A 144179-nucleotide genomic window follows, 5' to 3' on the forward strand; every position below is an offset into this window, starting at 1 on the left:
TCTTCCCTACATAATCCAATCATTTCTGTTACTGGCTCTCTTTGTGCCTTTAGGGCCTTCTTGCTGCTCCCCCGATTCCAGTTCCCCTCACTCCCTTCTTCCTCTCCCTCCCTCTCCCCACACAGTACACTCAGTCTGTTCCCTCACTCTGCACTCTCCCAGAGGTCTCTGCCTCCGGCGATGCTCTCCCACACAGCTATAATAAACTGTCTCCTGCACCATACCCAGGAACAGTCACGCTCCCTTTCCTTTCTTATTTATTTATTTATTTATTTATTTTCCACTCAGAGTGTGTTTCTAGCCCGTCACACTCTTCCTTTTCCTGTGATGCCAAGGTCAGTGCGAAGCTCCTTGTTGTGAACTTGACAGAACCGAGATGAGCCTCAGGTCACACCTATGAGGGATCATTTGCATTAGGTTAACTGGAGTGTCTGCTGTGAAGCAGGGCTTGGGTCCTGCTCTGCATAGAGTGTGAGTTGGCTTCCTGCTTCTTGACAGCGGGTGCCATGTGACCAGCTGCCTCAGGCTCTGGACACCATGACTCATCCGCCATGATGGACTGCACCCTGGGGACCTGTGAGCCCAAATAAACCCTTCCGTGATTATGTTGTTTTTGTCAGTGTGTTTTATCAAGGCAAGAAGAAACATGGTTACAACATCTTCTCCTCCTGTGATTTCAGTAACCCCTTCATTGCCAGCAGCCTTTAGCATTAGATGTCCTTGGTGAGAGAGCCTTTGCCTGAGGGAGCATGCTGAAGAAACTGCATATGTGATCTCTGCGCAATCATGCGTCTTCCAGAAGAAAATACAGTAAACTTATCTGAAAGAGGCCCCCTCCCCCCAGCACTATGATGCGATAGCATGTGGTGGTTCAGCATTCTGAAATGACACAGAACCGAAAAGGATGATTGGACCCCCAAAAGAGAGCCTTGCTAAGATGTGTGGGACTCGACTCATGCCAGACACGCCATTTTATTAAATTGTTTTAGATCTGCCATATTTATTCAGCCTTTGATACAGGACGTTTGGTGCTAGGTTCTGTGGAAGACAAGGAAAGCAGAAAGGGTGCTCCCTGCCTCTAGCATACTTCCAGCTGGCTGGGTGGACAAGACAGGGATTAGACACCAGAGCCATGTGTTTGGGTGCTGGGTTACGCAGAGGAAGGGAACTCTCTGCGGTCTTTTTGGGGTCAGGGAGAGTTTCGTGTAAGATGTGAGTCAAAACCGAGTCTCTAAGGACAGGCAGGTGGGCCCTGGTTATACAGACCTGTAATTCAAGCTACTTGGGAGGTGGCAGGAGTGTGATAAATTCAAGCCAGATCTAGGCTGCAAAGCAAGTTCATGCCCAGCCTTGGAAATCTAGTGAGACCCTGTCTTAAAATCATTTTTTAAAAGTCAGGAAGGGGCTGGAGATGAAGTTGAATGGTAAAGTACTTGCCTAGCATGTGGGAGGCTCTGGGTTTGATCCTTAGTTCTGGTGGGATGGGAGGAAGGATAAGGGTAAAGTCTTCAGAAAAATTTAGGTAAGAATCCACATTTAAGGTCTCAATTACTTATTCAACTAATTACTCATTCAGTTAATCATCAGATTTTTTTTTGCTAAGTACCTCTAGGAAGATGCATGGCATTGTTTAAAGTATACAGTGTTGAAAATGACCTCAGTCTCTCTCTTTTTTTTAAAGATTTATTTGTTTATTTATCATATATAAGTACACTGTAGCTGTCCTCAGACACCCCAGAAGAGGGCATCAGATCCCATTACAGATGGTTGTGAGCCACCATGTGGTTGCTGGGATTTGAACTCAGGACCTCTGGAAGAGCAGTCAGTGCTCTTAACTACTAAGCTCTCTCTTCAGCCCTACCCTAGTCTCTTGCATGCTTAATATGAGGGTTATTAGAAAGAATAAGTATAGCTTACACACTCATTGTGACTAGGGTAATATGCCAACCAAATAAAAAAACAACAATTTTAAAGGCACTATGCCTGGCATCAATACTTAACAGAAAATTTAATAATCAAATGACAGACATGAAAGGTACAGTGGAATACCAGATGAAACCAGACATGGATTCTGAAGTCCTGAAGCATAAAGCCTAGATGGGAGCTCAACCTACAGATAAACAGTATCTCTTGTAGTTGTACTTGGGACGCCACATGTGTGTGGTGGTACAAGCATGTTTACATACAAATTCATATACAGAATAAATAAGTACATGTAAAAATCCAGGACTGGTAGCTTATATCTGTAATCTTACCACTTGGGAGGCAGAGGCAGGAGGATCACTGCAAATCCCAGCTGGCCAGAGCTTCAGAGAAAAATTTTGTCTCAAAACAAAACAAGAAACAAAAACGAGCAAATCTGCCGGGATCCCACCCTGACATTCAGGTATGGAGCAGAGAGGCAGACCAGAAGCTGGTGACCTCAGAAGCTGGAGATTTAAAAAAGAAATTTAGGGGGTTGGAGATTTAGCTCAGTGGTAGAGCACTTGCCTAGCAAGCACAAGGCCCTGGGTTCCATCCCCAGTTCCAAAAAAAGAAACTTAGTTACTCTTAGCTACCTGGGCTCTTTACTCTTTGACTCAGGTCTCTTGCTGGCCAGGTGAGAGGACCACAATGAAAGAGAGACAGAGAGAGAGAGAGAGAGAGAGAGAGAGAGAGAGAGAGAGAGAGAGAGAGAGAGAGCACAATGCAGGGGCACACAGAGAAACAGAAAAGGGCTACACCAACACTTTGTTGATATTCTTAGTTTTTATACCTTTTTGGGAAAATCGATCACATGGTTTTTAAAGCATTTTACATTCCATAAGTTCATAGTAAGTTTAAGGCAATAAGACAATAACAGTTCATGCCATGGGTCAATAAGGCTTCAGGAGTTACAGTAGGATTGTTTACATGTCTTTCCGTGTACCTGACTGAACATTCATTATTTATTTTATGGCTCTACAAGTTCATTATAAGTTAAAAGCAATAGTTTTGATGTTGCAAGGTTTTGTCAAGAGACAAATTATCTTCCTTGTGCCTTATTATTTTGAAGTCTCGTACAGGTAAACTAGTTCATTTCCTTTCTGTCCTTGCACCTACAATAAATTGCCCGTTTCCAGCTTATGACCTTTAGTTACCAGATAGTGGCCTCATTCCTAACCTAGAAGGAATGTTTTCCTTGATTGTGAATTTGTTCCAAGCCTGTTTTCTTTTCCTAGTGCAATTAGCCCATGAAACATGAAGGTTTACAGAGCTCTATTTGCAGCTTTTATTCTAAAGGGGGCTTGAAATTGCTTGTATCAATTTAGGAGTTCTATAAAATCATTATCAGGAATTATGAAATCATCAACTCGTCCACACAACATTGTAGCATTACTACATGAAAGTATGTCTTCATATTGATTCTGCAGGCGAGCTTCCCAACAAGGAGTGCTGATGCCCAGGGATCAGTGGTCTCTGTAATAGCGACAGGAAAGGTATATCGGGAGCAAGAGACATTCCTGGGATGAAGCCTCGGAGCTCACCCATCGCAGCCATGCAAAATGGTGGGCCATCTCCAGAAAGCTCACTTGCTTGCCATGGCCTTTCCTAGGCTCAAAACAAAACAAAACAGAACAAACAAAACAAAACAGCAAAAAACTAAACTCAGCATGAACCAATCGGAACACTTGCTGGGCTATGGAAAGGAACAGCAAACAGCTTTAGAACTCATGGAGTATGGCCCACCAATTAGCACAACTAGTGTGTCTCGGCAAGGCAGAGACCTGAGGAGCGTGTGTCCTGAGGGTCTTATGCTGTTATGGAGTTCCACTCTGCTTGTTGCTCTCCAGGTCATCACATCCCTTCCAATCTTTGAGTTGTATGAAAGCTCTAAGGGAGTTTCCAGCCCCTCACTGGGCAGTATCCTTGTCACTTACAATAATAGCGATCGATCTTTTCCCAGCATTGCTTCTGGAGCAGATTAATGGTTCAACCACCATCCTCAGAAAGAACTTAGAGATGTAGATGGGTAGTAATGTCAGCCACTCTTAGAAAGAATTTGGAGATGTAGATTGTTAGTGAAGTTAAGACGTTTTTGTTAGTGATTCTGATATAGAAAGTCTTGGGGAACAATTCAGAAAGGTAAACTTTTGATTATTGAGTGAAAGACGTTTTTAAGGTCAGGGAACAAGAACATTAGCAGCTGGACGATCATTAGCTAATGTGCCTTCCTTGCTAAAGCTGGGTCGAGATGAGATGATGATAATTAATTTCTTGTACCCATTTTTGCCCTCAGCTTCCTGATATGATTTAATCAAAACTGTTGGTGAGTGGGTGTGCACCCTGAGGACTTAAAGTAGAAATGACTGGTTTTTTCTTTTTTATACAGAAGTTCAGATTTGTGATTCTTTTAAGAGTTTTACAAGATTTCTTCTTAAGAAAATAATAAAATAATTGATCCTTTCTTTGTGGCTGCAAACTGCAGCCTGCCAGTAAGAGAAACCAGCTGAGAAAATTACCTTGCCCGCTTACACTTTGTTAGTCTATAACAAATTGCTTAGTTACAAATGTATGTGGGTTCTTAGTAATAATTTGGTTTTCGCCTGTACATTGTGATTTTTGTATTGCTTGAAAATTTTTGCTGGGATGTATAAGCAGTAGGAGGAAAAATAAAATTCTTGGAACTTTACCCCATCCACTAAATGTGTGTGTGTGTGTGTGAGTGAGTGTGTGTGTGTGTGTGTGTGTGTGTGTGTGTGTGTGTGTGTGTGTGTAGAGTTGTTGGGGCTTGTTGGATGTACCACATGGGCCAGCTTTACACTGTCGACAACCCACAACCCCAACTTGGCTTGAGGACAGACTGTCGGAGCTGGCCCTTGACAAACCCTCTCTCGGGGCATTATGGGAAATGTGATACGACTTAACCCTCACACTGACTCAGGAGACAGGTACTTGAGCAACGCTTGGATTCTGACATAAGGATGCTTGAGGAGAAAGAGTGAACAAAAGGCCATTGGCTAACAATGGGAAGTATTGACTACACAGACTGTCTCTGCTCTGGAGACAATAATGAACTGACCCACAGGTGATCAGAGGAAGCTGTGTGCTGTGACAGAACAGGGGGATCACAGCCATGGGTCATGGAGGCCAGTTGGGGAAGTGAAAGATAAGTAAGAAGCAGCAGGGGGTTGGGGATTTGGCTCAGTGGTAGAGCGCTTGCCCTAGCAATCAAGTACGGCCCTGGGTTCGGGTCCCCAGCTCAAAAACAAAACAAAACAAAACAAAAAAAAAAAAAAAAAAAAAAAAAAAAAAAAAAAAAAAAAAAAATTCAAAACAAAAAAAAAAAAAAAAAAAGAATGGAAAAACATTTACAACTGTCAAAAAAAAAAAAAAAAAAAAAAACTGTAAAAAAAAAAAAAAACCAAAAAAAGGCTGGACCTGCCTATTGAGGTTTGGTCTGTTATTATTATTCTTTTTTCTTTGACTGTCCTAAGCTGTTTACTGGATATGAATTTTACAAATATTACGTGTATTACGGTAACGGTGGATCAGGAAAGTATTGCGACTTCTCCAGGCTGCACGGCTGCGAGATCCGCCAATAGTGTGGTGGAACTTGTGGCCCTTTCCAAGGCCACCGCTCTGGTGGCCAGCAGATGTCAGCCCACGCATCTCCCTGTGCCTGAGGGCTGGTTCAGTGATCCACTGAGTGTCAGGATTTCTTCTGACAGCTTTATGGAATGGATCAATGAGGATAACCTCAAAAAATTTATATGTGGAATCTTCACCAACCTAGTAGGATTTCAGGACTCTCAAAGCTCCACAGACTGAAGGCTTCGGGCAGATTTCAGCCAGTTAACACCATGGTGGGCAGGCTTGCCGTAAGTTGCGCCCTTAGGAACTGGGCGTTTGCGACCACCATGGCGGACACGAATCCTGTAAATAACATAACCTCGCTTAGCCTTGTATCCCAGTCTTCGCGCTGTATCAGGCCGGGTCGGGCGGGGAGCCCTGAGCAGCACAGAAAGCTGACGGTATTGCCAGCAGCGAACCCTGAGAAGAAAGCGCATCATGTTGGACTGCTTCTTCCTCCACAGCTCGTGGATGTATTTATATGCACCTACCTTGACTCACCTGATGGCTGCTGTCAGAGGAAAAGCTGTTATTATTATTCTAATGCTAACTACTGGCCCTGGTTGCCTCAGGGACCAGAAGATCCTCACATATACCAAGTGATGCTATGCAACCTTGCCCCACCCCAAGTCACTCCTGATTGGTTAATAAAGATGCCTACAGCTTCTAGATGGGCAGAAGAGAAGTAGGCGGAGTTTCAGCTCTCAGGCTTGGGGTCTGAGGCAGGACCATGAGAGGCAGAAGAGAAGGTGGAGAGAGTAGAAGACACTATAGGGTAGATGAATTATGAAAACATGGCCATAAAGGCTGGCCAATCAGAGTAAGAGCAGTCCAGGCAGAATGTGGCAAGTCATATCTCGGGGTTATTGGCAGGGAAGTAGACATAATAGCTTAAAGGGTAGATATCTGCCCAGTTCCAGTTATTTAAAGGTTTATCATAAATATAAAGGTTTTGTCTTTTATCTGAAACTGAATGATCTAAGGTGGAGGTAGAAACCTCCAATTAATATTTACCCCAATACCTGCCTGCCCCACGAGGAGTCTGGAAAGTGCTTCACAGATGTGATGTGACCTGTTTGAGGTAGGTTTTAGAAACAGTCCAAAAGACGAAAAGAGAAGAGAGTTAGTCAGGGATGGTCAGGAGACTATGTTAACTTGGAGCTGATGATGGCCCACCACTGTGTGGTGACAGGGACTGGAGAGAGTGGACAGAACTGACCCAGACCCCGACTGCTGATACCCTTAGGACAGAAGAGTGGGCTATCCCCATCCCCAACTTCTGCCTGGAGGTCTGAGGTCTGTGCTGGGGTAAAGACAGAAGAGCACACAACTCCCTGGGTGGCGAATGGCTGTCTTATGGGAGGTGACAGCTAGACTTGGGAAAGAAGACAAGATCGTGGGCTACAGGATGCGGGCCTGACATCAGGGCAACTGGGAGTGGATTGTAAGGCTCCAAGTGAGTCTTAACTACTGGGAGACACCTCCCCACCACCACCAAGTGAGACAGGAGGACAGAGTTTGATGCAAATGCAAGAGGTTTATTTTCTGTTGCTTCGGGGTCGGCCTTCAATCAGTCCCTTGTGGCAAGTGACCAGAAGGTGACCCTGAATGGCTATAGCAAGCAGTTTTTATACTTTTTAGGGGTACAGGTTACATCAGCAAGCTTACAGTTTAAACTTATTGGCTAAGCATATTGACCTTTGAATCTATTGCCTAGCAAGCATATGACATGCATTTGAACTCTATCTGGGACCAGAGGGTCAGGCGACTATCAGTACATTCTTCAGATTTAAGAATGTCCCTGCTCCTCCAGAGAACTGTGGGTGGAGAATGGAACTTGGCCTAGCCTTGACCCGAAGCAGGAAGCTGGTACTTGGCCTAATCTTGACTGGAGGCGGTGGGTGTAAAGCTGGTGAAAGCCCCTAGGGTCCTTCACAGGAACCCCATAACCTACCTACTTTCTACCAGGCCAAGCCTCTTAATAGCTCTTCTTCAAGATGAGCTTGCCTTGAAGGCTGGGCTGAGTAAGTCTCATGCACAGGCCTGAGAGTATAGTTGGGAGCAGGAGTCAGCCAGTAGTAGCTTACACAGATGTAGAAAATGAGAAGCCAAGGTCTGAGAGATCACTGGATGTCTAAATGTCAGGCTAGAGTGCTGCTGCTGCTGCTGCTGCTGCTGCTGCTAGGGGGATAGGAAGAGCAGGAGGAAGAGGAGGGGAAGGAGGAGGAGGAGGATCACAACGTTGCTTACATAAAGCCTTGTTTGGCTACAAGTACACTCGATTTCTCTGAGAATAATTAAGTCTGTTAATTAATAATTAAGTTAAGGTCTGTTCATCCACTGGGCAGATGTGGCTATTACCTGTGGGTCATTTCCCAGCATGCATGCTGAGTACAAGCTCTGGCTCTGACTTACGCCGTTTTTTTTAAATACTGAGACAGGATCTTGCTAGATTGCCCAAGGCAGTCCTTGAATTTGGGATCTTTTTGTCTCAGCTTTTTTTTTTTTTTTTTTAAAGATTTATTTATTTATTATATACAAGTACACTGTAGCTGTCTTCAGACACACCAGAAGAGGGCATCAGATCTCTTTACAGATGGTTGTGAGCCACCATGTGGTTGCTGGGAATTGAACTCATGACCTCTGGAAGAGCAGTCAGTGCTCTTAACCGCTGAGCCATCTCTCCAGCCCTTGTCTCAGCTTCTTAAATAGCCAGAGTGGCAGGCCTCTGTCACCAGGCCAGACTCTGACTCCTTCCATCATTCCTTAAGAGTCAGTGCCAAGGATCTGAGAATAAAGGGCAGTGTCCCAAATTTCAAGGGACCTAAGAGCTAAGCAGGTAGAGAGGAAACACGTTCATTAGTTAGGAGGAGGTGAGACAAAGGGACAATACTCCCTCGGTAATCTAGAGTGTGGAGTGGGCTGTGGCACAGGTATGGACACAGGAAGGAGACTGGATGGATGAGCCTGGATGGGTGAGGAGATGACCAGGCAAAGAAGTGAGATAGGCAGGGCTGCCAAAGACAGGGGCGAGGCTATGCAAGACAAGACTTAGAAACGTTCATGCATCTGACCCTCATGAACTGCGTTTCACCAACCAAGGAGTCCGGACCTCAGCGGATTTCATCATTTAGACACCCTACCTCGCTTTTCCTCAGAAAAGTTTGGTTGTTGTTGTTTGTTGGTTTGTTTTTAAATTAACTTTGACGTTACCAGGGCAGTAAGTAAAGGAACCCGAAATCTGTATTTGCAGAAACTAGTGAACTCATTAGTCATACGAGGAGCCGTCGTCTCTTCAGCTTCTCACAGACAGACGGAGAGATGATAACGGCTGTCATGTCTGCCTCCCAATCTGGGTATTTCAGACCCTAATGGACACTCAAGATGCCCTACCCTGTCTCAGGAATGTGTAGCATGGTTCCTCATCCCCCACCCCCACCCCCACAGATTTAAAAACAAAACAGCTAGTCTATTGGCTGTGCATCTATAACTCCAGAATGGGAATTGGGAATTCAGACGAGCCTGGGTTACATCCGCAGACCACAAACAAGCATGTCGACAGCCTGAGACCCAGACCTGAGAGAGAGGACCAGAGAGCAAGGAAGTCTTCCAAGGACGAAAAGAGTCAAGTACAGGGGCATGCCCAGACCTGCTGAGGTCCCCCTGACCTGAAGCTGCCACAGAGGGTGTGGGAGGCAGAGACAAGTAGGACGACGTAGCAAAAGCACTTAGAGGAACTGACTGGCTCACGGCAGGCAGCCTCCGATGTACTTCCTCTTTCCTAGCCAGCCTCCTCCAGCCTTCTCTCTTTCCTTTTCTCTCTCATGCTAGCTTATGCGTCAGTTCCTGAATGGTGGGGAAACTTCCTGACGCTATGAAGCCGCCCAAAGGGAGGCTAGCCCCATTCAGTGCACTAGGCTGGAACGCTGAAGCCCGGGGCGCCCGGTAGCTCTAAGGAGAGACACCTTGAACTACCATCCTGTCTTCTAGTAAGCACCTAACCATGTCCCTAGCTGATGCCATCAGGCTGTGGAATGAGGGGGTGCTGGCAGCCGACAAGAAGGACTGGAAGGGTGCCTTGGAGGCCTTCAGCGAGGTGCAGGACCCCCACTCGAGGATTTGCTTCAACATAGGCTGCATGTACACCATCCTGGACAACATGCAGGAAGCCGAGCAGGTGAGTTGAGGGGCCCCGGTAATTATAGCCTTTCTGACCTCTGGAAACCTCATCTTCCAAAGCCTTAAAGGAACAAAAGCCTTCTAGAACTACCCCAGAGGCCCCAACTAACTGCCTCTGGCCTGGCAGGCAGTTTTAAGAGCGCCCAGGGCAGGATTTCTCCAAGCCACCCATGGGTGGGGCTCTGCTCTACAAGATCTCTACATTATCCAAGATCATCTTTTTTTTTTTTTTTTTTTTTTTTTCTTCTTTTTTTTTTTTTTTTGGAGCTGGGGTCCGAACCCAGGGCCTTGCGCTTCCTGGCAAGCGCTCCCCCACTGAGCTAAATCCCCAACCCCCAAGATCATCTTTTAACCCTTTGTGAAGAATTCTTAAGTTGTGCTCTCTTTGACAGCGCCTCCTGGGTAAGCTTTTTCTGTCTTACCCTGGCGTCCAGTTTTAAAATGGCTCTAAGACTTCCAGGGGCTTAGCATCCTATCAGTTTGGCCTGCTCAAAGAACAATTCTGATCAACAAGGCAGGGTACTTCTGTAAGGATTCTGAGGCTAGCTGAGGAAACTCACACTGTGATTAAGTCATGAGGTTCACCAAGGGGGGGGAGGTGTTTCTACGTCTTTTGAACTCTTTAAAATACATTTTCTCTGGCTTGGGTTGAACATGTCCAATTCTCTTTATTTTATTTTGATTTTTTTTTTTTTTTTTTTTTTTTTGACAGGGTTTCTCTGTGGAGCCCTGGTTATCCTAGAACACAATCTGTAGATCAGGTTGGCTTTGAACTCACAGAGATCTGCCTGCCTCTGCCTCCGAAGTGCTGGTATCAAAGGTGTTCAACATGCCCACCAGGCCTCTTGATTGATTTTGTGTGTGTGTGTGTGTGTGTGTGTGTGTGTGTGTGTGTGTGTGTGAGAGAGAGAGAGAGAGAGAGAGAGAGAGAGATGAGAGAGAGATGACTACATATGTCACAGCACACATGTGTCAATCAAAGGACAGCTTTGCGGAGTTCCGTCTTTCCATTTTTACTGGGGTTCCAGTAAACCTCCAGGATTGCACAGCAAGTGCCAGGAGCTGTCCACCCTGTTTTGTTTTTGTTTTTGTTTTTTGTTGCTGCTGTTTTGTCTTTTAGGTAGGGCCTCTTATTGACCCAGAATTTGCCCATTAGGCTTGGCTGGCTAGAGAGCCTGTCTCTGTCCCCCCACCCCCACCCCACCCCCGCCTTAGATTAGAAAGGCTGTGACCCCACACCTGTTTGTTTTTTTCCCACCTGGGCTCTGTAGGCTGTCAAGCTTCCGAGGCCAGCATTTTACCCACTGACCCATTTACCCAGCCTCTGCCCCCTCCAAAGAATCAGTTCACACTGGTCATCCTTGGCCAGCGGGTGAACAAACACTGCCCACACCCTGACAGGAGGAGAGAAAGTAACTTGATATGCTTAGACTCTACAGTCTGCAAGCACATGGCAGGGAGTATGGCCCATCCAGCCTCTGCCTGGGGGGAGGACTGCCTCCTCCACCTCCTCCCCTCAGGGGCGGGGTGGGGGTGGGGCTGCATCCTCAGAGCTGGAGGACAAAAGGAGGCAGCTCTCCGGGACCATGCTCTGACATAGGCCCTGTGTGCTCGCACCCTGGCCTGGACCTGGGACTCTTGGCCAAGCTGTGCCACCTCACACCCTCAGATCACTGGCTTCTACCCTTACTGGTCAAGATCTTTCTTTCTATTTTTCTGTTGCCAGACCTCTTATCCCCTCTGCCCTTGTTTTCCTGTTTAATCCAATATAAATAATATTATATATATGTATTCTTATTTGTTTTATTATTTTAGTGCTATAAATGGTTACACAATACATTTATATCAAACAAAAACAATATACATTGTAACTATATCACTATTTTTATTATTATTTTTTTAATGCGAGTGGGTGTTTTGACACTGTGTGTGTACCTGATTCTCAAGGAGGCAGAAGAGGCTATCAGAACCTCTAGAACCAGATTGCAGATAGTTGCAAGCCACTATGTGGGTGCTGGGAATTTTATGCTCTTCCTCTGGAGGAGCAGCAAGCACTCTTATCTGCTGGGCCATCTCTCTGTCCCCATCACTTATTTTACAGAGGAAAGCAGGGAGGTTCAGGAAGATTAGGTAACTCACCACAGGCTATGCAAAGGGGAAATAACACCCCAGGGCATTTCGACCCACAATGTCTATACCCCAGGCCAATTTTGTCACCTTGCATTGCTGAATCATTATGACACACATCTTGCCTCTCGCTGCCAATGCTTACACTTCCTCTCTGCCTGGCTCTGTGGCCATGTATGAACCCTTCCCCCTGCAGGCCTTCACCAAAAGCATCAACAGAGACAAGCACTTGGCAGTGGCTTACTTCCAGCGAGGAATGCTCTACTACAGCATGGAGAAGTAAGTGGTGTCGGAGTGTGACAGCGGCCTTTGGGTCTTTGTTCTGGTAGACTTGGTATTCAATACGGTACGTCCAGCATCTGTGGGTAGGAAGGCTGCCTTGCTCTTTCTGGGCAGTTATGCAAGAAATAGCATGCGAGAGGCTTTTCTTGGGGGGTTGGGAGGAGGCAAGTCTGATCTCATTGTCAGTCATCAGGGCACAGCCGAAAGGAGCCTGAACCACTGGCTGGTTGTTTGGCTGGCTACCTGTTCCTCTCTCCCCAATGTCCCTAATGAGGACACTCACTGTGCCTCTTTGTGCAGGACTGAGCAGTCCAAAAACAAAGCTCATCATGAAATCAAGTCAGTCCTGGCTTCACCCATGCTGAATGTGTTTGCAAAACCCGGTTTAATTATAGGGTGGGGGTTGGTACCTATCACAAAAATAAGAATACAAACTGTTAGCAGCATATGTATAAGTTAATACAGACAAATTAAATATATGTGTGTTTAGATAGATAGATAGATAGATAGACAGACAGACAGACAGAATTTACGGTTAATGGCAAATTTTAAAGAATGGTTTCCAAACACCATATTATTACAAAATCCATTTGTTGCACAGACTGGAAAGGCATCATCGGCGGTGTACCATTCTAGTTGTTTCTGGATGTTGGGATGATAATGAAGTCCCTTTCCCTCCCTCAGCTCATGCACGTTTTGGGCTATTTACTGATTTAAGTAAAAAGACAAAACAAAACAATCAAAAATCCAAAATGAATATTAACTTCAATTCCCTATTCTACCCTCAAGTGCCCAAAGAACACACACACACACACACACACACACACACACACACACACACACACACACACGAGTGTTTATAAAAAGATAAAGAGAGGGGGGATATGTTCTTTGGAGGTCTGGGGGAAGGGGTGGCTCAGCAGGCCCATGTTGAGGCACCTCTTACCCCCGAGGGACCGGTCACAGGACGGTATAGTACAGAATAGAGTTCATTTGGGGCATGGGGAGGGGAGTTAAGAGGGTAGTAGGGCAGAGAGAGAGAGAGAGAGAGAGAGAGAGAGAGAGAGAGAGAGAGAGAGGAGAGAGTAGAGAAGAGTAGAGAAGGAGAGTTGTAGAGTAGAGGCCGGCCATGAGCATGTGGAGAGAAGGGGAGAGAGGGATGGGGAGAGATGGGGAGAGAAGGGACGAAGGGGAAAGAGAGCAAGGGGAAGCAGGAGCAGAAGCTCTGTTCTGCTTTTGAGACAGGGGTTTATGTAGTAAAGGCTGTTAACTGAAGATAACCTTGAATTCCTAACCCTCCTACCTCCAGTTCCCAAGGACCAGGACTACAGACATAAGCTACCATGTCTGGTCCCTGCCCCACCCCCTGCCCCTTGGAGTTTTTCTAAGTTATTCAAAATCTTAGCCTTCCGGGCTCTGGAACTTTCTGACATTTTCATGTAGGAATTCCTTCTGGAAGTCTGTTCTCTTTTCCTATTGTCTCTTTGTCATAGGTTATTGGAGATAATTAAAAGAAAGAACTTGGAGTTTGTCTTTTGAGATTAAACAGGCTGGTGTGGGGTGGGGTGGGATGTGGCTGGCCTCTGTAGACATTCTATGTCTCTGGATTCAGAAGATCCTGGATTCAGGAAGCAGAGATGAGAAGAGAATGTTGTGAGGAGAGCAGCCACATTGTCTGCAGAAGCAGAAATCTCCACCTTTCCCCAAACCCAGGTCCCCCTCTCCAGATGGCCTCTGCATCTGTCCCTTTTCTTCCAGTGAGACTTGCACTTTATTCTCACTCAGATAACTGACCGCATGTACAGAGAACCTTTGAAGTTCTATGAGCACTAGTGGTTGCTGTTAGCAACAGATGAGCAATCCACTTTACAGGCTGACAGCACCTTCAGATCAAAGCCCTCCAAAGTGGCCGGTGGGGCCAGAGCTCACCCACTGAATAGAGTTGGCCACTTTGTTCATCTGGCCAGTAGGTCCCCAGGATCTGCTTGTCTCTGCGTTCCTAGAGCTGGGGTTATAGGCGCATGCTATCGTGCTTGGCTTCTTATTTTTTTTAAGATTATTTTATGTGTGAAAGGACCACAGTCAGCCTGGGACCCCCCAAGACCAAGTTCTCAACACAAGGAGATTTATTTGCCCCAGAAGGTCAAAGGACAGGGAATAAAAGACCAAGACAGGGGGTTGGGGATTTGGCTCAGCGGTAGAGCGCTTGCCTAGCAAGCGCAAGGCCCTGGGTTCGGTCCCCAGCTCCAGAAAAAAAAAAAAAAAAAAAGACCAAGACAGGAGACAGAAGATAAGGGGAAAAAAAAAAAAAAAGGGAACAAGGGAAAGGGGAAGGGATATTTGTCCTGACCCTGGATAGAGAGGGGATGGACGTGTGCCCATAGGCAAATAGCACTTTATAGAAGTAAACGGGGAACCCCTGTGTTAGGATGGGTTGGTTTGTTTTGATTGGGTATGTTAATTAGCCAAAAGGGGACTTATGATAGCTGGACCTCATAGAGGAGGGAGTGGCCAAATAAGGAACTAGAGCTGGGGCTAGCTTTAGGAACGTAATCTAAGGTTTAGCAAGGGGAGAAAGGGAAAAGCCAAAGCCCCTCTGCACCATGCCCTCCATGTGTCCAGGAGTTTTGCCTGCAGGTATGTATGTGTGTGTGCCTGAAGCCCATGGAGTCCAGAGCTTGTATCAGGTCCCCTGGAACTGAAGTTACAGATGGTTATGAGTCGCCACCTGAGGGCTTGGAACCAGACCCCAGTCTTCCGAGAGAAGACACAACTCTTAGGCACTAAGCCTTTTCTCCAGCTACTGGGCCTGGCTCTTGTTAGGTGGGACTTGAGATCTGGGCTCAAGTTCTCATGCTTGAGGAATGAATGCTTTACAACTGAGCCTCCTTTCCTTTCTCTTCCTTTCCTTTCCCTTCCCTTCCCTTCCCTTCCCTTCCCTTCCCTTCCCTTCCCTTCCCTTCCCTTCCCTTCCTTCCTTCCCTTCCCTTCCCTTCCTTCCTTCCTTCCCTTCCTTCCTTCCCTCCTTTCCTCTCCTTTCCTTTCCTTTCCTCTCCTTTCCTTTCCTCTCCTCTCCTTCCCTTTCCTTTCCTTCCCTTCCTTTCTGTTATTTCCCTTTCTGTTCCTTTCCTCTCCTTTTCAGTAAGTCATTTGTTTGTTCGAGACATCTTTTCTGTAGCTGAGGCTGACCTTGAGCTCTTACCCTCTTGTCTTTATTCCCCATCACTGGGGATTATAGGCGTACGCTATGCCTGGCTCTTTTGGAATTTTTTAAACAATGAAATCGTTACACATCCATTGTCTTACATAGGGTTTCTTTGCTGTGAAGAGACACCATGACCAAAGCAATTCTTTATGTATATAAGTACACTGTAGCTGTCTTCATGCACACCAGAAGAGGGCATCAGATCCCATTACACATGGTTGTGAGCCACCATGTGGTTGCTGGGAATTGAACTCAGGACCTCGGGAAGAGCAGTCAGTGCTCTTAACTGCTGAGCCACCTCTCCAGCCCTCAAGGCAACTCTTATAAAGGGAAACATTTAATTGGGACTGGCTTATAGTTTCAGAGGTTTAGTCCATTACTGTCATGGTGGGAAACATGGCCAAGTTTAGGCAGACATAATTCTGGAGAAGGAGCTGAGGGTTCCACATCTTGATCTGTAAGCAGCAGGAGGTGATTGAGCCACTGGGCATTTGTTGAGCGTCTGAGACCTCATGCCTGGCCCCCACAGTGACACACGACTCTAACAAGCCCACGCCTTCTAATAGTAATACTCCTTCTGGGCCTATGGGGGCCAATTCTATTCAAACTACCACACCCATAGGTGTTAAATTAACTACGTGAATATTAAATGAAGTAGACAAATGTCTACTTCGAGGAAGGTGTGGATTAAAAGGAGGAACTAAGTCGTCAGGGCCTGTGACCATGGGGTGAAGCAGAGTTGGGCTAGTGCACAGGGACGGAAAGGTGTGGTGCTGAGTCCTTAGGCTTTCTTTCCTACTGTGTGGAGCTTGTCTTAACAGGGTCATTCCTACCAAGCAGGGTCTGACCCCTCAACCACTCAGTCACCTGGCTTCAGGGTTGCTTGCCTTAAATTCTAACAGAACAAAGTCAGAGGCGTTTCCCAAGCAGCGGGGTGACTCTCTCCCTCCCACCAAACTCCCCGTCCCCACCTTTGTCATCCCAAGAAAGGGGGTGGGGAGGGGACTGTAATTTATCATTCACACCTCGAGAGCCTCGTGGATCTTCAGACTGGAAATAAAAGCAGGGTGACGCCTTTCAGAATAAGGCGGAGCTGGCCTAGAAAGGGGAGGGGGCAAGGCCTTCTTCCTGCTGGGCTGGGAGGATTGACCCTGTCCTCCTGTTGGAGTGGCATAGGCACGCTGGGGGTGTTGCCTGTTTCGACTCCCCCCCCCTCACCGAGACTCTCTTATTCCAGTGTATGAGCTCTGGGACTCGAGGCTGTGTGTGTATTGGTAGCAAAAAGGCAAGCAGTGGCTTCAGCTGTTACTAAGGAACCCTTATCGGGTCGGACAGAAATGCTAAGGGAAAGTCCTCTGGAGCCGAGAGCCTGCCTGCTCTGGGGCGTGGCTGTTTCTCGGCAGAAGTCCTAGGAAGCCTCCAGATGGCACAGGAGGGCGCTCGGAAGGGGGCCAGCAGGGCTGGACCTCTTTTAGAACTGATCCTACTCGGTCCTATGCCGTGCGATCCAGAGTTGTGTGTTAAAGCTGGGCTCCTTGTCATGGGTGTCACCGAGGTCATCAGCCGCCGCGGTCACAAGCCGCCGCGGTCACAAGCGCGGGGGTGAGGAGAGAAGCCGCAGCCAGGTGGGAGGGGCCCGCCAGGCAAATGATTCGTGCAAAGGCAAGTTTTAAAAATGGACATTGGAGCTGGGAGTGTAGCTCAGCTGGTAGAGTGATCGCCTAGCTTGAGAGAAGCCTTAGGTCACTTGATCCCCAACATAAACTGAATACAATCCAGCATTCGAGAGGTGGAAGGATCATCCCAGGTTACACAGTGAGTTTAACGCCAGCCCTGGATACATAAGACCCTATTTCTAAATAACAACGGCAAACGGACTTTAGCAGGGCTATCCCACCCACCAGCTTCTTCACACAAAAACAAGCACTCTGGATAACGTTCCTTTTTTTTTTTTTTTTTAACACTGTGGACATCTTGATGAGACAGAGAATTACGCAGAGAACTTTGCTGAGTCTCTCCCTACAGTGAGTGCCAGGTAGGCTCAGGGCATCTCCACAGCTGAAAACCACCTGCTCAGTCAACTCAGCAGGGAGCAAGGCACCATTGTAAGTCAGTGCTGATGACACCTGAAATGTCCCCTCTGAGATTTTCCCTGCTCCCAAACAGGCTGTGGAACACAGTGGAAATTGCATCTGCTCAGAGAGCAGGACACCTGCGCCGCCTCCTGCCCTCTCCTTGCTTCAGGGGACCAGATAACCACACACGCCTGTGCTTACAGACAGGGGTCCGGGAGGCCTACCCTTCTCATTTTTTTTTTACAGGGTGGCCTGAGATAACATCTCCCTCTTTCCCAGAATGTGTGGAAGAGGCAAGAGGCCACAAAACCCAAAGCTAAACTGGACCCAACGAAAGATGCAGAGGCTGTGGGCAGGAGGATGATGCACACAGCTACAGCTGTGACAAGGAATCCCTGGCAGCTGTGGCCGGGCAGATCTGTCCTTGAGTGAGGACTGCTGTGAATCTGTCCTGAGATCCTTCCAGGGAGAAGCAGGGTGGTCCTGCTTGGAGCTCCCCACTGAGACCAAGAGCTGTGTTTGAAGGTCACTCAGGTCATGAGAAAGGTGGGAACGGGCTGGAGAGATGGCTCAGAGGTTAAGAGCACTGACTGCTCTTCCAGAGGTCCTGAGTTCAAATCCCAGCAACCACATGGTGGCTCACAACCATCTGTAATGGGATCTGATGCCCTCTTCTGGTGCGTCTGAAGACAGCGACAGTGTACTCAATACAGAAAGATGGGAACTATGTATATAACACGTAGATAAGATTAGTCCTCATTGCTGGTTACCCCAGGTTAGCCCCAGGGTACAAAAAATTTTACCTATCTGTAGAGTCTTTGAGCTCAGGGTTGGTGAGAAGGTAGAAGAGGTCAAACAGAATAGGAGTGCTTCTTTTAGTGGGATGGATGGAATGGAGGAACACCGAGACGTGGGTTCTGCATTTCTTTCCCCACAACCTGCATGGGACCAGCTTTCTTCTCCCCCTGTCCTGCAGATATGACCTTGCTATCAAAGACCTTAAAGAGGCCTTGACTCAGCTTCGAGGGAATCAGCTGATAGACTACAAGATCCTGGGGCTGCAGTTCAAGCTGTTTGCCTGTGAGGTAAGGAGGGACGGCCGGGGTGGCCTAGAGAGGAGTTAGGAAGTTTAGCCCTCTATTCTGGCAGAGGCTTGCCAAAGTCACGTGACTTCTGTGCCTTGAGACTCAGGCTGTCAAGAAAACACTGAGATGGGTGTGGCTTAGAGGTGAGAAAGTGCCCCCCCCCAATGTGTGAGACCCAGGACCTGACCCAGCATGGACAAGGGGAGGAAAGAGGGGGGGGGTGAGAGGAGGAAAAGAGAGAGGAGGGGAGGGAGATTCAGTGATTTCAGGCTCTTTATAAAGTCGTTGGATACCGAGAGGGAACGTTTTCTTTCTGACTCAAACAGAAATAAGCTCATTGTGTGCTCTGAAGGGAGAGCAGACAGGAGTGTGTGCTGGCCCGGGAGAGCATTCACTGTGATTTGCATATTTTACTTGGCAATTCGAGCCGACAGGCTATCTGCTCAACGTTGTTCGTCCATGTTCAAAACCATGGGTTCTCTGTCTGTGGGGAACCTGTTGAACCCCATCTGGGTACTTGGTTAACACTGGAAGAGAGACTGTGGGCCATTCGGTGGGTCTGTCGAAGAAAAGCACTAAGTGCACGGTGAGGTGAGGTTCTCCAAACAAGGACCAACTTCTTGCCTGTTTTACTGAAAAGGACCGGCTGGCTGGCTCTGACTTGTGAGTTTATGAACGTTTCTTCCACAAATAACCTTTCCTATCAAACTTCCAAATGTACGCCACCAGCTTTAAAAACAAAAAGCCCTGGAAATGCCATTGACCTTTATTTAGAAGTAGTGCTGAACGGACGTCTTCTTTTGCTTCAGTTTCTCAGGCACGAGAAGTGAAGCGTTCCCAGGGTTGCTTGGAGCTGCAAGTAAAAATAGATTCTATCTCTGCCCGAGTCCCTGGGGACGTGTGGCCCGTCCTGCTCTGTCACAGACACAGCTACAGCGCTGCTCACAAGGGAAGGCGTGCCTTTGCTTTGGGAATTGGCTGGCGTGAGACTGGTTCCCCAAGAACAGGGATTAGCGTTCTCCATAAGTTTGTGGCAAGCATTTTGTTATAGGGTCTGCCCTGTGCTGTGGGATCCGTGGCTCTTTATCTCTAGCCTCTCCCCATTAGACACCAGGAGCAGCCCACCTTGCGGTGATGCAAATGGTCTCCAGACATGGCCACTTGTCACTTACAGGTATGGAGGGGGTGAGCAGGCAGCTCTAGAAAAAGAAGTGGGCCTTGCGGTACCAAGCAGCTCCAAGAGGGAGTCCTCCGTGTTGTTAGGGTCAAGATGGCCCAGGGATCAGGAAACCAGTCATTTCCCTTCTTAAGCTATTCTTGTGGAGGAACCCCAAGGCCCTTCTGGTCAAAAAACTGCTTATGGGGAAAGGTCTCAAGAGAAGGCAGCTGAGAGAAGATAAGAAAAATTTAAAGCCTGTTGTGGTCTCTTTTCTGTCACATGTCGTAAATAGTTTAGGGCAGCCAAGTGTGCGCCTCATGCTTCTCAACTTATGATGACAGGTTCTGTCCAGATAAAAACCCATCTCTATGTCTCTCTGTCTCTCTGTCTCTCTGTCTCTCTGTCTCTCTGTCTCTCTGTCTCTCTGTCTCTCTCTCTCTCTCTCTCTCTCTGTTTCTCTCTCTCTCTCTCCCTCCTTCCCTCCGGTGTCTCTTATGTTTTTCTTCCTCTCTGTCTCTGTCTCTGTCTCTGTCAGTCTGTCTCTCCCTTCTCTTATTTTCTTCTCCCCCTTCCTCCCTCCTTCCCTCCTTCTTTCTGAAAGGGACTCTTGTAGCCCAGGCTAGCCTTAAACTTGGTGTGTAGCCAAGTCTTCTGCCTCCCCCTCGAGAGTACTTAGATCACAGGCAAGCCCCACCAGTAGGGTCTACACAGTGCTGGAGATGGAACCCAGGGCTTTGCACAGGCTACACAAGCACTCCTCTAATTGAACCACATTCTCAGGCTGGGTTATTTTAGGTAAAGAAGGTGTGTGACACACCTACTACCCCACATGCATCATGGTTTTCTGACGCAGCACACCAGTGTGCTGTACCAGGCGTGGAGGTCCTTGAGCTCACGGATGAACACAAGGGAAACCTGGGATGTTAAACACGTGGTGGTGTTCCTTCAAAGGAAGGGGTGCATAACCTGCTATCCACCCAGAAGGCCGGGTCGGATGTGGTTAATAGCCTGGTGTCCTTTGTGCATAGCTCAGGCCACACTTGATTCCCCAGATCCTTAGCCAATCTATAGAACACATCTTTTGTTTCTTTCTTTGTTTTGATTTGTGACAGAGTTTTTCTGTGTAGCCTTGGCTGCTCTGAAACTCACCCTGTAGACCAGGCTGGCCTTGAACTCAGAAATTCACTGCCCCTGCCTCCCCAGTGCTGGATTAAAGGCATGCACTACCCCACCTCCCAGACCCCCTCCTCCACTGCTAGCTCAGAACCATGTTTACTGAAAATGCCACATGTCCTTTAGAGAGTTCCTATGTTGTCACCTCCAATCTTAGCTTACTTCGTGCTTTATTATGCAAACAGGACTGAGTTTCTGCCGAACTGTGCTGTGCTTAAATATGCCTAAAATAAACTACTCAGGGTCAGACTCTCAGAGTTTGAACCAACACTGACTATTAGCCATACTGCCTTCTTGTCTCCCATGGAGTTCTCTTCTGCTGGTTGTAGTGGTGGCAGAGACACCTCCCATCCACACCCCACACCAACCTTCTCACCCCCTACAGTGGGCCACTTGCTTCCCTTTGTGGATGCTCAACAGGTTAGGAGTCAAGGCGCTACCTAATTGCAAGGGGTGTTAATGTGTCAATAGTGTGGGAAAAGATCAAAATTAACCCCGAAGTCCTCTTTCCACCGAATGTATTTCTCTTTTGTACTATAGTTACATTTAGGAAAAAACAAGTCTTGAGTCCAAAGCCTGAGTCCCTGGGCCTGGCAAGACGGCTCAGTGGGTTAGAGCTGCTTGCGGCTAAGGCCGACGACCTTAGTTCAAACCCTTCGACCCACATGGTAGAAGGAAAGGACTGACTCCTACAAGTTGTCTTCTGTCCTCCACACGTGTGCCAAGGCTCACACACACGTTAAATACGCGTGAAAAAAAATCCTCATTTCAACCATTTTCTAAGCCAGTGATGACCTATGGAGAAGGTACCAGCTCGTCGGTCCTCAGAGCTGAGTGTGAAAGGGAAGCTAGAGCTTTGCTTCTGAGGTTGGTCCTGGCTCCCAGCACCAACACCCGCCATTAACTCCATGGAAATGCCAGTCCCGTCACCCAGGTGTGTCTAGCATCGTAGAATTGTTTGTTGGCAAGAGGCCTTCAATTCTTGCTACAGAGGAGTCCTGTGGAACTGCCGAACGTTCTTTTACCTTATTAATGTTCTTGCTAATATGTATGAAAGTTTGACTGGTTCCTGTGTACATTGTGCCGCACTGTAATAAAGCAGACACAGATGAACCTACAATTCAACTCAAGGCCTGTGAGGTTCTGCCGTTCCCCTCTCCACTGCAGCTAAAGTGTATCCCTGGTCTCTGGGCATCCAACTCTTTCCAGCTCCCTTAGACTTTGACCGTGGAGTTGTCTCATGCACGCTGCTATGTTACAGTTGGGGTCTTCATGGAATCCCAGCCAGGTTCTGTTGGATTCAAACAATGCATCTGGAGCCTTTGCCCTCCCTGCTGGGCCTAGGGCTCAGCCCAGGTTCAATGGCAATTAGAGTAGGAATTAGAGATTACACACTTTCATGTTCCTTCCCAGCTCTGTTACTGATTCCCCGGGTCCCAGGAAAGCTCTTTTCTAGGTTAGAACACACCCAGGGTCCCAGGAAAGCTCTTTTCTAGATTAGAACACACCCAGCATCCCAGGAAACCTCTTTTCTATATTAGAACACACTAGCTCTTGTCCACTCCTGACCTACTTGGTTGTTGAAGAATGCACTCGATACAGGCTTTACACATGATAGTGTTTTCTTAACACCACTTATGTCTGATATAACTCAGTAGCTAGAATAATTGTTGGTTATCCCCTCAGTCATGAGAAAGGGAACTATGTCACCAGACAGCATTCTCTTTGTGTACATGTGAACCCTTCCCTGGCGCCTGGTTTTGGAGTAGATTCAAGTTTTGTGTGGCCTCTGCTCTCCTAGGTGTTGTATAACATCGCTCTCATGCATGCCAAGAAAGAGGAATGGAAAAAAGCGGAAGAGCAGTTAGCATTGGCAACAAACATGAAGTCTGAGCCCAGGCATTCCAAGATTGACAAGGCCATGGAAAGCATCTGGGTGAGTGTGGTGGTGGATGGGTCTCCTTGGAGTCCCATTTGTTTCCTAGGACACCGTGATGGGGAGCATTTTCTTGGTTGGCTCTGGCCAACAAAAACTCTTTCAACATCTGTATTTGAGCTAAGAAGCCACATCCCTAGAGAATGGAACAGTACAAAAACTCGAGCCCTCTTCTTGGGGTTTAAATACAGCTTATTTAAAACTAACTTTCGGGGGCCAGAAGGTGACTCAGAAGTTAAGAGCACTTTCTGCTCTTCCAGAGGACCAGAGTTTGGTTCTCAGCACCCACATTGGACAGCTCACAACTGCCTGTAACTCCAGCTCCAGTACAGCCCCTGGATCTCTTATAGTGGAGCCCTGGGCAATATGTGTGGTTTCTTGGGGCTGTGAAGACAGAGGCTGAGTTTGCTTGCCCTGAGTCCTTGCTGCCTGGCACAGTGCCACGTTCAACGTGCTTCCCACAAACAAGTTCCAGTTCTATCCAAGGACTTGTGAGGATGATTACTCATAGTTTGACTACATTTGGAAGCAAATGTGCTTTCTTTTTATTTGGAGACATTTTATTGTAAATGTTATGTCTGTGTGTGAGAATGTGCACATATGTGGGTGGGTGGCCATAGCATCCAGAAGGGTGTTGGATCCTCTGGAGCTGGAGTTACAGCCAGTTGTGAGTTGTGTCCATGTACATGAACAGTACTTGTTCCCAGGAGAGCACGTCACAGCCCTTGCTTGGCTCTTGAGCCATCCTTGTAATGGTGTCCTCTGTACTGGGACAGAAATCCAAGATACCACACAGAGTGGAAAAGAGTCAGTGCTCTAGGGGCTGGGGATTTAGCTCAGTGGTAGAGCGCTTACCTAGGAAGCGCAAGGCCCTGGGTTCGGTCCCCAGCTCCAAAAAAAAGAACCAAAAAAAAAAAAAAAAAAAAAAAAAGTCAGTGCTCTAGAAAAAGAGAGCGTTGGGTAAATAATATCAACAACATAAGGTGAAGGTAAAGCCAACTGCTTCCAGTGGGCAACCAAGAGCATTGAAAATAGTCTGTATTGTTTTTTTTTGGGGGGGGGGTTGTGTCTCCTGGACACTCTTGTCTGATGTTCAAGGGGAAGTAGCCCACACCTGGCATTGATATTCTGGGATGAGCATCCTCCTTCATGTAGGGCAGCTCCAACCTGACCCCATTGTTTAAGACAGCACACACGCTGATCACGGGGCGTGGAGAAATCAAGTTGCTACTGACCAAGAGGCTTCCTCCATGCTGGCTAGCTCTGATAGTACTAGAAGATTCTATGCAGGTTGCTGGGAGAAAAGTCTTACTCAGTCGTGAGCCTTGTGAACTGAAGGGATGACCAGTGTTGTCAGATATGTCCGGGGGTGCAATAGTGGCATGAATGTTCCGGGGTAACCAACTGCTTCATGACTGAATTTAAGGCCTGCTACCTAGGAGGGAACACATGTCTGTACCTCAAAACTGACCACAGACCCATTGTTGGGGAGCTCACAGACTCCAAAGCGAACCTACTATTATCACTTGGCTAAAAGGGCAGAGTATCGCACTACGCTCTAAACTTGTATCTCTACATCTATTTACTGCAGCTCTGTCCTCATCGGACGAGTTTCTCTAGGCAAGCAGAACAGTGGATGGAGGTTAACACAGACGATTTGTCCAAGTGCAGAGAGTCAGCGCTGAGTAGCGCTTACTCGCAAACGGGATGTCTGTGTCACAACCTATCGCCAAGGCTCGGGGCCATCACAAATGAGGGGGACAGAAAACCTGTAGGAGCCGAAGGTCATGGAGAACCAGAATGAAATAGTATCTTTTAGGTATGACAGGACCACTGCACTTAACTCATAGCATCCGTGGTTGCCTGTAGAGGATCAAGCCAGTCAGCCTTCTAGCATGGAGCAGAAAGGGGTTCATGAGCCCCATCCCTAATTGAAGAGCTATGGACAGATGGTGGCTTCTAGGGGAAGGAGAGCCAGTCTTTTATAAGGGGTGTCTGACAGGTCGGCCATACTCCGGGGGATAACCACATACAGGAAAGCAGGAAGGGTTTTATCACTCCCATTCTCAGATAAGTCCTGGGAGAGACGAAGATGTCTTAGTCAACCAATCACATCTGCCACAATGGCTGAACCACCGAGGTTGTCCAGACACACTCTATGATGATGCTCACACGAGCTCACCCAACGGCTATTGCTCTGAATGGATCCAACACTGCTGAGTGACATGGGACTGATCATTCTATTACAGAAGCAGAAGCTGTTCGAGCCGGTGGTGATCCCTGTGGGTAGGCTGTTCCGTCCAAATGAGAGGCAGGTGGCTCAGCTGGCCAAGAAGGACTATCTGGGCAAGGCTACGGTAGGTGGGCTGTTCATCTTTCTACTTCTCCTGTGCCCTGGATTGCCTGGGGCCTGGCGGAAGGGCTTCAAGAAGACACGCCCCCTCTCCCCACCCTGTGGCATTCAGGGATGGCAGTGAGGATCTTGCTGACCATAAGGAACGAACACTTCCGGTTTGTTCTCTCTAGGACCTTCCAGTTTCTTCCATCATCCCGAACCTCACCAACTCCTGAGGTTTCTCCTGGGATGCTGAGTCTTCGGGCAGAGGCAAAGGAAAAGAGACATAGTGTGGGCTCACTGAGAGGCGGAGTGTTATGGGAGAGGGCCAGCGGGAGATGATGCCCTTGGCTCAATGCTGCAGTTTACTGCTCAGAATTCTGAGGAATCTCTCCCATTTTCACAGCCCTGTGACCAGAATCCCTCTTTAGCTGCATTTCTTCTGAACATAGGTCTTGAATTCTTTCGGACATGACTGGAAGTGAGGCAGTAGTACCTTATCCAAGCCGCATTTGACTTGGACAGTTAGGAAATGCGGGTCACCCAATATCTGGGTAGCTGGACCTGGTAGAGTCACAGAGACTAAGAGAGATACCCCCCAAAGAGCCGTCAGCACACGCATGGATATATGCAGTGTGACATGCTCATGTGGTGGATTACTCACCCACAAAAAGGATAAAGCACTAATGCATGCTACAACACGGACGGAGATGCATGTCGTCTAGAATAGCTCAGTAGTTAAAGTGATGGCTGTATAAACATGAGGACTGGATTCCAGATCCCTAGAACCTGCTTAATTGCCAGGTAGCCATGCAGAAGGTGGAGACAGGATCCTCAATCGAGCAAGACCACCCATAGTAGTTAGCTCGGAGTTTGACTGAGAGACCCTGCTTCACTGAATTAGGTGGAAGAGCAACTGAGGATGGCCCTTAGGTTAACTCGCACCTCTACTTGCATGTTCAGACGCAAACCAAAGTGCCCCCAGATGCAACACACACACACACACACACACACACGCACACGCACACGCACACTACAGACACACACAATACAGACACATTGACACATACACACACACAAACACACACACAATACAGACACACACATCGACACACACACACAAACATACACACACAATACAGACACACACACATACAATACAGACACACACAATACAGACACACACAATACAGATACATACACACATAAAAAGACACACATACACACATAAAGAGACACAAACACACACACAATACACATAGACACACATACAGAGACACATACACACACACATACAGATACATACACACAAACACACGCCATGAAAAATGAGGAGAGGGGGGTTGGGGGATTTAGCTCAGTGGTAGAGCGCTTGCCCTAGCAAGCGCAAGGCCCTGGGTTGGTTCCCAGCTCCAAAAAAAAAAAAAAAAAAGAAAAAAAAAAGAAAAATGAGGAGACAGACACACGCTGTACAATTCTATTTATATAAAGTCTTTACAACCGTGTGTAGCCAGGCTAGGAGAGGAGACTGTAATCTTCTTAGTAGCACCCACATTTTCTTTTGTCGCGTGATTAAAATGTTTTGGCGCCAGATAGCATTTACCATTGCAAAGCATTGTGGGTGAATGAAATACCAGAGTTGTTCACTTAAAATGACTAATTTAATGATTTGATGTTACATGAATACCGGCAGTTTTTTTTTTCTTTATCTAAAAGAGGGGGTGAGAGTTCTAATTCAGAAGAGGTGTCCTACCTCCCATCTCCCTCTGGATCCTCCACAAGTGACAATGGCTCTGTGGTTTGAGGAAGGAGGAGTGGGCAAATGCTGCTGCCAGCAACGTGCTCACCGTCTCTTGTCTGTTCCAGGTTGTAGCCTCTGTGGTTCACCAAGACAACTTTTCTGGCTTCGCCCCTCTGCAGCCACAGGTGAGGCTCTCTGGGAAATAGCCCTCGGTCAGAGGAGCTGGGCTGACAGACTGGTCACAAGGGTTCCTTCAGCCATCAGCACAGCTGAGCGTCTGGGCCTTACTCTCAGTCCGTTTACATGACTGGTCAGGAGTCCACCCTGTCAGCTCTGTCTCCTGTCCTCTGGGTCTTCCAGATCCCAATCTAATCTTTATGAGGCCTCAGAGATCCTTTGATCGCCTCATGAGACCTTGAGCGTCCCCTGCACTCAGGAAGTTTTGTAATAAAGCCTCTCTGTGGGTTCAGGAGTGTAGGTTGCAGGGGAACAGAATCCCAGGGCTTAGAGCCCGGAGGTGTTGACTCTCTTGGCTCTGTCCATTTGCTCCTGTACGAGAGATTCCTTTGGGAGCACAAAGCAGGGTGCCAGCCCATGCTGGGCTCAGAGAGATGCTCCCTGATGGCACGCGGCAGTTGGTTCAGACGCACAGACAGAGCTTGTAACGGGAAGACAGGGAAGCCGATGAAGGAATCAAGCTTGGTTCATGGCAGGGTGACGTAGGAAGAGGGATCAGCACTAGCAAAGGCAAGGAAGGGCCTTGGACCTGCTCACCTTCCCGCCCTCTGCATCTGCACTCTCTAGGGTAGCACTGAAACTCACCTCCAAAATGGGACAAGATGATTGCTGTCTGAACATAATGTGACCTGTGCTTGGTCCGTAGGGACAGGATGAGCAGAGAGGCAGGAAGAGGGCCAGCCTCTAGATTCCTTGTCTCCTTTTGGCATGGTAAAGTTGGAGAAAGGCTGGCTGCAGTCCCTCGAGTTTCAGCCCAGCCAGAGGAAAGTTCCAGATGATGGACTCTATGGCATTCAGTCCAGAACAGGGGATACACATTAAAGGGAGGCTCTTGCCTGGCCAGTGGATGCTGAGTTAAATATCCAGAAATGTCACATATTGTGGGAAACATTAATTGTAGACCAGAGTTTTTGGAAAATACTGGGAAAGGGGTCGGGTTGAGGCTTGAGGTCAACAAAGCCTTCTCCAGACACCAGCTCTGGGTCATACAGCTGCTGCCCTGGGGAAGCCCACGCCCAGGTGGGAGGCAGGTTTTTGGTTTCCTGAATTGTGCCTTTTCCCAGAAATGAAGTCTTTGTTCTTGGATCTGGAGCATTAACAGTCTGTTCTCCCCCTCACTTTCTCTGGTCATCCTCCCCTTCTTCCTGTTTCCTGAATGTTCCACAGTCAGCAGAGCCTCCGCCCAGACCCAAAACCCCAGAGATCTTCAGGTAAGTTAGACTTAGGTCCGCGTGCAGAATGCCCATACCCTTCGTCTGACTTGATGGCAGGCAGTGCGGGTGTGAAGATGGTAGCCTCTCCTGTTTCTAAGGTTAGAAGCAAATGATTGGTTGGATTGGGAGTCTCATGCTGGGGTGACCACTGGGGGCCTAGCTGCAAGCAACCTGGTGTTCCAGTGGGCGTGGCCACTCTAGAATGGGAAGTCATTGCCCTGAATGAAGCCCAGGTCAGAGGTCAGAGGTCAGTTTGTACTGATTACAGGCCCCTCAGAAGCTCTCTAGATTCCAGAAGCTATCACAGAGTCTCCTTCCGGTATGGGTGCTGTCACTCTCTGTTGACACACGTTTTCTGAAGAAGGGGAAAGACCCAAGAAAAGGAAGTCACTCAGTAAACTGAGTAGCCGAGTGGCCTAAGCTCAGCTAAAAAGTCCTTCTAAGGAACAAAGCAAGCCTTCTTCCCCTTCCAATAAAGGGGGTCAGGGAAAGTGTGTGTGTGTGTGTGTGTGTGTGTGTGTGTGTGTGTGTGTGTGTGTGTGTGTGTGTGCGCGCGCGCGCCCCAAAGTGAAGGGCTTAAAGGAGCTCATTCTCAAGTTCTCTTGGCTGAAGAGGTTCCATTCCCCACACCGACAGGCTCCCCGTTGAAAACAAGGGCGGGGCTGAGCAGAAGGCACATCCCATGCGTGGGCAGTTTCCAAGGCAGCCTCCCTCTACATTGAGGCGGCTCGAATGAGGCTCTCCATGTGTGGAGGAGTAACCGGGTCCTTGAGGGGGTCAATGAATGGGGAAAACATGGGCTAACATAAAGCAAGGATGCTGCGATTTCTCCACGATGCCCTTCATTGCCTGGCTCTCCATCCCCTTCCCACGAGGCTGCCAAGGTGGTCTCTCCCTTGGCGTTCACTGACTTCCGCTTTTGTTACTCCCCTGCCCACCCTACTTCCTGTCTACGGCAGGCAAGACCTGGGAACTAACTCCCTCCTTGCGGGGTGGGGGTGGGGAGGATAAGGATCAAGGCCAGCCTCAGCTACATGGGGGTTTAGAGGCCAGCTAGAGCTAAATGATCCCTCTCCCTGTCTGAAAAACAAGCAAAGAAACGACTACCAGAAGATTTAAATTGCTTTCCATTCTGAGCGCCAAGAGACAATCCCACCCGCCTGGGATTCAACCCCTCAGGGATATATCCTCACTGTGTGCCACCTGCCGGCGAGCCACCCAGTAGCCATCTGTCCACACGGGATCATCTATCAGGCCAGGAGAGGACAAAAGGAAGGTTAAAGAAAGGGGAGAGAGGGTGATGGGATACCTGTGACATGAACGCAGGAGGCAGATGGGGCAAGCGCCTGCGTGCATGCGTGCGTGCGCGTGTGAAAGGTCACGGGGAGGGAGGGAGGTTTCAGAGAAAGAGAGGGAGGAAAAATCAAATTTTATTTAAAAAAATGCCAGCATGAAATCTAATACTGTGTATGTTAGAGCGAAATGAATCAAAAACAAGAACGTGGTCATGAGGGGCTCAGAGGGTAGAGGAGCTGGCTGTGCAAGCCTGGTGACCTGAGCTGGATCCACAAACTCACGTATAGGTGGAAGGAGAGAAACGACAGCACAAAATTGTCCCCTAACCTCTGCTTGTGCACTGTAGCACATAGGCGCTCCAGACACAATAAATAAACTTTAAAAAAATAGAAATGAAGTGTGTTCAATAAAATAAAGCAACAATAGTATCTTTTGGGAAGGATTGGCACAGCGTCATGTGCTTGGTCAAATACCCTTTCTGTTCATCAACAGCGGACCCAGAACGAAGGACTAGCACTGCCAGCCTGAGTTTGTTTATGTCAAAGCTATAAAGCTGTCTTTACGTTCAAAAGTGAAAGTTGACTTAATAGGGGAATGAGCCAAGTACGGAGGCTCACATTTCTAATTCCCTCCTTTGAGAGTCGAGGCAGGAGGATTGCCGAAAGCATGGATGGGGGCTGGGTGGGGGGAGGGCAGGTGTGGTACACAGAGTGTTCTATTCATTAAGTGCTAAGGAGAGGCATTTATTCTGGATCTGCGGACACTCCACAGGCTACCAGAGTCACAAGCACGTTGTGTGGTGTGTTCCGCTCTTAACACTCACATGCAGTTTCTCACTCAGTCTTCTGGGGGTCCTAGGCACACCCTGCACTGGTCTTGTGGGCAGTAAGAGGTGGAGTTAGAGTGAGCGCCAAGCTAAGTGTCTGGCTTCAAGTGCTACTCTAGTAAGGGGATGTGGGCCAAGCTGAATGACGGGCTCCGTCCTCTGTGTACCCATCAGGGCTCTGGAAGGCGAGGCACATCGTGTGTTGTTTGGTTTTGTGCCGGAGACGCCGGAAGAACTACAGGTCATGCCTGGGAACATCGTCTTTGTCTTGAAGAAGGGCAGTGATAACTGGGCCACAGTCATGTTCAATGGACAGGTATTCGGGGTGTCGGGGGAGGTGCTCAGGGCATAGGGACAGGGTCTGCTGCATTATTTGCAGAACTCCCAAGGGTCATCGTCTGCATGCTGTCCCTCCCTCGGCTGCAAGCTGTTCTGTGTTTTGGGTACTAATGAGTCTTTGTTTTCCCTTCTGGATTCTGCGATGTGGTGCTGCAGAAGGGGCTTGTGCCTTGCAATTATCTGGAGCCCGTTGAGCTTCGAATTCACCCTCAGTCGCAGCCTCAGGTACTGCTGTGCCAAGGCCTGGCCAGCTTCTCTTACCCTTCATAAAACTCTCAGTAGAGGGAAGAGTGTGACAGGGTGTCACAGAAGACAGACTCACTAGCTCTGGGCTAGCTCTGGGCTAGCTCTGGGTATCAGATGCCCAGAGCCCAGCCTGTGCTGAGTGGAGGCAACTGTTACTCTACTGGGCTGGCCACCTCTGAGTTGTCCTGGTCTGGGAGACTTGGGCAGTAGAGCCTAACGGTTAGGGCTAGGGATTCCCAGGCACCTTTCTTCACCAGGGAGAACAGGCACCATGTTCATACCACGTTCGGTTGGTACAATGTCATTGAAAGGGAAAATAAGGGTTGGGGATATAGGTTCATTGGTAAGGCATTGACGTAGGTAGCATGCCTGAAGCCCTGGGCTCAATTGTTAGCACTGAACAAACCGGACATGATGTCATATGCTCCTAACACGTGACGGGACGTGGAGGTGGGAGGACCAGAAGTTTGTCATCCTTAGCTACATGGCACTCTGATGACAGCTTGTAGTCATTCTTCACACTGACTCAGCGTGTGCTGAGTCTCCCTGCTGAGTCATAAAACTGAGGTGATTTGAAGTTCCAAATGCCCTGCCTGGAACTTCCCCTTTCTCAGTACACTCTGCAGCTGAGGCAGAAGCCTGTCGTGTCACCCGACTTTGGTGGGCTTTCAACATGGCCGAAAGGATGGCAAAGGCCTTTGTACATGGGTGTTAAGGTTCATACTGCTGGTGAGAATTAGCCCCCTTTCCTTAGTCATCTCCCTGTGTCCTATCGGTTCACTTTTAGGAAGGCATTTGCATCCGGCTTCTAAGGAAGCCCTCTCACGATTCTGTCTGACCTTTTTGTTTCTTCTTGTCACCTCCAGGAAGATACCTCCCTGGAATCCGATATTCCACCACCTCCTAACTCTAGTCCCCCAGAAAGACTCCAGTTGTCACCAGGTTGGTAGCCCTGGGGAAGGAGCTCTCCCTCAGATGCTTTATGAAAGCAGACATCTGTTTTCAGAGCCATCTAGGAAAGCCCTGCGTGCGCCTTGCTTTACCCAGCATGCACCTTGCTATACCCAGCATGCACCTTGCTTTATGACTACACTTCCCAGAGTCTGGCCTTGGCTGCACCATCCATTATCCCACTGAAACATGGTGCCAGTGCCCTTACCTGCTTAGAAATGAGTGCAGGTAAAGGGGCAGTCAGCGCCCATCATCAGAGCAGCCACCCGATGGTCCTTTGTTAACTACCTAAGGCAAGTGGGAGGAGAGAGGCTGCAGCAAGTACATTTTCTCACCTCAGACCTTGCTCATGTCATGAGTTGCTCACATCTTGCAGAGCAGATCCCTGGGGCTTGAACAAAGGACCACTGGAAGGTGTGGATGGGAGATCTTTCCAGAAAGATTCCTCATAATCTGGGGTGGGAAAATGACTCTTTGTTCCTGGTGAGCTTAAGCAGATTGTCATGTAGGTGACAGCGGCATCCTGTGTACAACCACCTGATTATCAAAACTGCTTTGGTGGCCCTCCCCTGCATACATGGGGTACACTGAACACTGTAACGCTTTTCATGTTAATACAGCAGCAATAGGCCAGCCAGGTGGCTCCACAGACAAAGGCTCATGCTGCGCCTTCCTTGTGGCCTGAGTACAATCACCAGAACCTACATAAGGCAGGGACTGGAGAATCAACACCACACAGAAGTTGTCCTCTGGCCTCTATGCACGTCAGGGCATGTGCCCTTGCACACAATTATACAACAAATTTTAAATGGAAGCAATTATCAGTTACTTACATTTTACTTCATGTACTTGCTTTGTTCTCTACCCCTACTCCCCTGAGAGCCACTTACATATGTTAGAGATCAATGATCGAGCCTACCTGGGTATAAGTCCCCTGTGAACAAGCATGGCTTCTTGCCTAAGGAGTGCACTTCTCATCCAGAACGTCTACCATTAATAGATATCTCCCATTCCACATGTAAGTGCCTCGGTGGCCCCCGTTCAATGTCCCTCATAGTATTTTTCTCCTTACCCTTCCTGTCAGGAGGTTCCTGGAGAGGTTGGAGTACCAGGCTCCCAGGCCTTTGATTGATGTTAGCAAAAGTTCCCAAGTGATTCAATAGTCAGCTGCCTAGAGGCTCTTACATCATCAGTAGTCAACAGCCTCAGACGTCTCTTACACACGCACTGCTGTCTCTTTTTTTTTTTTTTTGGTTCTTTTTTTCGGAGCTGGGGACGCACTGCTGTCTCGTATACACGCACTGCTAACGTATTGTGCATTTTAGACCACAAACATGCACAAAGCAACAGGCCATGAAATGGTAATCATTCTGGTGCTTCTGCCTGGGGCCTGGGATCTCAGCCTGTCTGTCTTCTCTCTGTCTTGGATCCTCCTGGCTTAACTGGCCTTTGGGCCAGGTCCCGGTTTCCTACCTGCAGCTCCCTGGAAGCAGGCACTGTCTCTGTGCTCTCTATGCTTCTCCAGTTCCACCCCAGACCTGCAGGGTAGGAAGGTGGGCATTGTGGGTGGCAGGTGCCACTGTGAATGTCATTTACCACCTCCTTTCCCATTTAGGTCACAAGCAAAAAGAAGAGCCCAAGGTAAGTCCTTCTGTTTCCAAGTGAAGAAGATGGGTGAGCGTGGCTTGTCTAATGTGGATATCTCTTAGATTACAAAGCATCACTGAGAGGGGTTGAACCAGTTGCCACCTGACACCCCATCTACGGGCCAGGGACCCCAAAACACATGCCATCCTAGCCTCTGGCTGAGCACTTAGTTGAGTAGAAATTTTTGTGATGGACTGGAGCCCTTTGAAGGCCTCTCAGGGAATCAGTAACCAGCTGTTTATTAACATACAGTTGTTTATTATTTTTACTTACTAAATTTATTAACTATTAACTTATTATTTATTATTAAAACTAGCTGTTTGCTTATTAAACACCCCCTGGCCCTGGAGCACTCCCGGTGCCTGTACACAAAGTGGTGGAAGGCTGTGGTGGTCCAGGATGGTGCCAACAGCTCGGCCCATTAAGGTGTCCTTCCTTTCTCCTCCACCAGGAAGTGAAGCGCAGCGTGCCCATGCCTTACATGCTCAAGGTGCATTACAAATACACAGTGGTCATGGAGACTGAGCTTGGCCTCCCCTACAGCCAGCTTCGGAACATGGTGTCTAAGAAGCTGGAGCTCTTGCCGGAACACACTAAACTGAGGTAAACCCCATGAAGCTGGCAGCTGGGGCTGCAGCAGGCATGAAGGGTGGGGTGGGGTGGGGTGGGGTGGGGTGGGGTGGGGGTGGGTCTTATTTGATGTAGAGGACTGGCTACGGGATGTTTTCTGTGTTGATGCTTTCTGCCTTGGACCTTACCTATCACCCCCACCAGCTACCAGCGTCGGGACAGCCCGGAGCTGCTGCTCCTGTCAGAAGAAAGCATGAAGGATGCCTGGGCCCAGGTGAAAAACTACTGCCTGGCTCTCTGGTGTGAGCACACAGTGGTGAGTGGAGGGACCCAGGCGCCTAGGGCCATTCCCACTCCTGCATGCCACACGTTGGCTCAGTGCTGGGGACACTGTGCCTTACAGGCTCATCCAGTTAGAGCAGGGAGAGGGCATCGGAGGAGTGGGGCCCAGAAGTGCACAGCAAGCCTCAAGCTGCCTCCACTAGATTGACTGGGCCATCATTTGCAACAAGGACAGGACTGAAGCTACAGCTAAGCTGAGGTCATAGATGCTCTTCACCTTAGGCTCCTAGGAGGCAAATGTGGGGATGATAGGAAAGCAGTGAGCACTTATTTTACAGCAGAGTGTCAGCCTCTGCCTGAGAGTTAGTATCATGGTCAGACCCTGAGCCAAATGCATTCTGGGAGGGAATTTTTATTTCCTAAGGAGAAATAACGTACAGGAGCACTGGGCGGCACCGGGCATGCACACAGTACAGACATACATGCAAACAAAACACACAAATCAGAACACAAAACCAAACTAGGTCAAGCCACATCGATCCAGTGGGGCTATTTCCACCTCACTGGACCACCTTAAGGAAGACATACAGCTAGGCATGGCACCACACTGGTAATCTCAGATCTTAGAGGCTACAGCAAGAATATGACTTCCAGGTAACCCTGAGCTACCCAAACTCTGTCTGAAAATATTTTTAAAGTCATTATTCTAAAGCTTTGAGTATCAGAACTATCTAAAGCTAGCTCCTGGAAAAGCTCTTAATAGCTTTGCAATGGATCCTTAGTGTTTGTGCTAAGGAAAGGGGTGAATTCAATGCTAAGCTTAGTTAAGGACAACAGAATGACCAGCAGGAAAAGCCATTTGCTGCCTGGCCTGATGACTTGAGCCAGGAACCCACACAGTAGGAGAAATGTCTTGCCCAAGTTGTCCCTGATCTACACACACACACACACACACACACACACACACACACACACACACACACACGTTGAATTTATACCATAGAGTGCCATTTACTTGTGGCTCAAATTGTTTTCCAATCTGACAAGAACAATGCCGACTCTCCCCTGGGACTGTCGTATGGTTTATTATGTAAGGCAATTTAGGGTTACATAGGCTTCTGCACACATTTCAGTTTCACTTACCCAACTGTTCAGAACTCCTAAGATGGGTTAGGCCTATAAGGAAGTACTGGGCATCAACTGCTTTTGTTAGTGGTTTTCAGTATTTGCTAGCCACGAATTAGCAAACTTGACAGGCCCCTTACCATTTCAGGGTGACCAGGGTTTTGTAGAAGAACCCAAGGAAAAGGAAAACTCTGATGCCGATAACCGGACAACAGAGCCTCAGCCTAAGGAGGGGACCCAGGTGGTAGCAATCTTCAGTTATGATGCTACCCAGCCAGAAGACCTGGAGTTTGTGGAAGGAGATGTGATCTTGGTGCTATCACATGGTAAGTGCTACTCCAGAACCAGACTCATGCATGGCTCTGCAGGACCAGAGTCAAGGGCAGGAAACATCCACTCTTAGACAGTAGTTTCAACTGACGTCCTAGCTTTTGGTAAGAGGAAGCAAAAGCAAATGTGTGGCTTTTTTTTTTGTCCATTATTTTACTAGGCACAAAATGATGACATACTGACTGTTCCAGAATGTAACCGGCTGGAATTATTCTGCCTCTGCTATAAACCAAGTACTTTCTAGAGAGAAGGGGAAGCCCATTCTGCTGTAGAGGCGGCCAATTGTCAGTGATATATCTGATTAATAGGAACCTAGGGATTTCATAGTGACATGGGCAGGAAGGGTAACAGTGGTGGTGCTAGCATCCATGTGAAACCCCGAGGTTTCATACCTCTAACTCCAGCGCTCTGGGAGCAGAGACAGGCGGCTTGGTGGGGCTTGCTGGACTTCAGCTCTAGAGAGAATCCATTTTAAAGGAACAATGGATAGAGTGGGACACTCAACTTTTTCTGACCCTTGTGTGTGCAGAGGCTCATGCAACACACACATGCACACAAGCGCGTGCATGCACACACAAAAGCAGTAACTGAAGAAGTCTTCAGCAATTCTCCAAGTTCATTATGCCTAAGCATCCTTTGAAGGGCTCCGTTTCTTGGCCCATCTTCCGGAGGCTGGGTCATTTGCACTTCTCAGCAGTTCCTGGGGGTTACTTGTCTAATTATTATCAGGAAGCACTGCTGTTAATTCAGATGAGTCTTATTCCTCTATCTGTTCACGACTGCTGAGCACCAGTAATGCAAAGCAGTGCTCAGATAACTAGGACAGTAAATCCAACAGACCAAGTGAGAGCTTTGAAGCTTACCTGGAGAGTATATTAAGGAAGACAAGTGTTCTTCCAAAGGAGATTGGAAAATCAAGAACTGGGCTTAAGAACACAGCACCACTTTGTGTAACATTCTGCTTGTGTGTGTGTGTGTGTGGTTGTGCTGTCAGGCAAAATAACGCTAACACACAAGAAAAACCTTTCATAGACACTGTATCCCATGACTCATGGAAGTCTTGAGTTTAAGCTGAGAAGTGGCTCCCTGTGGTGGAACTCTATTCAGGTAACAATGGGAGACAGAACTCAGCATACAAGGAGCTGGGAGTTTAACTGCTCTCAATGGTCACAGATGGCTCGTCTCATTTATAAAGTATTTCCTAAACTTTAATGTGTCTGACTTGCTGGGCATTGGCTAAGACATAGTCTAAGATTCTGCATTCCTGACATGTTCTTAAAACCCAGGCAAACAAGATGCTTCCAACCCACGCCCATCCATAAATAGGAAGAATGAAGGGTAGTGGTTTGCACTTAGGTCTCCAGAGAGAAGCTGGGGAGAACTAATGCTAGTCACACTCCCACATTATCGATTTTCGTTTTTATTTTTAAGACAGGGTCTCATTATATAGCCCTGGCTGACCTGGAACTCAAGAAATCTACCTGCTTCTGTTTTCCAAGTGCTGGGATTAGAGGTATACCACTGTGCCCTGCCCAACTATAGAACTTCTGAGGGCAGGACCTAGGCAAGAAGGTTCTAATAGCCAAAGATAACTTCTGAATGGCTCTGTGATCTGCCTAGAGAATATAATGAACTTCTGTGGTCCAATTTGATGAGTGATTAAACTCTGTATATCTCTGTCCTTAGTAAAAGTGGAGACAATAGCTGTAACTGAGTTACTGTGAAGCCTGAGTGTGTAGTGTCTGTATTTTATTAAAAGCCTAAAATAAAGTGCTATTATCCTTATCTTTACAAATGAACTAAACCTATCAGTAGCTCCAGTTTTTAGGGTGTTGATGAATCTTATTAGGGTATTCACCAACATGTCCTTTCAGTTATAAATGGATTCCAGCAAGGCTCAGATAAAATTACTTCTTATAAAAAACCCTGACCTGAGGATTCATGGTCAGCCTTACTTATGGTAATTCATCCTACTCCTCACTGTGTATTTATCTCATCTACAACAGGACCCGTTAGGAGGGTAAATGCGATCTTCACTTTAACCTAGGAAGGGATGACTAACAGGGTCTGTGGACCACTTGTGACGGTACGATCTTTCCTGTGTTTAGTAATCAGTGTATATTTTGCTTTTTACCAGTGAATGAAGAATGGCTGGAAGGGGAGTGTAAAGGGAAAATTGGCATTTTCCCTAAAGCTTTTGTTGAAGGATGTGCAGCCAAGAATTTGGAAGGCACTCCCAGAGAAGTATAGGATGCTCTACAATCTATGAAGCTGAAGAAAAGGGTGGTGTTTTGTTTTGCTTTTTTTTTTTTTTTTTTTTTGGCAAGACTTACTCATCTCTGCTGTGTGCTATACAGAGAAACCACATTGGAAATCTAGACTAACTTATTAACATTTCTCTATTAAAACCGAATCTGCCACATGGTAATATGACAACTCAGAAGACTTCCTTACAGATGAAGGGGGAGACGAATTGTCTGAAAGGGAATTTTTTTTTTTTTTGGGTGTGTGTGTCGGCTACGTGAATCTATTAAAACTTCAGATTCCCAGGGCTGCACACCAATGGGTGTACCTCTCTGCTATGAAAATAGGATACCCACTATTCAAGTGTTCAAGCCCAACAGCTATGTGGAAAAAAAATTCTTCCTTTATTATAGCTTGGGTTCCAGAAGCTTAAAGCAAATTTACATGTAATCCTGAGGGCAAACACAGACGACTCGTTAGAAAACAAGCTTAAGTTTCATTAAAGCAAGGCAGACTGAATCAGGCTCCCATGAAGTACACCACCCAGTCCAATGGAGAATGGAACTCTTAGAAAGGCAGCCCCCGAGGCCTTCTCAGATGGACATTCATTAGAGTTCAATAGTAAACACAGACCACTAACAGTTGGAGCCACAGGGAGCGAAGGCAGCTCTTTAGAGACATTCTGGGGCTTTACAAGTGTTATCTAAGACTAACGCACATGACCAGACCCATGTCATTTTGGTAATCCTTCAGGTTAACCGGGGACAAGGATCCCTAAGCACTAGAGCTCAGGACCTTACTGCCCTGCCCCTCCTTGCAGCACATGTATGGTTTTGCTCTTCTCCAAGTGTATAGAGGTGCAAGTGAAAGCAGAGGGGATGTGATTCTTACCTGGAATCAAATCTAGGTGAGAAGCCAGCCAGTGTGAGCTCTGGTCCTAAGCACTATTCAAGTTGCCTCTGGAAACTTCGGACAAAGAGAAGAGAAACCATCCCAACTAAAACAGCCATCTCTGGTGGCTTCAATCGGAGTCAGTGAATTTTATAGGCCAAAGATCAACTATCTCTGAATTGCCTCCTGATGAGCTACAAATAGGAACTGTTCTAGCTTTTACAGAAGTCCATGACAGCCACTTCTAACTAGCATTTCTAGAACAAGTCACTGGATGCTAAGAAAAGCAGAATTCGTCTCCAAGTCTACCCAGCTGTGACCATCTTTGCCTCTTCCTGAGGAGTGAGCAGTTGAAGTTCTAAGTTCATTATAAAGTTGTACTTTTACTTCTGTATCCTTCTGGTAGAATAAATACTCCACACACAGATCTGGTTGGAGAGAACACGGTTTAATTAAAGGCAAAGCTGATTTCAGCAGCTGCAGATCTTGCACAGACAGACAGGGAAAAAAAAAAAAAAAAAACCAACCCCAAATCAAATCAAATCAAAACAAAACACCAAAGTTTATTACACAAAACCAGTTGATGAAGATTCTCCTCCCCTCCGTCATTACCCACAGTGAGGATGGCAAGGCGAGGAGCCCTGCTGAGTCACAGACATTCCAAACACCGAGTTCTCATGCAGACTGGGGCTATAGATGGGAAGTGGGCACTACTGGGAGGGGCTGGTCTAAGGTGCAAGGACCAGTGACATTTCCAACATCGGAATGCTGCAGCGTCTGAATGCAGAGCCTACATCACAAACTGGGTGAAGGTGTAGCAGGGAAGGGACAGGAAGAGGACAAGGATGACACAGGGAGGGACTGGAGCAGCACAGACGGTTTCTTGCCATTGAGTGAAGGGTTTCACTTTCAGACCTTTCAAAAACAAAACAAAACAAAAAAACAAACCAAAAACCCCCCAAAAAACAAACAAACAAAAAAAAAACCCCAATACCACATCAAACTAAAAGAGCACTAGAGAAGCCTGGGGCCTTGAGTGCTCCTTCTGAAGAGCAGTGAGCGACACCTCACCCCGTCTCAGTGCTGCCCTGACCCAGGGGCACCCTGGGCTCCTGGATGTGCTTTGCTCTACAGCGGTCTTTCAGCTAAGCTCCACACTAATTCCCACACTTAGCCCACGCCCTCCGGGAGAGTAGACAGCCATGTGTGGGGACACACACACATGCACACACGCACGCGAGAACACACACACACACACACCTCCCAGAAAATAATCCCTACCCTAGCACAGCAATTGGACATTTTAGATTGTTTCCATAATTTCCCATTAAAATATTACTTTTCCAGGAAATGACTAACAGAAATGCTGTCCGTCCTTCTGTTCCTACACAGAACATCTTCAGTCCTCTTTCCTAATAAATATCAAATAGAGTTTATTCCTTCTCTTGCCCTCTCCAAAGTGGCGTCTGTTGTGTTTTCTTCTGTGCACAGTGTGCATCTGTCCCCGTAGCCTTCAACTTCATCCTTGAGGTGAAGGCCAGGAGCCCGTAACTAGGCAGAGCCTGTAACTAGGCAGAGCCCGGCTCCTCTGCAGCGATGCTCGCACTTCTGCTTCCTTCCTCTTCAGACCGGCTTTTGGGCCCCAAGTGCTGGCCCCATGCTGCTGTTTGTTTCTTGGCGAGATGTCGTACAAGGTAGGGAAAAAACAATGACTACGGTACAGCATATGGCTAAAGGGGTGGAGACTGGTGCAAGAGGCTGGGAAGCAGGATGGGGACACAAAAACCAACTCAACGAAAAGAACCACACTGAAAGCATCCACCTATTAAAATGGGTTCCAGGCCATGAATGGACTAGCCTGCCTTCTGAGACTGCTTGCTACGCTACTGCCAAGTGTAGGAATCAACAACATTAATCTGAAATCGTACAGCAGCCATCTGCTGGTCTAGCACAGCAGCACCACCCACACTGCATCCTCGATTGGGGCTCGAGCACCTACAGAGTGAAGGGCATTTCCTGCTGGAGTTTCCAGGCTGGAGGAAGGCCTCTACCAGAACCTTCCAAGAGGCCTTGTCCTCTCCCTTATGGAACACTCCCACTGGCTTAAGAGGTCAGTTCCCTGTCCTGTCACTACTGACCTCTCACAGGAGCAGCAAACGGACTGTCTTTGCTCCACACTGACTAGAAATACACCTGTGTATGGAAGAATTCAGTGTGATATTTTGCTACTGAGAGTAATAATAAAAGATGTTTAAGAATAATTTCAACTACATTCTCAGTCAGCAAAGCACTCATAATGGATTCCTATTTTATTCCCCAAAGAGGAAAAAAGGACTGAGAAGTTCCTATTGGCTTCTCCCATCTGCCTTCCCTTCTCAGCTTCCACTTCCCACGTGTTGGGGACATGCGCGGTGGAGAAGGTGAGAGGCGTGCTATCAGTAACCGAGTGGGACAAACAGCAGCTCCTCTCTCCCTCCGGAAAGCCCCGGGGGAACGAGAGTTCCTGATGGTTTTTTCTTTTTGTTGCACTGCGAACATTTCGTGCACACTCAGCGGGCTGGTGGAACACTTACACCCTCTCGACAGCAAGAAACAGACAAGAGGGCTGCCACCTGCAGGGACTGTGTGGGCCAGTCCTGCAAACCCAACATGCCATGGTTTATGGAGCCTTCATTCCCTGGGTCGCTACTGTGGCCTCAGTGTGGAGGGTTCATGGCACCTTGTCCCCGCTGCTGTTTCTGCTTCTGCTGCATTAACAACTGCTCGAGAGCGGAGGGTCCAGGATGCATCATGGAACTGGACCAGATAGACTGAAAGACAGCCCACAAACTTGTCAGCAGAGGGCAAATGCTTTGGCTGTTTGACAGGGATTTGTTTTAAATCTCAGCCACCCATAAAGACAAATGTGTCTTTTAAATCTATCCTAAATGCCAATCAACTCAGCTCTAAGAAAAAGTCATGAACCTCTCGAGGCTAGTTAGTTCTTACCTAAGATAATTTTAACACTGTGAACAGTGAAATTAGTTTTCTTTAACCCCAAGCCAGGGTCATTCCTCCTACTCCCACCACGCTGGGATGACATGCACCAACATGTCCCTGCTGGTAAGTTTTTACTAAGTCATATGGCACGACAGAGTAAGTTTAAGATTTTAGGCAAACAAAACATTTAAAATTACATACTCTTAACTAGTCAAATAAGGCTAACCTCAAAAATATCAGAATTTAACATTAGGATGAAACCAAATGCTCTAGCAGTTTGGACGCCCTGATAACCACCCGTGGAGGAAAGCAGAGACTCTGCTGAGCAGGAGCCCGTGACATCCACTCACCTTTAGGCTTTCCATGAGGACAGCGGAGGAATCCTCCATGGAGGGGCCGTGGCCTGTCCAGGTGCCACTTGGAGTGCTAGCCTGATGCCAACTGTTCTCAGATGATGACGTTGCTGAGAGGTAATCAACGCCGAAACCACCCATGGCTAAGAGATTACAACAGGTTAGAATATGGAATGTTCTCTAAGTGGCAAATATCAAACTTCAGGCAAAATCAGAGCAAGTCATTCCACTTTGCCTGGTAGATAAAGAGAAGTGGATCTCACCTGGTTTATCAGTTTTCCACCTATCTGCAGGCCGCCTATCCCTGTTATCTGGAGTCCCAATGGGTCCAAAATTAGAGAATGGAGCAGAATTATGGTTATGTGTTGGAGGAGAACTGGGCAGGCTGCTTGGGTTGGAGGAATGAGGAGACTGGCTGGCTGGTGTTGAATGATCTGTGGAATAACAGCAATGCAAGAACATAAATAGGTGCTTCACACACCAAATCAAGAACTAACATTTTCTTCAGACGTGGTAGTCAAAGTTTGATTGAATGAACACATTATAATAAGGCTTTGGAGGAAAGGACAAAAAGATCATGAAGCAGTTTGTCTGACTGTTGTGGCTGACTGTATCTTGGATTCTAAGAATTATTATAAATTAAGACTTTATAAAACTGAAATAAAATGGGGCTGGAGTGATAGCTTTGCAGTTAAGAGTATTGGGCACTCATAGGACCTGGGATTGATTCCCAGCACCCAGATGGCAACTCAAAACCACCTATAACTCCAATTTCAGGGGATCCAACACCCTCTTTCTGGCCTCCAGGGCACTGCACATGTGGCACAAGGCCACACACATAAAATAAAAAGTCTCCAAAATATTTTTAAAAAGAGAAACAATATGTAAAAAAAAAAAAAAAAAACCTTCTCATTATAGAGTCTGACTAATGCTTGTCAGTATGGATGTGTAGGAAAGGAAGCTTCATAATCTAAGGACTAGCGCTGATACCTGAACTGGCAGGAAGTGATGGAGACCAAGGGGTCCCTTCGAAGAGGGAGTACAGTGATGTTTCCTGGGAGGAGGCAACCGAGGGGCTCAGCTCTGCCTTGGAGCTGGCTGTCAGGTTCTTCCCATACACTTCATTGAACACACTGCTGTTTGGATATCTTTCCTGAAAGATTAAGTCAATAACCCAGAAAAAGAGATTTAAGAAAGTCATGTTCATGGATGCTCAGCAGACCTCAAGTTCTTAGTAAGACACATCAAAGGACTTTAACTTCTCCACTCTCGTCTCCTTGTCTTTCTTTCACTCTGTATTTTGCTCTATGTAAACTGTCTTATCTGAGGCCAAAGAGAGTCATTTGTCCAAATAACCAAACTCTAAGAAATTGAGTATTGATAAGAAATTTAAAAGGCTCAAACTCATAATATACAGTCTACCCAATCAGAGACAAATCAGTCTACAAGACGAACATAAAACGAAATTCTTAACACTGCTTACCTGATTGACAGAGAACCCAGTGAGGGACAGGAAAGAAGACGAATGTGACATGAGCTCGGAAGGCTTCTCCAGTAAGGATTTCTTTAGTCCCAGGTAGAGAAGAAAAAAAAAAAAAAAAAAAAAAAAAGGGTGATTTCTTCTATTTTGAAGTTAAAGACTGATACTTAAGCATGTGTCTATGTGTTCCATGGTAGAGGACTTAGGAAAGTTAATGATAAGTTCACTCTGTCAATACCATGTGCCAGTTGTCACAGGTGAACCAGAACCTTCTTTTTCTGGGTTCTGGGTTTATCTGGTCCAGTGCAGAGATGCTAGCAGAAACCAGGGGTATTTTTTTTGGATCTGACCCTTAGGAATGCCCTTAAAAGATGAGTTATCCTGGCAGGTTTTAACTAAAATGTTAAAGCATTCTAAAGCAGCTTCATTTGCGATATACTAAGCTGAGTTTCTATTTAATGGCCCTAAGAAAGTTACTGGGGGTGGGGGCAGAAGAGAGAAGGCTGGATCTAATGCTTGCTGTTAACAGATAGCAGTTTAATAATCTGCTGAATACCGCTCCATGTAGACATTTCTATGCATGTTACACTGTCGGCTATGTTAAGTACAAGAAAGGCTGTTTTTTTTTTTTTTAACTTTTTTTTTTTTTTAAGCAAGCAAAAAAACAAAGAAACTTTTGAAAAGGTCGCATTTGTTCTACACTAAATTGTTCCATCCAAATGGGCAGGCATCAGTAGAGTTAGTGCAGAAGGACAAAGGCACCACCTGCACACCATACGAACGAAGCCACGGCAGCTGGGCTGTCCCAGCTCCTACGCTCCCACACCCAGGGAAGCCTTGCCGGTCAGCCTGCCCAGGCAAGCTCAAGTACCAGGGATGGCAGTTATTGCCTCTGACTCCATGATTAATGGACCACTGCCCAATATTTATAGGAAAATAGAGCTAGAAAAACTCAAAAATCTTTTTAAGTTGTTTTAAGATGTGTGTGTGTCTATGTGTGTGGGGGCTTCATTGTGTCTATACAGCAAACCCTCAATGGAAATGATGTAAACACTACGAGCATAAAGGGATGACATTCTGCAGCCTGAGTTCTAGAAGATTGTTTTCAAACAGGTTAACAGTAACCAATTCTTTCATTTTATTTTATATTATCCTGATTATTTACATTCATAGCCAACTATGAATGTCTTCTAACCTTTTTTCTAGACAGTTTTTCCATTTCTACCAATTTTGTTTTAAAATTCCAACTCTGAATTTAGACTAGGGCTCTTTGGTTCTTTTTTTTTTTTTTTTTTTTTTTTTTTGGTGGTGGGGACGCGAACCCAGGGCCTTGCGTTTCCTAGGCAAGCGCTCTCCCACGGAGCTAAATCCCCAACCCCAAGACTAGGAGGGCTCTTTTATGGTTCAGTAAACCGAACAATTCAATTAATCAATTCTAAAACTTAGAATGCCATTTCCTTTAATATTTTCATAGTTGAGAATTAAAAAAATCTTTAAATCCTTAAATAATGCATTATACAATATCTGATATTGAAGTCCAGGTGTACATACTGCCTGAAAAGGAAGTTAATTTTCCAGCATCGCATAGAGTATTGGTAGACCAGTACAAGACATTTTCTGACTGACACGTATCTAGGCTATGACTCAATATTTGAGGAACTAGAGCCAGTACCAACTGGCTTAAGCTCTACTACATTATTAGATTAATTTTAGGCAATACAGAAATATACTTTATATTCCTATACAGAGAAATCCCCAGAAAGAAGAGCTCACCTATACAAGTATTATAAAAAAACATCAGAAAAGAAGCTGTGGTTAGAGCAAGAAGCAGAATTATGTCAAATACATACAAAGAGGCTTCGTCCAGGAAGAGAGGCGAGAGGACCCAGCAGAGCTGGGTAAAGATCAGGAGGGTTAGAAAAGATCAGCTCTTCCTCTTCCTCCAAGGCAGCCAGACTCTTTAACAGGTCCGGAGGAAGCAGAGGGGAGCTCTTGGGGTCCTAGTGACAGAAAGGATCACTGTGAGATGCAATTAGGGACAAAAGCACATAAGAATAGTAGTGTGATTGATTAGTCAGATAACATGACTAAAGGCAAGGGTAGAGACACAATTGTGATGTAGCACACAGAGGAAAAGGCCGAAACATGTGAAAGGTAGCATGGCCAACAGTGAGGGAAGACCAAGATCCAGAAGAGTAAGACTGCAGGACACAAACGTTAATGAGTAGTAGTAATTAACACAGACAGCAGCGCTTACAATGTTATGCACCTGTTTCTCTTGAGTAACGAGCAAGAAGATAACTGACTTTGTTTCACTTAATTTGTTTAAATACCCACAAGACCTATTTTTAAATTCAGATGACTCAACCCAACTAAGAAGCTCTTTCTTTCTCAGAATTCTCTATCATGATGCTGTTAGATGTTCAGCTATTGAACCCTTCAGTCCTCCAAACTAAGCATATGACTTTGAAGAGGCCAAGTCCTACACCATGAGTAGTCTTTAGAGTGTTTACTTCTCATAAATACGTATCCATTTTCATGTATCAACTTAAAAGTTGTGTGAATCTGAGATGGTCTGAAGTTGTGCAACCTCAGACAGATCTCCACAGAACCTGGGGATGGGAAAGGACATACCTCAAATGGCATCCTGGGCACAGGATCCTGCTCTGGACGGAAGACTCCGGGTGACCGTTTGCTCCTGCGGTCCATATTTGGTTGCTGAGCCATTACTGCTCTGTTATCAGCCATGCTGTAGGAAGAATCCCAGTAGAACTCTGGGACCTTGACTTCTGAGGGATTATGGTTATATGGCTCCATGGGGAAAGGCTTCATTTTTTTCTCTAGAGGCTGTTGCTGTATTACAGGAGGCTGCAATGACGGCTCAAACAGTTTTATAGGGTCTTGGGTCTGAAGGTAGTAGGGCTGTTTCACAGGCATAATTTTCCCTAGTGGGCTTTGAACCTGAGGGGGATTCCACAGCTGTTTGGAGGCATCTGCCTGTTGATACTAAAAAAGAGATGCCTATCAACAAGACGAAGATAAACTACAATCGCTCTGATAGTTAAACGTAGCTTCTTTACTTCTTCAGAAATTTTGAGACAACGACTTTGAACTCCCACCTTTTCTGAACTCAATTATTTAAGAAGTTTGATGAATGTATACATGACAGGATGTGTTCCCCCTTCTGGTTCATGTGCCGTAAGAATATGACATGTAAGACTGGTATCATACAAATAAGGCAAACATTGAACCTTCCTAACAACACGAACAGTAGTATTTACTGAATGGTCAAACAGGGACCTATCTCCGCCCTTCTTGCCACTCTAGCCGACAGAACACATGAGCTTGCCTACCTGCTGGAATCCAGAGTGGTGAGGCGGGCTTTTCCCCAAGGCTGGTATGACTTTTGTAGGGGACTGCTGTTGCTGAGCTAGAGCTTGAACCTGCAACTGGCTTGTAGACTGTGCTGTTGGCTGAGCTGGTAAAGATGTAAGGGGTGGCTGGGAAGGTGGCTGTGATTGTTGAGGTCCCTGGTTCATTGGCCCTGGTCCGGAGGGCCGTTGCTGGCTGTAAGGAATGTGGGACTGTTTCCCAGCTTGCACCTGGTTTCCTGCTGGAGAGTGAGCTGTAGACTGAAGAAAGGTTCCTGGGACAGAAACACCAGCTGGGAAGGTGTATCCTGAGCCCATAGAAAATGCCACAGGAGGGGGTATAACATATGTTGGGGGCGGGAACCCTTCAAAACAGAAAAACACAGCTTTAGTCCAAAAGAAACTTGACAAAAGAAAGGTGTAAAATTTGAGAAGAGGGTGTTTCTTATATATTATAAAAAGCAACAACCAACCATGCAGGTCTTTAACATGACATTAAGAAATACAGACTATTGGTTTCTTTTGCTCTAACATTAAAGTAATCACTATTCTAAAGATACTCTCATGTTTTAATGACAGCATGGAGGAATCTTCATAGTAACTGACCAGCACTAATGTACTGACTGACTATATAGAAACTACTCAGTCCCTTAACCATTAGGGAAGCTAAACTTCTTTCCCCTTAGTAACATTGCCCTAAGAATACAAAGTATCCAGTGAGTGAACAGAAAGCCCCACACTAAAGGAATTAGGCAGAAGAATGTGTATTTACCTGGTCGGCTGGGAAGAGGAGGGAAGGCTCCAGGGTGATGGATGGGGATGAACTGAGAATTATTTGTTTGACTTGGAGTTTGAGTGACAGGAGTTTTCCTGGCTTCGGACACTGGGGTCTTTCTTAGTTCTGTCTGGGATTTTACCTACAATCAACAGAACCAAAACTAATCATAAAACTTGGTATTAAAAACCCATGCATTAGAAAGAAGCACCCACCCTAGAAAATATTTAAACCTTACAATGTCCATCTAAGTTAACATAAGAAAATCAAAATAAATTACTAGTAATAGAAACAAGGGCTTTCATTTACTAATACACTTATTTTGCTTTCTTATAATCACAGAAAAATAAGGAAAAGGAAGGTAGAAATCATTTGTTTAAGTGAGATATCTCATATCAAGAGGCTGAAGGACTTGCCCCCGATCTTCACCTAGGGCTTGCCATGCTGAATTCTGATTTAATGAAAACTGTTACCTCACAGGTGACACACTGTGGCTCTCAGTTTAACTAGGAAGCACTTAAGTCTCTTTAAACAAACACGAGAATACTTCCAGCAGCAACAAACAGGCCCAAAGTTCTAAATATCAAGTTAACAAAGAGGTGCTGCAGGCAGTCCTCAAGGTTGAGCAAAAGGCAAGAAAAATAGTTGCAGACAAAGAGCATGACCACGCCTGCAAACTGTTGTTGTCTTATATTGTAGAGACAAGGTTCTGCTTGGCAGGTCCGCAAGGCAAACATCTGTATTTGCCAAAATGAGCTAACAAATCACACAGCTTCTTGCATAGTCATCAAAACAATGATACTAATAATAAAAGTCAAGATCCTTTTGTACTATATGAAATTAACAGTATCCCTTTGGAAAGGTATAAAAAGGTTACAAATAGCTGGGAAACTTTTTTCTCAAACAAGGTTTGAGTTCTTGTTTTACCAATTTTTTGACCAAGGATACTACTCTAACCACCACTGGCTCAAACAGATATAATGTAGAGACGCTTCATTTTTCTCCAAAAAAGTTAAGGTTTAGTTTGTACAATGAACCTTGCTTTTGATAGGGTCACTATGTAGCCTTGGCTAGCCTGGAACTTACTATGTAGACCAGGCTAGTCTCTTACTTCAAAGACCCACATGCCTTTGCCTCTTGAGTGCTGGGTTTAACGATATATATTTATCACCACACCCAGCCTGCACTACCTATCTGGGGGGTCAGGGGGTGGGGGGAAGAGGAGATAACACAACAGAAAGCTTTGATATACTTTTAATTCTACTAGATGCTATGAAAGCCCCAAAGTCTTCTGTAATATTATTAACCGGTAATTATACTTTCCAAAGAAAAGAATAACCCTGCGTGGAACACTTAAAGAGAACTTGACTGATACAGGAACCCTGCAAATCGATAAAGTCACCATCTACCAGAGCTCTGTATATACATACCTTCCTATGAGGTAAAAGAATGCATTTAAACTTCAGAATGGCTAATGCATTGGTCTTTATGAACAAAATGTGAAACCTTGCCGTTTGAGTGAGCCTTCCTCTCCCTGCTTTATAGTTCAAATACAGCTTACCTGCACTGCCACACTCTGCTTTCCTGTTTCCTGCAACTTTCCTAAGGTGCATCTCTTGGTCTCAGCTCTCCTCTTGCTGCTGTCCTTCTGTCCGTCATCCTGAGTTACAGTTACTCCTTTGCTACAGTCCCTTCTCACCTCTTTGGGAGGAAAACTTCTTCCTTGGTCTCTGTTCACTTCTCGTGGCTTAATGTTCTCTTTGAAGGTGACCACTGGCTTCTCTCCTGAGTCACAGCTGGTGCTTGGACTTCGGCCTGTAGACAGCACTGACTTCAGTCCTGGGCTCCCGTCCGAAGCGTGTGACTCTATCGCAGATGTTTCTTGTAGGATGAGGTTCTCTTTGGCTTCACTGGGGTCTTCTAGTATTAATTCTGGGATTTCTGTGATAAATAACAATTTCCCTACCTCATTTTCACACTGAATCAGCCTAAAAAAGCAAGAATAAATTCATATATAAAAAACATAAACTACAAATGTCTATCTATAAATTATAAACTATAAATCAGTAATCAATTGTGTGTAGCTTTAACATTTAGGGGGAAAAAAGACGATAACGATGACAGATTAGCTAGCAAACAGTATTACTCAGTACCTGAGACTGCTGTGACCTTCACAACCAGCACATCACACTCAGTCTTCTGTCTTTCCCCTCCTAGTAACTGTGGTTACACTTACTGAGCATGATTTAAGACACTAGTCTAAAGTCCTTGATATAACCTGTAAGAGAGCTATATATACTTATCTTACAGGTAAGTGAGGCCCACCCAGAAACGGTGTAAGTTTATTTAAGCATGCAAGCATTCAAGTGCACAGAGCATGGCAGGAGTTTAAATACAAACATTAAGAAATAATAGGCTATGTCCCATCAGGAAGATGACAGCTTCACAGAGAAGATCGGAGCTAGAAACTGAACAGGAACCTCACTAACTCCAAAACCTGTGTTCTTCCCACTACACCAGCAAGTGCATCTGCTTTGTCTTTAGTGCTAGAAGCATGGTCTGTCCCGACTGAAACTGAGCAGCACATCCTTGCCAAACAAATCACCCACTGAACCTGAGAATACCCAATCCAATTCAAATAATACAGATGCTTACAAACTGGAGCAGCTCATGATAAATAGCAAAGGTGAGATTAATTCTTATCATAGTTAACAGGCAGTGTAGCGGAGAGAAGAGAGTCTAAATATACTTATGATCACTTGGCTCATAACAAGATATGCTACCAGTGCGTAGTTCATCATACTTTATACCAAAGTCTAAGATATACATGAGGTTCATTTGTGTGTGATGATAAAGGGATCAAAAGGGCATACCGTGGCTGGTTGTCAGCAATCCATTTCCCTATGGAGATCAAACGCTGCTGCCGTATTCGCCGTTGTTGACCCTCTTTGTCTCCTGTAATACCCTGATGGCCTTTGGAAAAATCCAAGTTCCTAAAAATGACATAGCACACTATAGAAGCTAAAACACTGAAGAACATTTCCAGGAAACCAAATGTAAATATATCAAGATGTTTCCCACACAGGCCATAGACTACATGTAATCAACTATATTTGCTTGAATTTGTATTTCCAAATATAAGAAACTAAGCAAGAAATAAAACCAAAGTTCATTACATTATTGTATTATTTTTACTTTCTAGGTAATAAGCCAAAATCATCCATAGGTTTTGTTATTGAAGATTTTGTTTGGGGTTCTAAGACTGAATCATGTTCTTGTCTATGCCAGGTAAAAGCCCTATCATTACATGAAACCCTAAATATCAGTTTTCTAAATACCATGACTAATTACATGCAGGCGGTGGTGATGCATGTCTTTAATACCAGTGCTTGGGAGGCCGAGGTAGGTGGGTATCTGCGAATTCAAGGCCAATCTGTTCTACCAAGTTAGTTCTAGACAACCAAGGCTACATAAAGAAACACTGTCTCAGACAACAAAATAGCAGGGTTGGGGATTTAGCTCAGTGGTAGAGCGCTTGCCTAGCAAGCACAAGGTCCTGGGTTCTGTCCTCAGCTCCAGAAAACAAACAAACAAAACAAAAAACTCCAAGGTAAAAAGACAACAAAATAGTTAAGGGTCTCTGATGGACATTTTAAAATTTTATTTCTTTGTGCATGAAGTTGTTACATGTATATATACGCACTATATGTATGTCTGGTACCCGTGAGGCCAGAAGAGGGCATTGGACTCCCTCAGACTGGAGTTTCAGGTGCTTTTGAGCTGCCATGTGGGTACTGGGAATCAAACCTAGGTCTTTTGTAAGAGCAGAAGAGTGCTCTTAGCCACCTCTGGCTCCTGAGACACCGATTACAAAATATTTCACTGTACTTTTTGTTCTCTAAATCAGAAAAGTGTGCGTCTGTCAGAAAGTATATACACAGAAAGAGTAAACCAGTGCAGAAAGGGTTCCTGAGACCTCTTGTCAATAATTTTAAAAAGAGTCAGAGGCGGTGGTGTATGCCTCTAATTCTGGCATTTCAGAGTTGGAGGCAGGACAGCAGGTTTAAAGACACCCTGGGTTTCATAATGAATCAATGCTGATCTTCAACCCAAAATGCCATTAACCAAGTTAGGCTGAAGAACACAAAGATAAGTGAAAAACAGTCCCTATATTCATGAAAAGGTAATTAAAATTAAACCCAATACACCTTACAATAAAACCACATAAGGAATAAAAAAGTAAAGTGAAAGAATCGAATTCCTTCCAAAAAAACTATGGGAAGTTTCAGAGCGATACCTGAGCTGGAGCTTAACGGGCAGAATCACTGACCAAGGCGATAACGAAAAGGCCGAGGAGGTGGGAATGTTCTAGTGTAAAAAAAAGCATACAGAGAAAAATACAGAGCCAGAAGGAAGCATGAGTGCATGGTAAGTATAAATATTGAGGATAGGTAAGTATAAATAAAGAGGCAGAAAATAGGGGCCAAGGGGTTAAGAGGTGACGGTGTGAGTGAGTGAGAGCTGACAGTGTGAGGACGCACTGAGTGGTAGACAGTTTGAAGACTCGGACATCAATCTAAAGGAGACTCCAGGATAACTGTCGATACGCAAACCTGGGCTTTTGATTTTATTTTAAGACACTGTCAGTAGTAGAGGCATTTTGGTAAGAGAATTATAACCCTTGATGAGGGGAAAAAAAAGGCCTTTCTAATTTCTGGATTGGTTAAAAAAAAATGTGTCAACAGACTTTATGCTACAAGAATTAAAAAAGGCAAAATTATTTTAAAAAATGCTTAAAAAGGAATGAACCAGGAGTGAGAAACTTACAAAGATGTTAAACAGTATTTGTGACTACACTGTTTTTGTCTTTGCTTTAACTTTTCCAAGTTAAAGTTTTTGATTATGCTCTCAGGATTCTCCCTCCATGGCTAGCTTCCATTGCTATTTGTGTAGCAGCTGCAGCTAATAAAAAATAAATTCATAGCTTTTGTAAGAACAAAGCCATGAGAATTTGGTAATTAAGGTGACAAGGGTAGTTTTAAGTGGTGGCAAGTTGAGAAGTGAGTAAACCTGAATTCAGGAAGGGCAGCCCACATTGCTCTTAGTTACGGAGAAATACACAGCAACAGAGATTGTGAATTTTATTTTACTTTTTTTGGAATGACCCCCCCCCCAAAAAAAAACAAACCCCACACTTGCATGTTAGTAAGCTAAAAGAAGATAGCTATTTGGGAAGAAATAGGGAAAACCAGTGGGAGATATATTGGAAAAACACTGTGTAGCAGAGTAAAAGATGGGGGATAGGAAAGCAGGAAGGAGAGAACAAGATAGACAGGTAGACCAAGAAGGCAGGAAGAGACCACGGGTGGCTGCAGCAAAGGATCCCTTTGCCTCTTTGCTACTGATTTTTTTTTAAATTTTAATTTCATGTAAAATTAGTGTGTGTAACGTAGAAGGAAACATGCGCATACACACATGGAGCGTGTCTACCACTCTCGGCCTTACTCCCTTGAGACAGGGTCTCTCATTGACTTGCTTCTTATTCACTTGTTTGTGTATTCATTCATTCACTCATTATCTCCAGCTCCACACTGGGTTACAGGTATATCACGCACGCTTGTCTTTTATGCGGACACCGGGACCCACACTCATGCTCGCACAAGTGTTCTTACCCACTGCCCTGTCAGTGCTACTGACACGCAAAACCATAAATAATAACCTTAGTTAAAATGTAGTGTTTGCTGAGCATGGTGTGGTGCAGTGCGTGCCTATGATCTGGACACTGAGGAGGCAGAGGCAGTAGGATTGCTGCATGCTCGACACTAATCAGGTCACCAATGACTATAGAGACTCTGTCTCAAAACAGTCTGGTAATATGGTTCAAACCTTTTAATTCCAGCACTCAGGAAGCAGAGGCAGGTAGAATTCCAAGTATGAGGCCAGCCAGGTATACAAAGATAGTTCTATGGTAGTCGGGGCTACAATATCAAGACCCTGACTCAAAATCTAAGAATGAATATGAATAACCAGAAGATTCCCTTTTAGGATATTTCTTAATTTTAAGGGAAGTAAAAAAGTAGAATTTGTGAAGTATCTCCCAGGGGGAACAATTTTATTTTTCACCTCTTTATTCTGCATTTCTCTCAAACACTTCAGATTGATCTCACCTACGCACACATGCAAACCATGGCCCATGCCCATATGCTACTCTCCCAACCCGAATACCAATAAACAAGCAAACGAAGGACTAAATGTTAAAGAAAAGAGGACACAGTTGGGACAAATCAAAGGCCTCTCTACAGGCAGGCCAGATTCCCACCAATTTTCATGCTGGAAGCACGTCAGAGTCACTTACCTGAAAGAAGGTCTCAAAGCCAGGAACCCTTGTAGTTCAAACTCCTCTGGAAGTGGTGTGGCTTAAGAAAAGAAGATGCCAAAACTTGTAAACATTTTTATTAAAATCTTATTATTTTGTAGATATGAAAAAAGTGAATAAAGAAACATATGGGAAGAATGTGTCATGCCCGTTTTCTGCTCTTCAGCGTCACCATCTTAAAAAGTTAAGTCATTCAAGGAAACCCTGACTGTCATCTCTGTCCCTAGACACCCCTGACATTCCAAACTACACATTGGGGTTGCTGGACACAAAGAACTCCCTCATCTGCTCTCTCAAGAATATACAACTTCAGTCAGGTGTGGCAGTGCACGCCTTTAATCTCAGCACTCAGGAGGCAGAGCCACGTGGATCCTTGAGTTCAAAGCCAGCTTGGTTTACAGAGCAAGTTTCAGGACAGCTAGGTCTACACAAAGAAACCCTGTCATGAAAAATCTAAAGAAAAAACCAAATGAACCAATCAAAAACAGAATCCAGATCTTCATCATCAAATCTAGTAGGCCCAATGTTTAGGCTACATATGATCTTTAAGTTATTCAGTGACAACACTAATGTGGTTGAGAGTGTACAAGAAATAATCTTCGGCACGATCCAACATTCCCAGGTGACTTACTGCAAATTATTAACAACGGAAGAAGGGAGAAGCTCCATGCTGCTTAGTACAGCACTATTTATAAAGAAATGTAAATTAAGGAAACAGGTACACGTGCATTTGTATGTTTGTGTGCCAGGACAGTCTCAGGTGTCACCCTCAGGGTGTCCACCTCCTCTGAGAAAAGGTCTGACTGGCCTGGAACTATCAATTAGGTTAGATGGGTGGGCAAGAGAGAGCCTGGGATCCTCTTTTTTTCTGGCTTGCCAGTATAGCGATTCCAGAGATGAAGGGAATTATTTACAGGGGATCTAGGTATTGAATTCAGATCCTCATGGTTGAGAAGTGAAGCATTTTACTGACTGAGTTATCTTCTCAGGGCCTTGATAAGAACAATTTCAAAGATAGGATAATAGACTATGACACATATATTTATTATGAAGTCAATAAAAACTGGTTAGCAGCAGTTGAAATGTTAACATTACACTGTTAAATTTAAAAGCATGTTTAAAGTGGTATATGATTCCTATGTTTGTACACAGGAGAATGTCCTAAGATCATGCACTATCATGTGGACAATATAAACTATTATACTATGGGAGATCTACTAGCAATTTGTGTCTTTTGTGCTAAATTCTCTGAGATGTTTAAGTATCTGACAGACTGGTGTTCACATCACTTCCTTAAAACAAAATCCCTAGTGGGGCTGGGGAGACAGCTCAGCAGTTAAGAGTACTTGCTGAAGCCAATTTTGGTTTCTAGCGCCTACTCCCAAATATCTGTAACTCTGGTTCCAAGAAACCCAAGGCCCCGCTCTGTCACTGTGGACCCCAGGCAAATACATAGTATAGTATGTACACACAGGCAAAATACTCATACATGTAAAACATATAAACCTAAAAACAAACAAAGAAAAATCCCAAACAGCTAGTAGTTGAAGAGACAGGGAAGAAAATGGATAGAATGTAAAGGTCACGACTGCCTACTCTAATGAAAATCAGAGGGGACTCCAGGAGAGTTACCCACATCCAGTCACTTCATCAGTACCACAAGTCAGAGCCTCTCTTAGACACCCATCTTAAAGTAAAACAAACAAGCCTCACCAAAAGCCCAATTTCCCTGGCTTTCCCAATTACCTCCCATTACTGATGGAGAACCAGAGAGACAATACACAATTCAAGCACCTCTTACCATTAGTACTTGAGAGATCATCTTCACGGGGATGAAAACTATTGAGAAGAGAAATTAGCCAGGGCCAGATACTGTAAATCAAAGAAAATTTCACATTTTATTCTTATACAAGAAAAAGTAGAATATTAATAAATTATAAAGATGGTATCTCTAAGGACTCCATCCTTTACTTACTGTCCCACTACCCTGACATTTTAAAGGCTAAAACCCCAATACGCATTTCCAAAACTACATAGGCAAAAACACACGAGAGAGATGCATTACTGTATACTACTTCCCAATGCTCATTTAATGGGTGGGAATAATCTGTCAAAGACTGAATACATATATTTCCAAAACAGTGGAAATGTTCCCCCATTAGTGACAAAGAATGGTTGCACTAAATTCAAATCTCTGTTCAAAGTGAGTCATAGTGACTTGTTTTAGGGTCCAATGCGCATGGCTACAATCTCATCACTACATGTGCAACTGAAAGGATCACTGCAGAGACACAAAACCTCTGTAAGCCAATGGGAAACAGAGTCCACAGCTTAGAGTCTATTAAATAAAACACAAGTTTGACTTTTAGAGCACACATAATCAAAAACTGTATATAAAAAAAGCAGTACCTAAAAGCCTGCGCTAGCATTGCCCACATTAATACTTAAAGGAGACAGACACTATCCTATGCTACATGCCTAAATCACATTCACGACGGTACTAAAAACGAAGGTGTGTGTGTTTAGGGAGGAGGCGAATTCTAATGAGGTCCCATGATTTATTAGATAACCCTTTGTTGGTGTGTACATCCCAGGTCACAGCAGAAACATCAGAGTTAAAACGACTCTAAGATATGCAGGGGAGGGACTTTGCCATTACAGTCTTTTTACAATCAAAAGTACACTGAAAATGTCATTCATCACTTAAAAAAAAAAAAAAAAGTTCTTAAAAACTGTTTCTACTGTATTGAGGAAAGTTAAGAATTGTTTCCAGTCATCCAAGGTCAACTAAAATAAAAATTAAGTATAAGTACAAGGCAGAATCAGCTTGTGTATAGAAAAAGGAAGTTCATTATTTAAACATAACAGAAAAGTATGGCACAGATACAGCTTAAAAAGACAAACTTGATTTTTAATGTCAAGTTCATTTTGAAATGTGAAGACTGTCTCTTCATGATATGGCAACTGGGAACAGGGGAATATAAAAGGAACCACACATTTCTATCTAAGATCATGTGCCTAACAGAATTCAAAACAAACCAAAGTCTGCATGGATATTTCCATTTCAATTTTCAGAGTGGGCAGAAAACAGTCTTCAATTGTTCAATACGCTTTTTGAAGGCAGTTTTCCTGTGTCTCTGAATATTAAACAACCACCTAACCACCTTAAAATTTTACAACACTTACTACTGTCTTTCATCCACCACAGCTTCTTGAAAGACTCTAGGTCGGAGTCTTAGCCAGTCCATGGAGACCTTGACTGCAGGAAGGGGATAGGCATTGTAGGACTCCTGAGAATCATTCTGGAGAGGACATTTGCACAGGATGCCAAGAAAAGACACTTGGGGGTAGGGTAGAGAAAAAGATTCAGAATGTGTAAGGCATTTGAAAAAGCAAACCAGCTCAAAATATTACTATGAGCCTTCTTCTGTATTAAAGATTCACGTATCTTAGTTTCCTTCTAAATAGGAATTTTTAGCTGGGCATGGTAGCCCATAGCTATAATTTCAGTATCCGAGAGGCTGTAATGTGAGGACCATGAAGTTCAAGGTCAGCCAGGGAATATATAGTAAGACTATCAAAAAACAGAGAGAAGAAAACACTTTCTATGTTAAATGTGATATAAAACAGATGAGTGGTATAAAGCAGACAGACAGACAGAATTTGATGTTTACATCTCTGATCCAATATTAAGAATTATAGGACTTATTTTATGTATCACTGCATTTGGCTACATTTACAAAAATACAAATATACAAAAATAAAAAATATATGTAGATTGCACCTTTCAGATTTGAGTGATTTAATACTCACTGAAGAGGGCCAGCAACTGTGTCCAACACAGCTGTTCATCTTGGCTGTAACTGTGCTGCTCTGTTTCATTGCTAAAGTCACGAAGATGATGAAGTTGAAACAGGTTAATGACAGTGACATGAACTAACTGCTGAGAGTTGAAAGCTTTTTGGAACAGCAGTCTCTGTAATGGGAGACAAAGATACTGCATATATTATCAAGAGCAGGGTCCATGTTAGACACAAGAATTACTAAACATCTACATTCAAAATCACAGAGTGTTATAATAGCATTACTAGATGATTAAACTGTCCCACTCTTTTGTGTGTGTTTTTTTTTTTTTTTTTTCGGAGCTAGGGACCGAACAGGGCCTTGCGCTTCCTAGGCAAGCTCTACCACTGAGCTAAATCCCAACCAACTGTCCCACTCTTTTATTGTAATATTTTATATGGGTCTAATGTCTTAAAAAAAAAAAAACAGTAATAGAAAGGATCAATTCAGGCACTACTCAGTTGTTTAAACTACTGCTTGAGCATTTTTGTATTAAAGATTTTGTATTAAAGATTAAAAATGTATTAAAGATTTATCTATTTTTATTTTTTATAAATATAGCTGTTTTGCCTGAGTATCTTGTCTATGTACCATATGTATGCTTGGTACCTAAAGAGCTGGAAAGATGGTGTTTGATTCCCTGGACCTGGAGTTACGGATAAGTGCGAGCTCCATGTAAGTATTAGGGAGGAACTGGATTTTCTGGAAGAGGAGCTGATCCATCTCTCCAGCCCCAGAAAGAGCCTATTTTTTTTTTTTTTAAATATTTACTTGTTATGTATACATCATATAGCTTTCTGACTCCATGTATGCCTGCGGGCCAGAAGAGGGCATCAGATCTCAATACAGATGGTTGCGAGCCACCATGTGGTTGCTGGGAATTGAACTCAGGACCTCTGGAAGAGCAGTCAGTGCTCTTAACCACTGAGCCATCTCTCCAGCCCCAAGAGCCTATATTTTTAATATGGCCCGAGGAAAAAAGTATTTGGGCTATATGTATATTTAGATATTTAGAGGTTTTAATCCATTTAAAGGTTGTCTTATAAGATATATGTTGAATAAAATGCTTAAAAAGGAAAAATGATTGAAAGCAGATGTATGTAGTGAAGACATTCCAGACAAAAAGATTCGAGTATTATTTTGAACATGAACATGAAGCATGACTTAAGAGCTGTCGTAAACTTTTCACTTTTAAAAAAGAAAACCAGGGGTTGGGGATTTAGCTCAGTGGTAGAGCACTTGCATAGCAAGCTCAAGGCCCTGGGTTCAGTCCCCAGCTCCGAAAAAAAAAGAATTAAAAAAAAAAGAAAAAAGAAAAAAGAAAACCTTTATAAACAATGCGGAAACCACATACTTAGGAACACGGACAAATGACATGCTTAAGCTGCCATGAGGATGTCTAATAAGCACCTTTAAATGACCAGGCTCAAATCTCCATAGGCAAATCCACTTATGATTTTTACTAAATTTAATTTACGCAGTGCTTGTATACATGGTAACCTGCTAAGCAGGGTTATGACATTACCACATATATTCTCAGAGCTGGTGGTCTCAGTGACACTATACTTCTGCTTTGTGATGGGATTTGATTATTCCCACATGCAATACTTTCCAAACCAAAGATCCTAAAAAGTTGACAGCTACTAGGATGGATACTTTTAGTTGTAGCCAGCCCTCCTCCATCTCTCCCAAGGAAGCAGTCTAGAGGACAGCAGAATCAAGTGTCATTAGTCTTCTGGTAAGAATTGATAATATAGGACTGAGATGGCTCAGTGGTTAAGAGCACTGGCTGCTCTCCTAGAGGTCCTGAGTTCAATTCCCAGCAACCACACGGTGGCTCACAACCATTTTAATGAGATCTGGTGCTCTCTTCTGGTGTGTCTGAAGACAGCTATAGTATACACATATAAAAATTAATGAAAAAAATTAAAGAAGATTGATAATACATCAGATAAAGTCAGATTTGCCATGATAGTAATAATGATTTGGGAAATTTTGAGGTAAGCAAGAGCTAACAGAGTTAAGACTTATCTAAACAAACCATACTCGCACACACGCGCACACACACTCAAATCCTCAAAATATTCTAACAAAACCCTCGAAACAGAACCAGAACAAAGATGCAGAGAAGATAGCTCTTGCAGTCCCCCACCAGCTGACTGGTGCTCTTGCCACATCAAACACACCCATCTCCTTCACTTTATTCTGAGATTTCTACTTTCTGCTTTTATGTTTATAAAGAATCTAGCCTTCTAAATAAGCTAATATTTTATACTGATTATACTTTAAATCCAACAACTCTATTCAGACTCCAATATTCTCTTCTAGGCTAAGTAATTTATAAATGTCATGGACTTCTTCCACTGGGAAGAAGAAAACAGAAGACCAGTAAAAATTACTTTGCAGCAAACTATTACTACTGTAAATAACCAACTCAACGATTATCTGTGATTATTTTTTACTGACTATATTTGGCTAATTTATGCTTTTATTGTCCAAGTTTGTGTTGTTTTGGACAGTTTATCACTATATTTATAGCTGTCTTGTTTCTTAATATATTTATACTTTGACCCGTCTTGCCAACTGGCAAGGGGGTCAATGAGACTGCTTCAACAATGACTGGATACCATAGGTCAGATCATAAGAGGGAAGCTGGATGCAAGGACTTCATGTACTTCAGATTTAACTTTTGCTACAAATTCATAATGAAGTAGCAACATAGGAACTAGGAGTCTGGTCCTCTGAGCATAGCTTAGTGGGGGAAGCTTGTGCTAGGCCCTGGGTTCTATCCCCCAACACCACAAAATAACAAAACTTTAAGTTAATGTTCTCCAAATCTTAAGCTTTCCAACTTGAGATGACCAACATTTTTTTTTGTTGTTGTTGTTTTTAACACTAACCTTAAACTGTTCTTCCAACTTCTCTCGAAGAGGGCTCAGCTTTTCCAAACTCTTACTCAGGTATACATGACCGTGGAATTTAATAAAGGCCTTGATGAAGTCAGAAACACCCCACTTGGTTTTCAACTCATCCCGGCTGAAATGAAAAAACAAAACAAAACAAAAAACCAAAAACAAACTTGAATCAATCTTAAACAGCAAAATTAGCAAAACCCCTACACTGGATTTGGCTTCCTAGTTACTTGATCACCCAGTAGACAAGAAAGGGTTCTTTCTGTCCAAGTCTAGCTTCATAGCTACAACTCATCTGAGTCAGCACTCAGCTACAATAAACCACATGTTGGGTAAAATTCAGTGACTGTACACAAAATAATTATGTACTCTATAATTTTCCAGATAAAAGATGAATAGAGATCATTGCCAGAATTTCCTAAACAACAAAATTTGCGAGATTAAGGCTCTTGGTTACACAAATTCTCTTGGAAAAGTAAGCCCTACCTTTCCAGTGCTTTAGAAAGTGCTTTTTGTAGGTTAGTGGAGGCAGCTGGGAAAGGGAATTTCACAGCAATGCTTCTGCAGTAGTAGAAAATTGTGGTCAGGTGGTCTCCTTTGGAAGAAGCTAAGATAGCCAACTGATTGTAAGGCTGACCTAAAGGAGAAAGTTAAGATTCTAAAGTTACCAAGAACCAATCTTGCTATCAAAATACAAATGATCAGTTAAATCCTTGAATTAATAATGCAAAGTATTATGTAAGGCAAATCTCATGACTATCAATTACAGATAGACATAATGTGAAATTGTACACCTTACTGATAGCATCGTGTGCAGGTTAAAAAGTCATACAATTAAATATTGACTATGGAGGCACACACTTTTAATTCTAGCACTTGGGAGGCCCAGACAGGAGAATCAGACTTCAAGGCCATATTGGGCCACACAAATAGATGGTCTTAAAACAAAAATAAAAAAAGTCCTAAAGTTAGGATCAATACGATAAGCACTCACGGTTTCAGAAAGGGTTAGCTAGTAAATCCCCTTGGCTTTGTAGGTGCTAAGGACTCGTCCCAAGCTCTCAGCTCTGCTACTGAGGTGTGAAGGCTGATACAGAGAATCCGAAATGGATAGTGTACTGGATAATCTCTCTACCTGAGACATTATCTACAATCTAGAGAAATTTCAATAGGGCTTAGCACAAATGGTCTGTAACTCTAAGTACCTGCTGTTAAGCTCTTTAATTCAAGAATGCCTTTTTGGAGTCATCAAAAGTACTAACTGGTTAGTTTTCTAAGAAGAAATGGTTATCCTGAAAGACCATTACTCTGTAGGCCAATTAAGAATGATCGAGTTGGGGTTGGGGATTTAGCTCAGTGGTAGAGCACTTGCTTAGGAAGCGCAAGGCCCTGGGTTTGGTCCCCAGCTCCGAGAAAAAAAAAAAAAAAAAAAAAAAAAAAAAAAAAAAAAAAAAAAAAGAATGCTCAGTAACTTTAGACCACATTGATTAATTCCATTTATACTGGCTTAGAGAGTAACTTTCTTAAAAGAAAATTTCATTTTAAGTATATGGTATATAAAGTGAGAAATTCAACATCTACTTCTACAATACAGTTAAACAGTGAAATCTATTGCTATGGTGCTATAAAGAACACAGGAACATGGTCCCTTTAAGGTGGCAGGCCCACTCACCATTGGAGGGGACAAGCTGAGCTGCATGCCTATAGTAGGACTCTGCCTGGCTAGTCTGGTTTCTGTATCGAGCTGAGAAGAGAAAGAAAGCTCAGTTTAAAATCATACAGATATACATAAACACACACACAAACAAGTACCGGCAGGGCATGTCCAAACACAGCTAGAGTTCTAACTTCTAGAGATAATAAAGACATCAAAATTACTTCAAAGACCATTAAAGACAGAAAAATTTAAAACAAATTAACTATGGGATTATGTATGAAGTGTCCATCCGGCCTTCTCTAGTTGGGACAGTCAGCAGTAACCAGTTTTAAAGCTTACCTAGCCCCCATTTTCAGGTCCTCCAGTGTCATGCATCACCAGCTCCCACTATGGACTATGCTGGTGACCTGGAGCCGGCCCACAAGAAGGGGTGAGTTATATGGCACTTAAAAACAAAACAAAACAAAAAACCACTATACAATATGATCTGAAAATTAAGTATTTCTTCAATATCTTATAAAGTGATTTTTGAAAAATGCCTTGCCATCTACTGCAGTATTAATTATGTGTGTGCAAAGAAGACATTTAAAACAAAACCAACCTACCACACTGCATCTCCTTGCAGAGCTCACCGATAACTGATGTGACCTCTCAAAGTGTCACTCATTTATGGCATTAAGAAATCTAAAATCTACTAATGTAAACATACTAATGTTCCTCATTCCTTGTTATTTCAGGACAAAACATAATCCCATAGTTAATTTATTTTATAACCTTTTTAGGTCACCTTAAAGGAATGAACAGAAAAATAAGTTATATTAACCCCAAGGTAAAAAATATATAATGGAAATGCAAATTTAACCTTTGAAAGGAAGCAGCATATAAAATGCACCAGTAGGAAGAAATAATAGACAAACTAGATTTAAAACAAGTAATTTATAAACTTTATCCCAAAAGAGAACAATTTTCTAATTCAGAAAATGCAGTATTATTTTAATAACTTAACTTTGGCTACAGTTTTAGTGTTTACCATTTGCCTATACCTGGATCAAATCTGAAGAGAATTTAAATTTTAATTTGAGAATTTCTTTTTCCAAAATTCTCTGCCAATCTCAAAACATGAAGAAAAATTCCTAAAAGCGAATTTTATAACTTCTTTATATATTAATCTAAACCAAACATGCATATTTAAAGTTTCCTCCTATGATTACTCAAAGAAAAGGATGCGTGTGTCACTAGTCCCTTCCATAGGCTCACCAATGTCTCCAAGGTGGACGAGGCAGTGCTGGCAAATGTAGGAACAGGAGCTAGACTGTGGCTTCACTATGGCGCTGGTGTGCGTCTGTTTATTGCTAATAATTCCCAACTGGGAAGACTTCACACGGCATGGCAAATCTACATTAAACACCGTACACAGTTCCTGTAATAACTGAAGAAAAAAACATAAGCAAATTTAGTAACTAAGGAAATTTAGTAATGTCAGAATGTTCTAACAGTAAGTTTACATACAAGATTATGTGTCTCAGTATCGCCTGCTGAGACTCCAATAAGAACTGTATGAAGATTAGTGTAACCTTTGATGGTATGATCTCATTAATCAAAGCACTTTCAATAAAGCATTTTAAAAAACATTCAGCAAGCACATAAAAATAAGGAATGCCATGAAAGTATCTACTTCTCTTTAAAACAATTATTAAATATTGGTTTGAAATGTTTCTAACATGGAAGACAAGGTTTTGACATTTTCTCAAGTTCTGGACCAACTCATCACTCTTCACTGAGGTGTGAGGGGGCTCTTTCGTCTGGTCAGAGTTACCTAATCCTCCTGTGTAGGCCTGTTATTCCACTCTGTTCTGTCTCCTGTCTGTTACACCCTACCCCAAATCTTTCCTGTTTAAACAGTATCAAGGTTTCCTATAAAAGCAAACAAGAACACAAAACCAAAACATTCTTTCTTGACCCTAGAGTCTTTCCAACAATCTTCTAATGTCTTTCTCTCATCTCAAGTAGACTCCTTCAAAGGAGTCCACTATTTTCCTCATCTGTGTTACTCCTTACACCCATTACCATCTGACTTCCATTCAACTCTTCTTCTACCCCAATTCACCACTGGCTTACTAAAGCATCAATCAGATGGCTGTGTTAGCTAGCCAAACACAATGATGCCCACACTGCCATCATCTTATTGGTGCCCACACTGCATTTAAAATTACAGATCTTGGGGCTAATCAGCTCTTAAGTGCTTTTCCAAGCATTCTTTTCGGTTTCCTTTAGTCAAAGCCCCTCCCCCATATAGCTGAGCATTCAAAAGTCTCCTTTCTTTTTCTTCTCACTTGGTCTTATGAACAACTAGACCCATCCAAATATCTGCCTTCTATCAAGTACACGGCAAACAATAGCCAGTCAGCACTACAGTACTAGACAGTTCTGGGATCCTGCTCATCAAGGGAAAACTGTGCTTACTGTCCCCTTTTCCTCAGCTCCTCCCCTGTGCCAAGAATGAAGAATTAACTATGAAGCAAATTATCACCTGTTACATTCCACAGAAATGTAACAATGCTTTCTTCTCCCATTTTCTTAGAGTAAGGACTAGTACTATGCTGTCTAGTTTATGTCAACTTGATGCAAGCTATATATATGGAAAGAGGAAGCCTCAATCAAGAAAATTTACTACAAGCTTGATTGTTGTAGCAGGGCCTGGGCCATTGGGTTGGTGCCAGTCCTGGACAGTGGTTCTGGGGATTTTTAAGAAAGCAGGCTGAACAGGCCTTGAAGAGCAAGTCAGTAAGCAGCACCCCTCCACGGCCTTGGCTTCAGCTCCTGCCTTGGGTTACTGTTTAAGTTTCTTCTGCCCCGACTTCCGTGGATAATGGACTTCAAATTACAGGGTGAAATAAACATTCTCTTTAAGTTGCTTTGTTCATGGTGTTTTATCATAGAAGAGAAACTTAACGGAGACTTCATGGGAAATGAAAGCATTTTACGTGAAATGTTACGTGCTTTCACTTTGACCAAGAATTTGGTAGTGCCTGAGGTACTAAGTTTTAGGTGATTAAAAAAGTCAAAACTGTTTATAAAAAAAAATCTGACTGTGGTAATCACATATTAAGCTTTTAAAACCTCCAACAATTGGATCTCTACCACTCTAATCAAACTACACTTTATCAACCCAAAATACTGTACCTTAGAGAGGAACTATCATTTTATTATTAAGAAAAAAAATTTGCTAACAGTAACACAGAATGAACACAGATCTGCCTACCCATGCCTCCCAAGTGCTGAGATTACAGTTGTGTGCCACCTAAAATGTTTTAAAATTTTAAAAAGGAAGAAATATGGTACACATTACATTTTTCAATGACTTCTATGACTGCCAAATCTAGCTTTTCTCTTTTGGTCCCATCATTTGGGAGGAAGAGGCAAGAACGTCTTTGAGGTTGAAGCCAGCCTGTTCTGCTGAGAGAGTTTCAGAACAACCCGGGCTGTTACACTGAGAAACCCTGTCCCCCAAAACCCAAACAAAAACTAGAACCCAAACCCTTCTCTGACCTAACTGCACAGAACAAGGCATGTCACTTATCCTCTGACCTTCCTGAACTTTTCTTTTTTGGGGGTGGAGGTAGGGATGGGGAAGGATGTCTTTCAATCTGGCCATATCCCTTACTTTTTCCAATTATAATAGTAACTGCTCTAAGTTTGTTCTCATCTGGGCTCCATATTTAATGATCTATTTATCAGAGCCTCTTACATGTAAGAAGCATTTCGTCTCATTGACTTAATCATGGACACATTGATTTTTCCCCAGGACAACTATTCAATTTGTTAGTATTGTAATTACTAGCTTTGATTCTTCCTAACTCTGATTGCGTAAATCTAACGCAATCCATCAGAGTGAGTCTTATTGACTCCATTTCAGAATGTCAAATTCTTTCCTTTACTATAATACACTATTTACTTTCTATTCTTAATTCCAATATCCAAAGTAACTGGATGGTTATTTGGGGGTGGAAGTAGGGGTGGGGTGGGGTGGGGTGGTGGTGGTGGTGGTGGTGGGAGGCACACTGAGATAGGATCTGGCTATCCTGGAACTCTGCAGACTAGTTGGTTGGTCTTGAACTTTAACCTGCAGTTATCCTGAGTGTTTCTATGCAGGCATGAACCACCACACCGAGCTTATCCTCTCCCTTCATAGTCTCAGCATCTAATAAAGCACCCCAGAAATGAACACTTTGAAAGCTGTTACAATACAGTTCAGTGGCACAGCACTTACTTAGCAAAGGTAAAAGTTTTAGCAGTAAATAAAACAAAAACAAAATAAAACTGTGAAGCAAAAAAGTACCAGGTTTTCTGACAGTTATCTACAAAATGAACAAGCCCTTACTAGATGCTTTACTTTCATTTTATCCTTTAAATTTGATTATTTTATATGTGTATAGGTACTTTACCTGCATGTAAGTCCATGTGCCATAAATTTCCTGGAATTGAAGTTACAGTTTTGAGCTGGCATGAGGATTCTGGGAATGAATCTGGGGTTCTCTGGAAGAGCAGGCCAATGCTCTTAACCACTGAGTCATCTCTCCTGTTCCTGCTTTAAATTTTATCTTTGTGTGCGTGCTCTCGCATGCCTATGTGTAGGTCAACGGGTTTAGAGAGTCAAGTCTCCCATCCCACTACAAGATTCAGGTGGGTATATTTTTAACTTTGAGCCACCTTGCTGGCCCGGTATGTGCTTTGTTTTCTTTATCTCACTTTTCAATTATTTATTCAGCTCAGCATCAATCCCTTTCCACAAGCATCAACTAAAACTGGCATAAATTTGAAAATGAATTTTGAGAATAAAATAGTACTTGAGATTTTTTGGTAAAAATCTGCAGTAGAATTTTTTCTTCCCTTTTTTTCCTTCTTTTATAGAAGGAGACAGTGTCTTCCTATGAACCCCTGGCTGGCCTGGAACTTGTTATATACACCAATCTGGCCTCACATTCATAAAAATATGCCCACATCTGTCTCTGCATGCTGGGATTAAAGGCATTTGTTACTAAATAAAGTTACTACCATTAGTAACTTATTTAATATGATAGTTATTTAATATCTTCCAATACAAACATTCTTTTCTTTTTCTTCAAAGAAATGGTTAGACTAAAATAAAGCCAATGTATAGGTAGGGGCAAGCAACACAGGGGGAACTGACCAGGGGTTTCTTCAGTACGTAGTCCTTAAAAAATGATTACAAGGGCTGATGAGATGGCTCAGTGTGGAAAGGGCAGAGCTTGATCCTCAGAGTCTATGTGATAGAGTGAATTGGTACCCACAAGTTGTTCTGACTTCCATGGCATACCCCCAATACATTAAATCTATTTTTAAATTTTCTATTATTCATTTAATTATAGGTAGGTGAAGTAGCAATAAAAAATACTAATTAATCCTCCTCCCCCACATACACACTATGTGTATAAAAGCCCATGGAAGTCAGAAGGCGGCATTAGATTCTCTAAAGGGGAATTACAGACATCCTAGAGTTGCTATATAGAGTTCCAGTCCTCTACAAGAGCAATAAATGCTGTCAACTGCTAAGCCATCTCTCCAGCCCGAAACAGCAATTTTCCCAAGGAATTATGCTTTAAAAAAATTCTATGAACATTTATTTGTAGATTGCACCAGGATACGACTAAGGAAAAATAAGTATGTGAAGATAATATAGCTTATTTTTCAAACTGAATAAAGAAACCCTCGGTCTCTTAGGTAGCTTAAAATAATTTCTCTGTGTAGCTAATGCTAGGAAAGCTCAGTTGACGCTTCAGCACCAGCACCTGCACCTGCACCTGCACCTGCACGACACAGCTACTGCTTTGGTGAGTGCATCGGGTCCGACTACACAAATACCTCATGTTTCACGGGGCTTGGCTCTTATCACACCGGTTTTATTCAGAATTAAACCTCCATCCTAAGCATGTATCTTTCTCTCCCTTCCTCCCTCTTTGGCAATACTGTTTAAACCCAAGAACTCATACTACACTCCCAAACTTAAGTCTGTATCTTTAAAAAAAAATGTATTATGTATGAATCATTTCAGACATCTCTAGTATGTGAGATTATGTGATTAACTTTCAAATATCTCATATAATAGTCATATAAAGTGAATGTACAAAAGATGTGTACAGAGTACCATTAAAGCTACAAGAATTCATACATGAATTAGAACTCACCTGAGTATAGAAGCCGCTAGCTGCCTCTAGGAACAGAGAAAGGTTTGCCTGGACTTCACTCCGATTTGGGTTTGCTCGATTCTTGGCTTGGCCTTGTAGTGTTGTGATCTGATTCTTAAAGGCATGATTCCAGCTGAAAACAAAATGTAATTCTATTTGCTACAGTAGTAACTCAGTGGGCAGACACTGGCCCCCTGAGAACAGGAAAGAACTATCTGTTATATTATACCACATTCAACAGTAAGCCAGCATTAAAGTTATTTATTTAAATCACCTCATGCTGTTCTTTGAACAAAACCAGACATGCAGTATAATGCAACTGACTTTAGCAGACACTTACCAGATGCTCCAGTAAGCAGGCTGTGGTCTAACGCTGAACTTTTAGAGCTATTACAGTAAGATCTACTTAAGAATCCCAGTATAAAAATCTGAATAAACTATTACCAATTTTAACTCACTGGGCCAACAATAATTATACCCTCAGTCAAGTGTCACACACACAAACACACACACACACCTTCCAAAGCTAATAAGTTACATCATTCATTCCCATTTCTCTTTAATGATTTTGTGCATTTATCTTATAGGTTAAGGCTTAATTCTTTATAGCATAAAATAGAAACCATATTTCAATTTTGGTTACTTTAACAACAAATGCTGAATTACATTATACTATCAGCTTATTATATTACAATATTATCAGCTTAAATTCAATTTTAGTGAAATACAGCACTGAATGTCAGCATCAAAGTTGAGGTTCTAGAGCCTGAGGGTTCTGAAAATAGTTTAGAACATTTGTCATACTCCCTGGAAACTGGTGATCCTTTCTCATCATGGACTCAAATATTACAGACATGAGTTTTGATTAGTTAGTTAGGTAAACTACTAGATTTTTATAAATACGCAGGTCACAAAAACACGGGGGCAGGGGGGGGGGACCCTACCAAATTCACCACAACTTGGACTGTTGAGTCTTATAACATGTCTTGGACAGAGATGTTGTTAGTTGATGTTTACATTTCCATCAAGCTAACTCCCCGTTTTATTTGATAAGGCAAGATCTTCTATAAAAGGCCTTTATTTACTCACTGGGGAATCTGGTTATCTGCCATTTCATCCTTCGTAGAAAAGAACAAGTGGAATAGTCTAAACACACAAAATCTCTCTTTAGTTTTGTGGGGAGTGTGAAGGAGGATATAGTTATGTATTTGATTACATGAGCTTGTCTTACAATGCAAATACACCTTCCCACTGAAGAAACAGGACTGACACTGAGCATTGTTTCTTGGCCTTTGGACTAAGACCAAATGCAAAATCCCACTGATCAAAGAAAAGTTTATCTTTAAGTTCAAATACAAGAATATAGATAAATCCTTAGAATGTGAGATACCATATGTATGTTTAGATTTGTTTATTCCAGAATGTTTTTAAGAGCTGCCTTGGTAAAATTCAGATCTAAACATTACTCCTCTTACCTTCAAAGACTACACCTGAAAAAAATACTAATGGTTAAAAGTTTTGTTTTTAGGGCTGGGGATTTAGCTCAGTGGTAGAGCGCTTGCCTAGCAAGCACAAGGCCCTGGGTTCCGTCCCAGCTCCGAAAAAAATAAAAAGGAGAAAAAAAAAAGTTTTGTTTTTAAAAAGACACAAGCATTAGAATTTCTTTAGAAATTAGAAACAATCAACTAATCATGTGTCAGAATCTTGAGATTCCTGACTGCGCAGTAATGTCCCAACAAGAGTACTTACAGGTCCTGCTCTACCTTCTTGTCTAAAGCATACTCCAGATCAGTAACCAGCATTTTCTGGTACAAGTCCTGCAGAGCTTGCCTGGATGTCCAGACCTCAGCTGGACCCAGCTTAGAATCTGCACAACAAAACAAACAAAACATCACTGTATAGTTAAGTCCCTCAATCACGAGCCGAACCCAAACCAATGTCCTCTCTCAACCCACCAGAGCAAAACTGATCTCAGCACGTCCCATCCACTGCGGTACAGGGTTCATGTTACTGTATGTCAGACGGCTTTCACTTCCTGCATTGCAGTTAGCAACTAACTTTGATTTAAAACATTTGTATCTTTTAGCTGTGCTTTTAAGCTGTGCGCATGTGCATGGAGGCATGCATGAGTGTGTGGGGTGTATGGACTGGGTGAGTAGAGGAGAGGAGGGAGGGCATCAGCTATCCTTTTACCACTCCTTTGAGGCAGGGTCTCTCACTGAGCCTGCAGCTTCAGGTTTTTCAGTGAGGCTGCCAGTGAGGAAGTCCCATTACAGGCATGGCCACAATGATTTTACATGTTTGCTGGAATCTAGTTCCCACGCTCATGCAGCAAGAAATCCTATGTGCTGACCCAGTCTCTCTAACCCTCATCTTTCAGCTTTAAAAGAATATTATGAAAATTAAAGTAGACATTAAAAATAATTCAATCTTTGCTTTTATTTGGATTTCTGTCTATTCATGTCACAGCAGGTCATACATCAGATAGTTAAGGCACTCCATTTGAAATAATGGATTTATATTATGTCCTTTACCCTTAATAATTCTATTTCTATCCAAATCCTCTTTTTATTCTGAATCACTCCTACAAGGATCCTCACCAATTTTTCTCTATCCGCTCACCATCCAACAGATGCCTGGATTATTCCTGCACGATATCCTACTAAGGCAATGAGAATTATTCCCACAAATGGGACATGGCTATTGAAGGTCCCTTCTGTAATCAGTGCATATGACAGCCATTTAATGCGGAAAAAGGCAGGGGCCTGGGATTAAAATGCTCAAAATGCCAGAAGGGTAACTGTGTATAGGGGAGAATTAGGGAGTTAGGCTCTGACTATGTATTTGTGAACTGGTGCTGCATTTTCCAAAGTCCTATAGGATGATCGATCCAAATGCTGACAGTAAGGTGCCTCAGCAGAATTACTTAATAAGCTTATCAATTATAAATTTCCAATATCCAGTTAATTCAGTGTCATCTAGGAGTTTGTTGCTGCTATCTGATGTCACAATTCCTGCTCCCCTTTATGTTGGTCATTAGTACCTGTACGCCACCATCATCCTACTCCGCAAGAGAATGTCTGGTATATTAGAGTTGATAGGTTTGTTGGCTAGTCAGATTTGGGTCTGATAAAGTGGTTTTTCTTCGTTTAGTTGGAGACAGGAAGCCCCCTGTATAGCTGAGGCTAGCCTGGAACTCTCTGTGAGCTCACACTAGCCTTGAGCTTGTGTTCTTCCCACCTCGACTTCCCATGAGCTAAGATTACGGGTGTGTGCCACTACACAGGGCTCTAGGGGACTGCAGAAGTCATTCTAATGAGTAAATAAATACTCTGGAAAAAGGAAATGGCCTTTCTATGCAGCTTGAGGCTGTTCTACAGATTGGCACTTTCAATGCCAATTCAAGAGTATAATGCCAAAGCAGCATCACAGAAGGTAGACGATGACCACAAATGTGTTAACAGGAAGGACAATAATGAATGCACTGTAAGCTTTCTTCCTCTTTTGTTCCTTATAATACTCAGGTTCCTCAGGGACACTAGTCTGTAACTGTCAAAGCTGAAACACCACCTCCATAGTAGCTAGTATATGCTCTCTTCAATTATAAATCTTGGCCAGAATTCTGGTTATCAATCAATAGTAGCTGAATTCATAAGTTAAACATACAATTACATTCCTCCAAAATTAAGATACTATCTCCTATCAAATTATCTGCTAGGTTAGGATAACACATGCTGTTATGAAGGACATGCTGATCACCAGTTTTGAACTACCTGTTCATTTCAGCATCTGAGTACACAATTCTTCTCAAAGACTCTAGATATTACTCAGAGCAGAAAACATGTGTAAGAAAAGGGAGCTCACTGTTATCCTTTCAGTGCAATTTTTCTATCAACATTTTTCCTGAAGGTTTACCTACTACTCAGGTTTGAGTCACTATAAATTGAAAGGAGCATTTTCCTTTGAAAATAGTAACCAAATACCACATTTTTAGTTATATTGAGTATGAATTATTTTATAATTTAAATTACTAGTAAAAGGTTCATAAAAATTAAATGATCATACACATTAATAACAACTCAAATACTCATGCAGTATATACTCCTGAGAAGAGGCATATACTACATTAAATTCCTTAAGAGTATTTAAGGAAGAATCCCAAGTATAAGACCAAGAGATATTTAAAACAAAGTTACTGCTCTTGGAAACCAGCACAGGGTTTGGTACTTCATTTTAAGTGAAAAAGGAAATTTTCTTCCATTAACTTAATAGAACAAAGTAAGTGGTAAGAGATAAGACAGCCAATACCTGTCATTTCAGCCTTCAGGACTTCTGCCTGCCTAGATAAGAAAAAGGAACAAGAGTTAAAAAAAGAACCAAAGTTAACACAAACACACTAAATCATCAAGTTAAACAATGCATTACAATGAGGCAACAGGGTATGGAAATTTATGCCCCCCTTTAACATCCAGTGTAGCAAAAGGTCAATTGGCAAAGTGATATAACTTAAAAATTACTTTATACATTAAACTGGTAACTTCCCCAAAAGTTCATTTCTTGTCCTCCAAATCTGAGTAAAAACATATTTCAAGCCCCGTCCCCCACTGCCTTGAAGAGTAGTTTGTTTTCAACTTACTGGTTACCATAAAGAGTTCAAATATTCACTCTTCTCTAGCTGCTATTCCTATTCCTGTCTCTTTCTTACTGGCAAACCACAGTTACATAGCCCTGCTCTGGGAAAGCAACCCCATGACTGGGCATGCACTGCACTTACACAGTGCTCTCCTTATGAGATCAAAGTTCACTCAATGGGCAGCTCCTTCTAGCATTTCCCCATGACTTGATTATTCTCTCCTCTTTGACAATCTTTAAAGTTCCCTTGCTACTGGGCCTTTCTATCTCTTTGGCATTCAAACATATTTAAGTTTCCCAAACGCTTTTTAAAACCCATTTTCCCCGCTCTGAAATTCAAGAATTATGTTATTGGTTAGGTACTAGACTGACCTCATGGCTCATTCTTAACACCACACTCCATTCTCTTCCATGTTTTTTCCTCTTGTCAGTTTTATCATGGCTTTCCGCCCTCCCACAGAAGTCCTTTATGCCAGCCTTCTTCCTAAGTTTCAACATTTACCGATTCCAGAGAAATGCTGTCCTCTGGAAGTACTTACTGAACTTTCTTACTGCTTTACATCCTTAGCCGTCCACCTGTGTTACAGCCACCCCTCATCTGAACTGCAAGATATTTCTGAATGCATGCTTGATCTTACTATCCACCTGAACAAAAACATTTAGTGATTTTTCACTACAAAACTTTTAGTTACAAGTTCTGAACTGTCACCACTCCTCTCCATCATCTTGTTGGTTTGTCACTGTACTTCTGAAAATGAGAGTCCCTGGGCTAAGAATACCACCTCCACTTTTACTGGCCAGAAACCACTCAAGCTTTTGTCTGAGCACTGTACATCCTTGGGAAACCCAGCTGGCTGGCGTAAGGAAATTCATAAGCTCCCAAAGTTCCTTTAGTAAGCAGGTATCACAGCCTTTAAAAATACATACCATTAGAATCCCTTTCAACTAGCATAATGCTTAGCGGGAACTCTAAAACATGCTCTCCCACAGGTTCTGGTATTCTCTTGCATAGGAAAATGATTATGGCTAACAACATGCTTGACTGTCTAATCTTAACAGCTAGAAGTAGAGTTTTAATGCTGTCCCCACAAAGAAGTGATAAATACATGGGGTGAAGAATATGCCAAATATCCTGAGACAGCATCATTAGTCAATGATTAAGTGCACTCAACATCACCCTATGTGTGTGACTATGTGTCAAGTAACATAAAAAGATTATTACAACTTGAGATTCCATTTCAAAGAACTAAACTGACAAAAAGCTATAATATTAAAGTATTAAACGTTTGACAGAAAGCACTATTTATATAATTATTTCATAGCAACTATAAATTTTTAAAAAATTATTTTTCATGTGTACATGTGTTCTACCTGTGTCCTAATTTTTGTCAACTTGACACAAAAAGCTAGAGTCATTTGAGAAGCCTCAATTGAGAAAATTCCCTCAACAGACTAGCTTGTGGAAAAGCCTGCGGGGCACTGGATCTATTATTGATGGGTGTGTGTGTGTGTGTGTGTGTGTGGCGAGCTCAATGGGGGAGGTGCTACCCCTGGTCAAGTGGTCCTGAGTTAGGTAAGTGAGCCAGGTAAGCAGGTAAGCCAATAAGCAGTTCCTGCCAGGCTCCTGCCCTGACTTCCCTTTATGATAGACTATTACTGCAAAGTCTAAATGAAAAAACCCTTTCCTCCCCACGTTGCTTTTGGTCATAGTGTTTATCTCAACAACAGAAACCCGACCTAACACAGTACATGGCTGTGCACTACTGTTGTGCCTGGAGCCAGCAGAGACCAGAAGAGGGGTGTCCTCTCTCAGCAGAAAATGTGAGCAATGGCAAAGTTTCTATTTGTCTGTTCTTCCTTTAGGCTGAAGGATTTAGTGAAAGGAATGAATATACCAAGAATCCAAAAATCAAATCGCCATATTCATAGTAATAAAACAGCACAATGAAATATGGCTATAAGATATAAAATTTTCAAATTACTACTGTATACACTGTCTTTGGGCTCTTTGTTTATTTTGTTATGCATCACCAGCTGGCTTTGAATCCCATGGCCATCTTGCCTTAGTCTCCCCAAGTGCTGGGGCTACAGGTGTTCCTCCATACCTAGTAGCTCTTAGTTATTAAGAGAAATAAACTATGTCTATTAATCAATGAAAAAGAAAAAAATGAAGTTAATGGGCTGAAAACAAGCTGAATCAATGATAATAAATATATTGAGAGCTACAACCTGGAACAATTCACAAAATAGAATCGAGGTCTATAAATATATTTAATATATTCTAAACACTAGCCACTTCAAAAGCTGGCACAATACTGTCACACCATTGCTAGCTAGATACTGTTCTAAGGCCTTGTCTAAATAACTTTTAACAAAAACTATGTGCTATTATGTAGGACGATGTCATTATGCATGTGAAGGCAGGTACAAGATAGAACAAGGCCTGTCTTGGACGAGAAGGAAAGATGGGCAGGAGAAAAGTTTTAGAGAGGAGGAGGAGACTAGAGCGAGGAAGGAGAAGCAGTCGAGAGAACATGGAGGCAGATGTTTGTTTGTTAAGATTCCTCTCTGCACATTTACAGGTTGTTATAAATATTCTTAAGGGATGGATGTGTACAGGGCTTTGTATGTCTAGGTGGGCAATTATATCTTATCAATTGGATCAGAGGTTATTGTGTTGTGTGTTCTTTCATGTGGCAATTTAATTGAATTCAAGAGAGTGTGGTGGCTAGAGACACTGGGCTGTCACAGAATTGGGGTGTATATGTCTGGCATGGTGACAACCTGCCTTGGGAACTAAGTAGAGAGAAGATTGTTGCTAGGCTCAGAGAGTAGCCATCGGCAGTGTGATATGGGATGAAGCTAAGCAGATGCTTTGCTGTCTGAGATGAAAATATCAAACAGATGTCATAGGGTGCCAGACCTAGTGTGGGATAACATTATTTTAATTTATTTTACTGCAACACTACTACCGTCTCCACTTTGCACTTGAAGAAAACATAAGTATATAGAGATTAAGTAAGAAGCCCATGATCACAGGGTTTGAAGTAGTTCTTGAATTCATCAGTCTGGCTTCAGAGTATAGTTCCTAACCAACTACAGCTAAGCTCTGAGTGTAAGAAAATAAGACTCGAACATATGACAGTAACAGCCTATAGTACTGGAACATAGGTTTTTTTTTTTTTTCTATTTGAACTTTTGACTCACTTTCCCTGTTTTAACAAAATCAAGTCATTCTAAACTCAGTTATCAAAACAAAATATACAAACCAAATAGTAATTAATTGTGCAAAGACTGTGAGGTATGTACTTATGAACACACAGAAAACACAAAAATGGAAAGCTCTCTAGACAGCAAGTTTTCTAAATACTTTTTCCTAATAACCTGCAAAATAATAAATGCTACTGTTGTCCTGCTGAAGGTCACTCAGAAGAGACTCTAGAGGCAGATGCTGTTACTAGGGGTTTTCTCAGTTCAGGTTAACATGAGTTTGCTTCTCAGTGTAGAAAACCTCTGCACACGTCAAAGTTCTATCTAATTAAGTGTTCACAGCCCTACGGGCATCAAACAGATCAGGGACACATCAGATATCCTGCGTATCAGATATTTTCATTATGACTCATAACAATAGCAAAATTATAGTTATAAAGTAGCAACAGAATTATTGTATGGTGGGGAGGGGGTCACCACAATGTGAGGGGCTGTATTAAAAGGATTGCAGCATTTGGAAGGTTGAGAACCACTACTCCATACCATACATTCACTCCATGACCTATGTTCTTTGAGTATGTGTATAAAGTTTGTTAAGGGCCATTCTGATCTGGGAATTTCAAGGATAAGAGCAAAAGACAAAACTAAGTAAAACAGATAAAATGCAAAGTCAAAAGCTACAAATGAAGTTGGAGAAGCAAGGAAGGCAGGAGATCATGAGAAGACTTGCATGATGTGTTCAAGAGTTTAAGTTCAGTTCTGTAATAGGAAATCAATATTGATTTGAAAGTAATAGTGTAACTGCATGGTTATGTTACTTTGTATCTGTGGACACTGAGTGCATACAGGGCACATACAAACCATGATCCCAAATGCATGAAGCATGGATTAAATGTCAAAACTGGAAAGGAAGATACTGCTAAGTAGAAATACTCCTTTCCAAGAACTCTCCAAAGATACCAGGAAGGGGGAGAAGGAGACACAATACAGAGCAAAGACTAGAATCACTTCAGGTAATTAGCTTGGACAGGAGGCAGTTCAGAAAGCTGCAGTGCATACAGGCAGGCATTTGGGGTGATTGTTGTCTTGAGGAAAAACTATGACAAAGGCTGTAAGTGGCCTCTCAAAGGACAATCTGTGGCTACCAAACTAATTGCTGATCTGGATTCTAACTGTAAATTAGGTGTCCCTTCCTTCTGCTTCCAAGAGCACAGACAAAGACAACAGTTCAAAGTGGCAGTTATGAGCTCCAGTTCTCTCTCTACCTCCACGTAATTCTAAAGAATAAACAATCTATTTAGATGCCATAAAACTATGTTCTCAAGAACAGAAGATAAAACTACTATATTTTTAGCATGAGTAGAAAATAACATTGATGACACACACAAGAGAAATTGCAAAACTGGGTCTAGATGTTAGATTAACATTTCTCTCTAAACATGTTCACAGTAACATTTAAAAACTTGAGACCCAGTAACATATGAAGCAAATGACAAGTGACTGAAATACCATGCTGATAATAGGGTGTAAACCCATCAGTTAAAAATTAATAGCCTGGGGTTGGGGATTTAGCTCAGTGGTAGAGTGCTTGCCTAGCAAGCGCAAGGCCCTGGGTTTGGTCCCCAGCTCCGAAAAAAAAGAAAAAAATTAATAGCCTAAGAATATTATTTGATAATGTATTATTTGCTAGGTCGTCTTGTCATGTTTCATCTATTAAAAAGTCTTTACATTTCACTTGGCATAGAGTTATATGCCTGCAACATACCAGCGGACCCAAGAAAGAGGAAGCAAGACTCAAAAAGTATGGGATCATTCCTGGGCAACACAGAAGTTCAAGGCTAACCCTGTCTGCACAATAAGACTCTTGTCTAAAAGCAAAACGAAACAAAAACAGGGGTAGGGACATAGAACAGCAGAACACTACGACTCCATTTTTGACCCCCAACACTGCAAACAAGCAAACAACTTTAAATTTCAGTCATTCCATCAGTTAAATAGTAATATGCACATTTTGTTGATGAGGAAACAGGAAGAGAGTGATGAAATATCCCATTATCACAGGATTGGAAAGTAAGAAGGCAACGAAATTCTAGAACCAGCGCAATAAGCATTATAAAAATAAAGCAGGTTTTCTGGAAGAAAAAAAGGAGTAGCTTCAATTATCACCATCAATCATAGTACCAACTTACAGGGACAACCATCAGTTCTGAAACCATATTTCTAATATTAATCAAACATGCTATGTCATTATTAAGATGCTAGAGCAAGAGTTACAATGTATCACAGAGATGTATTGTATACATTATCCGAATTATTTGTATTATCTGTATATAATATATTCTGTAATAAATTATCACAAAACTCTACAGGGATCTTTGAGACATTTAATTCCATCTATACTGACATAGAGAACCCAGAACACTTAAATAAATCATTAGATATATAATAGAAATGTTCTCTAACTCAAGGATAATTTATAAGATGAATCTCAGGAAGCTGGAAAGGTTGGGCTCAGCAGTTAGGAGCACTGGCTACTCTTCCTATCTCAGCAATGACATGGTGGCTCACGACCTTTTCTAACTCCAGTCCCAGGGGATCCAACACCCTATTCTAGACTGCATACTACATGCTTAGAGTACACACACATACACACAAGCAAAACAGCCATATACATAAATAAAGGAAAACAATATATATGAAAAAGACAAAAATTATCCAAAGGCTTGTAAATACCCAGGAACTTTAAATATACAAATTCCTGAAATGTATTTTAAGTGCATTTAAAAAAAAGTTTCTTTGACCCATAAGACATACATGCTAATGTCAAAGTAAACCTAGATAATTTCTCATAAAGCCACATAACAGTAAAAATAGAGTCTTTAGCATCCCTCCCCCCTTTCAAGAAGTCACCGTGCATTCTTCCCTCAATGTCCACAGAATGAGAAACTTAACATTACATCCTGGAAATTAATAACAGTGCAGAAATCCCTTGTAATTTTTATCCTACCTAATATTACTTGATTTCAGATGCTCCTCTGATTTCAAGTTTTCGGTCCTCATCTGGGACTTAAATGAAACGTTTTCTCCCACAATGACTATCTGTAAGAGCATCCAATTTTTCACAAGGTAGAATGGTTTAAGACACTCTAGACAGAGGAGAGGAGGAAAATATGAGTTAACACAAAAATAGAGAATGCCCTTGGGGAAAAACTTTCAAAAATTTATTTGAAATGACTTAATACAAAAAGCAAAAGACTAATAGCAAAGGTTTTTTTTTTTTTTTTTTTTTTTTTATAAACGCCTTTAAATGTTTTGTGTATATTTCTAAAAGATTATGGTTTTAGATCCTGTATGTTGCCCTCAAGTGCTAATAAAGCTGAGTGATCTCTTCAGGATTAGACACCAGTTGCCTTCCCAGCAGCAATCTGCAGGGTGAGTCTGCCAAGGTAGAACACCACAGAGATGGATTCTTAACCAACAGAAAATCACGCAAAAGCACAGGTACAGGTAGCATAAACAATGTTTAAATTCTAGAGTCAGCAGAGGCCAGGTTTTTAGGTTTCACTCAAGTCACTGAACAGTATTTGGTCATTTTTATGAGCAGGACACTGGATTAAGGACAGAATATACATACATTGACAAGACAGGTGGAAATCCTTGCTAGAGATTTAATATAGAATGTATAAACACATTGACAAAGAAGCAGGTAATAGAAGGTAGTGGTTACAAGCATGGTTCCAGAATCATCATGTGCTACTATTACAGGTGATGTGCTGGAACAGAAGCCACAGGTAAAACAGCAGTTTCCTGAGGTAGTAACTCAAATGATGTAGGTAAAGATGAGCTAATTATAAGCTATTGATCACGGTTTACATTTACAGTTCTTATGTGCTAACATTAAGTGCTCTATACATGTGACCTCACAGAATGGGGTTTAAGAAGAGACACTAAGGATCTTCTTACTCAGATTGCCCGGGTTCAACTTAAGCTCTGGTATTTGTTAGCCATGTAACAAAGTGAACCACTGCTGTACACCCCAGTTTACTTAGAAGACGGACGTAATTAAATAAGCCACCTGACTTAGATGCTCTGAGGATGAAGAATAATGGAAGTCATCAGTACTGTGAGCACTGAAAGTAAAGTTAGCCATTACTGCATTTGTTGTTATCATTTATAGTTAATCACAACTCCCAAACAGTCAAAAAATGCAAATATCTTTTTTTCTACAAATTAGGAGCGTGAAGCTAGAAACTCATACCAATAAATTTTAAAATAGAACACACAGTTCTTTATGTTTAGCATTAAAGTATGTCTTAACGGAAATGTCAAGCATGCAGGAGGGGGCTTTGTTGCTGTACTTTCAAAACATATATTCATGGGAAAGAATGAGATAAAGCATTTCCAACTTCCTTGACATGGCAAGTCACGTGGTAAGGCTGTGACTCTGATCCAGTGAAACTCTGTGACTACGGGTTTCTTGCTTTCTGCCTCTCAGCATCTGCATCTGTATTTGTGCCTCCCAAAACAAACAAACACACACACACACACACACAGAGAGAGAGAGAGAGAGAGAGAGAGAGAGAGAGAGAGAGAGAGAACGTGAAATATACTCCCATTTTTCTCATCTGGGCAACTCTTTCTTGGATTTTAAAACTGAGTAACTCCTGTGAGGAAAGTATGGTCTGGCCAGTTTGCCCAGTAGTGTGTGCACGCAGTTTCGCTGCAGCACTGTACAAACAAATCATTTGTTTACAAGTGTTTCTGCTAAAGAAAGTTTGATCCATTCAGCCTTGTATGTTCAACTGTTCAACTATCTAGCACCAGCATGGTGATTACTAGACATTCACCCAAACAAATACACATCAGTGTGCATGCTGTCTCAATCTAAAGTCAGGATCCTAAATATCTGCTTACTCAAAACTTGAGATACTAGTTTTCAGGTATTTCAGGGAAAAAAATATCCAAGAATGGAGAAAAACAAACCTACTTTTTAAGTTCAGGAATCATCATCTTATACAATTAAAGAAAAACACAAGTGCTTAGTTATCTTTCTAAAATCCAGATTCTCTTTTCATTCAAGTGGGACCTATGTAATATGTATTGATCATTAACTGTGCAGAAATTAACACATCTGAGGCGTACAATAAACAGTTCAGTTGTTCACATAATTAAACAAGAAATTTAGATTATGACCTCAACAACCACAAAGTTATTTCTTCTCATCTTTTTAACTTTTATATTAGATGAGATATACCAAAGCAATAGTTTTCAATTAGCTTTTAAAAAACTCTTCTTTATAATAACCCCTAAATCTTCCTGAACTATGCAGGCAATGCAAACTACTACATTAAAATGAACAAATGTCCTACATCAGAGAAAAAATTTAAAAGAAAGCAACTACATTAGTGTCAGGATAAATGTTCAGAGAATATTGCCTTAAAAGGCAATGGTGAAGTGACCAGACATTTGTGTGCCTGAATAGCAAATGTAGGATTAACAGAGAACTCAATCACTGTAAAAGTGGAAAGACAATAGATCTCATTGGTTAATGCAAATTTGAAGAACAATATACAATTAAGTGGTCAAGTCCAGAACATTGACAAGCCAGAATGTGGATAAGCCTGTGGCTTTGCAGGTGCTCTCCCTGACAGTGAGTGGTAGCACAAAGTACTAACGGCCAATAGAGAACAGTCCTGCCGTTTCTCATACTTTATGCTCATCACACAATTCAGCAACTGTGCTTCCAACACCTACACAAACAAAATGAAAATTTATGCCTACACAAACCTGCACAGAGATGCTCACAACAATTTGTGGAAAATCTGTGGTACACCAGACAACTGTTTTGTTTATGACTGCATATGAAAAAAGAGAAAGAAAGCTTGATGAATTACTGCATAGGGAACAAAACCAATGTGACACAGCTAAATATATGATTTTAACTGTAGGACAAACTGGAAACGAGAATTACAGTGACAGAAATAACTTCAGTGAGAACCTAAAAGTGCTCTGAGAACGTTTTTAAGTCTAAAAAGGAAAATAGGAATATGATTCTATCCTTTGACACTGGACAAAGTAATCACAGTCCTTTACATATAGAGCACCAATTAAATTTAGATTGGAGAGGCACATAGTCCAACTGCCTAACTGCTGCATGAAGACAATATCGGAGATGAGCAAGTTAACTTAACAGCAACTATATTTAAGACAGTGAGCTAACTACAAAAAGAATCTATATATTATGGTATACAAAAAATACTCTCTCTGAAATTTTTTATAGAAACCATTACTTATCCTACATTTTTAGTTTTAGCTAGACAATTCCTTTTTATTGTCTTTCATATCTGATTAAGAAATGGGTTCCATATTCAAATAACTTAGTAAACTAAACCCAATATAGATCATATAGATTCTATGATACATTATTTTGGCCCCCAATGAATCACATACTTCCTGACATCTGCACCCTTCTCAGCTCTCTGCAGATACTGGCTTTGGGCTTTGTCCTGTCACTTTCTTTGACAGACAAGATACTAGATCTGCTTTTGTGCTTGCCCTTCTCTAACACTATCACTACAGAATGAAGCTGAGAAAGACAACACTAAAAAAGAGAGCTGATGGGTTGGGGATTTAGCTCAGTGGTAGAGCGCTTGCCTAGCACGTGCAAGGCCCTGGGTTCAGTCCCCAGCTCCGAGAAAAAAAAAAAAAAAAAAAAAAAGAGAGCTGATTTTTCTCAACCATTACAGCCATCCAAGATGCGTGAATGAATTAGACCGTGAAGGTCAGCACCAACTTGAGCTAGTCTGGAAGAGGAAGGGCTTTGGAGCAAAATCTCTGGAGATTTTGAGACATGATTATGACCGGCCTTAGCTGCACCGGGCTGCTACAGTAAGTCCTGAGTGACTTATCAATGGGTAGCCATGATGAGATGGTAGATGTGATCAGTCTCAGTAAATAACACCTGCCAAAGGACTGAATGTTGGGGTATGGGAGATGGTCCAAGCTGGCTCCATGGTTTTAAATGGGAAAAACAAAACAAAATATAAACTGGGAGGATTTAGCATTTTCTAGTGGAGAAGGCAATAGGAATAGGTAGGTCTTAGAAGGAAAGAGTTCATTGGGGGTCAACAATACTTGGCAGGTAAATTAAAAACATCTGCTATTATTTTTGATAATGATAAGATCTGAGATTACTAAATATACAATGGCTCTTTTAGGAATATAGTGTTTAGAGGAAACATTGTTGAGCACTGGTGCTCATCTAAGAATCACCAGGATATAAACATGATTTAAAGCCCATGACAGCACTGCCAGAAAAGTGCAGAAGTATAGGAGTACTTTAAAAGTATTTAAAAAATACCAAATACAGGATAGAAAAACATATTAAATTGTTGAGCACAATTGTCCTAGAAGCCAGCTGGACAAAAAAAAGATCATCGAGAAGGTGGTGTCTATAAATAAATGCTGACAGGTAAAGATTAAGATGAGGTCTACAGGGGTGGAGAGATGGCTCAATGGTTAAGAGCACTGACTGCTCTTCCGAAGGTCCTGAGTTCAAACCCCAGCAACCACATGGTGGCTCACAACCATCTGTAATGGGATCTGATGCCCTCTTCTGGTGTGTCTAAAGATGGCTACAGTGTACTTATATGTAATAAATAAATTAATCTTAAAAAAAAAAAATGAGGTCTACAAACCGACCACTGGATTTAACAATGAGGTTACTGAGAATCTTATTAAAACAATTTTTCTTTGGAAAAGTGGGGCATAGTCTTCAACTGTGACTGAGTATAGACAGGGTTTTACTCTGAAGCCCAGGCTGGCCTGAACTCAAGGCAATCAATCCTTCTGTTTCAGTCTTCTAGTTTACAAAAGGACTTTTAAGATGCATACACAACATTTCTTTATGATAGGATAGGATAAGAAACAACACAAAAAAGATCTAGCAGAGAGGGAAAAGATGGGTAAAACCATTTCCTGATAGCCACATGGGCTTGACTGAGTCATATTCTGTATGACTGGGAATGGCAGAAGCTACCTGGGAAGGGGCTGGTGCAGAAGGACCAAATGCTTGAGAGCAGTCTGCATTATGGTTCAAGTTCAAGACCAGTTTGTTTTAAAATAAAATTCTTAAAAAGTGGGTGGGGGACATAGAGATGTATAGTTTAATGGCAGAGTACTTGCCTAACATAAAAACCCTATATGTATTTTTGATAGAAACTGGTAGGTGATGTTCATATTTATCTGGAGACAAGGTATTTAGTACTAGAATGATAAAGTGAAATGAATAAAGTTTAGGAATTTATATGTTACCTAATTTCAAAAACCTACTAAAGAGCTATGGTAATCAAGGAAATCTGAGGGAGATACATAGATACCTTGATTTCAAGAGTCAGAAATCAACATCTATTGATATACTTATTGTGGTGGTTTAAATAAGAATGCTTCCAACCCCCTCTCCCTCACAGTAGGTTCACAAAGTTGAATGTTTAGTTCAGGAATGGCACTGCTTAGAATTAGGAGGTGTGACCTTTTGGGGTAGGTGTGGCCTTATTGAAAGTGTCTCTGGATGGGCTGAGGTTTCAAAAGCCCAACTCAGGCCCAATGGCTCTCATGATGGGGCCTGTGGATGTGAAGGTAGAACTCTCAGCTCCTTCTCTAGCATCATGTCTGCCCACAAGCTGCCATGTTCCTCCCCTTGATGGTATTGGACTAAACCTCTGAAACTATAAGCAAGTCCCAATTAAATGCTTTCTTTTTATAAGAGTTACTATGGTAATATGTCTTTTCACAGTGATAGAGCAGTATGTGAATGTTTTTGTGTATAGTCAATTTTTGACAAAAGTATCAAGGAATTTAAAGGAGAAAAAAATATTTTCTCAAGAAATGATACTATTAACTGGATGAAAAGTTTTAACCAGAAAACCTCAAGTAATATATCATAACATATACAAAATTAACTCAAGATAGATTGCAGACTTAGGCTATAAAATTTCTAGAAGAAAATTTAGAAATGGAATAACTTAAACTACTAGCTCTCATTTGAATGCTATATATCGCCTTCCAAATGCATGTTGAAACTTAATCTCCAGTGCAAAAATATTAAGAGATGCTGACTTTTGGAAATGAATACCGTATGAAGGTTAAACCCTCAAGAATGGACTAGTGCCTTATAAAGGGGCTAACTTTAAAGTACTAGCTAGGGTTCTTTGTGATCATGCTCTCAGACCCCATGCTAACACCTAGAATGGGCTTCAAACTCCAAAATAGAAGCAAATCTCTACATATACTTGAAGCCACCTTTACAGTGCTTGTAATACCTGGAATTGTATATTATTTAGAAAACAGCAATGAGAAGCCGAAGTCTGTATGTTGAGTTCGAACATGACTTTTACACTATTTTTCAATCTATGGTTGGTTCATAGATATTAAACACACAGATACAAAGAAGTACAGAAATGAACACTTTAATGCTACAACACTAGCTTTGGTTAGCTAAAACTAACAGCACTGATTTGTAATAAATTGCTGGCATGTGAACGCAGATTCCCACGTTTATCCTCCCAGCTAGAAGATACTGAAAGGCCTCAACACCTATATGTATCTGTAGCGCAGGGTTTGTTAACAGAGTTCTCACGCCAAGGACACAATGCTTACTGTATTTTCTTTAGTTAGCATTCCTTTTAGAAACCAAACATGAAGTTTTCTTATTTTAAAGTAATCCCCTCAATTTATAAGGCAGAATTTGCTTCCTGCTACAGATTTACCAGCTTCCCACTCGGCTACAGCTAGACACACAATTAAGGAGTCATTAGTAACTTTTCTAACTCCATGTTTTGAGTGGAGCTCATGAGAGAGAACAGAAACTGGCTATTCATCATAGATACTGGCAGCAACTATACCCAATTTCTAATTGCAGTGGAATGGAGTGAAGGAAAAATGAGGTCAGAGATGCAAATTACGGATAGAATCAAAGTTCTACAGTGTATTTAGAGGCAGAAATCTAGGTTAGTTTAAGTTGCAGACACTGTTCCACAACACACAGCTATTGTTGACAGATCTCCATCCCTTTCACGCTTAAAAAGTAAAGTTTGTTTTCTCTTTACCACTGAAGACATAACTCATATGCTTTCTTATCTTTTCACCCTTAATCTTCAGTCTTTCAGCTTCTAAAACACCAAGATCCGTCTTGCTTTATTCCTTTCACAGTTGCAATGAATTTCAAAGAAACTCCTCTTTCTGCTCCCATCAGTAAACTCCAAAAAAAATTACTCTTCTACTCCCTTAGGAAAAAAAAATGCACTTTAAAAGTTGGGAGATAAATTTTGTCAGATGAAATGTGTAATTATGAATTTTATGTTTTATAGCAATGCACAATGTATAAACAAAAATCTTAAAATCCCAAGCAAATTATATCCCAAGCAAAGTCAGAATGATGCATAGTTAAAAATTATTGACTCTGAAATAACTCCCAGGCTCAAAACTCAACTCTGTCAATCTTAGAATGACATTAGCCTTAACTAGTCTGAGTCTGTTTACCTGTCTATAAAACCAAACAACAATAGTCCATAACTCATAGGATTGCTATGAAAATTCAAAATAATAAACGGAAAGTGTTTGGTATAGTCTGGTATAAAATAAAACCTAAATCTGACTACTGACATCACTACTTATGTGGAAATAAGTATAAGGAGCCCTTCTAAAGCTACTCCCCCCTGCTGGCCTACACTAGCCTCATTGGCATTGCAAGAGGACTACAGGTAGGACTTAAACTTTTTGGAGAGTTTATTGATGGGAGCGGAAAGAGGAGGTTCTTTGAAATTAATTATAACCGCGTAAGGAGTGAAAGCAAGAATGGTTCGTGGTGTTTTAAAAGCTTAAGATTAAAAGTGAACCAACGCTAACCTATGACCCATGCAATAGTCTAATTAATCATCAAAGCTTTTTAGCAACAGGTCAGACTAATTACAAAAATGCATTATTATAAAACATCCCAGTCAGGCATGGTAGTGCACACACCTTTAGTCCCAGAACTTGAGGCAAAGGCAAGTGGATCTTCAGGAGTTCCAGGCTAGCTCAGGCTACTACATAGTGAGACCCTGTCTCAAAAACAAAACTATACAATATAATGTTAATATGGAAGGAGACAAAAGCCAAAATAGGGAAGAGGGTCTGGGAATAAGATCAGTGCCATCAAAAGACTTCTACTTTTATGCCTGATATAAAGGCCATCTACTAAGAATAGTCAGTAAAGGTACAAGAAATAGTAAAAGTGTAAAGTAATTACTATAAAGAATTAGACAAGTCAGTAAGGGGAAATGCACAGTGAAGACTGCATATAAGTGACAGGTAACTAGTCAGGAAGACTTTTTTAACTGACAGGTTACCCAAAGAAGCAGACTGTCAGAATCATTCAACATTGGATTTTTCTAGATGAATGAGAAAGGACAATAGGATGAAGGCAAGGACGGTTCTAAAACAGGAAACCAGTATCAAAAGGGTAGGAAAACCAAGACAGGGTGAAGAAGAATAGAAAAAGTAGTAAGAAGGAAAAAAAAAATCAGTATGTAGGAATTTTCCCCTGACCCTTTCCAAGACAGGTTTTCTTTCTGCAGCCCTGGCTGTCCTGGGAACTCACTCTGTAGATCAGACTGGCTTCAAACTCAAGAGATCTGCCTACCTCTGCCTCCCCTGGTTTGGTTAAAGACATGGCCATTACTACCTAGCAGAAGTCTTAATTAGAAGCAGATTAATGGAGGTAGGGCTATGGTTAGAATGGCTGAATCTAAGATTTTGGAGGTGGAGCATTTTAAGAATGGCAATGTCTATACTGTGGTGTGCTGAGAGCAGTATGTAGTAAAAGGAAGGTTAAGAAACAAAAAACCTGAAAGAATAGCATCATTTGTTTTTCTTCCTCTAAGAAAACACCAATCATGGCAAACTATGAGACACAACTACAAATCCCTCTTGGATGTTCGCAACACATTAGCACATTAAAAATTATGAGAGAGTCCAGTTTTATACTTAGGTGGAATGCTCATCTATAATCCCAACATAAGAGGCTGAGACAGAGGGAATAAGTCAATGTAAGGACAGCATGGACTATGGAGTGAGAATGATGGAGTAACTGGTGTAATGCTATACACACCAAACTCCTGTACACTCCTCAAAAGAGCCAGTTTACCTGATGTTACGTTTATTTTATTCTGTCTTGAAAGTACTGGTAATCCTCATGCCTAAATGTAACAGAGAATGCTGATCAGAAGAATATATAGGTTTACCATATATAAATACAAGTAAAAACATTAAAGGGTCTGCTTTAAAAACGAAATGCATAGAACCTTCAGCACTTGTAAGGCTATGTGGAAATGGGCATTTTTAAATTTTAAACACTGCTGGGATCAAAATCACCACTTGAAACTTTGTGATGCTCTATGAAAACACTGCTTTGGGGCCAGGAGATGGTTCAGCAGTTAAGAGCACTGGCTGCTCTTCCAAAGGTCAAGTCCCAGCAACCACATGGTGGCTCACAACCACCTACAATGGGATCTGATGCCCTCTTCTGGTGTGTCTGAAGACAGCTACAGTGTACTCACATAAAATAAATAAAATCGTAAAAAACAAAAACAAAAACAAAAACAAAACAATTATCAAAAGCTCAATAGGATTTCCAGTGTACAAAAATCAAGGTGTCACTTGTGATGTGATGACTACACTTGTTTCTCAAGAGTCTGGGGAAAAGAATCAGCATTTTTGTCTTTTCCTTGTTTTTGGTGACTGACTCAGGCCCTCATCCATATTCAAATACAAAAGAATGCCATCTCTAACTTTAGCTTTTCTGCTTTTTCCTACAAGTGATGGGTCTATTTTATTACACTGGGTCCAATAAATAGCATTTTAAAGTCTGCCAATTCTGTGTGAATCCTTAATTTCTTCTCATCAACTAACATTCAGTAAAATATTTACAGATCCTAGGGATTCAAAAACAATTACATAAAGGCATTTTGAAAGTATAAACTATATTAATAAGGTAAGATGGTAGCCTCATACAATGAAGAAGTTAATTTCACACTTCAGACTCAATCACCCTATAGCCCCTACCTCGAGGGCTTTATTAGCAAATTTAAAAATGAATAGTAATTATATTAAAAATTTGGAAAATCAAGTCAATGCAGAAAAAGGCTCATTGCCTATGTAAAACTAAATTGGACTTTACATAAGAAAGTTACATCTGCTCATGTAATTCTATCATGATCAGTAAAATTAAAACTAGAGAGGCTTAAAGCTACCTTGCTAGTATATAAGGTCAGGGACTTGAACTTAGGCCAATCTAAGAAAAGTTAAGGCAGTTTTAATTCAAAGGCCTTCTCAATTAGTTTGTTACACCATGCTGCTGTCCTAAGAAGCCTACAAAAAAGACCCCTATGTATAAATTTAGTCAACCAAATTATTTTTAAATTAGAAAATAAATCTGTTGGTTTCTTTTCTCACCGTTTTAAGCCAGAATCTACAACCAATGCCTTATCATTTGAGTTGTGCTTTTCAAAATGTTCTAATCTTGTTTCATTAAAGAACAAATGTTCAGACAAATGACATTGTTATTTAAATTTAAGAAATGTAATCTTATAGGATTAGATATTAAAAGTAACAGTAAATATACTTTAAGATACATCCCACAAGCTCTACACAGACACACACAAGGTTTTGGAGATGCCCAAGAGTGTTTACTATTGAAATGCATGTATGTTGATTTCTAACACCACGCTTTGTATTTTCATCACTTATAAGAACATTTCCAAATGAAACAGGTTCAAAACATCACTGGAATCTACTATATCGAATTATAACTGACAATAGCCCTGAAAACTATGCCTAAGAGAGAAAGAAAAAGAACTCAACTTCTGTGGTCTGTGAACACTGGGTTCGAGGAAACTGATGCACGTCAGTATGACAGTTATTTAAATACAACAGTCTTTCAGATGGATGACTATCATTTGAGATGGACAACAACAAACAGAAATGACACCAGGAACTGTAATAAGCTAAGGGGTTTTCAGTGGTAGAGCATTTGCCTAGAATGAATGAATGTACGGAGATGGGGTTCCATCTCCAGTAAGGGCTGGGGAGCAGGGAACAGTTGGGAACAAACTATAGCACTCCATGCTGCTCCCTATCTCACCACAGGAGTTGAGAGTGCTAGAAAATGAATCCTACGATCCAAATTTCTTTTCCAAATTTCACTTGCTAAACTTTATCTCCCAAATAATTTAAAAGTATTCCAAATAAATAAAGCTTAATGAAAAAATGAGCCTACTTACTACTAAAAAGAGGAGAAAACTCAAATCCTGCATATCCCAAAGAACTACTGCCTCTCTCTTGTATTTCTTTCTCTCCAATATTTGACTTGGTTACTCCCACACATGCTTTAAAACTATACATGCCCAGGCTGGATACAATGGTACGTGCCTGTAGTACAGCATTGAGAACACTGAAGCAGAAGAAGTTACTTGAGCTCAGGAGTTCCAGGTCAGCACACCACAGCCCTGCTTCAGGAGTATCACCACCTCTGCAAACAGGGACCGCAGAGATAGTTCAGTGGTTAAGACCACTGGCTACTCTTCAGAGGACCTGAGTTTGAATCCCAGCTCACATGTGTGATCACAACCATCCGTAACTGCAGTCCAGGGGATCCTATGTCTTCTTCTGGCCTCTGTAAGCATTGCATGCATGTGGTACACAGACATACATGCAGGTCAATTATCCACACACATAAAAAAAACTAAAAAATGAACACAACCACCAAAAAATAAGGACCCTTCCAAATGAAACAAACTTACTTAAGTGTTTGCGTTTGGAGGCTTTCACTGTACCCCTGAGGGAGAACTTGCTTGTAAAGACTTGTGCCAACTGTAGAATACATGTGATCAGGTGTGGAGACCCTATCCTATAACCTCAGATCTCAAGAGGCTGAGACAGGAGTACAGCCTGGGTTACAGGAGAACCTACCCTCAAACACCTAGATAGATAAGCAGATAGGCAGACAGTCAGGACACATCTTCTGTAACAATCCAGCTACAGTGACTAACACATAAAAATAGAAAAATTAAAAGGAAATATAGTAGCAAAAAAAGAAATCAATAGAGTAACAAAGAAGTCATTATTTCAAAAGTGAAGTATAACTAGGCTAATGGAAGAGAGAACTTCCTACAGTTTTAATCTGAAATAAATATGACATGTTCAGAGACAAGGGGCAAATCATTTTGTTTTGTGCCTGACACCACTGACTGAAGTAGATGAGTTATTTTATGAAAGGTCAACAATGCCAGATTAAGGAGTATAATTAAGGGAAAGCCAACATAAATATTTTTTCAATATTAATCTGGAACCAATGCAAAATATGTATTTGTGGTAGGACAGATGGTGTGGAGTCTGAAGGAGAACCAGAATTTGTTACACTATTTCTTCATATCCATGTTCCCTTTTACAAACAACAAAGGAAGGAGCAATAGTTAAAGTCCATCAATACTTCTTGTTTCCCAGGAAGAACTACAGGCAAGATACTGGCTAGAAGGTATGAGTAAAAAATGGACAGAACCAGCAAGGAAAAAGGAAAAACAAGAGAAAAGCAATATTTCCAGAATGGTACAAACAGGAGGGTAAAGAAATTAGGAGAACTCATGACTGCAAGTCTAAACCTGGGTGGGTGGGGAGAGGGACAGAATCCCAAGGAGCGTCTCCAATGAGGAAAATGAGAAAGCTTAAGGAACTATATGGGAAGAAGGATGGATATAAAGCTTATTTACTGCAAGACAAGGTCTCATGAATCCCAAACTGGCTTCACACTCATACTGTAGGAAAGAGTTTGATATGACACTGGGATGGTTAGTCTGAACTGTCAACCTGACACAACTTATTATCTGGGAAGAGAGTTGGCCTCTTAACTAGTTAACTGATGTGGGAAGACCCAGCCCACTGTAGAAAGCACCACTCCCTGGGTGATGGGGAGGTGTCCTGAACTCTGTAAACATGGAGACAGTGAGCTGAGCATATGCAAGTAAACATGTATGCATTCGTTTCTCTTCAGTCTTGACTGTGGCTATTATGGGACTAGCTGTTTCAAGTTCCCACTGCCTTGACTTTTTCTCACAAATCAAAGGACTGTAGTGTAGAATTGTGAGATAAAATAATCCTCTTTTCCTCTAAGTAGCTTTTACAGGAATAGAACAAACAGAAAACTGACAGTAAGACTTCTCAAATGACCTATGTCCAGAAGGAAGAGGCATAAATGATTAGTCAGTGCTACATTCTCTTTCAGATTATGTACTTACTACACACCAGAACCACTCTCTACACTTTATGCAACAGATAGGAGTACAGAGAAATGAGGCACAGAAAGTGTAAGTACCCAGGGCAACTGAGTGACAGAGACCACACTGTTTTTCTTCTTGTTGTTTTGACTGGAACTTGCTATGCAGACCAGAGATTCACCTGCCTCTGTCTCCTAAATGCTGAGACTAAAGGTCCTACCTAATGGCTGAGATTAAAGGTGTGCAACACCACTTCCAGCTGAGATCATACACTTTAAAGGAGAATACTCAACTGCATTTATTTTTATCTTTGTGCCCATTTCATTAAGGGGTTCATGAGTATCTGAAAGGAAAGAATGACATCTTAGACCAACCATATATCCAAGACTATCACAGTGATTTAGACAGTATTCTTGATAAGTTTTAAAGAATGATGATTCAATGGCAGCAAAAGTCTGAGGGTAGACACAGTATCTAAAAACGAAATGCTATTGTGTGGTGGCGGTGGTGGCTTACCCCTTTAATTCCAGAACTTAGGAGGCAGAGGCAAGCAGTCTCTGTGAGTTTGAGGCCAGTCTAGTCTACAAAGAGAGTTCCAGAACAGCCTGGGATACACAGAGAAACCCTATCTCAGGAAAAGAGAAAAGGAAAGGAGAGAAAATAACAGGGCATGCCTTCATTTTTGCCACTGGTTGGTGAAATGGGTTAGAAAAACAAAACAGGACCAAATAATCAGAATAGGTTGTGAAAAGCAATAGAGCTTAAGAACTTTCCATGTGACTCTGTATAAATCATAGCTAGTACGAGATATATGCTAACAGTGCATGCATACTTAGTAAAGCCACTTGAGCAAGGGGCAGTGCACACCAACTTTAATCCCAGCAATCAGGAGGCAAAAGCAGGTGCTATGTAAGAGGCTGGCCTGATCTAGAGTGAGTTCCAGGTCAGCTAGGGGTACACAGTGAGACACTGTATCAAAACAGGAAAACCTCAATGACTGAAAGCATAGTCTCTCTCTCTGTTTTAATCTCCAGAGTCCTGAAACATATAAGGGCTCAAACGTAACTAGTAGGATAGTGTAGATGGATATAAGAAAGAGACATCCATCAGAGGAAGGCAAACAAAGGCAAGATGTAAGAAAGGAAAATAGTTGGTAAATTGGGTCATTATGAAGTCTTTGGCACTTTTGAAGATGTCCGTACCAAGAACAACAACAAAAATGGAGCACAATAAAAAGCATAAACAGGGGTTGGGGATTTAGCTCAGTGGTAGAGCACTTGCCTAGCAAGCACAAGGCCCTGGGTTGGTCCCCCAGCTCAAAAAAAAAAAAAAAAAAAAAAAAAAAGCATAAACAGGCAGCAGGATAAACTTGAAAATTAGCCTTAAGACAAGAGCATGAATGACAGAATTCAGAGGGAAAATCAGAATGAAACAGACTTTTAAGGGAAACTTGAGATTGCTTCACAGAAAACACTAGTAAAGAAAGTAACACCATAAATGAAATAGGTCATAGAGGAATAGCAGGTATAGTCAAGAGCACAAGGGAAAGATGGGGCTTGTAGAAGACACCTAACTAATTGCTTTTCCCTTTTTAAGACCCATGCCAGCTACCAACTGTTCAAACTGCCATTTTCACATCTCTACTTCTCCTATCTGTGAGAATCTTGTGCCTGGTCAGAACATTTAATATTATGAAATATATCAGGGAAGATACAATTTTTAAAAAGTTATTTGAAAAAAAAAAGTTGTCTGAGCATGTTTAGCCTGGTTGTACAATATGAAGTGCTCAATTCCCTCCTCCCTTTAAAACTCCCATTCATCTTTCAATATTTATGTGAAATCTCACCTCCAGCAAGATGCCCTCTTCACCCATCTCCACCTACTGGAACAAGCAGTATCCCTACATTCACACATTACCTTTGCTTCTCTATTACAGCACGTAGTAAGTTGGCTGGCCCCTCAAGTGTCTCTAGTAACTTTAAACTTGCCACTGAAAAGCTCTGGGATGGCGCTGTACATGCAATATTCAGTAACTGCCAGTAGAGCAAAATTCAAATTCACAAAACCAAGCTGAAATATGTACATGTGTCTACAAGTAGGAACATGGTAGCTAGCTTAGTACTACCTAAGGGAAAATTGATGAGAAATAATCCATGGCTTAGAGGAAAAGAGACACTGCTATATCTATTTGTAACTGGAACATATCCAAAGGCACAGCATTAAAAGTTTGTCCCTGGATTGGCACTTCTGGAAGGTTATGAAACTCCCACAGAAGGTGCGGGGGGGGGGTGTCCTCATAATATGCTTTAGGTCACTAAGCACATGTGTACCTTCAAAGGAAACTGGGGTATGAGTCTTTTGTTCTGCTTCCCAGCCACTGTTAACATGAATGAACAGACAAATGAACATACACACACACACACCCTGCTACCTCACCACAGGCCAAAACTCAACAGAAACAACTGACCATGGTTTGAAGCCGCCAGAAACTAAGTTAAAATAAACCTGTTGTCTAAGTTGACTATGTAAGTTTCTGTTATAACAATGTAAAACAATACTATGAATATATACTTTTTAAAATCAGTGTCCTCACTGGTGGAGAATTTACACTCCAAGGAACACCTCACAATAATATATGGCGACAATGGGGGATGATGTTGGCATTTGATGGGTACAGGCAAAGGAGGTTGCCAATGGCACAAGGTGCACAGGACAAACCATGCCCATCCATATGAAGCCTATCTAGCCCACTATGTCAACCAAGTGTCAGCAATCAAGAAAAAAAGAAAACAGACATGTTAGTGTACCTGAGATTTCTAAAATTTTCTTTAACAATTGGTTACCGCTGACTTAAGTTTCTACTGACTAAGAATTTGGCATCGAACAACTTTTCCTGAGCAATTTCAGTTGCATATTAATCAGTAAGGAGTTGGTTACAAGTTCATTTCCCATGTGACATGTCTCTTATTTTCCTGCTAATGACTAGCTCTTCATAGTGACAATCTCCCAGGCCCTTTGCTAAGTCTAGCTATAGGAACTAAACGTAACTTCACAGCAAAATGCATACATATGAACAAACCACTTTCTTCAACACACCTGCCTGCTCATCCCCAAACAATACCATCAGTTAAACTAGCCCATCTAAACTTTCAGACACAAATTCACAATAAAAATTCAAAAGTCTAGTCGTTGTTAGAAGTGTAGCTGAAGACCTGACTCGATATAATATAAAACAAACTAGTCCTACAGTATGAACCATTCTCCACCCCAACAAGGGCTTCATAGGAAATTGGCTTTATTAGTGGGTCTAGATCTTACTATGACATAACCATTAAAAAAAAAAATCAACAAAAAGTTCAATGACTGCTTCCTCCATCATAAAGATAGAGGACAGCAGCTGTACGAAAGCAAAGAATGAAATTTAACTAAGACAGGAAGTATACATTTTTAATTCAACTGAAACCACAAAGGAAGCAGAAATTAACAAACATGGTAATTCAGCCAGTCAATATACAAGCAAGCAATGTGCTATTAACACAAAAACGTCTAAGCCTCAAGTTATTTTTTTAATTGCCACATTTGGGAAACCAGCCATGTTTGATGATTTTCTGGAATTGAGGCTACTTCACATCCTAGGAAGGCTAAGAATGGAGGAAAGAAGTGAGCAGGTGAGGGAAACAACACACCAACTCTGTGGACCGCAAGGACTTACCAGTGTACACATTACAAGTCTTTCTGAGCCTTCCTGTCAGACTCAACATTACCAGACTGTTCTAGAAAGTAGAGCCCACTCTGCTTAGTTGTCTATTCCTCCTAAAGGTCTGTTCTCCCACTTCTCTCACCAGCCTCACCGGTATGCTTGCTCCTTTATCTAGACTCAGCCAAGACTCACCATGATGCGTTCTATCTTACAATAACATGGAAGCATTTCCCTTCAACTCAAAAGACAACCCTTTTTTTGTTGCCTCAAAAACAAGTTTGCGCCTGCTGTTTCATTTCTGACTCTAAAGTGTCTAACATGGAATATGACACTAGAATGACCTTTCAATAGAGGGTAACAGGGGGGAAAATCTTGGCAAAGCAGATATGTATGGACCATTTCTATAAAAGAATCTAACGCTAGGGAATCAACTATTTCACTGAACACTGCAGCATAGAAGAAAATTTAAGACAGAAAGAGAATAATGAAGAAAGTATATAGCGCGCGCACACACACACACACACACACACACACACACACACACACACTCTTTTCTATGTGTCTTGGTTAGATTTTTGACAAAGTAACACAAATTAAAGTCACCTGGGAAGAGAATCCTCAAGCAGGAAAGTGTCTCCACCAGATTCCCTATAAGCAAGTCTTTAGGGCATTTTCCTGATCAACTGATGTGGATGGGCCCAGCATTTTGGGAGCAGTGGTACTCCTAGAAAGGAGGTCTCAATATATAAGGAAGCAGGCTGAGTAAGCCATGGAGGATGATCCAATAAACAGAACACCTTCATCACACCTCCATCACGTGTGCACCGTTAATGCCTTGAATTCCCTGAGTGATGATGGGACTGCAAAGTGGAAGATAAAATAAACCTTTTTCTCCCCAAGCTGCTTTTTAGTCATGATCTTTACCACAGTAATAGAAACTTAAGAATGTGTCTGAGGGGTTGGGGATTTAGCTCAGTGGTAGAGCTTGCCTAGCAAAAGCGCAAGGCCCTGGTTGGGTCCCCGGCTCCAAAAAAAAAACCAAAAAAAAAAAAAAAAGAAAGAATGTACCTGAGATATATAAATTCCAAACTCTTTAAAAAATGATTATTTTAAAGTGTATTATGTCTTATAATCTGATCTATGGCCTATCTTCACCCTTCTACACATAACAGAAAGACTAAACTCAATCTACTCTTTTACTCAACAAAGTGTTAGTCTTTTAAAAAATCTTTCATTTTGTCAAATCAAGAGAAAGAATCTGACTTCTGCTTCAATTTGGGTAATATACTCACACTGCCTCCTGCCTAGAATGTTTATGTTCAAGGATGTCTTACTTTATAAACTTAAGTCTTTCAACATCTCCTTGGGCAGGACTGTGCCAGTCTACTAGGACAGGAAAAGGATACTTTTCTGCAGTCTTGTTCACAGTAGCATCTCTTCCCTCTACAGGCTTTTCTTCTTTTCATCTATGCTTTTTCTTTGAGATGAATTCAGTTCCTTTAATGCTGAGTTCCCTGCTTTCCTGTTCTGACCGCCATAAGTAGTTCACTGTCTCAAAGTGCCACCTTGCCACTACACTTCCACTACCCCACCATTTCAATACTAGACACTCCTGCTCACTTACTCTAACAAACTAAAATTTGGCTAAGAGAAAATAAATTTTCACTCTACATGAGGGAAAGTCTGCAGCTATGCAGTTTAAAAACTGTCCAGTCATGGTCTTCTCCCACTGACAAAGGTAGGCAACAAAACTCCTCCTAAAGTCAAGGTCACAGACCACCTCCCTAATCTCTATTGAGAAAACCAGCTGTTCTAGGGGCTAGAGAGAAGGCTCTATAGTTAAGAACTCTGGCTGCTGTTCAGGAGGCTAGATTCCTAGCACCCACACGGCCATTCACACCCATCTGTAACTCCAGTTCCAAAGAATACAACACCCTCTTCTGGCATATATATATATATATATATATATACATATATACATACATATATACATATATATACATATATACACACACACACATATATATATATATATATACATACACACACACATATATAATATATATTATATATATAATATATATTTTATATATATAATAAAAATAAATCTAAATTGAAAAATTAAGAGGGAAACTGAAGCTAGCACAAATGTTTATTGCTGGCCTCCTTCCTCCTGAATATACCTGTAAGTAGCAGACTTAAGATTTGCTGTCTTTACTTAGGACAGATCTATAAAAGCAAAAGTGGCTTTGAGAAATTTGGAAGGGATTCTATATCTCATGCCTCTAACTTTTTGCCTATTGGATTGCAGCTGGACATGTAGCTGTCATTCCATGTTTCTTCATTCTTCAGAGCCAAATTGGTACCAACCTGTCACTGACTCCATAACCTAAGGGTAATTCTTCCCTCCAAGCAGATTTATACAAAAAAAGATACATTGGCACAGAAGCTTCTCAAAGCCAGCTATCTCTGCATTAACAATATCAGCACTTTCCTAATATTTGTCACCACACAGTCTTCCAACTGCCAAGACCTTATTTCAAGCCCTAAAGGTCCACATATTTTATAACACAATAATTTTCTCAATGCTGTGAACATACAAATTGTCTCTTAACAAAGCACCTCAGATTTCTTTGAGGCAGGGGCTCAAGAAGTCAAGGGTGGCCTTGACCTTGCTAATAGTGGATGACCTTGAACTTTTGATCTTCCTGTTTCCACTTCCAGAATGATTGGATTACAGGCCGACTATGGCACATCTTGTTTTTTTTTTAGTGCTGTGTCAGGCTAGCATGCTACACAAATGAAGCTATATCTTTCACTACAAAATTTCTAATGTCTACTTTTTAAGACCCTTTTAGCATCAAATTACAGAATAGGTTTTCCTGTGCTTACATAAAAACACATGCCCTTATTTTCCTTTCTATCATTTCAAAGGACCTTATTGTGTATTTATCTGCTCATGTTTACTGACCTTCTATCAAGACCTACTCTCCCATGCTCACCCTTCTGCTCACCAGTGAGGCTCAGCTCCTAGAATATAGAAAGCCCTCCATTCACACTTGGGCAAAGAATGAGCATAGTCAGGCAGCACAGAACGCTGACATGAAGCTCCAAGACAAGCAAACATTTGAGTCTGTTTTTACACACCAGCCATAAGATGCTCAGTAACTTCTTTGGACTCACCTTCCTAATCTGTAAAAGAACCAAGTTAAACTCCATTCAAGCTTTCCAGTTGTATGCCCCCCAGCACTACTGCCTAACTTAGCACCACTCTCCCTCCATTTCCTTATTACCCATGTCCTTCCGTTTACAATCTCTCTTTCTTAATTCACGGCTGTCAGAAGACTGTCATCCTAAGAGTTTAAGTGTTCTTTTCTTTTAAAACCTAACAAACTTGTAAGTTCTGTAAGAGGGTGGAGTTCTTACTTTCTATTCTTAGCAGTTGGTACAATGCCTTATGTACAGGTGATCAACCAAACAACCGATGAATCATAGGAGTATAAATGAGCAGATGAACAAAGAGAGTCTTTCCTGATTTCCCTCCACTGCTCAGGTCATCTAGGACTCATCAATATGGTACCTTTTTGTGGTGATAATTACATTAGTCTGTGCTATTAATTTACTCACCTATTGGATATTATGATGCAAATTCCTTAAGATTAAGAACTGTCCTGGTAGTTTCTATTTCTGTCTACTGCACCTATATTCATAGCTCACTGTAAAGTTTAATGTACTAATAAGGGTAACAAGAAAAAAGAGGGTATCAACTTACAATATCAGGCATACATATTGTGCTAAACTCACAAATCAAAGATTCACAGATCCCATCATCCTCTCAGTGTAATGAATAACTACTTTCAATGACAGAACAGCCACTCTGTCTACCACAGAACAACATACTTTCTCTTGCAATATAAATATATGTGGGACCACTCTAACACATGGACTCTTCCACATCACTAATCTCTAAACAGCTGAAGTAACTCTCATCATTCCGTTACCCATCCATTCAATTCCCTTCTCCACAAGGTATGAAATAATGTTTGAAAAGCATTTTTCCATACCTCCCTTTAAAAAAAAAATCGTTCTTGAAAGACAAAAAGGCCCAGTTTTTAAGTTTCCGAGTCTTTGCAGCTCCTCAATTAACCTCAGGTGCTAACCTTATTTTCCTTTGTCATCAAGGTGTTTCCCCAATCTCTCACTCAGAATCCACCAAACTATTCTGACTACACAACAGCTGCTGTCTTCCTATTCAAAATGTTCTCGACATCATGTCAATACATGTGAGCCTTCTTTAAGTGTGCATCAATCCCTGCTTCCCTCCCTTACCCTAGACACACACTCACACACGCGCAACACCAGTATCCATGCGTCACTCTATCTCCTTCATACAAGTTCCTTACATCGCACCTAATGAATGCACACGGCTCTCAGAATGGTATCTTCCAACTACAGTTTCTTTCGAGAACATCACCTTGTTCATAGCACCTCCCTCTTTCCTCGTTTCCCCATCCATTTCCCCCCTTCTCGGGTTCCCCTACCCCTCCAACTAAAGACAGAAGGCATTATTTCCCCTACTCCCAACCCGCGATAAAAGAACAAGCTCGCGTTTCCTGCGGGCTCCCCCTCCTCTAATTTGCCCTCCAGTCTGCACCCTCCCAGCCCCCAGGTGTGCCGACTTCCATCCTCCACTCTCCGCATGCATCGCTCCAGCCAGCACACCACGTTTCCCCGGCTGAAGGCTCCAGACCCCTTCACACCCACCTCTACTCCGGATCGCTGCCTGCTCTCGGGGTGCCTCTCCCTACCCCGGCCCGCAGCCTGAGAGCACAGGCGCGCGCGCGCACACGTTCTCTCTCACGCTTCCCCAACCTCCCTCCGCTCATCGCCGGCTTCACCAGAGCTCAGCTCGCCCGGCGAGGGCCAGGCAGCCATGTGTGTGCCCGCCCCCTCCCGCAGCTGCCCGCTCAGCCCGCGCCTCCCGGCCCGGGGACAGAAGGACGCTGCAACTCCCCCACTGCCTCGGGAGTCCGCTGTTTCTGGCCCCCCCAAGCCTCCTCTCGTCCCCACAACACCTCGGCCGGGCTTCGGCACTCACCGGAGATACTGCGCGCTCTGCAGGCTCATCCTCCGCCGCCGCGTCTCGCCACGAAGCCTCCGTGGGTCTTTCAGGCTCCTCGGAGCGGCCCCGCGGCCCCGCGGGTGCTGGCGGCCGCCGCCATCTTCCTCTCCTCCGACTCCTCCTCGCTCGGCGCGGGGTGGGGGGGAGTGAGTGAGGCGAGGGGGAGGGAGTGGGGAAAGCTGCTCTAGCTGCGGCTCTGGCCTGTGGGACACAGGGACGCTCCGGCTCGGGAGGGGGGGAAGAGGAGGGAGAAGGGAAGGGGGCGGGGGAAGAGGAGGGAGAACCAGAGGAAGGAAGTCCGGTTCGCTCTCGCGAGACTTTAGCACTGCCGGTCCCTCTGGGTGGTTTCCGCTACTCTATATCTCTCCCTTTTGGGATCGGCAAGTTGTGTGGCGCCTGCGCGCCGGCTGAGAGGTCTGGTGATAGCGCCTGGCGGCTTCCTAATGATCCGTCCTTCTCCTCCCGTGCGAGGGGGCAACCCCAAGCTCACGGCCAACATCGAGCCCAAATCAGCCGGGAGTTACACTCAAAGCCTTCCGCCCTTCCACCCACCCACTTCTCGCTTCCTTTTTCCTTTCCTCCACTTTTCCCCACCGGAAACGCCACCCCTTCCTCCTACAGTTCCGCCCGCCAATTCCTCGATTCTTGTCTTCCCTCGCGCGCCGGAGAGTGACGCAAAGGCCTCCCTCGTCTCAGCTGCCCCTCCCCAGGCACTCCAGAAGAGAGTTGGAGGGGCATAGGGCGGAGCCCATGGAGAAATAGAAAGGAAAACCAATCAGATTGGGCCGGCCGCTGCCATGGAAACTGGAGGCTGTGGTTGTATTGTCATAGTAACTGCTGTGTGTAGACCGGGTGACCCTCCCGTGGAGAAACGGGTTCCCGGGAAACCGCCCAGGATTCCCCGCTTGGATTCCCTGCCTTTTTAAAAGGCTGGGAGTCGAGATTGTTATCCGAGCAGGAAAGTCCGTTTCTTCTTCCCTTACTCTCCCAGCAAAATTTGGGGGAGACCCCGAGGCATTCATTCTGGGCATTTCCAACCTTCCAAGGGTGAAAACCACCTCCATAGTTTTCTCCCAGAGCCGGGTGGTGAGAGGACCCGGCCCGAGAAGAAAACGCAGGTTATGAAGACTGGCGGGTGGTGGGTTGGAGCGAGAAAGCGGGGGCGATGCTACAAAGTCAGGGTGCGAGGAAAGGGAAGGGGCCTCCCCGCAACTGCTTGAGGCGGGGAGGCGGGATTCCGCCAGGACGGTCCCTAAAGGAAGAGACTGGCAAGGAACAGGCTAGATGCGGCTCCAGCAGTCGAGAATGTTCGACTTTTCCTAGGCGGTCGACCCTTGCTTAATTCCTACTCGATATCACCTGAGAGACCTCCGGGAGGAGATTCAGTGAGAGCCGAGAAGCCTAGGAATCTAACAAGCAGTTCTTAGGCATTTAGAATTGAGAGCGATCAGAAAGGCTGTTGACGTTCTTTCCAGAGGTACCTCAGTGAGAAATGACGCTTCATCTTCGAAGGTTGATCTCAAAGACATCTGCAGTGTTTTAGAACTTGCCACTTTTTTAAAATTAAGTACCTAGATTTATCAGCATGAGGGAGTCTAAGAAAAATAATTTTCCATTTTGAGAACGAATATTTTAAGTATCTTGTGTCAGGTTTAGGATTAAAATAGAAATAATGGATCGTGATGATGTGGAGTCATGTAGAACAAGTCATTCTGACGGAGTGAAGTAGTTATTGACATTTTACAGATTTTATTTTCAATTGATACTGAAAAATTATATAAGCAGCTATCCTAAAATGTTTTAGAATAAGATCCAATAATGCAGCCCTCACTATATAGTTAAAATTAGCAATTCAATGGGATCTTGGTTCTGATTTGGGTACCTGATTTCTTCTGTTTTATTCCATGCTGCCTAAAGAATCGCTTTCCAGGTCTTTCTCTGAATCCAACGCCTGTTAACCTCGAACAATGTTTATTTGGAACATGTTTCAGTTCTCAGGAAACGAAAGTACAGGCCACTTGCAAATAAGTCTCAAGGACAGTTTGTCATTAACGAAACAGAAAGTGAACTCTGCCCCCTCATGCAGCAAGCAAGCGCGAGTATTGTGCGCTGTGACGCGCAACGCAACTGCAGCAGTACAATGGCCCCTGTCTTCCACCAACACCAACGCGCCGCCCACTCATGGAAAAGAGAGCCACCTAGTGAGAAACTGTTTACATCTCCGCTGTGTAGCGTTCAACTCTGAAAGTCAAAGGATGGAAGTTACTACTGTATATACCCAAATATTCTAGTTTGTTTTCTTTATTTTTTTTTATTCTCTCCCCCCACTAATTTCCTTCATACTATTTTCCTCCCCCTCTTAGTCCTCCATTCTACTTTCATTGTCTGGTGAATTCCACACCACTTCCCTCCCTTAAGACTCTTTCTTCCCTTTTCATGGTCCTGTTTGAACTTTCATGACGCATACACATTATAAACACAGATGCTGTGTATGAGAGAAAGAAAATATTTGTCTTTTTCAGTATGGCTTATTTTTCTTAATGTTTGACCTCCAGTTCCTTGCTTGAAAAACTCCGTGTATGTGTACATTTTCTCATCTGTTGATGGGCACATAAGCTGGTTCTATTTCTTAGCTATAAGGAATAGTGCAACAATAAATATGGATGCACCAGGGTCTCTGGTGTGTTGACTTAGATTCTTTAAGGTCTATATCCAAGAATGGCAGAGCTAACTTTTATGGTAGTTCTTTTTTAGTTTCTTGAGGGACTTCCACACTGACTTCCAGAGAAACTGGACCAGCTTACATTACTACCCACAACGCATAAGAATTCCTTTCCCTGCCTCGTCCTCACCAGCATTTGTTGTGATTGTTTTTTTTTTTTTCTTTTTGTTCTTTTTTTCGGAGCTGGGGACCGAACCCAGGGCCTTGCACTTCCTAGGCAAGCGCTCTACCACTGAGCTAAATCCCCAACCCCGTTGTGATTGGTTTTTGTTTTCTCTTTTTTGTTCTTTCTTTGTTTTCTTTTTGTTTGTTTTTTTAAGATTTAGGGTTTTTGGTGGTTTTTTTTCCCTCAGTGTAGGATTGGCTGGCCTGGTCTCTCTATGACCAACTTGACCATGAGCTTACAGAGATTGCCTGTCTCTGCCTCCCAAGTGGTGGGATTAAAGGCAAGCACCACCACCACCCAGCTGTGATTGGTTTTCTTAAGAAGAGCCTTTCTGAATGGTCAGATAGAATCTCAGGGCAGTTTTAGTTTGCATTTCCCTGATGCAAAGATAGTGTATGCTCCCTCGTTTTATTTATATTTCAGATTTTGAGAACCATCTATTCTGTTCATCAGCCCATTTACTAACGATTTGTCTTTTGGTGTTTACTTTTTGCAGTTTTTTTGCAGTTTCCAGATCAGCTGTTCTCAACCTGTGGGCCATGACCCTTTCCCAGGGGTCACATAGTAGATATAAGGTATTTACATTATGATTCATAACAGTAGCAAAATTACACTTATGAAAAAGCAACAACATGAGGAACTGTATTAAAAAGACCACAGCATTAGGAAGGTTGAAAGCCACTGTTGTAGCTATCAATCCCGTTTGATGTGTAGTTAGCAGAGTTTTTTCCCCTATCTGCAGGCTGTCTCTTCAGTCAAGTGGCTGTTTTCTTTCAGGTAGAAACGCTTTTAGTTTTATGTAATTTCATTTGTCAATCCATGGGGTTATACCCTGTGTTAATAGAGTCCTTTTCAGAAACCCCATGCCTATGCCCATGCCTACACCTTCAGCTGTTTTTCTTGCTTTCCTCGAGCTGAGGAAAGAGTTTCATGTCTTATAATGCCATTGGTCCATTGTTGTGTGTGTGTGTGTGTGTGTGTGTGTGTGTGTGTGTGTGTGTGTGTGTGTGCACAGTAAAGAAAATGTATCGTTTCATTTTTCTATAAATGGTGTCCAGCACTCTTGTTCCTGATGGATGATTTTGATAGTTTTGTTGCTGTAGAGATCTGCTTGTGAGTCTCCTATTCTGTTGGTTTACGTGTCTGTTTGCTTTTTTCTGCCGGTAGCACATACTTTTTGTTACTGTGGCTCTAGTATAATGAAGACTGAGTACTGTAACGCCCCCAGCATTATTCTTTCTGCTTAGGACTGATTGGACTGTGAGCTCTGTACATCCATATGGACTTTTCAGTTTGTTGCTGCTGCTGTTTTGTGAAGAGAGTCATTGGCATTTGTTTGGAGTGCTTGGATCTAGAGATTGAATCTGCAGAGTGTCCCTTGTAACACTCTTCATTCTGTCAATCCACAAGCAGGGGAAGTCTTGCTGCAGTGATTTAAAGTTTTCATTGTGGAGGTCTTGCATTTCCTTGGTTGAGTTTATTCCAAGGCATTTTAAAAATTATTGTGAATGGAATTTTTCCCAATTTTTTTTTTGGAAGCTGAGGACCAAACCCAGGGCCTTGTGCTTGCTAGGCAAGTGCTGTACCACTGAGTTAAATCCCCAAATCCTTTCCTGATTCTTTTTTATAAGCAAGTTCATTATTGCTATATTAAAAAAGCTACTGATATTTGTGTGTAGATTTTGTACCCTAATGTTTTGATGAAAGTAGATAGATGGTCTAAGAGTTTTCTGGTAGGATCTCTAGGATCCTTTAACTACAGTATTATGCTATCTACAAGTAGAGAAACTTTGATTGTTCTTTTTTGTTTATATTTAACTCTTTATCTTTCTCTTGTCTCATTGCTCTATCTATATTTCAAGCACTATGCTAAATATTTTATGGACTTTTCACCTGAAATGCATTGGTTAGATTTTTACCAAAATGTAATTTCACATTAAATAAAATAATGATCACAGCACCCTTTTATGTCCAGGGCATGTCTCCGGTAAATAATAAGCATGTCATATACTTCTGATGCTAGCTCTAGGAAAATGTTCATATCTACTAATTTTGGAAACAGAACATGAGTTAAGAAAGATAAATCCTTTTTATTATCGCTGGCTGATCTATTCACCAAACCTGTACTGAGAATTATTATATTGTAGGAACTGTCCAGGTTACTATGGATACCACCGTGAAAGAGAGATGATACTTGTCTTAGAATAACTCACCTTCTGGTTGCAAGTGACAAGAATGCAAAGCGATGGGTTCGGTAATTGAGATGAGAATGAATCAGAAGCGCAGATGAGGTCAGAAATAAACTTTATGTTTGTATAAGCTTTCCTAAGAATTTTACAAGAGTCTTCAGTACCATTTACAATATGTCTAATAAGTAGATAGGATGGTGGTAATAGTTACGTCTTATAGAGTATAAAACATTGATTCTATCTTTAAAATTATTTTCAAAAATTAATAGAATTGGAAGGAGGATCACTACAAGTCTAAGGCAGCCTGGTTGTCATAATGAGCATTTCTTTTGCTGGGATGGAACACCACCACCAAAAGCAAGTTTGGTTGGCCCTTCCACATTGTAGTCTGTCACTGAAGGAAGTCAGTGAAACTCAAGCAAGGGGCTGGCACCTGGAGGCAGGAGCTGATGCAGAGATCATGGAGGGGTTCTGCTTCCTGGATTGCTGCTCGTGGTTTGCTCAGCCTGCTTTTTGACAGAAGCAAGGACCACCAGCCCAGGGATGGCATCACCCACAATGTTTCCGAAACAATCACTAATTAAGAAAATGCACACAGCTGGATCTTATTGGAAGCATTTTCTCAATTGAGATTCCTTTCTTTCAGATAACTCTAGCTTGTGTCAGGTTGCCATAAAGCCAACCAGCAGACTGTGTACATGAGTTCCAGGGAAGGCAGGAGTACATAAGGGAGATCCTGTGTACAGTGATACAGATGGACAACACAGACAAACGTGCCGATAGTGCACACATCCTCCTCTCTTCTCACTGTTCTAACCAAGAGCCTGGATCGCCAGTCTCAAAGAATCAAAAACCCAGTGGGGTTACAGAATACTAACGATTCTGCAGCTTCACTCAGCCACTTATAGATATAAATTACATCTAAACTGAATGAAAAGTTGCAGCTGCCTCATTCTATTAACCCTACCTGATTTTTACAGATGTTCAATGTGTCTTCTGACTAAGTGATCTCTTGAAACATTCACAAGCTAACAGACCCGAGTGGGCTCTGCCATTTTGGTCTCTGAACTTCATTTTGCTAAAGGCCTATTACAGACATCCTGTAAGCTGTAATGATGAAACACAGGATCTTCTCAGTGTCTGGTACACGATGCTGGCTCTTAAGAAATGCTCGTTTTTCTTTCTGTTTGCTCTTTTATACCAAGATAAAACTTAGAGTAACTTAGAGACACTGCAATGTAAAAATTATTTGTAAAGAAATTTCAAAAATAGTGCCCTAGTTTTTTTTTTCTGTGATACTCTCAGAGCTGAGTTCACTGTCAAATCTACTGTTATTCAGGCTAGAGTATAGATTTTTGTCATACATGCTTCTGGTTACCAAAAAAGCCGTATCTTAGTCCTTAGTCCTTTAGATATTTGAAACATCAAAAAACTTTATTACTACCAAACAGCCAAATAAACCATTTACACACGAACACAAAAAGGTGACTTTTCCAGCAAATACTAAGAACTGGTTAAGGAGCTGCTTTTTTGAGACAAGGTTCCTCTGTGTAGCCCTGACTGTCCTGGCACTTGCTCTGTAGATCAGGCTGGTCTCAAACTCACAGATCTGCCTGCCTGTGCTTTACCAGTTATTGGGATTAAATTATGCACCACCAATGGCCTGCTAACATTTTCTGTTTGTTTGTTTTAATGCAACACTTCTATTGCTTCTGTGGGAATTTCCCATCATGCTCCCCGATCGCACCCATTTTCCAGTCCTTCCATGTCTGCCTCACCACCCTTGAGACCCCCCCTACCAAAAAAAAAAAAAAAAGTAAAAGAAAAATAAGTATAGAAAATAGAAAATAAAACCGAACAAGTCCATTTTGTGTTGTCTACATATTCACCGGAGCATGGTCAAACTCTCAGTGGCCCGCCCCCTCAAAAAAAACTAAATAGAAGAGGCTACTTTGCTTTGTTGAGGCAGGTTTCTCCATGTAGCCCTGGCTGTCCTGGAACTGTCTCTGTAGACTAGGCCAACCTTGAACTCACAGAGTTCTGCCTGCTTCTACCTCCCAAGGGCTGGGATTAAAGGTGTGTGCCACCACCACCCAGGGTGCTATTCTTAACATTCATATTTCATAGGAATAAAACCAGAACTTCCATAACCTGACAATTAATACATAACAAGCCTCCTCCCTGTTTATGATAGTAGACTTCTCACCCATTGCACAAGACTTTAACAAGCACTAATCTATTCTAATATTTAACCTAAATACTCCGAATGCTTCTGAAATGTAGGCATGCAATTGGATGTTAATATATGTGTTTCTGTTTTGATGAGATGGATTTGTCAGTTGCACATCCACATGCACAGTACACCTGAAGCTCGTTGGTGCTGCTGAGGGCCTCACCTCAAACCACGCTGCTGATTCAGTCAAATGAGTGACTGATGCTCTTCAAATAGTGAGTGAGATACAAGTTGACATCCAAACTCAGGCCTCCCCGGATCATCAGTGAGCAGCCTTCCTCAAAGGCCTTACCAAGTATTTACCTATTCATTCATGTCTAATAGTGAATTAGCTTAAAAAATATTTGTGGGGGTTGGGGATTTAGCTCAGTGGTAGAGCGCTTGCCTAGCAAGCATAAGGCCCTGGGTTCGGTCCCCAGCGCCAAAAAAAAAAAAAAAAAAAAAAAAAAAATATTTGTGAAGTTTTATAGCCCAAAGTCCAGGTTAAAAACCTTTGAGTTTGGGGTCTGGGGAAATGGCTCAGTGGATATAGCACTTGCTGACCAAGCATAAGGATTTGGATCCCTGGTAGGGAGGAGGATGATGGTGGCAGTGGTGGTGGTGGTGGTGATGATAAAATTCTAGAAGCCGAGCAGGCATCAAAACATCCAACATCAAATTATGTGCACACATAATTTGTCTTCCACACGTGTGCACAGACACATGTACACACAAGCACCTACACACATATGCTCACCGTTCTCTACTTTTGCTACAGAAAACTTTAATCTCCAGGAATTTAATCTCACACATCGGCATATGCTATTTTCTGGGTTCTTCTTTCTTCTATCCTTTCAACCTCCTAATACAAGATAAGAGAGAAAAAATGATAGAAAGAAAGGAAAGATATCCCTGAATAAAGTTAGGGGTTGGAGAGAGGGCTTGGGGCAAGTTTTCGACATCAGGGTATCTAATTTCTTGTGTACAACTACTTAATAAACCACAACCAAACATCCAGCCTGCCTCTTGGGACCCTAGCATTTATACCTTCTGAAACATTCTAAGAATTCCAAATGTCACACAATATCAGAAACTACCTGCAGCTGGTAAGGCTACATCCCTGCTAGAGCACGAGGCAAATCATAGTCAGCAGCTGTACAGTCTGAAAAAGCCCCACATCCCTAGCCTGGGATCAAAACAAAAGTATTCTTTTTTTTTTTTTTAAAGATTCATTTATTTATTATATATATAAGTACACTGTAGTTGTCTTCAGACACACCAGAAGAGGGCATCAGATCTCATTACAGATGGTTGTGAGCCACTGTATGGTTGCTGGGAATTGAACTCATGACCTCTGGAAGAGCAGTCAGTGCTCTTAACCACTGAGCCATCTCTCCAGACCTGAAACAAAAAATATTCTTATATTATTTTTGTTTTTTAAAGAAATATAATGTATTTAAAGAAATCAAAATTCCAAAACTGTCACTACAAAGAAATTTTCACAACTACCAATAAGCAAACACCTCAGAAATTTATAATACCAGAAAATCTGCTAATTGAGAGTACAGAGACAGAGCCAGGCATGGGAGCCATGTCTTTAATTCTTGTACTTGGAAGGCAGTGGCAGGCAGAACCCTGTAAGTTCAAGAGGCCAGCCTGGTCTACATAGTGAGTTCCAGGACAGCCAGGGCTACACAGAGAGACCCTGTCTAAAAATAAATAAATAAATAAATAAATAAATAAATAAATAAATAAAATGCAGCAGAGACAAGTGCATTGGGAAAGGTAGAAGACTATTAAAAACAAAGCAGAAACGTAGCCTCACTCTCATACCCTATTGACAGAGGGCCTTGGTGTTCACACATTTTAGTACACAAAGCACAAGATTACCAAAGGCATCTTCTGGTCCCAAACCTGAAAAGAATGCATTTATGTCAAACTTGTAAGGAGAAAGAAGAAGGCATAGGGTGAGTTTCTAGACGGTACCAGTAGTAGAAAGGGAAGCTCTCGACTGTGGAGCCCGGGCCCTTCATAACATGCCCAAGCCAGCATCTGGTTAATAGTTTTCCGCCTCAGGCGCCTCCGACCCACATGTATAACGTTGGCACTCTGCTCTGTGCCAGCTCTGCTGTCTTTTCTGGTCTCCAATTCTTTGTCAGCACCAAAGAAGGAACTTGGCTACCCCTGGCCAGTTTGGATATCATTACCTTCACCTCCGAGATGCCTGGGTAGATCTTTTCATCTCAGAGCCTTCGACACAAATTGTTCCCTCTATATTGCCGCCTTTCCTTTCCAGGCGTCTTTCCACACGCATCAGGCTGCAAGCTGAACTCTCCTGAGGGAACTTTCACTGTCCCCATACACATCGGCATCAGGGAAGCAGCTGCACTATTTCTTTGTATGTCCCACAGTGCTCTTCTTCATGACCGTCATTTTGGCACTTCCGTGTTCAGGTTTGTTACCTTGGACTGTAAGCTCCAAAGTATTAGATATTGTCCTCATCACTTCATTGAGTAATGTTCTCTAGAGGAAATCACTAGGCAATTAGAAAAAAATTCTACTGAACCCTCAACCCAACTGGATAATTGAAACCTGCACTTATACTTAACCTAATGAAAGTTTTGTTTTGTTTTTCTTTTTTTCAGAGCTGGGGATCGAACCCAGGGCCTTGCGTTTGCTAGGCAAGCGCTCTACCACTGAGCTAAATCCCCAACCTCCCTAATGAAAGTTTTAATCAGGTAAAATTTATTTAGGCAGTGAATAAAGAAAACTCACGTAAAATTCAGGTTATTTCGCAGCAAAATCTCACCCTTCTGTATAGAAAAAGCATTAAAAGTTCAAGTTTAAAATTTACCTTTGTTTCTAATTGGGAATGGTCTCAAGCTGATCGTCACACGGCAGAAGAAAGATGAGCACTGTCTAGAAAGGAAGAGGAAAGGCCATCAGCTAATGAGAAAACAGTACAGACAATACAGCTTTGCAGTGTAAAGAACCTGGACAGGTGCTGGAGATTGGAGTAGGAGGACCACCGAGTCCATGCCAGCCTGGGATGTGAACTGAGCCCATGTCTCAATGAAAAGTAAAAAATAAATCATAGTAAAGGGCTGACAAAATAGCCCAGTGGATTAGAGCACCTGCCACATAAGCCTTTAATACCTGGAACCTACATAAAGGTAGACAGAAAGAACTGATTCCAAGACGTCATTCTCTGCCCTCCAATCTGCCCACACACATGCATCCACACTCACAGTAATAATATTTTAATAACGCATTTAATCAGAAAGAAACTTACATTAGGGCATAGGATGAAAAATTCAAGAATCTTTGTTTTCATCAGGAAAATGTTGCTAAATTCTAGCATTATTATTTTTTTCCTCCTATAATGGAATAGAGCTAAGTAAATTGATATAAGATTCTTGAAAAGTCACTTTGGCTTTCTAAGCAAATGAGGTAATTGAATTATTTCTGGAGGCAAACCGTCCAATCACAGTAACTAAGAGATGCTACTGTGCATTGCTGGAAGTTGATAGAAACTCAGCAAATGCTGCTGCTCTTATTATGTACATGAAATGAGAAGAAACCTACATACTGACGTCAATATGGGCTAAGTGTATTTTTAAAAAAATCAAACAGGAAGTGATCCAGAACTGCATTCGAGGAGAAGGAGGCAAAGAGTGCATTGCCCCCAACTCATAGCCAAGGGTAAACTGCCAAGAAAGAAAACAGCCCTCATCTACTGATGGGGGATGTCTCAGCCCATTAGCTGTTTTGTGCTTTGAGATGAGATGAAGATCTGTTTGAAAGCTAAAGAGAATAGGCAGCTTTTCAGGTGCTAACCCATCTGGCTTGACTGGTGTGTCCATCCTGGCTTACACGATGTCCTGCTCATTCACTGGCATGAGCTTACTGAACCTTTGGTTAGGTGTTTCTGTCTTAGTCCTCCAAGTCCCTCTATCCTTTGTTCAACAAAACACACTTGGTTTGAATGTTTTAGTGCTTGGTCCTGTGGTTGGACCAAGTCTATAAGGCAAGGCACATATTGAAAGGTAGCATTTTCCACTTACACAGCGGTGTGTATTAGCTGTAGAAAGGAGGCAGGGTTCAGTTTAGGTAAGCATTTATGGGTTCATCAGTTCAGGGACATCAAGTAGATGTAAGAGTTTAGGATGAGAAGAGACTGTCCGAATGATCAATTCCTAGACAGGAATGTTTTGGTCTTCCAAGACAAATATGGCAAATCTACTAAACCCCATTTTGCATCTGGCAACCCCAATCTGTGCATATCCTGATGTTACGGAGAAGTGTGCTGATAGAATCATCTTGTGTCTGTCTGTCTATTCTTTCATGCAATCTTCAAATATGTATTTAAGATTCCATCATATTGGCTCCTATGTTAGAGTCTGGCTCTCGGTGCTTAAAGTGGAGGGAATTACATAAAGGGGCAGCAGTATTTTAAGAGAGAACACTATGGTAAAGAGCTTTGAAGTCATTCCGCTTTAAGATGAAATACAGATATGTAACCAAGATCATCTTCTCAAACTCTTTCAGAATGAACCGCTGGGGTTTTGGCTTTCAAATTCTATTTCCCATTTGGAAGAGGAGACTATACAATGAAACTTTCCAGAGAGAAGTAGTTCTCAAGACTGAAGTGTTACATGCTGAGGCAGACCTGGGAGACTGAGAAGCAGAGGGTGCTGCGGTGAAGTAGACGTGCGTAGACTTTGGAGAGGACATAATAAAGTATGAGCTACAGCCATTCCTGCTCACAGTGTCTCTGGGAGGCTTTCCCTCCACATCTCCTTGGTGTCTCTCACTAGCACAAACAGCTGATTTTATCTTAGTTTACTTTTTTGTTGATTTGGTGAGACATGGCCTTAGACTCTCATTTTTCCTTGAATGAAAAATGAGGACATGACTTCTCCTAGGTCTGGCTGAGGAGAAGGTTTACTGTAGATATGAGGGTGAGCATGACCAGAGGCATCTGGAAGACTCTAGACTGAACAGGCCCACTAGAGGAGAGAGAAGGGGTGGGGAGGGGGAGGGAATCTAGAGACCAGAGAGGAAAAAGAGCAGAGCAAGAGAGATCCAGGAGCAGGCCAGCTAATGGCTAGCCAAAATGGCCGCCTTATTAGGACTCTGAAGCTGGGAGAAGGGAGGCTAAGCCCACACTCTGGGCTGGAGAGGTTTAGGGAAGGAGGTGGGGTAAGAATTGCTGGGAGGAGCCACAGATACTAAGACTCATCCTGGTTTCTCTGAAACCTAACACCTCCATCTTGGCTTTCTTCACCTTGGGTTACAGCTCCAGAGGAGCACACTTAACTTCAGCGTTACTTTCTCATTGCTACTGCTCTTAGGAATGTCCTTGTTTGTTGTTCTGTGAAGCTGCAGCTCCAACCTAGAGCCTCATGCGTTCTAGACAATAGTCTACCACTGGCCTATACCCCAACCCTATTTGTTTGTTTTTTCTAAAAGTCTGCACTATCTGCTGTGTTACAGAAGCCTGGAGGCAATGTGGGAATTGGCAAGAAGTCTGACTAAAACCAATAGCTTTCTAGTCAAGGATTTTATTCCAGGCAACCCTGAGGTTCTGATGCGTGTCCGACACGGATGCTCACAGGCCGGTCATTTTCTAATGAACTCTGACTCACTGACAGTCTTTGGTGATGTCGGATTCATGGCTGATAATCACTGTAGGCTAAGAGAGATGACACGCCCTGAGTAGATTTGCACAACCATTGCCTTTCTTTAACCTTTCTGCCTCTTCTTACCTTTGCAACTCTCTTCTCCTTCCTTAACTGTAAGGCATACCAAAGGTCTCGCCTAACCACATGAACTTCCTCGTTTCTCTGGAATGTAACTAGTCAGGGACCTCAGCGTTTGCTGGTGGTTTATTTTTTATTATTCAGAAAGGAAATAAAAGCAGAACGTGGTGGCAAAAGTCCTTGATCCTAGGCCTCTGAGTTCAAGGCCACCCTGGTCTACAAAGCAAGTTCCAGAACAGCCAGGGCTGCCCAAAGAGAAGCCCTACCTTCTTGAAAAACCAAAAGAAAAGAAGAAAGAAAGAGAGAGAGAGAGAGAGAGAGAGAGAGAGAGAGAGAGAGGAAAAAGAGAAGAGACAATAGAATTGAACTGTGAAGAAAGGAATACACAGGAGGAAAAGGAAACCATGAAGTCTAAAGGAAGAAAGAGAGGAAAAACAGGTATGCAAAGAAGTACATCTCCTCATCCTTAGGCTTCCTGCTCTTAGGGATTGTGTGCGGTGTGTGTGTGTGTGTGTGCATTTGTGTGTGTGTGTGCATTCGTGTGTGTGTGTGTGTATGTGTGGTATATGTTGTGTGTGTGCGCATTCTTGTGTGTGTGTTTGTGTGTTATATATATGTGTGTGGTATATGTTGTATGTGTGTGCATGTGTGTGTGTGTATGTACAAGTGCATATGTGTGCTTGTGTGTTTACATGAATACCCATGCTCTATCATTTTCTAACTTACTTCCTTGAGACAGGGTCTTTCTGAACCTAGAACTAACAAGCTCCAAATAGCTGCCTGTCTGTCCTTTCTACAGTCCACACTCTGCATTTTTTTTTTTAAAAGATAGGGTTTCTCTGTGTAGCCTTGGCTATCCTGGAACTCACTTTGTAGACCAGGCTGGCCTTGAACTCAGAAATCCACTTGCTTCTGCCTCCAAGTGAAGGGATTAAAGGTGTGTGCCGCCAGGCTCGGTCAGCTCTGTGCTTTGCCTTTTACACAGAATTCAAACTCAGACCCTCATGGTTCCCTGCCTATCCTTTAGAGCCTACGTTTCATCAGAGGTTTAAGAATTTGGGCCTACTATCTTTCTGAGAAGCAGAGAGGACCCTGGTCTCCAGAGCACAGCAGACTTGGCTATCTCTAGTTCCAAGTGGGACATTCGCTGTAATCTGTAATAATGAGGCTTCCAGGTAAGACGGAGCTCAAGGAGCCTGACATATCCCGGAGGAATGGAGTTGGGGAGAAGTGAGAAGAGAGGACAGTTGAGAAGACATGGGAAAGGAAAAGTCCTCACTCAGGACTCTTGTTTAAATCTCTTGCCAGCAGAGTTAAGAATTCCTCACAATTTTCAACATTTGCTTTGAAGGTTGCCTACAGAGAGGGATATTTCATCATGCTGCACTTTTAATTTATTTACTTATTTTAAAACAGGGTCTCCTGTAGCTCAGGGTGTGTGTGTGTGTGTGTGTGTGTGTGTGTCTCCCTGTGCATACGAACACCAGCCAGTGCATATATGAAGGCCAAAGGACAACTTTCAGGAATCTGTTCTATTCCTTCGCCAGGTGCTTCCCAGGAATCAGACTCAGGTTGTTAGGCTTGGGGCAAGCATCTTGGTGGAACTTCTGCACCTTCTGCCTTCCCAAATGCTGGGGCTACAAGCGTACACCACCATGCCTAGCTTTATTTGGAGTTATTTGCAGTGAGGATACCAAGCCACCAGTGAATGATGCTTAAGGACTAAGCAAGCAGGACGTTGAAGTATGGCCTCCTCCTTCCCAGACGTGGGCCTTCAATGCTCTGGTCATTTCACGAGATTAAAACTTCATTTGTAGTAGAGTGTTTCTTAGCACCCGCGGATAGCCCTTTGTGGCCTGTTTTCACTTTGTCGCTTACCATGTAATCTCACCCAAGGCTCCTCGGGAACCACCCTCAGGAATCCTCAGAAGCCACCAAAACCATAAAAATGATTCCTGTAAGGACACTTCAGTACGACTGTCTTAAGGAGCCCATGTCTATGCTTGGTGTATACGATCCTTTCTCTCAGTGTCTCTCTTTGTATTAACCTCTCTGAATCAATCTACATTAAGGTTTCATCTAATAATCACTCAGTGAAAAGTCAACAGCTGCCGTCACCTTAGCAGAGGTCTCCCCACAGAACTCCTTAGGCTGCTACAGATGCCAATGTGAGGTGTGTTCTCTGCCCCACCTCCTACTGCTGCTGACGTTATCATTTAAAAAACCAATACTCTGTCAAGCCAAATAGTCTAGGCTGGTCTCAAATTCATAGCAGTCCTACTTCCTCCTGGGGAGTACTGGGATTACAGACCTGGCATGTGGAGCTCAGTCTGCACTGCTATAAGTTATAACAAGGCTAAAGATCTTAAATGGCTTTTATTCCCAGTTCTAGAGTCTAGCAGTCTCTGAGCCAGAACAGTTTTTAAGAATTTTGGAGTGTAGTGACAATTTTGGGATTTTGGGATTTCTTTAAAAACACAGAAATAAGCCAGGTGGTGGTGGTGCATGCCTTTAATTCCAGTAGAGGCAGGCAAATCTCTGAGTTTGAGGCCACCCTGCTCAATGGAGTAAGTTTCAGGATAGCCAAGGCTATACAGAGAAACCCTATCTCAAAAAACCAAAACTAACCAACCAAACAAGAACCCCAGAGGAATATAGCAAAGTGTTTTCCTTTTACTCCCAGGTGTAGGATATGGGGCTGCTTCAGATTGTCCACAGCAGCTGACTATGATTTGCTTCATGCTCCAGCAGGGGCATGATTTTGCCAATGGCAGATAGTCTCTGTGTTTATGTGCTGTTTGGAATTCTGGGGACTTTTCAGAGGGTATATAAATGCTAGGGCCCTGAGAAGTGGGATGGATTATTGGTTATTGATTGGTTACTGTTGGTCCCAGTTTGTAAAGTACTCATTCACAAAGAAGAAATTAGATATCCTGACATGGAGGATCAAACTTGCCCCTAGGAATTCCATGCCCCCAAGCTAACAATAATGTCACCCTCTTTCTCCTTTCTCCTTGTTTCTCTCCTAGCTAATATTAGGGGGTTGAAAGGGTGGGAAAATGGTGGAGAAGATGGAAGATAAAAGAACCCACAAAGTAGCCAAAGACAGGCTACACTGGGGCTACAAAGTATCAGTATCTGTGGAAAGAAAGTGGAAGTACAGAGCCTTAGTTGCGCATGCTTTGAACAGTGGACCACTGCATTTGTCTGCTGTGAGCGGCTGAGACTAAGCTATTTGTTACAAATGTATACACCTAAGCTTGGCTTTGAGTTAGCTTGTAGGCAAAGATTGACATTAAGGACTCCTGTATGGAGTCACTGTCGGGACCAATTTAGTTTAGCATAACAGCACTTACTAAATTTGTGGTTCCAAACATTTCATTTGTTAAGGGAAATATAACCCAAAACTTGTTGGTTGGGAGGAAATCAAGAAAATTTCCAAGTTTTTGCTTGGGAAACTGGATGAAAGTAGAAAGCAGAGGGGAAGGAAGATTTAGGGACACGTAGGATGTGGAGAGATGAGGTAATTCACACTGGATGTGTGGAACTGCATTGAAAACTTAGAAATATATACACTAGCCCATGTTTGTGCATGCACGTGTAGCTGTGTGTGTGTGTGTGTGTGTGTGTGTGTGTGTGTGTGTGTGTGTTGCTCAGTGGGGGACATTTGGAGGTCGGAGGACTACTTTGTGAAGTCAGTTTTCTCCTTTAGCCTTTATGTCAATTCTGGGATGGAACTCAGGTGTCAAGCTTGTATAGTAAGAGCCTTTACCCACCGAGCTATCTATCTAGATCACACTGGAATTGCATTTGCTTGGATTAAGAGAGATTATGAATCTGGAAAATTTAAGAGGAGTCCAATTTGGAATCAGTGGTTTGTTGGTTGTCAGATGTGAGGTGGTAATTGAAGATTAGTTGAATGACTTTCCCAGAGTTTGCCCACATAATGAGTGAGAGATATGAGGGGCATTGTCAAATTAAAAGACAAAGGAGACAACCAGCACAAACAGATAGAGATAGGAGAGACTAATCGACAGGAGTGAAGCCTCTGAGGAAAGTGAGGGAGGACATGGGCACCAGAATGCAGATGCAGAAAGGCATCGATGGTGGAGCAACAATGAGAAAAGGTTGTACTTTTATTCTACTGTAAGTTTACCGAACCTGCATACTTTCTGAATGATTTTTACATTTTACAGTTAAAAACTCTATGGATTAACAGCATTTAAGACCAAGAATAGCAGCTTAAAGGCAACTCTTTTAGTATCAGGAAACACACACACACACACACACACACACACACACACACACACACACACACACGGAGGTGGGGGGGAGAGAGAGAGAGAGAGAGAGAGAGAGAGAGAGAGAGAGAGAGTTAATTCCTATGGTAGGTATAATTAAGAAAGTTGAGGAGGGAGAAAGGCTTTATATTTTGCTTCCCACCTCAAGCCAGGTGTCCTGGAGGAATTTACAACGATTCCTGATAGGTTTCTGGCATTTCACAGTGGAAGAAACCTGATGCTGAGTAAGGCCAGACATTCCCAAATCCACAGAGTCAAGAGAAGATGGTAAAATGCTGTTGCTGTGAGTGTAGACTTGGAATTTCTGCATCCCTTGTTCCAGGTCTCCCTTCCTTTCTCCTTTCCATCCTGACACAAGCTCTGAGTTTGTAGCCCAGACCTGCCTTGAACTCACAGCAATTCTTCTGTTTCGACCTCCCAGATTCTGGTAATACAGGATTGAACTATACACTGTTTCTCAAATTTTCAATATTGAAATAAGTCAAAATGCTAGGCAGTGATGATGCATGTTTTAATCCCAGCTCTAGGGAGACAGAGGCAGGGGATGTCTGTGAGGTCGAGGCCAGCCTGATCTATGCAGTGAGTTACAGGAGAGCCAGGGGTGCAATTAAAAACACTGCCTCAAAAAACAGACAAACAAATGAGCGAAAATGAAAGTCAAGAAATCACACTTTATTCATTAACGTGATACTCAATTTCTAAGCTTTAGAAATTAAAGGTTGCCTAATGGTCAGGGTACACATGTAATTTCAGCTTTAGGGAGGCAGAGACCACAGAACCAACAGTTCAAGGTCATCCTTAGCTACATAGTTCCAGGCAGGTTACGAGACCCTGTCTAAAAGAAATAAACATACCAGGATTGTGGGCTACAGTGATGGTTCTGACCATCTTCTGGCTCTGGAGTCAAGTGAAAGTGTTCTGAGAGTCTGAAACCTCAAAAGAGTGAAGTTGAGACTTAGGAAAAGCTGTAAATTCTACCCTGGACTGGAGTGTAAAAAGTAAACTGAGCAGTTAGTTCAAATCCCCAGAACTTACATAAAAGCCCGTTGCTGCAGTGTAAGCCTGAAACCCTCAGCTGGGGAAGCTGAGATGTGAGGATCCCGGGGGCTGCTAGCCAACTCAGCTAGCTACAAGGTTAACAAGAGACCCTGACTCAAAATTAAGATGGAGGGAAACTGAGGAGGCATCTTTGGTCTTCACATGCATGGGCACACACATATACACAGACTAAGCAATCAAATAGCTCATCTCTGGGAGTGGAAGAAAGCAGAGTGACACATACACACGAAACTTGGGCCGACTGGCTTTCAGTTTAATAATGTTCACCGTATCTTCCATTTCTCTGGGAGACACCTACTTCAGGACTAGGGTAAGGATCTGTTGTATCGCAGTGTCCTCTGAAATTATAGCCTTCAATCTTGAGAGAAAGCTTGTTAAGACACAGGTGTTAAAGAAGAGATAAACAACAAAATATTTTAAGACATGATGTTAAAGGAAGGGTAAAACGACAGGATGTTCTAAGGCAAGAGCTCTCAACTTTGCTAATGCTATGACCCTTTAATACAGTTCATCATAAAAAAAGAACCAAAAAAAAAACAAAAAAAACAAAAAAAAAAAAAAAAAAACAAAAAAAAAAAAAAAACAAACAAACAAAAAAAATACAGTTCATCATGTGATGACCCCAACCTTAAAGATATTCATTACTTCTTAACTGTAATTTTGCTGTTATGAAGCATAAATATCTGATATGCAGAATATCTGATATGTGACCCTGTGAAATCGTCATTTGACTCCCAAAGTGTTGAGAACTGCTGTTCTAAGGGGAGATGAAACATCCCATTCTGCAAGAAAGCCCCTTAAACTCAGATCAAAAACCTACTCAAAAGGCTTCAGGAAGTCCCTGAAATTGATCAGATACATTAGACTCCTCCCTCCCAAAGTATATATAAGAAGTAAGGACTGCTGAAGAAGACAAAAGCTGAGTTTCCTAGAAGAGTCTCAGTGAAGCCAAGCTATCTGGGGAAAAGAAGAAATCATTCAAGCAGCCTAGGAGAGGTTTAGACTAACTGAGTTACCTGGAAATGACACAGCAGTGTAGTGCTTTCCAGATTTCCAGCTTTTGGTGAGCTGTCACCCATGATGGGTTGGCTTTAATGATATATGTTTGAGTTATTTCTACTCCTGTACGTAACCCTAATAAAACTAACTGAGTCACCACGTTGAATTTTGGTAGTATCTTTACTTTGGATTGATGACAGTTTCCTGTCTAGATGAGTAGGCATTTGTTCATGTCTCCCCAGGAATAGTTCCACACAATGTGGTCTTGAATGTGTAGAGAAGCAACACTAAAGTAGGAAGTGGGTGGAGAAGGTAGAAAGAGAGAAAAACTGTCATGGGAAAATGAACTGGACTGGTAAGACAGGAAAAGCAGCTACAGCCAAGCCCAATGACCTGAGTTTGACCTCTGGGAACCATGCTATGAAAAGAAAAATCTCACAACTACAAGTTGTCCTCTGACCTCCACACGTGATCAGCAGCATGGGCATACATACACACACACAAAACAAACATAATAAAATCATCTTAAAAGATATACCTTTTTTGTATTTCATAACACTTTATTAAGAAGGAACCTACGTCAGCACTGCTATGTAAACAATGATAAAGATCAAGGGAAATACATCAGGGATCATGTAGACAGTAATATACATCATCCTTTATATAATCAATGTATAATAGTTAAGGAAAGTTTAATACTTATTAAGCGAACATCTTTGCATACACTGCCTCCTCTTTATCTTTCTGTGCCTTTATCATTTGTTTGACTTTAAGCAATTCTGCCTGGATAGCTTTATCTCCTGCGCCTTCTTAAGACCAGCCAATGCTTCTTCATATTCTTTTAAATCCTTGCCATTCTTGCACTTTTCGGTACAGTGCTTTGGTATTTGAAAGGTCCATTTCAAGAGCCTCCAAGCAACTGTCAATCGCCCCCTGACAATTTGACGTCTTCAATTCACAAGCACCAATATTCAGCCACACACAACTTAAGGCTCTAGGCTGCAGTCTGGATAGATCTGCTTTCTCAATAACAGCCTTTGAACTATCCACGTACCTTAGAACCTTCGCATATTTTTAAAATATGCCCTCTCTCAGTTCCAAGACTTGAAAAAATATTCCCAATGTGTTGTAAGTCTTCAGATTTTAATAAAATTTTATCTACATCTTTTAAGTCTATGTCTGCATCCTCAGGGAAATCCGGATGACTGTCACCAGAGCCATCTCTGGGGAATCTTCCCCAGTCATCCCCTTCCTTCAGTTCTCCACATTCTGCAATAACACGGAGTTTGGCAGGTTCTTCACCATTCACTTCTACATTTTCAAGCATCCTTGCCACACCCAGTCCTTTTATTACTTGACCAAATACCACACGTTTCCCATCCACATGAGGAGTTGGACCTGTTGCGATAAAGAACTGAGAACCATTTGTATTGGGGCCAGCATTTGCCATGCTCTTCAAACCCTCCCGGTCATGCTTATAGTGAAAATTCTCATCTTCAAACTTTTCACCATAAATACTTTCTCTACCTGTCCCGTTCTGAGTTGAGAAGTCTCTGCCCTGAATCATTTCTTAATAATTGGGGAGAAGGCATCCTTTAAAATGGAGAGGTTTCCCAGTTGTGGATCTAGTGCCTTCTTTTTCAGCTTTCTTTACTCCTTTTATAGCCACCTCTTTATAAACAGCAGACAACTGTGGTATTATTTCATTTAAATCCAGACACTTTCTGTTTATAACTGCAAAGTTAAATTTACGTTAGTACAATCAGTCTCAGGTGATGCTCTATTATTTTCCATTGTGTACTTTGGTTTATTTATTCTTTTTTGTCTATTTGTTTTGTTTGTGACTGAGATTTACTACGCAGCCCTGGCTGGCCTGGAATTCTTTATGTAGCCCAGGCTAGCCTTAGACTTTCAGAGATTCATTTGCTTCTGCCTCCCAAGTGCTGGAATCCAATCTGTGCACCACCATGCCTGACTCTCTCGTGTACTTTTTTTTTTTTACTTATAATTCTTCCTTTTTTGTTGCATAACTAAAAAATTCCATTCGACTTTACCTCTGTTGATTTGGACTTTGTAGATTTTTTTAATTGAATTTTTATTTGTTATTGCAAGCAGGGTGCATGGGTAGAAGTCAGAGGAGAACCTGTGGAGGTCTGATTTCTCCCTCCACCAAGTGGGTTCCTGGGATAAAACTCAGGTGGTCAGGGTGTAGCACCTTTACTCAGTCAGGCATCTCACTGGCCCTGAAGACCACATTTTGTCTATAGTTTTAAAGGCTACCATTACATTTCTGATCAGCATACTTAAATCTTTCTTTTCCTCACAGTTTAAAAATACAGCTATCCTCATGCTCCTAAAAGATATGTTTTAGTTCCTTGATGTATTAGATAATTATTTCCATCTAGAAGTTAATTGTATATTTATGGGAGCATAAAACCACTTCATAAGCAAAGAATCCAATTTACGAGCATAATTTATCACTTTCTACGCTTACCATTTGTTTATCTATGCCAAAATATCCTTCTAAACTCATTTTTCTTGTTGCAGCACATCCTTTAGTATTTTTTCCATTAAAAATAGGAATGAAGAATCTGGAGAGATGGCTTTCAGTTAAGAGTGCTTGCTGCTCTTCCCCAGGACTGGAGTTCAATTCTCAGTGCCCCTCTTGGACGTATGTGTAATTCTCAGTATCATCGCTTCCCCCACTATGTTGTTTCTTTCCCGAAGATACTATTAGATATGTGCTTCTTGTGTTCTGTGTGTCTCTGTGTAAGGAACTGCCGCAGAACACACAGGCAGGAAACAGCAGCCATGCTCTGGGCTCACAGATCCCCCCTGATAGGAATTCCGACAGATAAACCAGTCTCCATTTCACAGTGTCTAGGATGTCACAAGAGAAAACCTGAACTTAAAACTCCTGGGGAGTTCTTAAAGGACAAGGCTGGAGGGACAAGGGCTGGATTAGAATGTGTCATGCGATGTTTGTAAGTGGCTTGGGTCTCATCATATAATGACATCAGGAGGATTGGACTTTTACATGGAGGCTCAGGGATCCAACAGAGACTGTTCTAGCAAACAGCTTCCGCAGCCTTTGGACATCCAACCTCAGAGGTCATAAGGTATCCTTTCTACCTTTAGTTACAAGCTCAAGATGCAGGGCCTGACCAATTTCTTAGCCCTAATCACATAGACATGATTTAAGACTCTCACGTATGTCTTCTATTTTATAGAGGATTCCATATTTCTTTTTAAAGAGGGGATCATACTATATAGTCCTGGATGGCCTGTAACTTGCCATGTAGACCAGGCTACTCTTGAACACCCCAAGATCTGCTTGCTTCTGTCTCTAGAGAACTGGGCTTAAGGTGTGCATTATTAAGCCTAGTTTTTTTGGGTTTGTTTGTATATTTGTTTTTTGCATTTTGGTTTGTTTGTTTGTTTTTGAGGCAAATCTTCACTCTAGCCCAAGCTCGTCTGGAATTCACTTCGTAGCCTAGACTGGCCTCCAGTTTTTTGGCAGTTCTGCTGCCTCAGCTTCCCAAGTGTTGAGATTACAGGTGTAAACCACCATATACAAGTTGAATAGCAGCCTAGGCTCTGGGCTACATGAGATCTTGTCTCAAAAGGAAAGAAAAGAAAGAGAGAAGAAAATGATAAAGGCCTGTAAGATGGCTCAGCAGATAAAGTGCTTACAGCTGCCTGATCTCGTGTAAAAGGGCAGAACCGATAGCTAGGAGTTGTTCTCTGCTCTCCACAGACACACTGTGTCGTGCGTGTGTGCATACACACACACACACACACCACACACAACACATAACACACACACAACACACACACACACCACACACACACACACACACACCACACAACACACAACACACACACAACACACACACACAACACACAACACACACACAACACACACACACACACTACAGTTTTAAAAATGAATGTCACTTGTGAACATCCCCGTTCCCTCCCCTAAGTGTCTCTTTACTGTAGCTGAAGATGGTCTTGAGCTTCTAATCTTCCTTTCCACTTTCTGAGTCCTGGGACCACAGGACAACACTCAGTTTTATTTAGTGCTAGGAACTGTACCTAGGGCTCTGGGTACAGGAGGCAAGTCTTTGCTTACCAACATTAGACTACAAATTCTAGTTTTTCTATTTAAGAAAAAAAAAGGCTTTCAGAAGTGCATTTGTAGCCCAAATGCAAAAACCATATAATAGCTATGATATTAACTCCAGCAAAGAGTATAAATTAATATACGAAGGAGAGATAGTTACTGCAAATGTAAAAATGGTACTACAATTGTTTTGTTTTGTTTTTTGGTACTGTAATTCTTAAGAACTCTCTAAGCTACCTTATTATCAAATTGAGGGGAAATGCATGGCTTCTCTGGATTGGTAGAAATAAAGCATTAAGGCCCGGGAAGATGGCTCAGTGGACAATGGCACCTGTCACCAAGTCTGCCAATGTGAACTTGATCCCCAGGGCCCACATGGCAGAAGGAAAGAATCAACTCCCTTAAGCTGTCCTCTGACCTCCACCCGTGCACTGGGCACACATATGTCCCCCATCCTCATCAAACACAAATGTAAATTGAAGCTCAAAGAAATAAAGCATTAAGGATTTAAGAATCATAATTAAAAATAAAATTGCTTTTTACTTCATATAGCAATGTACATATAATAGGTTATGGAAGCACTCCTGCTGGAAGAGCACAGCGAGCTTGCTGCGGCCTGTGCACTTAAACATCATCCCCCAAGTTCTAGGCTCTGCATTTAAGAGAAAAAGGCTACTAAAGCATGAACAAAAAAAAGAGTAAAACTTATTTGTAGAGATTATCATTTCTTACAAGAGATTCAACAAGGAAAACAATAAGGTAACTGTCTTAGCATTATTGCTAATATGGGATCAATAGGGAAAATCAATAGCAGCTCTTCATCCCCAGTAACAGGTGGGGGAATCTCATTTACAATCACAACGGAGATAATCTTAGACACTGAGCAACCTAACCAAGAATGTGCGGAACCTGCATGAAGAATGTCGTGAACACCAAAGGTCAAAAGGGGGACGAGAATAAAAAATACCTAAGATTCAAGTCAGAATAGAAAGTCAATAGGATAAATAGTACAATTTTTCATGGTTCATTGTGTTTTAAAAATCCCAATATTGTGTGTGTGTGTGTGTGTTGTGTTGTGTGATTTGACAGGCCACTAAAGTCACTTATGTATAGAAATGGTCTAAGAGAAGCCAAAACAATTCTAAAAAGTGAGTGACGTCACCCAAGGAAGGAGAGTCACTGTAGATTACAGTAATTAGATCCTGCCATGCATCAACATTAAAAAAGAGCAACAAAGGAGGCCGTAGGTGGATATGAGACTTGATATTTGATAAGTTGGACATCGTAAACATGGTGGGTTCAGGACATACCGACTTTCTGTCCTAACAGGAAAAGGAAAAAGAAATCATATCTCTCTTCAGCCAGGAGTTTTCAAACTGGTTTCAGGATGCCTTTTTTTGCATCCTGAAAAAACAAAAAAACTAATCAAAAGTCCCACACCTTTTTGACTATATGAATTATATCCATTAATCTTTATTATATTATAAATTATTTGATGGGATAACACACATTTCACTAGCCATCAGCATGATGGCATTGTTACATGTTGTTTAGTCTTGGAAAGACTCCATTGCTCACCGAAGAATCGGAATGAAAGGAACAGCATTTTAGTAATATAAAAATGTCTCTGGCCATGCAAAAGTCTTTTGGGGGTACTCCAAACTTCTCTATATTATAATTTAGAAACAAATTCTACAAATTAACACTAAATAAGAAATATCTAAGTTCGGATGGTGGGGGCACACTCCCATAATCCCAGCACTCTGGAGGCAGAGGCAGGCAGATCTCTGAGTTCAAGGCCAGCCTCATCCACAGAGGAGTTCCAAGACATCCAGGGGGTTATACAGAGAAACCCTGTCTTGAAAAACAAAAAGAGATATCTAAACCTGGGAGGAAACAACAGCTTCACTAACTATTAGGATCCATTGGTTCCAGAGGCATGGCATGTCTACAGTAGACAGGAGGGCATGGCACGAGGACAAAGCTGGCTGATGACATTTCATCTGTACACAGGAAACAGAGAAAGTTCAAGAAGTGGGGTGTGGTGGTTTCAATATGCTTGGCCACAGGGAAGTGTCACTATTAGTGGCCTTATTAGTGTGTCACTATGGAGGCAGGGCTTTGAGGTCTCAGATATATGCTCAAGTCTGGCCGGTGGAATCAGAGTCCCCTCCTACTGCCTGTGGGAAACAGCCTCCTTCTGCTGCCTGTGGATCAAGATGTAGAGCTCTCAGCTCCGTCTGCAGCACTATGCCCACCTGCATGCTATCATGCTTCCCGCCATGATGATAATGGACTGAACCTCTGAAACTGTAAGCCAGCCCCAATTAAAAGTTTGCCTTTAAAGTTATTGCCTTGGTCATGGGTTCTTTTCACAGTAATAAAACCCTAACTAAGACATGGGACAATGCTATAAACACTCAACGCTACCCCCAGCGACATCCTTCCTCCCGGAAGGCTGTACCTTCTGAAAGTTCCATAACCTCCCCTAAACAGCACCACTGAGGACTAAGTGTTCAGACACCCAAGCCAATAGTGTGTTCTCATTCAACCCACCACCTTTTCCTCCCTGGCCTTCATAGCTTCATGGCCATCTCACGATGCAAGATGCATTTAGTCCTACTTAAAAAGTCCTGATATTTAAGCTTTTGCACTGTTCAAAGGTCTAGGGTCTCTTCTAAAACTCAAGACAATCTCTTTAACTGTGACCGCCTTGTAAGATAAAAATAAAACAGTCACACAATTCCAACTTAGAATAGCACCTAATATACATTTCCACTTCAAACGGGTGGAGTAGGGGCACAGTAAGGAGACGGTACCTAAGCAAACCCAGAATCTAGCAGGGCAAACATCAAATCCTGTAGACCTATGTCTTATACCTGGGGCTCAGTTTCCAAAAAACGTAAATAGCTCCGCCCCTCCAGTTTTGTTGCTTGTAACATGTATCTCTTTCTTGTGCTGGTTCCATTCCTAGCATGTATCTCTTTTTGATAGCTATCTCCAACACCTTGGGGTCTCCATGGAAACCTAGACTTACTTTCAGAGACTCAAGCAGTGGCCGCTCAGTACCTACTCACGGTGACCCCGGCCCTGTACATAGTTCCTGGCCTCAGCAGCTGTCTAAAACATGGAGGTGCTGGAGAAGTAGCGGGGAGTTCTACATCTCAATCTGCAGTCAGCAGGACAAGAGGAACTCTGGGCTTGGAATGGGCTTTTAGAAACCTCAAAGCCCCTTCCCCAGTAACCATTTCCTCCAGAAGGTCACAGGTCCCAAACCTTTCCAATAGTGCCACTCCCTGGTGATCAAGTATTCAGATTTATGAGCCTATGGACGTGGTGTTTCTCATTTAAACCACCACACTCCCTAAAGCCTTCCCGTCATGGCACACCTCCACCAGCAATGCTGCACCTTCTAAAGGTTCCGTAATCTCCCTCAAACAGCACCAACTGATGACCGAGTGAATGTCTGAGCCTGTAGGGAACATCTCTCATTCAAACCATCGTAGACATCAGACAAAACAGCGCGAGACAATGGAAGTCACTTCTATAGGTAAAAGGAAGATAAATGCAATTCACTAGAAAACTAGGTGAGTAAAATATGCTCAGCCTCACTGATAATCAGAAAAGGGCAAATTAAGACGTTTCTCAGTAAAAATTTCAAAATTTGATGTCATTTGACGACAAAACTCTAGGGAAGTGAAATACATCCTCTGTTGCTACTGAAACGGTCCATCTGCACAACTTAGGAAATGATTTAGAAATACCTTGTCTAAGTGGAGATGCTTATAATCAGAGACAACCTAAAAAGTTAGAAAAACATTAAGACTATACATGAGAAAACATTAATTCATTTGTTTAATGAATGTTTATCAAGCTCCTATCTAAATCAAGCATTATGCCAGTACTAATACGCACCGGTTGCAGTGTGCATGGCATGGGGCTGAAGACCTATCTATTCCCAGTGATGCTATGCACTAACTCTAAAATTTAGTTACAGCTCAGGGATAGGAAGGGAATTAGCCAAAATTCTGTTTCTGCCAGTGTTAGAATAGAGACTGTTAAAACTGGAGTTAAGTTTATTCCTAGGAAAAACCATTTAGGGGCTGGAGAAATACCTCAGCAATGGCCTTGCCGCACCAGTGTGACATCCTGAGTTCCACCCACAGGATCCACACCAATAGCCAGCTTAGAAATCCTGAGCTAGGAACCTGGAAAGAGATTGGACCCTGGGGCACACTGGCCAGCTTGTCTAACATAGTCAGTGACCTCCAGGCAGTCAAAGAGACTCTCTCTCAAAAAACAAGGTGGAGGGATCCTCAGAAACAACACGGAAGATTGACTTCTGGTTTATCATACATGGATACACACACGCACATGCGCGCACACACAAATACAAAAGAAAATAAAACATTCTATAAGCACTTAAATTTACATTACGTTTCTGAGCTGTGAAGAAAAGCAACATGTGTTGCCCTAGCCCTCAGCCCCTCAGGATGGTCCTTGGGGGTAGGGGGTAAGAAGTCGAGGAATCAACAACACAGAGTCAGCAACACAGACTCCACGTCAAGTGAGAAGCAGAAGAAGACTCATTTATTGCACGATTGTGGAGTGCCTTTATAGACTCTACCCATGCCCCATTGGTCCATGACACCTTGCCCTTTGTTGCTAGCACCATCTGATTGGCTGGCCAGTTTGTGGGCTCCAAGTGCAAGGCAGATCTTGTAAAATACGGATGCAGCCATTGCGCATGCATGGGTCATCATGGGCCACCAGTCAGGGTATGCTGACTCATTCCTCCTACAAACATGGATGGTATTGATGGAGGTGTGGGTAGTCCTGTGAAGGGAAGGAAGAGAAGTGGAGAGGAACCTGGAAAATGAAAGAACAAATATGGGCAGGGATGAAATGAATCGGCCATTAGAGTAGAAACTGAGACTGAGTATTGAAAGGGAGTAAAACTGGCTTTGTGAGTTAAAAAAAAAAAAAAAGGAAGGAAGGAAGAAGGAAAGAAGGGGGGGAGGAGGAGAGACGTAAAGGGGAAAGAAAGGAAAAATCCCTTGTGTTATCCAATGCTCATTTAAGGTCCCAAGGATGGCCACAGGGCTGGGAGGCTGGAGCGAACCAGATAAGACAAGTGAATTTCACCTGGACAGATCTTTTTCTCGTTTATATTTAGTCATTTCTAAATTAAATGTTTTCTGTTTATTTTATAAACTACACTTATGGGTAGGCTGATAATTGATTGTGAGGGGCTAGAAGATCCCCACGGAGCAGGTCTCCCCTGCCACTTCCAAACTGTCAAAGTCAGACGTGAGCGTATGCGAGGGGTCTTGGTATAAAATGTCTAACCTTTTGAAGTAATCTATTTTTGATCTATCTCTGACTTTTAAAAACTTCTGCTCTGTCAGGCCAGTTGAGTTCAGGAGATGAGGAAGTCTGCTTCTCAATATCAATGGAAAAGATAGTCAAGGGCTGGCTTATAAATCCTCAGGTCTTTGACTGCTGTGTGAGTTAGTTTGCCATAGCCGTGACCAATATATCTGCAGGCACCTCTGAGAGGGAAGACCTCTTATTTTGGCTCATGCTTTCCAAGGGCTCTGTCTGTGGTTGGCTGACTCCATTACTTTGTGCTTGAGGTAAGGCTGAACACTGTGGTATCTGGAAACGAGTGAGGAAGAACCTGACCTCAAGGACAGTACACACCCACCAGGCCAAGGTGATCTGATAAGGCTGCAAGAAATGAAATCAGACCAGGTTGGAGGGGCCGCAGCACAACTGTGGCTGAAACAATTTTATTGAGAGCAATCAGACTTTTTATACCTTTATCAGAAACAGACTATTGAGGCAAGTTTTAGGATCAATACAGTAGTAGTTGCCAGGATACAATGACATTTACAAGTTACACAGGGTACACGAGATTAATGCCAAAGACCAACTGTCCTGCCAGCTCCCAGGATTTCTTGACTACCTAGGGAATAGCAGAGAAACACAAAGTGGCCTGAAGGCTTCCCTGCCTGAGGGAGTGCATCAGTCTCTCAGGACCTGGAAGGCACACTGTGCACCAGGAGCCATGGACTCCAACCTGAAAACTCTAAAACGCATGCCTCTCAAGTTCTGCTAGGCCAAGCTGACTCCATGGTTCCCTGCAATGGGGGATGAGTAGCATAGCGAAAGGAAGGAACTAACGACCTTGTGTAACCTTCAAAAGCACACCCTTTGCTTTCCTCTGGCGGCAGCCATCAGGTGAGCCAAGATGGGTGCATACAAATACATCAGGGAGCTGTGGAGGAAGAAGCAGTCCGACAAATGCGCTTTCTTCTGAGGGTCCGCTGCGGGCAATACCGTCAGCTCTCTGTGCTGCCCAGGGCTCCCCGCCCGACCCTGCCTGATACAGCGCAAAGGCTGGGATACAAGGCTAAGCGAGGTTATGTTATTTACAGGATTCGTGTCCGCCCGTGGTGATCTCAAATGCCCAGTTCCTAAAGGTACAACTTACACGGCAAGCCTGTCCACCGTAGTGTTAACCAATTGAAATTTGCCCGGAGCCTTCAGTCTGTTGCTGAGGAGAGAGCTGGGCGTCATTGTGGAGCTTTCAGAGTCCTGAATTCCTACTGGGTTGGTGAAGATTCCACACACAAAGTTCTTGAGGTTATCCTCATTGATCCATTCCATAAAGTTATCAGAAGAAATCCTGACACCCAGTGGATCACCAAACCAATCCACAAGCACAGGGAGATGCGTGGGCTGACATCTGCTGGCCGCAAGAACCGTGGCCTTGGAAAGGGCCACAAGTTCCACCACACTATTGGTGGATCTCGTGGTGCAGCCTGGAGAAGGGGTGATACTCTTCAGCTCCACCGTTACCGTAATACACATAATATTTGTAAAATTCATATCCAGTAAACAATTTAGGACAGTCAAAGAAAAAAGCACACCCTTTGGGACCTATTTCCTATAGCTAGGTGTTCCCTCCTAATATTCCCACCACCTCCTCAAATAACATCGCTTGGGTCAGTGTTTTTCGTGTGAACCTGTGAGGGATATTTCATATTTTAACCTTGACAGTTCCCATGTCGTGTGTGTGTGTGTGTGTGTGTGTGTGTGTGTGTGTGTTCACTCTCATACTGTCAAACACCAAACTTTTTGTAAACTGCTGGTTTGTAAATAGGTTTAGACAAATAGCAATCTATAGTTGGGGCTGTGTTAGGGACAAAAAGTGATTTAGAGCTATCTTTTGAAATAAGTGTGCACAGGCTTATGGGCACAGAGTCTACCTGTGAGACTTAGTCAGCAAACCTGTGACTGACAATGCTCTCCAAAGAAACCAGGACCTAAAACGCCACAGCATCGTTGAGAACCAAATATCAATAATAAATCACCGAGTGGGTGAAGACAGACCGCTGCTAAAGGGAAAGTTAAGGTACTGGTAATGGAGGTTACTCCTGGGGAGGAAAACAGTCGCCAAGGGACAGAATAGGAAGGAAAAATCCATTTCATAATGTGCCTTTTCCTGCCTCGGGTTTTGTGGATGAGTGACACATGTTCAAAAACAAAACATAAAATCAAAATCTGCTTGAAGTCAGAGACAGACACTTGTTTATTCCTCGAGTTAAATTAGAACCCCTCACACACATAAGGACTTAAATCATGTGTGAAACAGCAGTTCTTTGACAATTGAAGACATATACCACACAGTCAAGCATAAACCTTCAAGAACATCCTCTTGTAGACGAAAACTTCCTCATCTTAAAAGAAGAGGCGAGCCAGGCATTGTGCTTGTGTCCATGGCCAGTATTTGGAAACGGGACAGGGGGGATTAGGAACTCAGGACCAGCATGGGCCACACAAGACCCTGTGTCAGAAAGCCCAAACTACCTACCTACCCACCCACCCACCTACCCACCCATTCATCCACCCACCCACCCCCCAACCAACCCACTAATCCAACCACCCACACCCCCCCCCCCCACTCACTCACCCACTCACCCACTCACTCACTCTCTCACCCACTCACCCACCCACTCTCACACATCCCCCACCCACCCACCCACCCACCCACTCACTCACTCACTCACCCACCTACCTAACAACTAACCAACTGAGGCTACTTCCCAGGTGGTACCACTCCTGAAGCACCAAGGAACCAACTAACCCAAAACACTTCCCTCCACTAGCTCGCCTCAGTCCTGGAAAGTCATGCTTTATTTTATGTCTTTTTATGAAAGCATTCATCTTTAAGAAGCCTGTGCTCTGCTGCAGATATTCAGCGTGACTCCTCTCGTAACATGACTGTGGGTTCATTTGCAGGTTCTCTGGAAGAAAGCCATCTCCAGAGAAACAAAGTTAGATTGTCAGAAAATGAAAAAAACTCACACAGCTCTATAAAGAAGTTGACATGTAGATGTTTGCCGCAGGACTTTCTGGGTAGTACGAGCCGCCATAAGGACACTAAGCATTTAGGAGAAATTGAGGAAAGGCTAAAATGTATACTGGTGTCAGATACAAATTTATGAAGCACACCCCGACTTACAGCGGGGTGACGCTCTACACTGACATTCCAGAAAGGTCAAAACTCAGTGACTGAATCCTAGGGGTCCTGGATATTTCAGATGTGTGGGTGGGTAGGGATGCTGTTGTAATAGTATGCCTATTATAAAACTTGTATATACAGCATCTGCTCCAAATACGATGGTGCATATTCTGAAAATACTAGTGTTTTGTAGAACTAATAATGTTCCAAACATAACGTGTGTTCCCAGGAAAAATTCATTATAGCAGTTCAAGTAGATTTTCCTCTTGATGGTATTTCACAGAGATTCTAACTCAGAAGTAAGCACTTCCTCCAGTGGGAGAAACATGCACTGTACCAGAAATTGTCTTCCCAAAGAGTTCTTTTTCATGACAACGTAGGACAGACTGTTGTTTGGGACACTGGATTTACTGTGACTGCACACTTGACCCCTTAACTCCATTTCCATCTAGATAGTTGCTTTTACCTTGTCATACTCTCCCATGAATGGCATACCCTAGAGAATGGTCCATGCCTTGAAGATATTGATGGTCTTAAATGGTGATGAACCTTCTGTGACAGGACACTTTCAACATTAACAACTACATTTCAACACATGGGTTCAAACGGGAAGCTCTTTGGTTTTTTGTTTGAGGATTTGGGGGACAGAGTCTCCCAGTATGTTCCAGACTGGCCTTGAACCTGGCTAAGCCTGTATCTTCTGAAGTATTTGGCCTTAGTGTTCTCTGAGGAAATTGTGCTGCTTTTTTTTCCCCCCTCACTCTTATTTCTTTGATTCACCTAATTTTGTTTTAAATCTGTTGAGGTTAAAATTAAATTTCAGTAGAGTTAGAGGTTCTGGACTGTAGAAGGCTAGTGTAACGGTGAAACAGTCCAGACCCACAGTCTCTAATGGTAAGAGGTGGACGTTGATGGGGAAGATGGGCAGGGGTGGGATGAGGATGTGTCAGCTTGCTTTCTGTTGCTGTGACAAAGTACCATGACATACCCCAGAGAATGGTCCATGCCATTATATAGTTAATCGTAAAGGGAAGTCAGGTCAGGGACTCAAGGAGAGAATCCGGAAGCAGAAGCTGAGGCAGCGGCTGTGGAGGAACACTGACTACAGCCTTGCTCCTCATGGATCGCTCATGACACTGTCTTATACAACCTGTCCGGGGTTGGCACCGCCCACAGTGAGCTGGGCCCTCCCACAACAGTCAGTGATTAAGACAGAACTCCCACGGAGCTGCCTACTGTCTGACGGAGTCATTTTCTCAGTTGAGGCTCCTCTTTTAGATAGCTCTAGCTTGTCAAATTAACACTCCCTCCCCCAAAAAACCCAAAAATCAACCAACCAACCAACCAACCAACCAACCAACCAACCAACCAACTAGCCAACAAGCACGACATGCGACATATGTAGATGTTGGGGAGGGAGGGGGGCGACAGACTGAAGATGGCTTTCTCCAGGCTTATGTAGTTTGTTTCCTTCCTTCCTTCCTTCCTTCCTTCCTTTCCCTCCCTCTCCTTCTTTCCTTCCTCCCTCTCCTTCTTTCCTTCCTTCCTTCCTTTCCCTCCCTCTCCTTTCCTTTCTTTCTTTCTTTCTCTTTCTTTCTTTTTCCTCTCTCTTTTTCTTTTCTTTCTTTTTCCTCTCTCTCTCTCTCTCTCTCTCTCTCTCTCTCTCTCTCTCTCTTTTTTAAATTACAAAATCGTCTTTAAAGAGTTTGAACAATAATTTGTTTTCTTCAGCCTTTGGAAAAAGTAGCTAGCTGCTGAGCCCAGAGCAAGCAATAGGACCTAAAATCTTTCTTTCCTGTTCACTCCCTGAAGGCCCACAGCGCAGCTGCCTCTCATATCCTCTCTATATCTTTCTTCTTCCTTCTAGATCTTTTCCATTGTAATCCCCCTTCCCCTTTTAGACATGGTTGCAGAGCATGACCTTTGGGATAACAGATTCGAGTACCCACCTAGCTTTATCTGCTTCTTCTTCCTTCTTCTTCTCTTTCTCTGCCTTTTTTTTTTTAATTTACTTTAGTGTCTCTTCTAACATTTTTTACACTATTACCCATCCGTTATCTTACCCTCAACTAGTCCATCCTCACGGAAGCTGGAGAAAAATAGGAGGGAGACGATGGCCAATTGTTATAAGTCCACTTGTCTCTGAGCTACAAAAGCTATACTGAAAAGTTCTCAGGGAGAACTTCCCCTCGGGATGGAGGTCCTCCAACTCAATGACCAGACCGAGACCACCGGATGCAATCAGCAAGAGGATTTGGTTTATTGTCGGGATACACAGGCACAGACACCTGTGGGCGCTTCAGTCACTCGGGGGACTGGCGCGCCCCACGGAACCAAGGATGGGCTTTTTATAGGATTCTGGGGAGCAGAAGCAAGTATACAGAAGCAGATGCATGGTTACAGGGATATAATTGGTGGATTCTAATGTGGCAAGGGTTCAGCCCGGGGGCAAGTTTCCTAGCTACCTTCTTGGAACATAACGACTGACTCGGCCCCCCAAGGGTTCAGCCCAGGGGCAAGTTCCCTAGCTACCTTCCTGGAACATAACGGCTGACTCGGCCCCCACCAGGGTGTGGGACCTCTCCCGGGGCTTTTCTCATTGTCAGGCGCTCAACCGCAGTCGTCCTGTTGCCAGGCCTTCAACCATACACATCCCGTTTGGCAGCCGCTGTGTACTCAGTGTTCTAACCTTTCCCTGAACCAGTCATCTTAAGTACAGCCTTGCAAAATGGCGTTACTGCTGCTAAGCTGGGGTCTTTCATTCCCCCATTTTCTTTTAGACTTGAGTAAAATCCTTTACTCAAATCGAATTCTAAGGAATCTCTTCCTGTTGTCTTACCCTCTGGTATTGTTGGGTGAGAACAAGCGTCTGAATGACTGAGAATCTGTTCTTTATGAACTGCATCAATCTGTTTAGAATGCAGGGGCCAAAGAGGAGGATTAGGAGGAGGATGATTAAGGCTCTCTTGGGACAAAAAGGCCATTGTAAATATAAGCACAACTTTGTCTATGAAACAGAAAGGCGAGCAGAGGGGCAGCCTATCTGTTACCGGCTGTCTCTCTGGACTTAGATTTTCCCTTAAGGAGTACCTCTCTTCAGTGTCAGCTTGGTGGCTTTGCCTCTCAAGAGAACCAGCCTCCAAATGACACTAGGCTTCTCAAAAGATTAACAGACAAAAAAACAGAAGTGCGCACAAAAACAAAAGACAACTGGCCACCGCAAGATCACCACAAAACCAAACTGATTCAGATGGGAGCTTCCGTGAGCTCACCAAAAACAGATGAAGGGGAGCGGATTCCACATCACTCTTCTTTCCCAACCAGAACACAAAACAAAGACCTAAGACACACAGACAAAAACCACTCTGGAAATACAGATGGCCAGGAGGGCAGGTCTTTTCTCCAATCCAGGAGAATCACTGAATCCTCACAGGCACCTAGATGGGAATCTCCCAGGCGTCCCTGGGGTCCCTCCTCACCTCCTGGGACGTCTCCCAGGGCAGTGCAATCAGTGAGCCCCAGGCACGTCTACCGCTCACACTCGCTTCTCTCCTGAGAAACGAGCCTCCCTCTCAGCCCGAGATGGGAGTGACTGCGAAACCAGAACTCCAGAACTCGCGAGCAAATACAGACCCAGAGTAGCAAATACAGACCCAGAGTTTAGCCGGCACAAAACACAGACACAGACAAAGACACAGATGTTATCTCACCTCCAAGTGGGTCTTTGGAGACGAGGGTGGTCACCCATCCCGGACGAGCCCCCAAATGAAAGACCCCCAGAGTGGGGAGACCCTCACTCAAGTCTCGGGATGACGCAACCCCCCAAGAACTCACACAAGACCGTCCTTGTTGTAATTACATGAGGTTTATGGATAGCAACCAGTGCACTGGGGTCGAGACTCATATCCCACGCAGGGGCAGTGGAGTTCGACCCTGAGAGGCTGGGAGAAGAGGTATTTAAAGGGAGAAACCACAACCTGAGGGGGCAGGGATGGCGTCATAGAATAACAGTGAAAAATCACAAGGAAGAACTCTCTGTCTCCCAAGATTGTTTCCTAGGAGAAGCTGTCTCTTACTTCTCAGATTGTTTAACTTCATGGTCCGCTAGTTCTTAGGAGACGTTGTTTCCTGCTTCTCAAAATTGTTCTCTAAGATTTATGGTCAGCTAGTCTCTGGGAGAAAGCTGTTGAGCTGGCCAATGTAATTATCCATTCTATAGCCCTAGGAGAGGCTTCTCTGTCCCCCAACCTGGGGGCATTTTGACCACAGGGGCAGGAACTGGCTGCTATGGGGACAGGATCAAAGGCACTCTCCATGTCAATGATGACTAACAGGGAAGGTGATTTAATGTTTTAGATCAACTCCTCTCTTGGAATAGGGCCAGCAGATAAGGCAGGCTCCCTTAAAGAACTTTTCATAATGAACACTCTCCTTCTGTGAGCAAGTGTTGAAGGTCTGGCCACTGAAGGCAGCAACTGGAATTATTTTTTTTTTTCAGGGCCAAAAGTCTCATAAAACAACCACTAACTCCACGCTATCTTTTTGTTGTCAAAGCGTTAACCCTGGCAGGCCTCATCACCTTGAAACTCCTCTTACACTGACTTGGCTGAGCTGCGCCACTGCCCAGCCAGCCTGCAGCTTAGCAGGCCTGTATGCTCAACACCCTCAGCCCCTACATTTTTTACTCTGTGTTGTCCCTTCCTTAGAAGCTGTGAATGTTTAAGCAACAGGGAGAAATTTTCTTTAGGATCTAAGGTAAAGCTTTCAGGCTCTTGTTAATACCTGTTTTAGACGGGGGGGCACTCGCTAACCTGGAGTCCTTCATACACAACTGTTAATAGCAGCTCGACTGGACAAGGGGAGCAAAGGGAGGGGCCTCTCTCCTTGGAGAGGAGGCTCAAGAGAGAAAGATAAAACTCCCCAGCAGAAAACAATTTTTCTCAAGCAAATTATTTCCAAGTTAAGCACCAAGAGGACCAAGTAAAACTCCTTGACGAACAAAGCAGTTTCATGATTTCAAACACAGTCGTCAGTCCAAGATTTTAAACACAGTCGTCAGTCCAAATTCAAACACGAAACAAAAGACAAAAAGACACTAACAGACACCAACACGTCCAGAAAACCACAGTCAGGTCACAAAGAAGACAAACAATTCCAACAGTCAAACAAGTAACAAACAGACGCGCCGCGCGGCTTTGGTACCAAACTGAAAGCAAAAAGTCAGATGGAGGTAGCAAAGGTACGGGGCCCTCTGAAAGCCAAAAATACAGACAGAGGTGCCGTAAGTCCGGATCCTCCTCCTTTAACCAGAGTCCCAGATTGAGCCCCGAAAAGTCGGGCCCCTAACACCCTTGGAACGTCTTCCAGGGCTGCGGGGCGAGAAGTCCGAGCTCGTCAGCTCCTTCTTCGTCCCGCCCAAATTCCAAACAACCTGGCTGAGCGCTCACAGAACAGACAGAATAGGGCAGAACGAGACAGAATCAGACAGACGCCGGCCGGCTTACCTCCCAGTGGGTGGTCGGTGGTCCCTGGGTGGAGGATCTCCTTTCCCGGCCAATGCACCAAATGAAAAGTTCTCAGGGAGAACTTCCCCTCGGGATGGAGGTCCTCCAACTCAATGACCAGACTGAGACCACCGGATGCAATCAGCAAGAGGATTTGGTTTATTGTCGGGATACACAGGCACAGACACCTGTGGGCGCTTCAGTCACTTTCGGGGGACTGGCGCGCCTGGAACCAAGGATGGGCTTTTATAGGATTCTGGGGAGCAGAAGCAAGTATACAGAAGCAGATGCATGGTTACAGGATATAATTGGTGGATTCTAATGTGGCAAGGGTTCAGCCGGGGGCAAGTTTCCTAGCTACCTTCTTGGAACATAACGACTGACTCGGCCCCCCCAAGGGTTCAGCCCAGGGGCAAGTTCCCCTAGCTACCTTCCTGGAACATAACGGCTGACTCGGCCCCCCCACCAGGGTGTGGGACCTCTCCGGGGCTTTTCTCATTGTCAGGCGCTCAACCGCAGTCGTCCTGTTGCCAGGCCTTCAACCATACACATCCCGTTTGGCAGCCGCTGTGTACTCAGTGTTCTAACCTTTCCCTGAACCAGTCATCTTAAGTACAGCCTTGCAAAATGGCGTTACTGCTGCTAAGCTGGGGTCTTTCAATACAAAGTAGTTCTATGCATATCCTTACAATCCAGTACGCTCCCTTCTGTGTCTATTACCTGTGCATCATGTGCGTTGTGTGCATTCTGCTGTATGCCCAGCACAGTGCCATTATCCAGTCCTTGTCACTTGTTTAAAAGACTGACACAGGAAGGGACTGATAAGACACTTTATTGATCCTCCTGCAACGAGTTCATTTTAAAAATTCATACTTATTCAATACCCCAGCACAGCAAATGATATTCAGGCTTTCCCCCTAAACAGTAATTACGTTGTACAAGATTAAAGCAAACGAACAAAATATCTAGGTATTGGTCAATTATGAGGATAAAGCTTCCAATTTATCTTCCTTTGGTTAGATAATCTGAACTCGGATGAAAAGACCCTTTGTGTCTTTCTTGTGCTGAGCTTGATAAGAAAGCCTTTGAGCAGGAACTAGGTCAGCTGCCTTCCGTTCCTTATCGGTCATCAAAGCCTATTTCTTAGCCTTAGAAGTTTCATGTCTTTTACATGGGTTCCTCATTCTCTTCTTTCCAAGCCAGAAGGCTGTGAGCTAGACATTCACATTCAGTCAAGTTTTATAGCACAGTGTACGTGGGGGGGGGTAGGTCTATGTGATTTTTCCAATTATGATTGTTTTTTGACTTGCATATTGAATTGTTTGCTGAACAAATTCTTCATATATAAATTATTTAAGCATCTATTCAGGCCAAGTCCAAGATTACAAAGTCAAAAGTAGGAATTTTTTTTCAAAGAGTAAACAAACAAGAATCAGGGCTCACGCCACACACCTATCATCCTAGGACACGTGAGGCTGACCCAAGAGAATCAGGAGTTCAAGACCGACCTTGGCTACTTGAGACCCTGCCTCAGGAAAAAAGAAAAAACCAACTAAAACACAAAACAGTAATGAGAAACATTATACTATAGTTTCAGCTGTGGTTTGAACGTGAACTATTTCCCCACTGGTTCAGGTATTTGAAGACTTGGTCTCCAGCTGGCTGTGCTGTTTTAGAGATGGGGAACCTTGGCTAGAGGGGAGTGGGCAACTGGGGGCTACCGGAGGTTTACAGATCAGCCTCAGCTCCTGTTCAATGTTCCATTCTTGAGTAGAGACATATTGTAACCACCTATCTCAGGCTCCTGCCACCGTGGAGCAGCTGGTGTCACACCTCCAGCTACTGTGGACTGTACCCCCTCAAGCTACAGGCCAAAGCAACCTGTCCTTCTCTTTAGTTGCTGCTTGCTACGTATTTGGTCACAACAACGAGAACAGTAACTCATCCTATTGTTGCTTGGTTTTTGGTCAGAATGAAATCAGGATCCAATGGTGAAGGACCATATTCCGTTGCCATGGAGACGATTGTGCTGTCACAAATTCACTGTGGCTTCATGGCGAAGAGAAACAGATGGTCTGGGGAAAGAATGAAGGGCTGTGGTTAGCACAGTCAGTCGCAGGATCGGCCATTTCAGCCAGATAAAAGTACAAAGCATTTTCTAGTGAGAGGGAGACCTCGGATACATTTAAACTTAGACTGAGTGAAGGTAAGAAAGCAAACGTTCACAGAGCATCCACACCCACAGCTGACTCTCAGGACTGCCTGGCCTCTCTGTATTGCCCACTATTGGAGGCAGAGGTGTGGTTAATTCTGGGGCTAATTAATTCACGGGGATGGTCCGTGCCTGCCATACGTTTCAAGCAGCCTCATTTTTGGACCTGCTTGGTGTTTCTGATGATGAACAGTCTGAAAACATGGGCTCAGAAAGCTATGTTGGTGAATTGAGAGCCCACGCAGTAAAGTCAGGTGCCTATGAGGATCCGTCCATCTCTGGAAACCAGTGTCCACTGACAGGACAATGAAGCCCAGATTGTGAGACTGACGATGTGCTAATTGTCAGCCTGGAATCTTTTTGTCATAAAACTGTTCATTTAAAGAGCAAATAAATCCCTGAAGTTTATTGCTGTGATACAGATGGGTGCCTCCAAAATTCCTGTGTTGAACCTCTAAATATATTTGTTTTATGTGTATGTGTGCCTGAGTGTTCATATGAGCACAGTGTGTGTGCAGGAGTCCATGGAAGTCTGGAGTTGGATCTCCTGGAGCTGTAGTTACACATGGTTGTGAGATGTAGGTGGGTGATGGGGATTGAACCCAGTTACTCTGCAAGAACAGTAGTACTTTAAACTGTTGAACTATTTCTCCAGCCCTCCTACGTTGAACTCTTAACCCCCTAAGATTGTGACCTCTCCTCCTGCTCTGTTCATCCTTCCCTTTCTCCTTCTTTCCTCCTTCCCTCCCTGCTTCCCTTTGTTCCAAACAAGAGCACATTTATATGCACATCAAACCTCTATTTACGTCCAGTCTTGTCCCAGCTTGACTTCCTCCTTAGGGAGCTTTCAAGACCAGGTGTGTGTGTGTGTGTGTGTGTGTGTGTGTGTGTGTGTGTGTGTGTGTGTGTGTGTGTGTGTGTGTGTGTGTGCTCACGTGCATGCACTCACACACCCCTCCACCAAGCTCCACTTTTTAGATGATGAACAATGCCTGCACTAGGCCATACTCATGAGAAAAGTACTTGTCCCCCCCCCCCCCCATGTCCTGGAAGTGCCAAAGAGCAGAGTGGTAAGAGCCTGAGGAGCGGTGTGTCCGATGCAGACAGGGCACTGTGACATCGCCTCCTTTTGGTTAATTTGTATTCCCACTATGGCTCCTGCACTTTTTCCTGAGAAGCTGACAAAGCAAAAGGCCCATCATTTCTAATTATACCCAGCTTGATTACACCAACATAACCTCTCGGTGCATCTATATAGAGAAATGAACTCTCTACTATGTATTAATGACGCTTCCCTATGTGGTGAATTTGCTCAGATCATTCTGGAAGCCACATTACCGGCCTAAAGAAAGATCTTAAAGCATTACCAGCACAATGGTGTGCCCTTACCTCTGTTAGAAAGTCTCTCTACTGTCTACCTTCTAAAGTCCCATGGCCGAGTGGACAGCAGAGGCCTCAGCAGAAGTGGGTGAGGGGACAGGGGACCACAAAGGAAGGCACTGATGACTACCCACAGCCAGTGCTATGGTACCTTCTCTGTATGGCTGTGGGGTTCTAGCTGGTGGGTCTCCAACTGAAGTCAGTAGAATGTCAATCAGGGTGCCATAGAAGTATTTTTATGTCTCCCTTTAGACTAGTTGTCAGGCTTAGGAGTCAGGAGTGCTCAAAGGTAACAACTGGAGATTCACTGAATTTCTAGTCCTGGGGCCCAGAGAGGCAGTCTTGAAGGCAAGTCTTCCCTCCTAACGGCAGCCTGGGGCCTCCTGGCAGGAGCAAGCCCTGGGCTCAGGAGGACCCGGCTAAGGTCCTTTGCTCTGCCATGCAGGATGGTTGGATGATCTTAGGCAATCTGTTGGCACTCTTGTAGTCTTTTTCTCAGTTGCAAATGTAATGGTAGTCCTTCCAAACCTTTCCAGGAGAGAGAGAGAGAGAGAGAGAGAGGAGAGAGAGAAGAGAGAGAGAGAGAAGAAGGAGGAGGGAGGAGGAGGAGGAGGAGGAGGAGGAGGAGGAGGAGGAGGAGGAGAAGGAGGAGGAGGAGGGAGGAGGAGGAGGAGGAGGAGGAGGAGGAGAGAGGAGGAGGAGGAGGAGGAGAAGAGGAGGAGGAGGAGGAGAAGAGGAGAAGGAGGAGGAGAAGGAGGAGGAGGAAAGAAAAGAGAAGGGAAGAGAAGAGAAGAGAGAAATCACAAATCTCCAGACTTCTCAAGTCTTTTTCTTTTTAAAAAAGATTTATTTATTTATATTATGATATGAGTACACTGTAGCTGTCTTCAGACACACCAGACCCCATTACAGATGGTTGTGAGCCACCATGTGGTTGATGGAAATTTGAAGTCAGGACCTCTGGAAGAGCAGTCAGTGCTCTTAACCACTGAGCCATCTCTTTAGCC

General features: G+C 43.0%; 2 protein-coding genes and 3 pseudogenes across 7 annotated transcripts; 2 read left to right on the forward strand and 3 right to left on the reverse strand.

The window, feature by feature from the left end:
• Positions 1–5494: 5494 nt before the first annotated feature.
• LOC116911626 lies at positions 5495–8930 on the reverse strand (annotated as a pseudogene).
• A 581-nt stretch (positions 8931–9511) lies between these two features.
• Ncf2 (neutrophil cytosolic factor 2) lies at positions 9512–38262 on the forward strand. Its single transcript, XM_032915738.1, has 15 exons — positions 9512–9769; positions 12095–12177; positions 18437–18545; positions 22679–22813; positions 25063–25170; positions 27015–27074; positions 28294–28337; positions 30637–30778; positions 30958–31026; positions 31914–31989; positions 33614–33639; positions 34097–34248; positions 34420–34531; positions 35771–35948; positions 38090–38262. The coding sequence occupies exons 1-15, from the start codon at positions 9596–9598 to the stop codon at positions 38200–38202; spliced, it is 1581 nt and encodes a 526-aa protein (XP_032771629.1). The 5' UTR covers positions 9512–9595; the 3' UTR covers positions 38203–38262.
• A 1252-nt stretch (positions 38263–39514) lies between these two features.
• On the reverse strand, positions 39515–102299 carry Smg7 (SMG7 nonsense mediated mRNA decay factor). Of its 6 annotated transcripts, none has more exons than XM_032915733.1 (24): positions 101987–102070; positions 79889–80027; positions 73348–73379; positions 70789–70906; positions 69040–69172; positions 64091–64262; positions 62849–62920; positions 61663–61813; positions 61165–61300; positions 58235–58397; positions 57608–57761; positions 56223–56293; positions 54401–54461; positions 50919–51038; positions 49745–50033; positions 48043–48187; positions 47253–47635; positions 46534–46905; positions 45750–45899; positions 43903–43983; positions 43410–43572; positions 42683–42853; positions 42417–42562; positions 39515–41897 (listed from the first exon to the last, which is right to left on the reverse strand). In XM_032915733.1, exons 2-24 carry the CDS (start codon positions 79990–79992, stop codon positions 41784–41786), a joined length of 3501 nt encoding a protein of 1166 aa, XP_032771624.1. In that variant the 5' UTR covers positions 79993–80027; positions 101987–102070; the 3' UTR covers positions 39515–41783. The 6 variants fall into 6 exon arrangements, with proteins under 6 accessions (XP_032771624.1, XP_032771622.1, XP_032771627.1 ...); XM_032915731.1 differs by having other exon boundaries at positions 40496–41897; positions 49607–50033; XM_032915736.1 differs by lacking the exon at positions 79889–80027 and having other exon boundaries at positions 40496–41897; positions 49607–50033; positions 73348–73375; positions 101987–102299.
• A 19823-nt stretch (positions 102300–122122) lies between these two features.
• On the reverse strand, positions 122123–130288 carry LOC116911627 (annotated as a pseudogene).
• Positions 130289–131799: 1511 nt separating this feature from the next.
• LOC116911628 lies at positions 131800–132449 on the forward strand (annotated as a pseudogene).
• The last annotated feature ends 11730 nt before the right edge of the window (positions 132450–144179 follow it).

Source organism: Rattus rattus, chromosome 10 (assembly GCF_011064425.1).
Source record: "Rattus rattus isolate New Zealand chromosome 10, Rrattus_CSIRO_v1, whole genome shotgun sequence".
In the NCBI taxonomy this organism is placed as follows: Eukaryota; Metazoa; Chordata; class Mammalia; order Rodentia; family Muridae; genus Rattus; species Rattus rattus.

Coding starts and splice junctions, on each gene's coding strand:
- Ncf2 (XM_032915738.1), top strand. CDS start 9,596: ATGTCCCTAGCTGATGCCATCAGGCTGTGGAATGAGGGGGTGCTGGCA. Junction 12,178..18,436: donor CTCTACTACAGCATGGAGAA/GTAAGTGGTGTC, acceptor CCTGTCCTGCAG/ATATGACCTTGCTATCAAAG. Junction 33,640..34,096: donor AGCAAAAAGAAGAGCCCAAG/GTAAGTCCTTCT, acceptor CTCCTCCACCAG/GAAGTGAAGCGCAGCGTGCC.
- Smg7 (XM_032915731.1), bottom strand. CDS start 79,992: ATGCTCTTACAGATAGTCATTGTGGGAGAAAACGTTTCATTTAAGTCC. Junction 51,039..54,400: donor GCTTTGAGACCTTCTTTCAG/GTAAGTGACTCT, acceptor TGTCATTTTTAG/GAACTTGGATTTTTCCAAAG. Junction 41,898..42,416: donor TCCTCATGGAAAGCCTAAAG/GTGAGTGGATGT, acceptor GCTGTCTTTCAG/TCTATCTGGTCCAGTTCCAT.